At 40.1% G+C, this 144,179-nt stretch overlaps 2 protein-coding genes across 4 annotated transcripts; both read right to left on the reverse strand.

Annotated features, from left to right (window-relative positions):
- Positions 1-3,153: 3,153 nt before the first annotated feature.
- VSTM4 (V-set and transmembrane domain containing 4) lies at positions 3,154-110,981 on the reverse strand. Of its 3 annotated transcripts, XM_043985506.1 has the most exons (9): positions 110,836-110,981; positions 95,094-95,492; positions 70,231-70,299; positions 63,285-63,392; positions 47,570-47,603; positions 40,514-40,620; positions 38,205-38,266; positions 17,163-17,210; positions 3,154-4,974 (listed from the first exon to the last, which is right to left on the reverse strand). In XM_043985506.1, exons 1-9 carry the CDS (start codon positions 110,888-110,890, stop codon positions 4,849-4,851), a joined length of 1,008 nt encoding a protein of 335 aa, XP_043841441.1. In that variant the 5' UTR covers positions 110,891-110,981; the 3' UTR covers positions 3,154-4,848. The 3 variants fall into 3 exon arrangements, with proteins under 3 accessions (XP_043841441.1, XP_043841443.1, XP_043841444.1); XM_043985508.1 differs by lacking the exon at positions 47,570-47,603 and having other exon boundaries at positions 40,514-40,615; XM_043985509.1 differs by lacking the exon at positions 17,163-17,210.
- Positions 110,982-131,591: 20,610 nt separating this feature from the next.
- On the reverse strand, positions 131,592-135,941 carry FAM170B (family with sequence similarity 170 member B). The gene is made up of 4 exons (XM_043982088.1): positions 135,824-135,941; positions 133,273-133,969; positions 132,000-132,037; positions 131,592-131,686 (listed from the first exon to the last, which is right to left on the reverse strand). The coding sequence occupies exons 1-4, from the start codon at positions 135,939-135,941 to the stop codon at positions 131,592-131,594; spliced, it is 948 nt and encodes a 315-aa protein (XP_043838023.1).
- Between the last annotated feature and the right edge of the window lie 8,238 nt (positions 135,942-144,179).

A 144,179-nucleotide genomic window follows, 5' to 3' on the forward strand; every position in this document is an offset into this window, starting at 1 on the left:
GAATGCTTCCTTTCTCAGTTTTGAAGGATAATTTCAATGTCTTAATTGCTATTTGAACATTTGAAAGAAATAACAGGTGAATCTATCTGCATAAGGTTCTTCCCCATCACCCTTCAGTTGTACAGCTTTTGGTAGTTTTTCTATGGCTTGTTCAATTTCATTTTCTTTGATAAATTTGTATACGTCTTCCAAGTAAAATTATATTAATTTGAATATTAAATATTTCATATGCATGTTAACTCTGCATCTCTTTTAAATACCCAGTTTCACCAGAACATAACTCTATATTGTAGGTTTTAATAATTCTTTTTATTAGTTCTCTATTTTATTATTACCTTTACTTTTTTGGAGGGGAGGGTTGATTTTCTTCCCATAATCTTTTTGCTTTTCAATTTACCTATTTTTCTTTAATTTTCAAGATTTCCCTTTTTGTAGTTACTTTGGGTTTCTTGTTGGCTTTTGAGGTGTTTTTAAAATGTATACTCACTTTATTAATCTTTTCTTTTTCTATTTTATTATGTTTTCAGTGAGATCATTTTCCCTCTAAGTACTATTTTAGTTGAATCTCAGAAATGTTAGTATAATCGTCAGTATATCTATATGTAGATGCATATATAGTGCTTTAAGGTTTGCAAAGTGATTTATACATATCATGTGTGTATATGTATATATACATGATGATTATATATGATTATCTATATATAATCTCATTTGAATAACAGATGCTATCTCATCACTGTTCTTGTCTTTCAAATCATCACTTGTTTTCATGGGCTTCTTTTCTAGATATTTCCTGACCAGACCATCCCCCTCAATCTCCTCCAGATGGAATCACATGGAATCTGCCACTTGTCCCTCATATGAGGGCTTTCATTATATGTTACCCATATCAAGCCTCCACATCACTTCCCAGCCATTTTCAGACAATGCTGCCTCCCCTTGACTATTTTTCTCAACTTCCTCCCACCATTACCAGGTAGGTTCTGCAAGATCCTTGGCTCTACTACATAAGTTTTCACCTTATCTTGCTTGTAACTAAGCCTATGTGTCACTTTCAGGCCATTTAAAAATGACACAGCTATATGCATTTACCTTTTCCTGTCCACTTTATCCCCTTCCTTTTTCTAGCTCTTACTCTCCTCTACATGTTAATTTCTTTCCTTCCTTCCTTCCTTCTTTCTTTCTTTCTTTCTTTCTTTCTTTCTTTCTTTCTTTCTTTCTTTCTTTCTTTCTTTCTTTTTTTGGTGAGGCAATTAGGGTTAAGTGACTTGCCGGGGGTCACACAGCTAGTAAGTGCTAAGTGTCTGCGATCAGATTTGAACTCAGGCCCTCCTGACTCCAGGGCCGGTGCTCTATCCACTGTGTCACCTAGCTGCCCCTACATGTTTATTTCAATTAGAATGTAAGCTTTGTGAGGTCAGGGACTGTCTTGCTTTCTTGTATTCTTGTGTAAGCATTCCTGATACTTAGCGCACTTTCCCACACATGGTCAATGCTTAAAAATGCTTTTTCATGCATTCATTAAATTCAGAGTTTGTTTTTATTTTTATTTTTTGCTAACACCTGATACTGAAGTTGAATCTTGTAATTTAAAATGATGCTTTCTGGTGATCTGTAGTTTTTAATTTTCTTGAACAACCTCTTTTATTAAACACTTAAGAATTAACTTCTCTGAACGGTGTGATATAAGTTTCCTATTTATAAAATGAAATTTACTATGATCAAGGTTCATAAATATTGGAAAAATGCAAAGGGTTATATAAATATGAGACAAAATTTTTCGTGGGATTAGAAATGTCAGCATAGGGAGCAGCTAGGTGGTGCAGTGGATAAAGCATCGGTCCTGGATTCAGGAGGACTTGAGTTCAAATTCAGCCTCAGACACTTAACACTTACTAGCTGTGTGACCTTGGTCAAGTCACTTAACCCTCACTGCCCTGCCAAAAAAAAAATGTCAGCATAGCTTTCAGGTTTTTTATATAAAACTTTGCATGTGGCTGAAAGGCCTTCACTTGCTTTTTTGAAGGGTGGTGGCTTCTACCCAGAGACATCAAAATGAATCCAACCTCATAGTGCAGTCCCAATGCATTGCTTTCATTATTCAAAGACATTGGGGGAGTCCCAAAGTGTCTGAACGTTTATGTCAATGAAGTAACGCCAAGGAGAGGTTTTAGTATTGAGGCTTATAGTTCTTTTGTAATTGAAACATTTCCAAAAATAGTGTCTGCTGTGTTATATCAAAATCATCTCTTTACACCTGAGTCATTAAAATGCATATGAACTAATTTCAATTAACTTCAGGTGGCTTTTCTCCCAGTGGCTTAGCCTTCCTTTGATTCTTCTCTTCTGCAATTCTGAGCTGAAACCCTATGGTTTCTGACCGCTTCTGTCAAGCTCACAATCACCTCATTCACCTCTGCACCATCCCCACACTTGGCTGATAAGCATTTGCTTTTTTTTTTCTGATAGGGTAGACATGCCAGGCACTGGCTTCACTTGCCTCTTTGAGGAGGAAATGGTGATTCTGAAGATCAACACACAGTATGGGACCATTTTTATTAGACACCTTCCATTGCCTGAGTGTGGAGAAGGGAGGTGAACATCAGAGTATTTTCTGTTTGGCTAGAACTTGATTTGACTCTCAGAATGAATGCATCCAAAGAGAACTCAGAGTTATCTAGCCAAACCAGTGTATAATATAAAACCCCACTATAGCACAATTCACAAGTAGTCATCTAGCTTCTGATATAAGGAGGAGGAACCCACCAGTTCTTGAGGCAATCCATGTTTGGACAGCTTCAATGGTCAGAAAGTTGTTTCTCTTTTTTGTTTTGTTTCTGGTATAAAACCGAAATTGTCTGCATCTTCCACCCACAGCTCCTGGTTTTGCTCTACTTGGCCAAACAACACAAATCAAATGCTGCCTACATATGACAGCCCTTCAAATGATTGAAGATAGCTCTCATGCCACCCCTAAGTCATCTGTTTCCTAAGCCAACATTTTCGCTTCCTTCAAATTTCATGGTTTCCATTTTCATTTTATACTCAAAGGGGTTGGTGGGGTGGATAGGTCAAGGAATAGGGGCATATTCCTTTGCCAGGCTACTTGCCTAGTGAGGGAAAGAGTCAGAAACAGAGCCCAGAGGAGACCATTTAAAATATATTATTTACATTATATACATGTTCCATGACGTAGCCCCCACCCCCAAACTTGCACGATGTTCTTTGAACAATCCCTCACCACAAACAAAAGCTTCAGAAAAAGATCACATTAGGAATTCAGTTTATGCAAAGGGATCCTTTTCCTGTGTAAATCTTGCATCTGATTGGCAAGTCACAGGTCCATGTTCTTCGTTCTGTGCAAAGAGGGACCTCTGTGTCAGGTCCAGATATCCCTTTAGCACTCGATGAAATATTCTCTAAGACAGCTAGGCTGGGGGTGGGGGTCCAACATCTTGTCCTTTTGATTAGGGGAGATGGTCAGAGGAACTTTACATAATACAGTATTTCAGTTTATATCACCAATCAATGTTGACTGTGCTCCACAGCTACAAAGGGAAAAGTGCCCCAAAGTGTCAGAGAAAATGGCAGTGATGACTTATGTTGGGGGTTATAGCTAATAAATAATCACTGTATACTCACATGGACTTTCTCAGCCAACATTATCTCACTTGGCCTTACAATATCATGGATTGTGATTAGGGTAGGGAGTATCCAAAACTATGATTCCATCAGTGTAGGGATCTCCAGGTCTGAAAATTATCTCCACCAATGCATATCAGTGACTCCCCTGTAACTTACAGTCTTTGAGAGTTACCTGGGGGCATTCAGAAGTTAAAGTGATTCACCCAAGATCACAAAGCTAGCTAGTACACATCTGATGAAGACTTGAATTCAGATCTTCCTGACTCCAAAACCTGCTTTCTATCTGCTATAACATGCCACTTCATCTCCATTCTGTGTACAGAAAAATGGAAGCACCAAGAAAAGCCAAAGTTCACAGTCAGTTTGGGAATGAAACCTACCCCAGCCCAGGGGTTTATCCACTAGAGTCCTTGTGGTCTTGTAATTAATTAGTAAGCAGTCAAAACAAAAAGATGCTTACAAAACAGATTTTTAACTTCTAGGTGTTCTATCCATGTGATTCTGGTCCTTTGAAAACCAATTATGACATAGCTACCATCATACACTTTGCTCTATAATAGCATTTCCTCTAGCTATATGTTATAGGTTTGATAACATCAGTACAGGAAGAGTAAAAAATACATTCTCTAGGTTTAAAACAAAGTCCTGTGAAAGAGGAAGAATTCAGGGGGTCTGGCTCAGCAGAAGTATCTTCTCTGTTGCTCCCAGAGTTTGAGAAGTAAGTCACATAAGGTGTGGAAGCCCAGAAAAGGGAAAGAAAGGAAAAAAAAGGAAGGAAGGAAGGAAGGAAGGAAGGAAGGAAGGAAGGAAGGAAGGAAGGAAGGAAGGAAGGAAGGAAGGAAAAAAGAAAGAAGGAAGGAAGGAAAGAAGAAGGAAGGAAGGAAGGAAGGAAGGAAGGAAGGAAGGAAGGAAGGAAGGAAGGAAGGAAGGAAGGAAGGAAGAAGAAAATTGACAAATCTGCCATGCATTCCCAGAGGAGCCTGAGGACTGGGGCTCCTGTCGCTTTGTCAGGAACAAATTCTGTGCCTCCTTTAAGGAATGGAGAAGCTCCTGGGGAAAAGGCCCTACCACAACACAGAAGTGTAAAAGCAAAAAATAAAAAAAATAAGGACTTTGTTTCTGAGGTTTCATAAATAATGGGCCTGATGAGTATTAAATAGGACATTGAGAAAAGCCCTGGAAGGCCGATGCTGGGAGGCAGGTTTACAGTTTGTTCTCCTCAAAGAGGATCTGGGCATAGACGGTGCTGGTGGGGAGGCCCTTGGATGCCTGGTGGGGTTTAATCAGCTCCAGTTCAGCATATGTTAAGCTTTCCTCCGTGATTTTTGGCTGCAAGACAAAAACAACAACAGAGTTACAGATGACTGCTTTCTTTAGGAAAGTGCACCATCACCCGAAGAGATCTCCCTTACCTGGAAAAGTGGGGACATGGGGGCAAGGGCTGAGGGAGGGGGAGTTGTATGTTTAGAGGTCCTTAATATCTAATAGCATTGACAAACAAGCGAAGCTAGTTTATGAACCAAGACGTCAGAAGTCACAATTCCAGATGAATTGATGGGAGTAAATGATCTGGCATCTAACCAGCTGACTACCCAACATCTGGACACATAATGTGAAAGCATGCTGATCCTTGGAAGCACTTGGATTGGTCACAAGTCAAACTGATCAATTAAAGCTTCTTAACCCTTAAAATACTTGTCACAGACAAAGGTTTGTTTTGTTGTTGTTTCCCTCCCCCCCACTTCATTCCATATATGAGGTGGGGAGGATGTAAACATTTATGTAGTGCCTACTACATGCCAAGTACTGTACTAAGTGCTCTACAAATATCATTTTATTGGATCCTGAATGATGGGCCATTTTGGTTTTGTCTTAGGAATTATGGAATCTTAGAGTTGGAAAAGACCTTAGAGAGGTCATATAGTCCAACTTCTCCCCCAGTTCAGAATGATGGTGGTGGTGGTGGTGGTGATAATGAAAGCTAGCACTTAATAACACTTTAAAATAGGCAAAACACGTTACATTTCATTTACTTTTGTTGGATTCCCTTCCCAATAACATAATGAATCACATTTACATATTGTTTTATAGTTTACAAAGCATTTTCCTCAGAAAATCCCGAGAGGGAGATAGAGCAAGTGCTATCCCTGTTTTATACATAAGACGAATAAGGCTTAGAGGGTTTAGGAGACTTGGCTCAGAAACCACACAACTAGCAGGCAGGTAGCAGAGTTGGGGGATCTGATCCCAGGTTTGGGGGCTGGAGACCTAGTTCTTTTCACTTATCCACTCTGTATTTCCAGTGATATCCCTGATAAGTGGCTAACCAACCTGTGCTTGAATACTTCTACTAGCAGAGAGCTCATTGCCTCACAAAGTAACCCATTCCATTACAGGGCAGTTCTAGGAGCTAGAAGAGTTTGGGGGTTTTGGTGTTTGTTTGTTTGTTTTGGTACTGAGCCAAGAGCTGCCTCCCTGTAAATGCCACTCACTGATTCCATCTTCTTGATCCAGGCAAAGCAAGTCATGAGGACAGAATTCTCTGCTGGCTTTTCTGGGTGACCCCTTAGAAGTCACATGACCTTTAAAGTTTCCCATGAGTACCAAGAAGGCAACAACACTAAGGAAATACTAAACTTCCTCCTCTGGATCTCCTTGTTCAGGGCCACTTGGTGAGCCATTCACCCAAAATGGCCTCCGCACTTGATCCTTATGCCTCACTAGATTATGCAATAGAGCTGCCTCTGAATGACTTTTGGCTATTTCCATAGGAAAAATTCACCCTCGGGGGATAACAATTTGCCATCCTTGAGGATACCCAGAAGACTTGTCCCCAAGAGGGATTCCAAAGCTAAATCTTTAAAGCAAGGCAGGAAATATATGGTATCCCATTCCAGTCCATCTTCCACCCAGCTGTCAAAGTGATTTTCCTCAAGGGCACGTGTGGTCATGTCACCCCCTCTCATTAAACTCCAGTGGTTCCCTATTACCAGTAGGGGAAAAAAAAAAACCTCTGGTATTTAAAGGTCTTCCCAAGCTGACCCCTACTCTCCTCCACAATGCTAAGATCTAGCCACACTGACCTATTTACAGTTCCTCACATAGGGCATCTACCAATTACAGCCTTTTCACTTTCTCCTCCCATGCCAGGAATACTTTCCCTCCCTGTGAATACCTCCTGCCTCTCTTGAATTCCTTTAAGACTCAGTTTAAATCTCACTTTCTACAGGAGGCTTTTCATAGTCTTTCCCACTGCTACTGCCTTCCCTCTTACATTATACTCAACATATACTTCATTTGATGATGAATGATGAAGTTATTTGGCTTGGGTTTGGGAATTATAGAATCTTAGAGTTGGGAAAAGACCTTAGAGGTCATCTAGACCAATCTAGATAATTGTGTCTGGGCTGGCCAGGTGGCACAGTGCATAGAGCCCTGGGTTTGGACTCAGGAAGTCTCATCTTCATGAGTTCAAATTAGCCACAAACACTTTTTAGCTATGTGACCCTGGGCAAGTCACTTAACTCTGTTTGCCTCCATTTCCTCATCTGTAAAATGAGCTGGAGTTGGAAATGACAAACCACTCCAGTATCTCTGTTAAGAAAAACCCAAAATGGGGCTCACGGAGAGTCAGACATAACTGAAATGACAACAGCAACAGATGTATAGATACATGTGTATGTGAATATACACATACATATATACATGCACATATAATATTATGTATCTTGTATATACATAGATATGTGTATCCCATTGTAACAATTAGAATAACGCCACCTGCTGGAGACTTACTGTAGAAGAGTTCCGCCCATGAAGTGAAGGTCTTTGAGGGCAAGACCAGGAGTCTTTTCTTTGGCGTCAGGAAGTGACGCGGGCGAGTGGGAGGAGGAAGGAAGAGACTGGCGCTCAGTCTCGCTCTTTCCTGAGGACGCTGGCGGAGAAGGGAGCTAAAAATGTGCTCTCCCTTTAATAGATAGAAATCTAGGCCTTTCTCTTTCTCTTTACCAAATTCTTATTCTCCTTAATAAATGCTTAAAAGTCTAACTCTTGCTAAAGCTTATAATTTATTGGCGACCACTCATTAGATATTTTAGACAGTTTAGCTAGAATTTTAGCCCTTAACACCATTAAAATGTAGGCTTCTCAAGTGCTATGCTTTTACCTCTTTTTGTATCCCTACTGCTTATTACCATGCCTGGCATAGTAATTGTTTAACAAATGTTTGTTGGCTGATTATCTGAGTTACAGGTTTGAGCCTGTTTGTTTCACAAAACAAAAATAGTCTAATCACTTTATAGTCACATATGGAGGTATGCTCACTTCCTAAATTAGGTTTTAGGTACAGCACTACAGAGAAAGGACCTATGGTTCTTGGAGTCAGAGGATGTGGGATCAGATACTGGTGCTGCCACATGCCTGTGTAAGCTTGCACAAGTTTCTTGAGCCTCAATCTCTTCAACTGTAAAATGGGTGTGTGTGGGAGGGGGTTGGGGTGAGTCTGGATGAAATGAACTCAAAAGACCATCTCTTCCATCTCCAATGATCCCAAAGGCCAGTTTCAAGGTTCTCAAATCCATTCAACATTTACAAAACATCAAGAATGGGCCAGTCACTGCACTAGTGACTTGGAGTGTGAAGATACAAAATGCCACAGTCTCTGCTCTCATTGAGATTAAATTTTACAAAGGAGGGAGAGGCATATTCATTCATACAGATAAGCTTAGTGTACAGCAAAGTAAGATAGGGCAAAGGCTAGATCCAGACAAAGGGTTCCAGGTAAATTGGAGGATGGAAAGAATGTTGCAGTCAAGGAGTGAAGGGAAGATGAGAAAGGCTTCACAAAGTAAAGTAGCATCTGAAAGGAACCCCAGAGGAACAGAGGAGGATTTGGGAGAACTTCTTAGCAATTGTCATTGTTGTTCAGTCATGTCCAACTCTTCATGACCCCATTTGGGGTTTCCTTGGAAAAGATACTAGACTGGTTTCCCTTTTCCATCTCCGGCTCATTCTACAGATAAGGAAACCGAGAAGTCACACAGCTAGTGTCTGAGGCCAAATTTTAACTCAGATCTTCCGGATCCCAGGCCTAGCACTCTATCTACTGTACCACCTAGCTGCCTCTTAGCAATTAGGGTCATTAAAAAGTGGAATGAGCTGTTCCCTAAAAAGCCAGTGGGTTCCCCTCCTTTGGAAGTCTTCAAGTGGAATCTAGGATATGTTCTTATCAAGTATATTAAAATGGAAATTCCTTTGAGTGAGAATGGTTCTAGCTAGCTTCCAAGTTCCCTTCCAACTTTCAAATTCAGGGACTCTGTGAAAGGGAGATAAGAAGAAAGATTGCTTCCCAGGAATGAAGTGGGGGTGGGAATGGTCTACATGAATGCACTGGCTGATTTAGCTTCTTGTTTTCACTCGTTTCTAAGATGCTGTCATTTTCTGGCTTGTGTTCATCTAGCTTGGTGTTCTTGCTAAAACTTAGAATACCTCAAGGGGCCCTTATACCCTCAATAAGCTATATATGTTTTCATTGAATTATAGGACATCAGGAATCCATTCAGTGAAGTTTGGTGTTTTTTTTTTTAAAGCACTAAAATAAAAACCCCTCAAGGGCTAAAAGCTTTCATCTTTGTGCTTGCAGTAGGAATACAGAGCAAACTCTATATTTGAATGCCAGCTGGGTAACTGAGTGAAACCCTGCTACATAGCAATTGAGGGCTTAGGGACCAACACCAAGATTTCCCCCATCCAACCAGCCAGCCTACAGTTGTAAAGTTCCAAAACTTCACAGGATAGGACCATTATTCTTTCTTTCTTTTCCCTGTTCTGCTTGTCTTTTGTTACTAAAACCATTTTCCATTTCTCACTCACCAACTGAAACCTGTTTACTGCCTGCTTTTTGGGTTAATTACATCTGATATTATAATGATTCCATTTAGAAATACCATGTGTCCTAAAATAAGCACCTAACACCCAACTCATGTAAATTTTAGAGCCAAGATTTATGAAATCATATTGTCCAGGTGTTTTATTCTATTACATGGAAATTGCATTGTTTTGTAGTGGAGATTATCTGTTTATTCTTACGTTATTCCATTATGTTTGGATATGAAAAATAACACTAGATTTCTCAATACAGGTCACTGGGCTAGCTGGGCTGATGTGTTGTTTTCATACATTTTTATGATGTTCCTATAGTAAACATAATTTAATAAAGCCAAAGCACACTAAATAAATAATTGCATCTGGAAAAGCAATAAAAACAAATAAAATTAGTACTTTCATAAGTGGGAAAGGTACTTCAATTACCGCTACCAGCAACAACATACCATAAAGTGCGTAGAATAATTTCCCTTATGCATATTTCTAGTGTGTAATAATTTGATTGAAAATATGAGGAAGCTCACAGGAGGTTCACAGTTGTGAAGTGCATACAGTTTCCAGTGAAAGATGTGTAATAACAATCCCTGGAATCTTGGAAGCAACAATCATTTTTCTGATCAGCACCCGTGGCTATGGTTATCAACCATGTGTTTAATTACATTTTCCTAGCATGGTTAACTGAAAATAAATTCCTAATGGCCAATGAAAGACAATAGAGTTACTTCACTGCCTTTCACCCACTTTCCTCTTTTTCATTATTATTTTGTCAGTGAAAGGTTTGGACTAATTAGGGTGTCATTTATAGAGGACCTCTGTCAAACAAGTGAGTCTGAACTGTATACAGAACTGTCAATTAAAGCATGAGTTAGGAAAGTAATCAGTCAATTAGGAAGGTGATCTAAATGCAAAGGTCAATGTCCAACCTTCACCTACCACCATGCTAGGCATCACAGTCTAGTGTAGTAGTATCAAAAGGGTCTTTCAAGTCACATATTGACTTAGAAAAACACAAATTAACTTTATTTATGTCACAGACCTGAGTTAAAATGCAGCCTGAGACACTAGCTGTGTGACCCTGGGCATGTCACTTAGGCCTGTTTGCTTCAGTTTCCTCATCTGTAGATTGAGCTGGAGAAGGAAATGGTGAGACACTCCAGGACCTTTGTCAAGAAAACCCCAAATGGGGTCACCACAAGTCAGATCTTACTGAAATGACTTAACAACAATTTTAAAAAATTATTTTGTTAAACATTTCCCAATTACATTTTTTAAAATTTTAGTTACACAATTGGGGTTAAGTGACTTGCTCAGGGTCACACAGCTAGTAAGTGTTAAGTGTCTGAGGCCGGATTTGAACTCAGGTCCTCCTGACTCCAGGGCCGGTGCTCTATCCACTGCGCCACCTAGCTGCCACCCAATTAAATTTTAATCTGGTTCCAAAAGGACTGGAGAGTTTTGATGACCTTGAGCCAAGAGTTTGGTAGATCTGCTCTAATAGATACTACTGAAGGCCAGACTAGGCTGGATTTTATGATGACACAATATTTTCATCTATCTAGCAATGTAAGTAATAGATGGATAGATGGCAAATTGGAGCTTACGTGAGTTCTGACCTTACCCATCTATGACATTCAGAACAATAGGTTCACCTTTCAGTGGATGACTTAAGAGCTAGTTTCAGTCATGTCTGACTCTTCGTGACCCCATTTGGGGTTTTCTTGCTGAAGATACTGGAGCAGTTTGTCATTTTCTTCTCTAGCTCATTTGACAGATGAGGAAACTGAAGCAAACAGGGTTAAGACTTGCTCAGAGTCACACAGCTAGTAAGTCTCTAAGGTTGTATTTGATGGAAGTTGAGTCTGGTCTGGCACTCTATCAGCTGTACCACCTATCTGCTGAGCTAGTGAATAAGACATTTATAAACATAGACTACAAAATTACCCAACTCAAACTGACTACTAGTCACTGATCCTTTGACACTGATGGACAGAAAGTCAAAATGATGTACATGCCAAATAGCTCCTTATAGCAAAATGCTATGTGGTTTTCTTTGCACCACCTCACAGGGCAATTTAGAAATGGGAAAGATGTGTTCTCAAATTGAAAGCCATATTCTCCTATTGATGCCCCAGAAATGGCATATTGACATGAATGTCTTAAAAAGCCCTATCATCAAGGGTCACTTGTACTGACATAACCCTATTTTTTGCATAAATTCATGAATGTTAGTGTTTTCCTTTCCCTTTGCCTTTAGTGAAAAGAAAGTAGAATGTTTTTAATCAGTTTCATTCCCTATTCCTTATATAAAGTTACAGTCATCTCACGGCAATCCTGCTTAGCTTGCTTACATACAATCTAATTCTCATAACAAATCACATTTTGTCTTCATAAACTCATAGATTAAGACTTGAAAGGGATATCAGAGGTCACCCAGTCCAATTATTTCATTTGACAGATGAGGAAAGCTTGATGAAGTAGGAAATATCTCTTGGTCTGAGGGCTTAGAGTCAGGAAAATTTGAGTTTAAATTTTGCCTTAGATACTTATGAGCTGTGTGACCTAGGTTAAGGGCCTCAGTTTCCTTTTCTGTTAAACCTGATGGTCTCTAAGATCCTTTCTAGCTCTCAAATCTATGAACCCATAAAACTGATACCCAGAGATTGCCCAATGTCACACAAGTAGTGTCAGAGCTGGGATTCAAACCTAGGCCTTCTGATTACAAATCCAGTGTTCCTTCCATGGCTCCACATTTTCTTCCAATTGTTAATGCATGCTTGACAAGGAGGTATAATCAGGTCTTCAGATGGAGAAACAGAAAATGAAAAGTTAATGACTTGTCTATAGAGCAAGTAAGAATCTATGGTGGACTCAGAAACAGAGTTCTCCTAACTGCTGAGTTCAATCCAATTTTGATGGACATAGGGACAACCCTATAATCCACTAAAGAGGCACCTGGCTGGTGGTTGATTGGAAGGACACCAAAAGACCACACAATAGGCTGACAGGAAGGCTCCTATTCAAATGTAAATATGTCATTTCACTAATAAGCCCATCCCTACTCTAAGCCTAAAGACAAAGTTTCTACAATGAGAGATGTTAAATCCTCTCCTTCAGACACTTGTGAGAGACAGAAGACAGATAGACAGACAGACGGAAACAAAGAGACATGAAGACAAACAGCTAATCAGAGGGAGAAAGAATGAGAAAGAGACAAAAAAGAGACAGAAAGGCAGAAAGAGGCAAAGAAAGAGAGTGTCAGAGAGAGATAGAGAGGGAGATGACAAGAGAAAAGGAGGGAGGGAAGGAAGAAGAAAGAGAGAGTAAGGCAGGGAGACACAGACAGAGACAGAGAAGAGAGAAAGAATGAGTGATAAACAGAGAAGGAAGAGAGGAGGAGAGAGGGAAGGAGAAAGAGATACAGAAGAGAGAGACAGAATGACAGAAAGAAAACAAAGAGAAACAGAAAGATGGAAAGACAGAGGCATAGAGACAGGAGAGAGAGGGGGAGAGAAGAAGGGATGGGGATGAAGAGAGAGAAAGAGAGAGGGAGGGAGAAAGAGAGAGAGAGAGAGAGAGAGAGAGAGAGAGAGAGAGAGAGAGAGAGAGAGATAAGTTTTTCTTAAAGAATCATATAAATTGTGCACGTTGAATTAGGCTTCAAGAGTGAAAGCAAAACACAATTGCTAGCCCATGCAAGTCCTAAAATGTCAAGAGTTCAGTTGGGTAATACCATTATGACAGTGGCGATCAATGAATAGGACATAGGAATGTTGATGTAACATCACCCTCATATTTGAAAATGGGATTCCAATTCTACAGAGTTGCACTATCAGGGATCTATGTACCCAGGAGAGGATTGCATATTATCTGAAGTAGACTTCCCTTCCCCTCCCCTCCTCCCCCACCAGATAAGTGCTCATTTTTTATTCAACAGAAAAGCACCTGGTAAAAACTACCCCTCCTATAACAGCCACTACCCACAAAACCTGCTGCCAAATAACTCCAAGTTAGGCAGTCCCTTTCTTGATAGATGGACCTTGATAGACTTTCCTAAAAAACTCTCTCAGACACCACTGAGAAATCTCTCTCATGGTCATTTATCAGTCCAATAAGAATCAATAAGTCTGGTGTATTGATATACCTTGATTTAAAGTTCCAGGTGGCTCACCTTCCTTGCCAGTCTCTATTTGGCTGAAAGAAGGAACATTTGTCTTTTATACGAGGAGGTTTTAGCCTCAGGGAAAGGAAAGAGGATGGTGATAATGGTAATATTAACTAACATTTCAAGGTTTGCAAAGTGCTTTGTAATTACTCCCCCCACTCCTTAGGGGTAGGAGACATCCCTATTTATCTTAGGCAATCCTGGATGCAGACTTGGGGCTACAGGCCCATGGATGAAGGGAAAACTATTCCCTCGAAAAGGATGGGGAGACACTTTCCTAAGTGGCTTTAAGTCACAAAAGAAGTTTCTGGAATGTATAACCAGTGAACTAGCTGAAATACAATTTCCTGCCATTGATAAACAAGCATGGCACCTACAGTATTTAGTTTGTTGGTGTTTGCTGCTACTGAGCATTCAGGGGAGTATGGCATGCAGATATCTGAGTATATATGGCTGATTGTAAATAATTCTGCTCTGTGTGATTCATGAATCTTGTGCTATATAAATTATGTAAACAGGACACATGTACCATATGAACTTGGTGTCATCTGAAGGACTGAAAACTTTTTGACTCAGGGGAGAATATAATGAGGTATTATTTCTTTCCCCATCCTACTTGTGTGTCACAGGTGCTTGCTCCAGGAGCAACCTCTTTCTCTGTCCCTTCCCTCTTTTATTTTTTTCCAAGGTTTACTTAAAGCTGCTAGTTTCCATGCCATAGCCCAGTAGTTATGGAGGAAGATAGGGAATGAGGACAAAGGAAGAAAGGGAATAAAAAAAAATCTGAATTTTAAGACTCAGTAGGAAATGCAGAATGAGAAAGCACCCCATTTGGAAGTGGGGAGAAATTCACCTTAATTTGTTTGGGAGTGGAAACAGAAGGAGAAGTAGCAGGTATTTGCTAATTTGGTAAAATTCCTTTGTTTAAAGGATAGGTTTTGGTGCCATTCCCTAGGGAGAAGGAGTAATTGCTGAGAATGATGAAAGTAAATAGCCCAGGCCCATAGCCATCCTAATCATGGGGGTTAAAGAACACTAATTAACTAGACTAGCTGCTCAAAACTGACCCCACAGTTTGGGAAAATGAACATTTGCATTTGTGGCAAGAGAGAGAAACAGCCATGAGCAATGAAGATAGACCTATCAAAATTAGTAAACAGAGGAGAGAACCATGGCAATGAGCCCCTAACCTTGAAGTCTGCTATAATCTCACCAGGGGCGATACCATGAGTTATCAAGATTATAAAAGTCTTTTTGGGGAGAAGGGGAAAACTACCAGAAAAAGGAAGCAGATTCTTTTGCCTCTAGAGATAAGCTCAAGTGTGAGTCCTTTATGTGTTCACTGCTATGTAAATACTAGTTGTTCTAGTGTTGTTGTTTTTTTGTTGTTGTTGTTTTGTTTTGTTTTATTTGTCTGATTGTTTGTAAGGGAAGCTAATGAACATGGTCAGGGTTGGAGGGCCATATATTGATATACACAGGGGCCACCCTCTTTCCCAGCTAGAGTGCTTTGAGACCTCTCCCACTGATTCTTAATATTTGGAGGTGCTCCTCTACTTCCCCTCCCACCTCGATGGACTGTTTGGATGGGTCAGGCAAACTGGCTATTTTGAGAAAGCACTAGAAAACCATGAGCCCATGAAACCTGCTTTGCCTGGATTGGCCCCAGGCCCCAGGCCTCAGGATGCCTATATGCTAAGGTTGGACTGACCCAGATCTGTTTTCTCCCACATCAGCCGTGTTGACCCAGTGACATAGGTAGAGTTAAGTTCCTCAGTTCCCCGATGGTCATTCCTGATTCCTTATTAGGCAATTCAGAGAGGACCTACATTTCAGTGGTCCAGTATATCCCATGGCATTGATTCATTTAGTGACAAGGTAGGTTCCTATTAGTGCCAACTTGACTCTGACTAAAAACTCTATATAAGTTTCAGAACCAAGTGGCTTGCAGGCCTCCACCTGCCTGTGGAAATGGATACACCTCTGCTGTTTCTTGTTGGCATCTGTTTTCCTCCCATAATTGCCATCCCTATGTGGCAGTGTTGCCCTTTGGGAATGACTCCATCCCCTTTGCCTTTGCAAAGGTGTTGGCTCTGTCCCTAAAGCCCTCGTCACATGACACTATGAAATCAGAGCTAGAGGTAAGATAGTGGGGAAAGGAAGAGAAGAAAGGAGATGAGCATTTATTAAACATCTACTATGTGTGGGGTGCTTGCTCCGCTAAGCACTTTTTATAAACATCGCATCTTATCTTCATGGCAACCCTGGGAGGTAGGAATTATTATTATTACTCCCATTTTATAGTAGAGAAAACCGAGGCAGAGCATAATTAAGTGACTTGCCCAGGGTCACCCAGCTATTAAGTGTTTAACACCAGTTTTGAACTCAGGTCTTCCTGACTGCAGGTTGTGATGAAATAATGGGATTTAGCAGATACTCAAAGACCCAGCTGGAGATTAATCTAGACTGACTGAATCAAGTGAGAGTGATTGACTGCTGATTAGCCTCCTTCAAGTTAACTGGATTGTAATCACACCTGGCTATCCCTTAAGAAGGTATTGTTCTCAGAAGCTAGACTGTGAACTCAACTTGAGAACACCTTCAAAACCAATGGATTTGGATGAGCCAACCAATCAGCTTGAAGCAGTGTGTAAGGACCACCTATAAAAAGCTTCCACAATCAGCTTGCTGGGGAGTTACTGATTAAAGCAGGCTCCTGGAGAAGGACTTGAGGAAGAACCCAACCACTTGTATGCTTTAATAAATGTTTAATGCCCAAAGACTGGTGCTGAAGCTTGTAATTTAAGGCAATCACACACAATATAGATTTTAAATATCACAAGGTCCAGCACTGTATCCACGGCACCACCAGCTGATAGTGAAAATACGAGTCCATGAGCAGGTTAGTAAAGGCCATCCCTAGTTGAAATTAAACACAGTAGTAGAACATTTTATAGTTCTGCATAATTTAGCTTGAAAGGAACCTATGAAGTATGCCAAACTGTAACCTGTTAAAACTATACACAGTAACTCAATTCAACAAATGTTTGCTAAGCAGCTACTTATACACAAGAGAGAAAGACTTAAAGTATTAACTTTTGAGGGGGAACTTAGCCATTGAAAGCTTTACAAGTCATCAGCTAAATGGATGTTTTTGAATTTCATCAACATGTGTATAGGATACCCAAAATTCAATTATATATAATGTCATTAAGCAAAGTACTGATACTTGAAACCCATCATAGTCCCATTGTGATAAGTCCTATGATCTAATACCATAATTCATTTTCTGTATCCAGTGAATCCGTGACTGATATGCTAGATTTAATTCCCAGCTGCCCCACAGAAGCACTTTTACTGGAAGCATCATTCAAGGGGATGTTTATGTTTAGGAAAATAGAGATTGTTGCCCAATTACCTAATTCTACGTAAGATCTGTGCTAAGTAGTCTAATATGGACTGAAATACTTACCTGCATATGGTGTATCTCTAGGGAATCTTGTTTGTACAGGGAAGTTGCCTGTAAAGTTAAATCTAAGTCTAAATAAAGTTGAAATAGCTCTATTGGATATTGTGATCAAGTTATCTCAAATCTCTACCATCTTCCAGATTCCTGTTAATAAAACAAGTTAGTTCTGGGAGTTTGCTTCAGACCTAGATTCTTAAACTCTCTCTGTTTTCCAAGCCTGCAGAATAAGGAGGTATATAATATGTCTATATTCAATACTGGTCAGATCATGCTTAGAGTATTGTATTCATTTAAAGGTATTACAGCATAGGAAGGACATTGATAAACTGGAAAGCTTCCAAAAGAGGGCAAGCAAGATGGAGATGGTTTCATATTCATTCATATTAGATTAATGGAATGAATTGGAGGGTTTTTGATAAGGAGAAGAGAATATTCAAGGGGGATATGTAGCAGTGTTCAAGTATCAGGAAAGTTTTCGTGTGGAAGAGTGGTGAATTTCTCCTTGGCCCCGGAGGAGCAGAAAGAGTAATAAATAATCAATTAACATGTACTTTTTGGGGTGGGGTGGGGAAATGAAGGTTAAGTTACTTGCCCAGGGTCACACGGTTAGTAAATGTCAAGTGTCTGAGGCTGGATTTGAACTTAGGTCCTCCTGAATCCAGGGCCAGTGCTATATCCTCCGTACCACCTGGCTGCCCAACATATACTTATTAACTACCTACTATATGCCAAGCATGGCACTAGGTGCTGAGAATACAAAGACAAAGGTAAAAATAGTTTCTGACTTTAGCGATGAATGGAAGTCTCAAAGCAGCAAATTTAGGCTTGATGAAAGGCTGGGGGGAAAAACCATGTGTATAATTAAAGTATAATGGACCACCTCAGGAGGTAATGAGTTCCTCCTCACTGGAGTTCAAGCAAAGGCTAAATGATCACTTGAACATATTGTGGATGGGATTTTGTTTCAGGAAAATTTGGTACAAGATGGCCACAGATTGTCTTTCCAATTCTGAAATTCTATAGTTCTACCCTGCTAGTGAATCATTTCAAGCTAAGTAAACAAGCATTTACTAAGCACCTGCTATGTGCCAAATGTGGCAGTACAAGAAAAGGCAAAAAACAGTCCCTATCCTCAAAGAGGATCTTTCCCATTAGACCATGAACTCCTTGAGAGAAAGGACTGTCTTTTGTCACTTAGTTCAGTGCCTGGAACATAGTAGGCACTTAATAAATATTGATTGATCAAAAGAACTTAGAATCTAATGAAAAGAGACAATGTGAAATCACTATGTACAGACAAGCTATATATAGAATAAATTAGAGACAATCTCAGTGGGAAGAAGCTAGCATTAAAAGGACCTGGGAAAGTAGAGAGGGGCATGCCAACCATGGAGGACAGCCAGTGAAAATAACCAGAGTCAGGAGATGGAATATTCTCCTTGTGTGAGTGACAGCAAGTAGGACAGTGTTATTGCCCCAAAAAGTTCCCAAAGGGGAATATTGCATAAAGAGACTAGGAACAGTTGAAGGGGCCAGGCAGTGAAGTGCTTTGAATGCCAAAGAGAGGATTTTATCTTAGAGGAAATAGGAAGCCTCTAGAATTTGGTGAAAAGAGGTGGCATGGAGGGCAGCTAGGTGGCATGTATCGTGCTCCTGGACAAATCACTTAAGCTCTCCAGGACTCAGTTTCCTCATTTGTAAAATAAAGGAATTGTGCTAGATAGTCTTTTAAGTCTCTTCTAGCTTGAAAATATATAAGGTTCTGTGATCCTTTAAGGGAGTAATTGTTCACTTGTTTATGAGGTGTGGGCCTGCTTCTGGGGAAAACAGTTGTTTGGTTGTCTGCCTGGACAGTTCACTTAACTGAGGCATGTCTGCTAAGAGTTCTAAGAGAAGCAGTACCTCTGACCTAGAGTTATGAGACAGCAGTTGCTCATTTTGAACGTGACATACAGTTGGATGTTGGAGCAGATAGAGAACCATACTATGTATATATGTTATATATATTGTTTGTGTTGATGTATATATGAAGACTTAAAGAGATGGTGAGTTTTAAATTGTTGTTGTTTGTCTTTTGTCCTCGAAGATGACCATGACATCAGAGTGATGCCTGATGTCTTCTGGTGACTTGTAGTGAATTGGATTTATTTGAGGGAGGGCTGTGCAAGGTCACCAACTTCACTCTCTCCTCCAGAGCCATCCGGGTCCAGTGGAAAGATATACATCAGGGTGATTGAAGATGGCCCTGGATGTTTAAGGCAATTGGGGTTAGGTGACTTGCTCAGGAATACACAGCTAGTAAGTGTCTGAGGTCCTCCCAACTTCAGGCCCAGTGCTCTATCCACTGTACCACCTAGCTGCCCCAAAATTTAAATTAATAACTAGCAAAATACAAATGCAAGAACTTTCCTATGTTTGTAGGACACATGTAATTTATCTGATCCCAGACAGAAGATGAGCATTTTATTATAATTAACCATAAACTAAGGTGAGGTAATTATCAGAGAAGACACAGAGACTGAAGCCAGAAACATAAAAGAAAAGTGAAAAGACAGATTTCAGAACTATGTGATTCTCTCTGTATGTTCTGTCACCTGCTGTTGCTGTTTGCTTGGAGGGAGTCCAGGAAAATGGGAGAAGCAGCTGGGAGGCAGAGAATCAGAGCTTTATCTAAAACTCAGTGAGACTGTGAGTGAGAAGCAGAGTGGGAATCAAGAACTCATCAGGAGTAGGATCAATTTAACTTGGAAGCCATGTTCAAGGAACCTTTATGGATGGTTCCTGAGATGGGAAGCCAACCCTGGGGCTTACATTTCTAGAAGAGTGGGTTACCCCAAGAGCATCAGTTTTCCTCACTCATGTACCTTTTTGGCAGATCACTGCTAGTGGATGTCCACTCTTCCAAAGAGACACCGAATGCATAGATGGGAGAACATGACCTAAGTTGAAGTGTGAATCATGATGTATTTATTATTCCTGCATTTGCTTCATGTTAGAACCTTGGTGATGGGACAGCTTCTTTATTGCTTCACTGTCAAGTCAATGACAACATTGGAGATCTATGTGTTGAACCACTCTGTCTTCTAGGCTGACCCCATCACTGGAATGCTGGAAGCCAAGCTGCTTTTTTATGTTATCTGTGCCCCCTCCCTCAGTCTCACAGCCAATCTCAACTCCATTCTGTGGAGCATCATTTCATTTCATCCAGGGCCTTGGAGCTCTCTAGTTCCTTCCTCCCCAAAGGCACTGACTACATTCTGGAGGGCTACACTGAAGGAGAATACTGCAGCTAAATGCTAAGGACTCTGTGTCGTAAAGGTGTTTTTATACTCTGCATGACTATGTTGTTATACGACAGGAGCAGGAATTTTACATCTTTGTGGGGAAAAAACCTTTTTTCTTATAAAACATTTTGTTTTATTCATCCTAGAAGGTTCAGAAGCAAAAAAGAGTCCCTTTAAAAATCCATCATATTTCTAATGAGATGTTTCAGATTCTCTTCTGTTTTTTCTAGACATCTGAGGGAAGAAAAGACGGCGGGGTATAAAACTACAGAAAAGTGCAGAACTATGATACTTAATCTATTACACATAATCACATATACATATGTCTGCACATATGTGCACATGTACAGACATATGTATGTGAATCTACACATATACATTTGAGCACATACATGTGTACGAATATACACGTGTGTGAAGTTTTCACAGAGAACTCCCAAACCACTGAAATTGCTTATCAATCTGGGCCTATCCCTCTCTACATTATATCTACATCTATGCTATATTCACAAATAAACATACATGCAAGTCGAGTCAACAAGTGTGTATAACAGTCCAATCATAATATGTCAGGCACCCTGCTAAGCACTGGGGCACTATACTAAATGTCGTCTATCTACCTGTATTATATCTATATCTATCTATATCATATTTAAATCTATATTCAGGGATGTGCTGAAAAATGTTTAACAACCAGCTCTCACAAAATGGCTACATAACACACTTTGAAGTATAATTTGCATTTAAGTATAATGAACATTCTCCATTGCTTTCTTAAGTCTGGACAACCAACAAAACAATAAATCAAGCCCTAATTTTTAGCATTTTCTAATTTCCCAAGGTGTGGGTGTTCATCTTGAAAATTTAACAATCATTTCTCATGAGCCTGTAGGAACTGGCTCTATCACACCACTGTGACATATCTATATCTAGCCATACCTATGTGTATATATATATATATGTATGTATATATATATATATGTGTGTGTGTGTGTATGTATACACACACACACATATATGTATATACACACATACACAGAGAATAACATAGGGAATTCATTATGAGAAAACTCTTTCCAATAATTCAGGGGAGCATGTGCCATGCCACTTTTGGTCTTGATGAGTTTTTTGAGGCACTGAGTGATAACACAACTGCCCAGAGTCACACAGTCAGCCTATGTCAGAGTAGGGTTTAAACAGAGATGGCTTCCTGATTGGTGCTTTCTTCACCTCCCCTGGATACCTTGCAGGTTTTTTGTTTGTTTGTTTGTTTGTTTTGTTTTGTTTTTTAGTTTAGTTTAGTTTTGTTTTTGATGCCTCTCAGTTTTAATCTCACCTCTCAATGGTTCCAGCCTGGTAATTGCCAAATTGTGGAAACTGTCAATCCCTATCTGTCACCACTGGATTCAACTTACCAATCATTTATTAATCCTTTCTCAGGTACAAAGCACCTGGACAAAGGAAGAAGTAAGAAAGGATAAATGAAATGAAGTTTCCTAACCACAAGCAGCTGTTAGTCTCATAAGAAAGGGCATGTTCAGTAAGCTCTATGATATGATATGAGGCAGAACATTACTGTTGTCTGTCCTTCCTTCTTGAAGAGGACCAGTGAAATCAGGAGGGTGATGTCTTGACTGTTAGGTGAATTGGATTTGAGTGAGGCAGAGCTGTACAGAGTCATCAGCCTCACTCTCTCCTCCAGAGTCATTGGAATCCAGTGACAAGACATAGGTCAGGATGACTGGCGATGGCCCCCAGAACATTATTGCCTGGGTACCTGAGAGACACTCACAGATGTGTGTATTACAGAAGTCAAAGGAAGACTAGGACACTTCCAGCTATGTGGCTTTATAAGAAGAGATTAGGGGCAGCTAGGTGGTGCAGTGGATAAAGCACAGGCCTTGGATTCAGGAGGACCTGAGTTCGAATCTGGCCTCAGACACTTGACACTTACTAGCTGTGTGACCCTGGGCAAGTCACTTAACCCTCATTGCCCCACAAAAACAAAACAAAACAAAACAAAAAATAAGAAGAGATTAATTAACCTGCTCCCAAGCCATAAGCCTCAGATACCCAAGCCTATATCTCTGAAGAGAATTTGATGATCATATCATATGACTAAATAATCATTCTAGAATCTTTCAACATAAAAGTCAAAGATAACTGCAAACCAGCAGTTTCTATTTACTTGTCAAAAACCAGTAGGTGATGACTTCAAGACTAAGATAGATATTTCTTCAAATTTTGGATCTAGCAGAGAAAAGAACCGTTTGGTTTCCAGTATTTGCTTTAAAGTAACAAAATGTGTTCAGTGTTCTGTTTTTTTCCCCAAATTATGTTTTATTTCTAGTACATTCTATTTGAGATAGAAAATGTCTTTTAATAATAACTCTCATATACTCCATGCTCAAAAGTGAAGTTTTTTTAATTAAATAGGTTTTTAAAAAATCAAATGTGAGCACAAATGATATTGTTCCATGAGATTACAAAAATAAGATATAGAGAAAAGAATTTAAAAAAAATGATTTCCCAGCAGTGCATTGAACACAGCAGCTAAACTCTCAATAAGAGAAAATAAGTTAGCAAAATTCTACCCACTGGAAATGGGAAACTGGAAGAAGAGCTTTTACACCAAGCATCAATGGCAAATATATAGCAGAAAGGGACCCTTGGCAGAAAAACACCCTGACTCCTGGTGTTGGGAAAAGATCACCAGGGTTCATTCAAGCCCCATTTCTATGACTTACCAATTGTGTTACTTTGGACAAATTCATTTAAATTCTCTTATCCGCAGTTAGTGGAGCAGTGGATAGAATGTTGGGCCTGGAGTCAGGAAGACCTACCTTCCTGACTTCGAATTTGGCCTCCGACACTTACTGTGTGACCCTGGGCACCCTGCTTGCTTCAGTTTCCCTATCTGTAAAATGAGGAACCTGAGGCTCTGGGAGTTTAAGTGACCTGGCCACAGTCATATAGTGGAGGTGTCAGAGCTTGGTATCCTGACTTCAAGGTCAGTGAACTTTCCACAAAGAGCTATCCTGGAAACTAGATACAGAATTATCTTGCCTTGACCTTTCCTGGGGCAACTAGGTGTCACAGTGGATAGAGTGGCAGTCTGGAGTAAGGAAAACTCATCTTCCTGGGTTCAAATCTGGCCTCAGAGCAAATTTCTTTACCCTGTTTGCCTCTGTTCCTCATCTGTAAAATGAGCTGGAGAAAGAAATGGCAAACCACTCCAGGACCTTTGCCAAGAAAACCCCAGATAGGGTCAAAGAAATTTGGACACAACTAAACAGTGAATTCTGTTATCCTTTTCCCCTTTGATGGGGATAATTACATTGTGCTGACTATCTCAGGGAGTTGGTTTTATCAAAATGATACCAGGTAGCAAAGGAATTACCAAGCCTGGTTTAAAAGAACAGATGATGGGAAAATGTATTTTTTTATCCATAGAAAATCAAGTCAACAAATATTGATTTAGGACTAGGATCAGTGCCCTAGACTTCCTCCGACCTCCATAATCAACACATTTGTGAGCGCCTACTAGGTACCAGGCACTAGAGGTGGGGGAATACTGTGGCAGAAGGGCCCATGTAATCCCACACGTAATTGCTATGCCCCTCAGTTTTGCTAAGCTTTTTTCTTTGTTATAAAGGGTGGGTGTATGGACATAAGGATGGAAGTAGGAAAGAATATACTGTGGGAAAAACATGGTATATAAGAAAAGAACATCATTGCTTTGATACTTCAAAAAAAATCAAAAGCTAGCACTATAACTAGAAAATGATATTATAGAAGTAAATAAGTTACTTTGTGAATATGAGCTATTATCATCTCAACCTATGGCCACTGTTGGAAGCTAATGATTGTTTATCTAACTGTATGCTGTTATTTAGAATCATTTAATCATAAGCCAAGTTTCCCCCGCCCCCCACCAAAGTATGTGTGGAAAAGTATAGGAATGTCACAGGGTGGGGGGGGGGAGTTGCTAGGGGAGAGAAGATCAATTTCAGTATTCACCTACCCAATAAAATTCCCAAGTTAAGCTTCTTTTTCATAATTTAAATTTTTATTATTTGAATACTTCCATAAAGCTCTCTCTAAATCTTCCTGGAGGATACAGATTGAACTTGCCTCTGTTAAAGTTTATGTTTAATCAGTAATCAGTGAATAATATAATAAATCCTTTAAAATATAATATAAAATACAATAAATCCTTAAAAATATAATGTCTTTCACATTTCCACTTGGATGTCCCAAAGGCATCACAAACTCAACACAGCCATAATGTTATTTATTCTATTCCCTTTCTCCCTCCAAAACTCTCATCTCCTATCCAAATTGCCCTATTTCTGTTGAGAGCGATAATCCCCCAAAACTTGACCTTACTAAAAAATCTCTCCATTACAGCTCTGGACTCATAATCCTTCTCCAAGCATTTCTCCACACAGTGGCCAGATTGAAATCCCTAAAACAGATCTTATCATATCATTCCCCTAATAAGAAATCTTTTAATATTACCTCTAACAACAACAATAATAACAACTAGTATTTATATAGCACTTTAAGGCATGCAAAACACTTTATATATATACACACACACATACATACATACATACATACATACATACATACATACATACATATACTCTTGCCCCACTTTGTGAATTCCTTCCCTTCCATAGGAGTCCTATGTGTTCATACTTACTCCCTTTTAAAGTAACTTCCCATTATTTTGTGCAACATTATATGCGTAATTCCATTAGAATGTAAGCTTCATGAGGGTAGGATTATTTCTTACTTTTTACCCCCAGAACATAGCACAGTGTCCTGTATGTACGATGCACTCTATAATTGTTGTGTAGACATAGTCTTTAATGAGATAAAAATACTATTTTAACCTTCAGTGGCTTTTTTTTAAAGCAGGGCAATGAGGGTTAAGTGACTTAGTAAGTGTCAAGTATCTGAGGTCAGATTTGAACTCAGGTCCTCCTGAATCCAGGGTCAGTGCTTTATCCACTGTGCCATTCAGTGGCTTTTTGATGGAAGAAACTCCCTCTACTGATGAAGATTAGCACCATTCTGCATTTTATGGACTATAAGAGAAGTGCCTTGGGTGTTGTCATTTTTCAATCATGTCTGACTCTTCATGACCCCATTTTGGGTTTTCTTGGGAAAAATACTGGAGTGGCTTGCCATTTCCTTCTTTAGTTCATTTTATAGATGAGGAAACTGAGACAAGCAGGGTTAAGTGATTTGCCCAGGGTCACATAGTAAGTGTCTGAGGCCAACTTTGAACTCAGGAAAGTGAATCTTCCTGACTTCAGGGCCAGCACTTTATGCACTGTGCCACCTGACTGCTCATGTGCCTCAGGTACTGGGGAAATTAAATAACTTGACCCAAGATTGCATAGCCTGTATATGTCATTAAAGAGACTTGGGGTAGCACATGACTCTGAGGCCAGTGTTTTGTCCAAGATACAACACTGCTTTTCCTTTATCAGATTTTTTAAACTGCCTAGTGGTAATGACTTCATAAATTCTATCAGATCTTTAGTACCTGGCCTAAGATGCTTACTGTGCAGTAAAGTTCCATCTCTTCCTTTCCCTTATTTTGTGACTCTTGCATCCAGTGAACCTTCCTTGAATTCCTATCCCTTCCAAACACTTCAGCATCTATTCTTTCCCTCTCTGTCTCCCCCCTTCCCATGCCCCAATCTATAGACATACATAACTCCCAGTGACAATAATGCGAAATGCATGCGTGCCAAGGGGAACATAGAATTTTTATCTCTGCTAAAATGGTATCAATCCGATACAAGGAAGTTGTCGGGGTTTTGGGTTTTTTGTTTTGTTTTGTTTTATTTTTTTATTTTTTGCTTTTTTTTTCCTCCTAAGGCTTTTACTCAGGGCGATGGATTGTGTGTGTGCATAATGGTGGGGTGTTTTTTTTCTTTTTAATTTTAAATCGAGATTATGTACATATTTTATGCAGGTTAATATATCCTTTTCATGTAAAATTTAACTGAAGCCAATTCTAACACATTAAACGACAACAAGAGAAATTCTCCAGCTTATTATAAACATCCTTCAAAAAACCTGAAATGCATGTCCTCTGGAAATAATTTTGCCAGTATTTAGGTTATTATTAAAATCCTCTCAGAATACTAACACTGGTGTCTAATGTGCCTTAGAGCCTCCATTTCTCCCCCCACTTAGGATAGTGAAACTCTTTTCTGGCCCTGGTGGTATGTTCTCTATGGCTAGAACATAGTGATTGAGGAGAAAAGATTTTTTCCCATAACCCAAGCAAGCTCTAAACTTGATGAGACAGCTCCATGTTATTCTCACTTTCCTGAAATCTAAGGCCACACAGCTGAACACAGAATCACTGTGGGAAATGATGAATTGAGTTCATTCTCTGTGTCTTTAACTCTGACACACCAAATGATAGCTCAAATTTCCTGTTGATGTTTGTTTGAAATGTGAGGTGATACTGAGAAAGGATGTATCTGCCACAGCATCAAAGATTTACAGTGGCCCAGACCCAAAAAAAACCTCCAGGGTTCACCCAGTTGGGCTTCCTGCTATCAGGTGTGTTACACCATACATACAAAAGCCACACAAGATAGGGTGTTTTCTAGAGATGACAATCTATCATCTCCTTTAGAAGCCAATTTGTCCAGTTATGTGTTCTTTGTGTAAAAACAGTTTTCTTGATGTCTAAATGAACTCTTGTTGTAAATTAGAGCACAGTCCTTTGTCTTTGGTAAAAATGAAGGCAGAGGGCAGTAGTAACATAACATTTCCCTCGTTTAATAAGCATTGCTATTCTCAGAGATGATATTTAAGTGTTATAGAGGAGACCTTGTTAATACCCAAAATGTGACTGAGAGAACATCAAGAATAATCAATCTATTTACCTATTCTTCTAATCATACAAAAATTTTTATGAGAGACATCTAGATAAACATGAATTGAAGGCATTCTCACTGAGGGTATTGGTAGAAAACAAGCACACTTTCATAAATGATACTCAACAATAGGTCACATCTTTACTATTTCAAGATAAAAGATGTACAGAATATAAGATCATATTGTGTTTATTATTATTTTTTTGTTTGGTTGTTTTTTTGTTTTTTTTTTGCGGGGCAATGGGGGTTAAGTGACTTGCCCAGGGTCACACAGCTAGTAAGTGTCAAGTGTCTGAGACCGGATTTGAACTCAGGTACTCCTGAATCCAGGGCCGGTGCTTTATCCACTGCGCCACCTAGCCGCCCCCTGTGTTTATTATTATTGAATACCACCAAAAATGAATTCAGTAAAATGTCTCCGATCCATAAAGCAAAATTATTCAAGATTCCTTAACCTCATTTATCAACCATTTTGGTTGATAACAACAAATACCAACAAATATCAAGTGAGGAAAGAGTGAGTGAGAGGGAGAGAGAGAGACAGACAGACAGAGAGAGACAGAGACAGAGACAGAGAAAGAGAGACAGAGAGCCAGAGGGAGCCAGAGAGAGCCAGAGAGAGTAAGAAGGAAAGAAAGAGAAGGAGGGAAGGAAGGAGGGAAGGGAGGAGGGAAGGGAGGAAGAAAAGTAGGAAGGAAGGAAGGAGGGAAGGAAGGAAGGAAGGGAGGGAGGGAGGGAGGGAGGGAGGAACACAGGGAGATGTACACTTGGCAAAGGTGCTCACCACTGTAATGTTCTGGGGCTTATTGCAGTTAGCACAATATTATCCATCTACAAGATTACACTATCCATAGGGAATCACTCATCAACCTGGACTTTGCTAGATTTTTTTCCATTGGTATACAGAAAGTTGATTGTTAAACATTTGCCTGCACACTCTTAAATAGACCCCGGTGTCAGTCTGGTGAAATCTATAGACTCCTTCTGAGAATAATGTTTTTAAATGGACAAGATAAAATACACTGGATTACAGAGGAAATCAATTATTTTGAAATATAATTATCAAAATATTAAAAAAAGAACAAGCATACAAACCCCAAGTTACAAATCCATGATAGATAGGTAGAGAAACAAGTGTTGTCAGGGTTAAATCAGGGGACAAGTAGTAAGGACACTTTGGACTGGAACAGAGAATAAGAAGGGGTGCCATAGTACACAGAACACTGGGCCTGGAATCAGGAAGACCTGAGTAAAAATCCATCCTCAGACACTTGCTAGCTGTGTGACCCTGGGCAAGTCACTAGACCCCTGTCTCTGTTTCTTCAACTGCAAAACAGAGATAATAACAGTACCTCCCTTCCAGAGCTGTTTTGAGAATCAAATGAGATAATATCTATAAAGTGCTTAGCATAGTGTCTGGTATGCAGTAGGTGCTATATAAGTGCTTATTACCTTTTGCTTATTCTCCCTAGATGGCATGAATGGAAATATGTGAAATAAAGTTGGAAAGAAAAGTTAGATCCAGATTGTGGAGAGCCTAAATGACTAATTAAGGAGTTTTTATTTTTCTCTTATGAGCAATGGGAAACAATTGAAGATTTTCAAGTTGGGGACTTATGTGGCCATATAGGGGTACAGTAATATAATTTTGATGTGAAAGATGAACTGGAGAGGGGAGAAATTAGAGTGAAGATGGCCAGTCAGGAAACTATTTCTTACCACACTCTAGACAAAGGTAAGGCCCTGAATAGGGGTGAAAGTAGTTTGCCTTTTCGAATAGAATTGGGAGGACTTATGGACTGGATAAATGTGGTGTGAGTGGGAGAGGGGAGAGATTGGGGAGCAATAGCCAACGCTGCCTTCTGGGTCATGAGCCTGGATCTTAAGAGTATAATGAATTATGAATGAATTGTGTTAGGTTTCTTTTTTTTTTCCAACAAACATATATTTTATTTTCCATTTACATGTAAGGGTAATTTTCAACATTCATTTTCATAAGATTTAGAGTTCCAAATTTTTCTCTCTCCCTCCCTCCCTTTCCTCCCCCTCCACAAGATCGCAATCAGGTTATACATGTACAGTCCACAAGTGTTCTTTTTATCAGTTCTTTCTATAGGCGTGCATAGTAAGCTTCCTCATTAGTTCCTTGGGATTGTCTTGGATCATTGCACTACTGAGAATAGTTAAGTCATTCAAAATTACTCATTGAACAATACTGCTATCACTATGCACAATGTCCTCTTAGCTCTGCTCACTTCACTATACATTGATGTTCATTAGTCTTTCAAGGTTTTTCGGGGATCATCCTGTTTGTCATTTCCTGTACCACAAGTCCATTCCACTACAATCATATAACACAGCTTTTTCCATCATTCCTCAATTGATGGACATTCCCTTGATTCTCAATTCTTAGCCTCCACTAAGAGTTGCTATAAATATTTTTTGTACAATTTTCCCCCTTTTCTCTTTTTCATGATTACTATTGTTAACTGTTTCCCTGAGTTTTCAGGTAGACCAATAATTTTCAAATTATCTCTCCTGGACCTATTTTCCAGGTCAGCATGTTTTCCCAGAAGATATTTCACATTGCCCTCTATTTTTATATTCATTTGGATTTACTTTATTGTGTCTTGGTTTCTCATAAAGTCACTGGCTTCCATTTGTTCAATCCTCATTCTTAGGCAATTATTTTCATCAGAGAGCTTTTGTACCTCCTTTTCCATTTGACTTTTCAAGCTGTTGACTTTTTTCTCATGTATTTCCTGCATCACCCTCATTTCTCTTTCCATTTTTTCCTCTACCTCTCTAACTTTATCTTCAAAGTCCTTTTTGAGCACCTCTATGGCCTGAGACCAATTCGTATTTTTCATGGAAGCTTTAGATATAGGGGCCCTGATGTTGACATCTTCCTCTGAGGGTGCCCCTTGGTCTTCCTTGTTACTGAAGAAACTTTCTATGGTCCTCACCTTTCTCTGTCAGCTCATCTTGCCTTTCTTTTACTTGACTTTTAGCTCCTTAAAGTGGGGCACTGTTTCCAGGCTGCAGTATCAAAAGCTTAAGAAGTCCCAGGTGGTATGATTTAAGGAGAATCAGGTCCTTCCCTTGCCCGGTCTGTTTCCTGGTCCTAGATGACCCCAGACCAACTTACCAATCAACCAGCTTTGTGTGTTGCGGTTGTTAGCTCCAAGGAGCCTGTGCCCCTCCCCTACCTGGGCCACTTCTACTCGAGCCTACCACCTGGTTCTCAGTAGGGGTGTAAAATCCAAGTTCTGCCTTAGCATCAGCATAGACCCCTGTTGTCTCTCTCCTGCCCAGGGCTCAGCCCACTCACCAGACTGTGAGCTTAGTTCCAGATGACACTGGTGCTTCAGCTGATTCAGAAGCTCTGGGGGTCTCCTTCTCTGGTAAGGACTTCCTGAGAGTGGATTTGTGTCAGGGTGACTGTGGGGTTGGGCCCAACTCCTGTATAAGCACAGCAGCTCCCTCCTTCTGACCTTCCAAGCTGTTCTTGGTTAGAAGATGATTTCAGCATATTCTTCTGTGAGTTTTGCTGCTCTGGGCATTTTCCTATGACCTTATTTGGATGTTTTTTGAAGCAATCATGTCATGAGTTTGGGAGCTCACTGCCTTTCCTCTGCCATCTTTGTGTTAGGTTTCTTAATAGCAGCACTATACTGTTGACTTAACAATGCCTGATTTCCAATCTTTTATCTTTCCTAACTAGTTTTCTACCTCATACCCAAGATAGCTTTAAAAAATGGGCACTTATAAAACTTCACTTTGGTTTTTTTGATAGACCTCATAGGTTGATCCAGAAAATGGGCCCAGGTGTGGCCTCAAGAGAAGAGCCAGTGGCAATGCTTGCCCCAAGGTCCACCAGGACACTAGGTCCATGCTCCATATAACTCTACAATGGACCATCTAACTGATTATTTTGGATGGCTTGCTTCTCTTCCAAGGTCTTAGCAATTCAACTTAATTCAATTCAACAATTATCTATCAAACTACAATTATGTTCATTGGACCGTACCAGGTGCTGTGAGAGATACAAAATGCAGACCTTACCATGGCTGAATAAAACTAGCATTCCCAATTCTACTGTATTATTTTCAGGGCTATGCTGGTATATGATTAACAATTGGCTCTCTGGGGGTAAAGCCTATATACATGACACACTTGTAAGTTTATTCTACATTATGGACATTCTCCATCCCTTCCACATCAACAATACAATAAATGAAGGCCTAGTTTGTAGCATCTGCTAATTTCCAGGGTATAAATGCTCACTGAAGATTTAACAACCAGCTCTTGCTGAAAGTTTAACAATCAACTCTCATGAACCAGGTTGAACTGGCTCCAGTACACTCCTGAATTTGATTTCAAAAATATTTCCTTCTTGCTTACCCCCATTAAGATCCATGATTATAGATCTATAGCTGGAACATGCTTTAGTCTCCATAGAGTCTATCCCTTTAATTTTACAGATGAGATAACTGAAAGTATCTGAGGCAGCATTTGAACCCAGGCCTTCCTGACTCTGTTCCCTACATAGCTATACAATGCTTGTATCCCCAGCACTGTGGACAGAGCCTGGCACATAGCATGCGCTCAATAAATGTTTACTGACTATTGACTTTCCCCTATGACATTTTGCCTCTCGGTCAGCAAGTTGGGAATGGGACTAAATAAGACAATGTTCTTTAGTTCTTGTCAGATGGGCAAAAGCTTTAAATGGCTTATGCTATAGATTTTAATGTATTTTATTGTCATGCTCTTTCTGGAAAGGCTTCGGGGCTTAAAGGGTTGGACCAACTACTCTGTGAGGGGCCTCCATCCATACTAAGCGCCAGGAGGTTTTGAGGAAATTCAAGGTCATACCAAGCAGCCCTTCACTTTGCTGAAGATTGTGGGTCTCTCTCTTCCCTTGCTTCTATACTAATGCCTAGTCTTAAACCAGTGGGGATGAGTCAAACCCTTCTCTCCCTGAGATAAGCCTGCTTTTATTGTAGATAGAAATACTGAGATAACAAAGTGCATTTCCCGAATAATAGTTTGTTCAAAAAGAAAAAAAAAACTTTCCCGTAAGCTGAGACAACCCCATGGCCAGGATTCCCATCAGTATATGGAAATGCAGTGAGTTCTGTACTCTACATGTTGCATTTTCAATTTATTACAGGATACTGCGGACTCCCCATCCCCTCCACAAAATAAAATGAAATCTGGTTCCTATTTTTTACAGGATTGTACTGAGACTCAAACTGAGTGCCACATAAATGGGAGCTATAATGATTATTCATCCTTGTTTCATTCTTTTTTAAACACTAGTATCTTTGTTTTTGCCCACATGACTGGAGATAATGGAAATAATTGTTTTTTCTTCCCCTCTCCAGCAACTTACTGAATCTGTGACTGACCTTTCAAAAAAGTCACCTTTTGGTCTTCCATAATTTGCCTTAAACAAGGGAAATAATAACTGTTTCCTGGAAATCTAAGTGTTAATTCACCTGACAGAAGAAAGTTTGCAAGGAAGCAGGGGAAGGGGGAAGATGGACCAAAATATATTGATCTCTTAAAACAGACAAACAACCCCCCCCCCCCGAAAAACAAACAAACAAACCATTGCTGTCTGGGAGTACTGAGGCAGAAGCCTCCTGTTTGCATATGTGCCTGGGCTGCCTCTCATGGTAGTGAACCAGCAGGGTGAGTGGGTATCACCCTTCACCACTTGTCCAAATTTAAAGGCGCACACACGTACTGCTAGCTCACTGAGAACAGAGGCATACACACATAGCTACATAGGCAGCTATTTGGCACAGCGGACAGAGTGTGAGATTTGGACTTAGGAAGTTGCGGGTTCAAATCTTGTCTCAAATAATAAGTGATTGGGCAAGTTACTTAAATTTTCTCATCCTTAGTTTCCTCATATGTAAAATGGGGATAATAATAGTATCTACCTCTCAAGGTATTTTGAGGATCAAATGTGATAACCTATGTAATAGTGCTTTTCACCACATAAATGCAAGTCATTGCTATTCTTACTGAGCTCTTTGCCCAGACTGAGCCCTTTCTTTAACCTGCCATGCATTTGGGTTTTTGTGGTCCTTTTTTGACCTCTTGATTCAGGGTCCATGTGGGATCTAATGGAGCTGCTAAGTGACTCTGGGGATATAGCACTGATCTTGGGGTCAGGAAGACCCGAGTTCAAGTCTACCTCAGAAACTGCCTAGCTATATGGCCTTGGGCAAGTCACTTAACCTCTGCCACTAGAAAAGGAAATGGCAAGTCACTTTAGTATCTTGACCAAGAACACACCATGGACAGAGGTTCACAAGGCCATGAAGAATAAGACAACCTTTTCTGGAGTTTATTAAGAGGACTCTTGAGTCTATTTTTTCTTGGGCCCTGTGCTGAAGACCTGGCATTGCTCTCCTCCCCTCTACTGCTCAGACTTACCCTTTGTTTCTAGCCTTTTGTAGACTCTCTATCAATTTTCTGTGTATTCTTACACAGCTCCCACCCCAAACTGTTCTTAACCTGCAAGGCAGCCTCTTAGGGTCTCATGATATCCCATCACTCAAAATCTCCACTGGTTTCATGGAAGACTCATGTCCAGTCCACTCTGTGGATTCTAACACTGGGTAGGGCCAAGTTTGCTAGAACTGTAGCAATCTTTTCTAAGAGTCAACTGGGCAGTTTGCAAGGAGCCCCCCCCCCCTCAGTATGAATACTGATCTCCCTTTACAAAGTCTAGGAATGTATTGTTGGTGCCTTGTTTAGAGCACACAGACAAATCCTGATATCTTTAGTCAATGAGGTTACCTCCAAGATGACTGAGTATCAGGAACTTTTGTTAAAGGATAGGACCCTCACCGTGGTCTGTAGAAATGAAATAAAAGACCAGCTTAGTATTTTTTGGACTTTCTTTTTACATTCTCTGGTTCAGAAGACAGAGTAGCTCACAGCAGAGTGGACATGCTTGGGAGCAGTGAGGAAAAGATAAGTTTGAGGAAGCTTGAAAAAAAAAATATATATATATACACATCCTCTTAACCCAAGAAACTGGTAATGGCTGCCTTGGGACAAAAGCACATGGGAAGTTGTGTAGGCTTACCCAACACCTAAGAAGAGACTGTCTTGGCCCGAGAAACATGAGCCAATTAAGGCACTTATAGGCTCCTTCAGAAGCACATGGCTGAAACACTAAGGAACATATGGGCAATGTTCATGAATAGTGTCCCTTTGCTTGCTCACATAGTTAATAAATAATATCTTTTTAGAAGATAATCGGGGCAGCTAGATGGCGCAGTGGATGGAGCACCGGCCCTGGAGTCAGGAGTACCTGAGTTCAGATCCGGCCTCAGACACTTGACACTTACTAGCTGTGTGACCCTGGGCAAGTCACTTAACCCCAATTGCCTCACTAAAAAAAAAAAAAAAAGAAGAAGATAATCATTGGGGGTCAGCTAGGTGGCACAGTGGATAAAGCCCCGGCCCTGGATTCAGGAGGACCTGAGTTCAAATGTGGCCTCAGACACTTGACACTTGCTAGCTGTGTGACCATGGGCAAGTCACTTAACCCCCATTGCCCTACAAAAAACCCCAACAAAACAAAACAAAACAAAAAGAAGATAATCACTGGGGGGCAGCTAGGGGGCACAGTGGATAAAGCACTGGTACTGGATTCAGGAAGACCTAAATTCAAATCCTGCCTCAAGACACTTGATACTTACTAGCTGTGGGCAAGCCACTTAACCCTCAAAAAAAAAGGGGAAGGAAAGGAAAAAAATATATAGAAGATAGTCATCCATGCAGCCCCTAAAGCTAGAGGGACACTGAAAGGGACCTATGACTTAGGGAAGCAAGGAATTTGAATCTTGCTACATCATCCCTAGGGCAGCAAGGTGTCACAGTGGATAGATCAGCAGGCCTAGAGTGAGGAAGGCATCTTCCTGAGTTTGAATCCAGCCTCAGACACTTACTGTGTGACCTTGGGCAAGTCATTTCACCCTGTTTGCCCCAGTTTCCTCATCTTTAAGATGAGCTACATAAGGAAATGGCAAGCAACTCCAGTATCTCTGCCAAGAAAACCCCAACTGAGGTCACAAAGAGTCAAACACAATTTAAAAAATGAATAAATGAACCTTATCCCTACTTTAACAGTGAGTGATTTGCAGAGTGCAGGTATGATAGGAAAGCAGCTCCCAAACTAGTATTCCCTTCTAGGATAAAGCATATTTATCTTCTGCTTTCTCTCCCTGCTACAAGTCTCTCACCATTGCTGTCCATTCTCCACTCAGCCATCAAAGTGATTTTCCAAAAGTATCCCTCTGACCTTGTCACTCCCCTGCTCAGTAAACTTCAAGGGCTCCTATCCCCCCCGAATCAAACATAAAATCCTGTTTGGTGTTCAAAGTCATTCAAAATCTAACCCCTACACATATATGCCATTCCAGTCTTCTTACATCTTACACCCCAACACAGACACACACATACCCCAGGATCCAGTGACATCAACCTCCTTTCCATTCCTTAAACAAAACAGTCTGTCTCCCAACTCCAGGCATTTTCACTGGCTGTCTTCCATGTATGAGGTGTCCTTCTTCATCTCTGCCTAAATTTCCTAGATTCCTTCAGATCTCAGCTAAAGTCCCCCCCCCCCCAATTCCTCAGCTAAAATCAACTAAAGGGCTCTACAGGAAGTCAAGCCCTCTAAATTTGAGGCCCTTTCATCATTTCCTAATTATCCTTTATATAGTTTGTACATAATTGTTTATAGGTGTCTCCTTCATTAGATTGTTAGTTAGTTCCATGAGGGAAGATACTGTCTTTTCCTTTTTAAATTTCCAGAGCTTACCTAGCCCAGTACCAGGCACATAGTAGGTGATAAATAAATGTTTATTGATTCTAAGCCTCACACATAGTAGGTGACAAATAAATGTTTATGGGGTCTAAACCACATTGTGGCACTAGGAGTCTTGGTGGGGAGTCTGGGTGGGCTTGTATTGGAACAAGTAATTCAATAGAAAACAAAGGGTTGCTCCAATGGAAAACCTCAGATCAATTCCTTTCCAAGGAGAGTTTATAGGCTATTTCAATGCTTTGTGTGTTTTTGTATCTCTCTATGCAATCCTGTAGATATTTCACGTATATTCATTCCCTGAAGCTATGGGCTATCCTACCCATATTCATTGTAACCTTGAATCTGTTATCCACATCTGTAGACATGTAGGCAACAGCCAAACCCAACCCATTTTTGGAGATTATCCTGGTATATAGACTTCAAGGGTGTTCAACAAGCTAAAGTCTTCCCTTTTGGGGTCAGCCCCCAGGAATAGCCTTATCTGTTAGCAAAGACCTTTAGAGGTCATTGGACCATGGGTATTAGATTATCTGGACTTGACACCCCAAGAGAACAAGGCTACACAAACCCCTAACGGCTGTAACCACATAGATATCATTACATCATAACTCTGTCCCCATCTCTCAGAATCCTAAAAAGGAAAAGCCTTGGAATCATTTCTCCAAAGGTTCTTCTTACCAAGGTCTGTTAGGACCAACAAGTAGGTATTGATTGTTGTTCCAGCAGACATCAAGACTTATTGATCTAAGAGGTAAATATTGACTAAGGTGAAACGAAGGTCAATACTTGCCTCTTGGGACAATAAATCTTAATGTTCACTAAAATCTGCAGACACTACACATAACAATGTTGTGTACTGTGAGTTTGACCCGGGAGTCCTTATAGGCAGTGGAGGCGCACAGGTTTTGTCCAGGACCTGGCCCCTTCTTTCCAGTGTACTTTGCTGTGCATAATTGACAAATTTCTGGAAGGTTGCATGTAAACCAAATATTTCTAAATAAAATGACATTTAAAATTCATTGGGGAGTTTGGTGGTGAAAGAAACCTTTTTATAAATAATTTTGCTCAATGAAGAATTGTTAAAAAAAATTTAAGACTGTGTCTCCCTATTTCATCAATGCTAGAAAATGCAGGAGATACTCAGGAGCTTGATCCCACTACTCCTCAGCATGGAAACTTTGACCTGCTCCATTTTCAGTTTAGGCCAGCTCCTCCCTCCTTAGGAAACCAGGCAGCCTCCTGCTCCTGGAGGCTCATTCTATTAATATCAGGCTTAGTATGGATATTTGATTATCCTGGGTAAATGCATCTCAGAACGCTTAAGCTCAAGAGATCCTCTAGTTTTAGCCTCTTTGTTGTCTGGGATCACAAGCATGCATCACCACAACCAGCTAAGAATTTATTTTTCAAAGCAAATAATTATCTGCAATCCTTTGATCTACCTTCTGTGTAAATATTTTCATACATTGGGTTTATTTAAAGACAGGTAAATATACTAAAGTTTTAGTAAATATACCTGAAACTAGGACCATTATTTCTGAACATGTCTTTTTTTTTGGTATAGATCTTAAGTAGTATGGAATCTGGCAAAGTTATATTTTTAATATTTAATAATTCCAAAGAGGTCAAAGCTTTCTTCACTTTAGATGGAAGAGACAAAGATAAAGGGAGACACAAAGAGAGAAAAAGAGACAGAGACGCTACTATGTTTGGATAGAGGGCAAAATTCAGGGTACAAGTTCAAGCCCTGTGGCAGAAAGAATCCCACCAGGATGTGGGACGAGTGGTACAACCCACAGGCCCAAGGAAATGGGACAAGGATCATATCAGAAGCTGAGGGCAGGCACTCTCCTGGAAGTGCAACCATGGGAAATGACTGACTGCTGTTTTGATAATATTTCTGAGTTGAAAAAGACACCATTCACTTCTTAAAAAAAACTTTCAGAACTTGAGCTAGAAAATAAAAATAAGAAGCAAAGGTACTCACCAGGATAACTTTTCTTTGTGGTTTCAGCAACTTTGGTTTGTGGAATGCATTAGCTATCGGAGCTAAGGAAACACATAGACAAATTAGTCTGGCAGCCTCATTTAGGAGTTGGAGAAAGCACATACAGTTATCATTCTAGGCCATACCCAACCTTCCTCTGCCTGGTCAAATATTCATAGGAACAAACAGGCCTCTTCATCAAACCATCTCATGCCCCAATCCACCATCTGAGGTGGTTTTATTTTCTTAAAAGGTGCAGGACGCACCATCTACCCAACTTCCAAATTCAATATGGAACCTCCCTCCATACCGAGCGTATCCCATAAAGAGGGTAAGAACAGAGACACATACATTGTGGACAAAGGGCGTCAATGGCCATGTCCAAATCCTCCTTACAGTGTTCTGTTGTACCTCCTTCTGTGGTTTCCCTTTCTCACAATGGTGATATCTGGAAAGTGAGCATCTCCTGGCCTAACAACAGTCAGAACTGCAGTGAGCCAAAGCATTACCTCTGGAATTGGCCCAGAATACATTTGTCTATCTATTTCTTCACTTTTATTAAATTAGAATAGTGGTCTTTCCTCAGAGCATGCTGGAGGAAGTAATACAGATAACTTTACCTAATAACTAATAACTTTAATAAAACATAGAACTTTAAACTTTTCAAATACTTTTACATACATTATCACAATCAATCTTCATAGCAATCCTCTGGAGAATGTAGGGGACATTATCCCATTTTATTTTTTAGCCGGACTTGTGATCAATGTAGGGAGTTTCTAGGATGGAAACTCCCTTTCCTGATGCATATCAACAATCCATGTGTCTTTGAGAGTTGCCCGAGCCACAGAGATGTCAGAGAATCACAGAAGCACAAATTTAGAGACAAAAAGGCACTTAGAAGTCATCTAGTTGACTCCTCCTCATATTTAACATATGAGGAAATCAAAACACAGAGAAGTTAAGTGACTTGCCCACAGTCATGGAGCTAGTAGGTGTCTGATTTAGGATTTGAACCCAGGTCTTTCTAACTCCAAGGCCAGCCTTCTGGGTATTATTAGGCCATGTTGGTTCTAATTCCTGTTTTAAAGATAAGAAAACCAGGGTTCATAGAGATTGTCAGATTGCCCATTATCTCAAATGAGTTATGTTCAAAACCAAACCTAAAACTCCATGACCCCCAGAATCTCTCCACAGTGACCAAGTGTAGTATCTCTAGTTGGCATGTGAAAAGGTACAATGTAATAAAATAAAATAGGATGCTGGAGCCACCTCAGACTTTCAAATTATGAAGAAGTTTGCTCCAACATCTGGCAGAAAAAGGCAAAAGCAATGATCTAGTATTTAGGGGCAGCTAGGAATCAGACTCATCTTCTTGAGTTCAAATCTGGCCTCAGACACTTATGTCTGTATGACCCTGGGCAAGTCACTTAACCCTGTTTGCCTCAGTTTCCTCATCTGTAAAATGAATTGGAGAAGGAAATGGAAAAACACTCTAGTACCTTTGCCAAGAAAACCCCAAATGGGGTCAGACATAACTAAAACAGCTGAACAATGAGGACTAATTATTATAGAAAATATGATGTAGTGTAGTGCCTAGAGTTCTAGAAGGTCTGGGTTCATATTTTACTTTTGAAACTTAGTAGCTATGTGACCATGGGCAAGTCACCTAACCTTTCTGAGCCAAGGATAACTCTCCAAGGCTGTAAGTTAGTGATAAATTATGATATGCAGGGAAGGAGGGGGTTCCCACCATTGTGAAATTGTGGGTCCTTTATAAGAATTATGCAACCATAGGTATAATTACAAGTATTATGAAACCATGAGCCTCAATAATAAGTTTTCTTATTTATAAAATTAGTTCATTAATGTGTCTGGTACCTACTCCCAACACTATCCTAAGGCTCAAACAAGCTATATATATATATATATATATATATATATATATATATATATATATATATGTATATATGTATATATGTATATATGTATATATGTATATGTATATATGTATATATATATACACACACACATATATATACATATATATGTATACATATATATATAAAGTCCTTTTGCAAATTTTAAGGAGATTGGTATATTTCAGCTATTATTTTTATTATTATTTTTATTAATGTACTGGCATATTGGCATAGAACTTCAGTCTAAAGCTTCTGTATCCCTTCTTTCAATCAAATTCAAAAAACATCTATTACCCAGTGCTTTCTATGTGCTCACAGGAAACATTCTAGACATATTTTCTGGATTTTTTTGTGCTTTGGGTTTGTGGAGATTCACATTCTCAGTACCTTTGGCAGGAACTGCAGGAGGGACATCAGGCTTCTCTTTCCTCTTCTTGATCTTTTTTGGTTGGAGAGGTGACAAGCTTGTCACACTGGTGACTGTCTCTCCTGAGCTGTGAAAAGAGAGATTCCTTGTAAAGTGCCTGAACAGCCAGGCAAGAATGAGAAACATAGGAGACAAACTGATGGGAGGCAGAGGAGACTGAGAAAAAACAAAGAAACAGAGACAGATAGGGAGATATGGAAGAGAAAGGGAAATGAGGGATAGAAGAGGGAGAAAGTAGAAGAAGAGAGAGAGGAAGAAGCAAAAGGAAGAAGAGAAATTAGGGAGAGAGAAAGGAGGAAATGAAGAAAAGAGAGAAGGGAAAAAAGACAAAGAGAGATAAGAGAGAAAGAAAAGAGGGAGAGAAAGGAAGAGAAGAGAAAGAGGAGGGAAGAAAGAAAAATACAGACAAAGAAAAAGACAGAGAGGAGAAAGAAAGAAGGAGAGTAAAAGAAGAAAGGGGGAAAGAGAGGAGATAGAGTAGAAGAAAAGAGAAAGAAAGACAGAAAGGAGGGAGAGAGTTAAGAGGAGGTAAGAAAAAAAGAGAGGAAAGAAAAAGCCAAAGAAAAAGAGAAAAGAGAAAGAAGAAAGTAGAAAAATAGAGAAAGGGGAGAAAAAAGATAAAGAAATAGGGACTTATAGAGATAAGGAGGGAGAAAAAGGAAGAAGAAAAAAGAATTAAAGAGTAGAAGGAAAGAGAAAAAGAGAAAAGAGAGAGGGGAAAGGGAAAGAGTAAAAGAAGAGAGAGGAGGAAGAGAAAAAGTCAAAGAAATAGAGACAGCAGAAAGATGGAGGAGAGAGAAAGAGGGGGGAAGGGAGAGAAATAAAATGAAGAATTAAAAGATAAAGAGAAGGGAGAGGAAAAAGAAGAGAGGAGAGGAAAAAATTTAAAAATAAGAGGAGGGAGAAAAAGAAGAGAAAGGGAGAGGGAGAAGGAAGAAAGGAGGACATAAGAGGAAGGAAAGAGTAAAAGAGAGAGGAAGGAGCGAAAGGAGGGAAAGATGAGAGAGAGAGAGAGAGAGAGAGAGAGAGAGAGAGAGAGAGAGAGAGAGAGAGAGAGAAGGAGAGCAAGAGATAAAGAGACAGACAGGGAGACAGAAAAAAAAAACAGGAGGAGAGAAAAGGGAGATAGTATAAGGAGAGAGAGGAAGGCAAGAAAGGGGGAAAGAGAAAAAGGGGGAGAGGAGGGAAGGACAAAAAACAGAGACAGGGAGACAGGAAGAAGAGAGAGAAAAGACGGGAAAGAGAAGGGAAAGAAAGAGACAGATAAAGAGACAACAGGCAGGCAGACCCAATTTCTAGACCTATTTTCCCATCAGTTTAGCCTAACCTGCCCGATTTGTGCTAAAGAACTAAGGATCCCTGTTATTCCCCAATCTCCCTCCAAGGCAGATTAGTATCATTCTCAACTTGTTACTCTCAATGAAAGGCAATCATTGTTTTGCCTCCTGCCCCACCTCTCATGGTCCACCCTGCATTGGCTTCATGTCACTTATTAAGGTATAATAACTCTCTCGATTATGTCTTCTCAAGGAAACCATTTTTAAAAATACTTAGACTTGCATAGTGCTTCACAATGACAAAAGCATCCTATTTGTTCCTCACAATACCCCTGAACATCTATGATCATCTCCCCATTTTAGAGAAGATAAAAATGAGGCTGGTATATCGTGGGATGGCCAAATCTCTGATCTGGGTCCTTTGACTCCAAGTACGGGGCCCTGTGCTTAACTGAACATTGTGATCAGGCACAGACATTAAAGAATGAATGCCCAGAGAGATCAGGTGAATGAGAAAGTGACAAAAGAAGACAAAGTGATAAATTTAAGACCTTGGCCAAGTGAGCTTTTGAAATCACTCTATTCCTCAATAATCTAAAGACATTCACCATTCACTAAATCCAATGCTCTAGAGGTCTAATACAAAAACTGGCTCTGGAATAAGAAGACGGAGTCAAATTCTCCCTCTGATAATTATTACTTGTGTGACTTTCAGCAAGCCAATTCACCTCTCTGGGTCCTTGGTTTCCTCTAAAAAGAAGGGATTAATTAGTCTGGATGGCCTCTGAGGGTCCTTCCCCCTCTCTGATCCTATTTATGCCTCAGCTTAACCACTTACTAGCTTCATGGCTTTGGGCAAAGTGCCTCCGTTCTCTAAGTCTGTTTCCTCTTCCAAAAAAATGGGAATAACAATACTGGCACTCCCTTTCACAGGGTTGATGTGTCCAGTATGATAAAGTCAGTAAAGCACCTTTTAAGCTGGAGAGCCATACATTAATTATTTATTTGTTAGTCTTATCATTGCTATTACTGATTCTCAGATACGATCCCACTAAAGTCCTACTCTCATGCCTAATTCCAAACCTATAGGGCTTCAGTCAAAACCATTAGACTTAGAGATGCCCTTGAGTTCTCAAAAGCTCTGCCTGAGGAGTGCAAACACTGGCACAGCCCACCAAGCTAGAAAGGCTTTGAGAGTGGGCTCAGTGACAGACTACATATTTGTTAACCTAGGAATGGACCAGCCAAGTTTCAGAAAGGTTCTTCCCCAGTTTGGCTACAGAGTCGTGAATTATTTAGATGAAGCAACTCTCAAAGACCATTTGCTAAATCAGAGAGGGCTTGCAATCTGGTGGAAGGAGTGCCCACACATGCCAAATTACAGGTCATTATAGTACTAAGGACTGATTATTACTGTTCTGGATCAAATTAAATGAAGAAGGAAAACAGTACAGATGGCAAAAAATGTAGTCAGTTCCTAGACCTGATTAGTGTTAGGAAATTAGGCATGAGCAGCACTAACAAGTAAGAATTATAAGTAAGGCTTAAATACACAGACAAGCAAATGTTTTGTAACACTATTCATTTATTCAACAACCATTTACTGAACATAATTTTTATGTAAACAGTTTCCTATTAAGCATAGGGCTCTGAATGACTAAATGGCTACATTTGTCATTGATTATACCCTCCAAATTCTATTCAAACTGGCCTGCTTGCTTTTACATTCATAATATCTCAATTCCCATCTTTGCACCTTTGCACAGTTTGTGCCCCATGACTAGATTGATCTCCCTTCTCACTTCTGCCTCTTGGAATGCCTAGCTCCCTTCCATTCCAGTTAGCACATGTTTTGTATTTTCTTCTCTGTATATGGTCCATCCCTCCGGTAGATTGTAAGCTCCTTCAGCACTGGAACTGACTTGTTTCTGTCTTGGTATTCCTAGCATATAGAACAGTGCTTGTTGAATTGAACTGAAGCATTATTTCTGTATTTCTTGTAAAAAGAAGGGAAGGTAATAAGCATTGATATAACACCTGCTATGTACCAGGCACTATGCTGAGTGTTTTACAAATAAATATTATATCATTTGGTTACATTATACCATGAGGAGAGGAGAGGAGAGGAGAGGAGAGGAGAGGAGAGGAGAGGAGAGGAGAGGAGAGGAGAGGAGAGGAGAGGAGAGGAGAGGAGAGGAGAGGAGAGGAGAGGAGAGGAGAGGAGAGGAGAGGAGAGGAGAGGAGAGGAGAGGAGAGGAGGAAAGAGAAGGGAAGGGAAGGGAAGGGGAGGGATAGGGAGGGGAGGGGAAAGGAGGAAAAGGAGAGGAGAAGAAAAGAGGAAGAGGGAAGGAAAAGGAGGGGGAGGGCAGGGAAGTTTCCAGGACTCAGTTTCCTCCTATTCACTATGGATCTAAGTTGTCTCATCTGTAAAATAAAGGAGTTGAACTAGATGATCTCTAAGATCTTTTCTAGTTCCAAATCTATGTATGATCCCAAGAGATTCTCATGTGTAAAATGAGGGCACTGGACTGGAAGATGCCTAAGGTCCTTTTTGGCTCTGCCCAGATTGAACTATGATACTCCAACCACAGAATCCCTGTGAGTTTTGATTATTGGTCTCTCTTTCCATTCTAAGGCTGCCATGTGTTCAACTGAGCATCACATGGGCACACAATCCAAATCGTTATCCTCAGTGCATCTCAGTTTCTCCATTGAAACAACAATGCTTGTAAGCACTCTTGGCTTATAAACAGCATGTCTTTGTGCCTTGGGTTTCCAATAAAAGGGAAGTGATGCGATTATCTTGGGGCCAAACAGTGTGGTATTATGTCTCTGACAGGAAAGAACAAGCTTCTCTGGAGCCAGCAAAACTGAGGAAGCTGGGAAAACATGCATGGATGGAAACTCCCCGAAAACGAGGGTGCTTGGTTAACTGGAGAGAACTGCTATTTGTGGGCAGCTTATTTTTAAACATCATGGCCTGATGTTTCTCTTGCTCTGGGCTGGGGAAATGCCAACACAGTCCATATCCAGGGGGCTTGCATTTGTGTGGTGGACAAAAGACTTCAGGGATTCCTTCCAAATCCTGAGCGCTTTTCATCCCAGAAGGATGTCAATTTCTTTGTGCCCTGTTTCTTCACACTCTGAATTAACATCCTTGCCCTACGGACCCTAGCATAGAGTGGGAATGGGGAGGAATGAATCATCCTCCACCCCAGTAAAATCTGGTTCAACTCCAGGTTCTCAAATGATTTCTATGAAAATAGTCAACATAGTGACTCCCAATTCTATGGTGCTTTCAGATTTAAAAGATATTTTTCAAAAATAACAACGTGAACTTTGAGAGCTCCAGAGCTCCACACTGAGATTAACCAGTGCAATGGAAAACAGGCTGGGCCTGGAGTCAGGAGACTTGAATTCTGTAACTTCAGGTAAAACAGTTACCCTGAATCTCCGTTTCCTCATCCATAAAATGGGGATAACACTTGTACTTGTGACCTCACAGGGTTATTGTGAGGAAAGCACTTTGTAAGCCTTAGAGTGCTAGAGAAATATGAACTAATGTGAATTATTATCATTTCTTGAGATATCATGATATGAAAACTAGAGAGCTAGGTTCAGAATCAGGAAGATCTGGGTTCAAGTTCTTATCCTGAATTGCCTATGGGCTGTGTGACCTTGAGTAAGTCAGTCAATCAGTGTCCTACAAACCCTTTAAGCCTATAAATTACAGAATGGTTGCTGATCTCCTGTAGTAGAAGTGTCTCCAATGTGAGCTCCCAATGAAATTACAGATTTGGACCAGATTTTAGTATTTCTTTGATGACTTTGATAGCAATGATTTCATGCAACCAAATAGACAGAAATATCCTTTTTTGTATTTATATCTGGCTTTCTGCTTTTTAGATATTTTGGTTTTTCTTCCAGATCATTCCTTTTTTTTTCTTCCCTAGCCACAATTCATTTCAGTTACTACTGATGGTGGCCAATGATATTCCACTCACTTTTCTGTTTTCAGGAGGAAACAAACCAGACTAAAGCCCTAAGGAGAGATGAAAGATTTCTCAATTCTATATTGTGTTCTGTGATTAGAAGCAAACTACTCAGCGACCTCAAATCTTCATTGCTTTCATGCCCTTGGTGTGCTGGGATAATGTCAGCCATACTTGACATGATCATTTCAGAGGGAGAAAAGTTCTTTCAATATTTCCCACATCCTTAACATGCTCTTATCTCAATCATATTGGAAACAGTGGGCAGAAAATACAGACTTTTTCAATCTCATCTTTCTGGTGTACTTTTGAAGCGTTTATCCATAAACGTAATGCCTCTCCCATCCTCCACCCCCAGCTGCCTTTCAGTTGACCTTCAGAAAGGAAGACTCATATTACTGAGGATATCTTGAATCCATAGAAGTTGCAGAGTTGCTTGGGGAAAATAATAAAGTCAATTCAGAAATTGTTCCTATCCTCAGTCACCCAGTCTCTCAACACTTCTGTGATATAATTGTAGTGTTTTTTAAATCCTTTCCTTTGTTTCTCATTTTACCTCTCGTCATCACAAACTGCTCTTTCTGGGTGGGATTTAGCAAAGAAGGATGCTCATTGCTTCCCACTCCCTACTTGGTTATTAATATCATGCCTTAGAAATATCCAGAAGGCTTAGATAAAAAGGCTCTTATGCACTGTGTAGTGGGAGAGTTCGATTCAGTTCAATTTAGCAAGCCAGTCATTGTGTAAGGCAACAAAGAAAAGTGATGCCCTTGCCCTTGAGGAGGCTACATTTTATACAGGGGTATGTTGTACTAGGGCAAGTAGATCCAAAACACATACATGCATATTTCAAGAGGAAAAGGGTCCTTATATCTGGGGCATCAGGAAAGGTTTCATGAAGGGGAATGGTACCAGAGGTGTGATTCTTGGGAAGTTAGAGGTGAACCTCATTGTATGAATGAAGCACTTTACTATAGGGCAGAATGGTGCCATCACGGAGGAGAGCCATCCCATATGGTGGTAAACGAAAACCAGCAGATGTTATTCTCAGAGAACACACTAATTGCCACAGAAGTCCTCTTTGATGGAACTTTGGGTAGTGTGGTTATAGCATTCTGAGGAGTCCCTAGAGAACATGTTTACTACTTCCAGTCCCACCTCTGATCTGGCCTTTCACTCTGTTTGGTGGAATGAAATCCCTTCCTATTAAGGATTATTAGTGACCCTCTAAATGGAACACCTTCTTTTTCCTACTTGTATATTGCCTTTCCCTTGGAACATTTATTCTCTGAGTTTTCCCCTACTTCCATACAATAAGGAGTTACATTACTTGGAAGGACTAAAGGCCCTTGGATGTCTAGCATATTAGTACAGATTAAATTATTTGATTAATCCATTATGAGCTACTACCACGTTGCAGAAGGCATGGTACTGAGGGGATGGAACATAGGACAGGGAGGTTTTAATGAGGGTAAGGGGAGAAGGCAGGATGTAGGCCAGGCTATCTAGAGCCAATAAGACACAATAAACACTATACTGCATTGGAGAGCATAACCCAAAGAATTAGAAGCTGAAAGCAAATATGCTTGCAGGGTGTATATTTCTGGATAGATGCTTAGGACATCATGAGAATAATATGAAGGTCTCTTAGGCAAAGATATGAGTATAGCCAATTTTGTTTTAATAGCAAAAGAAAGTAAAATGATCCTAAGTTCCCTGGTTGAAAATAGGAAGAAAACAGTCCTACCTGTTCTGGGGGCATTTCACCAAATAATGTTTCACTGTAAAAGGAAAAACAAAACAAAACAGAAGACTGTAAATAAATGCTATTTCATAACTAAATATTTTAGGAGTTATCAGAGATTCTGGGGCTTGGGGAAGTTGCTTGTATTATTACTGCTAGACAGTCACTAGTTATGGAGTCCTATGGGGCCCATCTTCTGCTTACCTCTGGCATACTGGAAAGGGGAGGTGGGAACCTACCAAGAATTTCCTGAAACCAATGGAATTGTGATGTTGAAACTCAAGTCAGCAATTGAATAAGGGTCACAGAAATCCACCTGAACTCCAAGGACCAACTGTGTCAACAGGGATTCTTACATAATGAAAATTATGACCTAGATGGAACTCAGCCGTGAGGGGCTGCATTTAGTTTATCACCCCCTTCCAAGTCTAAGTGGAGCCTCAGTTATCAAAGAGTTCTATTACACAGAATACTGCTTTAAAGCATGCATTCTGTCCATGTTGACTGTTTTAGAATATGCTGATTCTCTGTAGAGACTCTGTAGTATTCTAAGTTATTTATTGGTACTAGACTTCGGTTCCTTCATTTGTAAAATGAAAGGGTTGAATTAGATTAAGGGTTCTTAACCTGGAGTCCATGAACTTTAAAATATAGTTAGATAGATAGGTAGATGCATAGATAGATGGATGGGTGGATAGATGGACAGATAAATAGCTAGCTATCTAGATAGAAAAACTATATTTAACTACAATTGGTTTCCTTTGGAATCCTGTGAATTTTATTTTATGCATTTGAAAACATTATCCTGAGTAATAAGGACTGTGGACCCCACAAAGGGGTCCATAAAACAGTTAAGGTTTTAACAGGTTAAGAACCCCTGTCTAAATGATCACTAAGTCTTTTTTTTCCATTTATAAGTCCTATGATACTATCCATTATCTCTACATAAATTCATCTTAGAAGATTTGGGCCATCATTTTAGCCTATCAAGGACTTTCTGAATACTAATCCTGTCATTCATTAATCATCTTTCTGTCTCAGCAACAGGACTTTCACAGAATTGATAAGGATGGTATCTAAGTGGAGAAACAAGAGGTGAGATAGCAGACACTTTCCTTCCAGTTGAAATCAGTCCATTACTCAGTTCTCTTCAGGTATGGTTGTTCAACAGGTTACAAATCTACCTAACTACACTATAATTTGTCTATATTTCTATATCTTTTCTACCAAGACATAAGAAGAAACATTGGCAAATTCCTTGTCAGAGTACAAATAGATTTTATCTATGGTATCCTGTAGCATGGAACAAAGGAAAGACTGAAGGATCTCAAGTGAGATGACCAGGGGCCAGATCTCAGCTCTGTTGCTTTTACTTCCTGTGAGACTTTAATTCATTTAATTAATTTAACTTCTCTGTCCCTCAATTTTTTTCATCTATAAAATGAAGGGGCTTGACAAGATTAGGTCTCTTCCAGTTCTCAAGCTTTTATCCCTGATCTGCCCATTTAATCACTCTGTCCAAAAGAAAATTAGCCTAAGTCTGGCATGACTTGTTCTTAGTGAACCGAGGTTGGCTTCTAATGATCACTATTTTTTTTCCTAGGCATTTCATTTCTATTTCCAGATAGTTTTTTCTTTTAAATCTATTCTAGAATTTAAGCAGAAAATTCTACAAAGGTAAACTTCAACATCTTGCTTCCTTTGTAATATCCCCACTGCCATATACAGTGTTCTACACACAGCTAATTGTTTCCCACAACTAGAAATGGTCTGGATCTTTGACAAAGGAAACTTTTGTTTTGTTTAAGACTATAATTTCATATATGAGGTCAGCAACTGAGGTCAAAAATAGGAAAGGGGGAAATAGACCCCAAAACATTCTACTTAAAGAAGGAAAATGAACAATCTGAAGATGGCTGTGATTCACCTCTATATTCTTCTGACCTATATCTGTGGATAGCATGTGACTTTAAGAATTTCAAATGTTTTATAAGCTTAAAATTTTTTTGCTATAGTATTGTGAATGCTGCTTCTTTTAAGTGCCTTTGGGAAATAATTTGATTCTGCTAACTGGATGATTCAATTAAAAAGAACCCTGTGAATAGGATCATTAATTTAGAGGAACTTCCATTCTAGGAGGTTTTTGAAGCTTGGGGAAAATAAGACAGTAGGAAGTTACCTGCACCACAGGGGATATAGGGGGAGGGACCAAAAGAGGAAGGGGAAGACATATCATCTGGGAATGGCCACAAGGTGGCAGAGTGAACACATAACCACTCTCACTAATCCAGAGACCAGGGAGATGGGAGGTTGGAGGAGATTCCCAGAGGTTCCTTATGAATTTAAGATGGTTGGCAAGTCTACCAAGGGAAAACCATCTTAGGCCCACTTCTTCCACATGAGATTCCTATGTTGAAGAGATGACCTCTGAGGTCTCTTCCAGAATTAGCATATAACTGAGTGTTACTGCTCTAGAGAAGTTAAAGGGATATTACATTGAAATGTGATGTTTTTATGAGGCAGGAGAGATTAGATCGAGCATGTAGGCAACACCTGTATGAAGGAGGACTAAGAAGGGTGCATTGTCCTACCCCCCTCCCCCAAATTCTCTCCTTCCTCTGTTAAATGATGTTAAGGATTCTTTTAATGGGAAATAGAGTCATAATTCCATAATCAGAAATTATGATTAAAATGGAAATACTCTTGGAAGAAAAAAACACATTGATTTAATTTTTATGGGTCCATGGATTTAGAGCTAGCCGGTGTTTTAGAAGGTCATCTAGTCCAAATACCCAACTTCTTCTTTTTTTTTTTAACAGAGGAAGAAAAGGAAGCTCTTTGAGGTCAAATCATTTGTCCAAGGTTACACAGCTCTACACAGCTAGTTAGTGGAAGAGCATGGATTCAAACCCATCCTTTAATTTCAAATCCAGTAATCTTTCCACTGTACATTAAGGATGCAAAGATAAAATGGAGATTAAGCACCGGCCCTGGAGTCAGGAGTATTTGAGTTCAAATCCGGCCTCAGACACTTAACACTCACAAGCTGTGTGACCCTGGGCACTTAACCCCAATTGCCTCACTAAAAAAAAAAAAAAAAAAAGATAAAATGGAACACTGCCTGCCCTCAAGGAGCTTATATTCTATTAGAAAGTCAACATGTACATAAACACAAATATATACATAGTAAATGCCAGGGAAGGAGAAGGCACTGGCCTCTGGGGGATCAAGAAATGCTTCATGATATAGGTGGTCCTTGAGTTGAACTTTGATGGAAACAAACAATTCTAAAAAGCAGAGGTGAAGTAAGAGTGTCTTGCAGGCACAGGTGACAGCATCTTCTCCTTTGCCAGACTTTGGCTTAATTACTAAAAACATAAAAACTGAACCAAAATAGTCCCTGCCTTCTAGAAGATTATCAAGGAGATGGCATGTCATATATAAGCATATACAGGATACATACAAAGGTGCTAGGAGAAATATTAACAATCTCAGGTATGTAGGCAATGACACTTTGGTGGCAGAAAGTGAGTAATAATTAAAAGGTCTCTTGATAAGGGTGAAAGAGGAGAGTTCCAAATCTGGCTTGAAGCTTCACATTAAAAAAAACCAAAAAACCCTAAGATAATGGCATCTGGTCCCATCACTTCCTGGCAAATAGAGAGAGGAGAATTGGAATCATTGTCAGATTTTATATTCTTGGGCTCAAAGATCATTGCATATGGTGACTGCTGCCATGAAATTAAAACTGTGTGCTTCTTGGAAGGAAGGCTATGGAAAATCTGGACAGCATGCTAAAAAGCAGAACCATCACCTTGCCAATAAAGGTCCATAGAGCTGAAGCTATGGTTTTTCTAGTAATCTTGTATGACTGAGAGCTAGACTAAAGGAAAGATGAGCATTGCTTAAGTTATGCTTTCAAATTGTGGTACTGGAGAAGATGTCTGAGAGTCTCTTGGATAGCAAGGGTATCAAATCAGTCAACACTTAAAGAAATTAACGCAGACTATCCATTGGAAGGGCAAAGACCAAAGCTGAAGCTTAAAGTCTTTGGCCACATAATGAGAAGACAGTGCTCATTGAAAAAGACTTTAATACTGCAAAAGATTAAAGGCAAAAAGAGAAGGGGATGGCAGAGGATGAGATGGAGAGATAACATCATGGAAACAAGGAATATGAGCTTGGACCAACTTCAGAAGATAATGGAGGACAGAAGGGCCTGGTGTGCTCTGGTCAATGGAAGTCATGAAGAGCTGGACATGACTGAGCAACAACAGCAGTGGGGACAGAAGCACTAGCTGCTAGAGGATCAGGAAAAACCTCATGTAGAAAGTCTCTTCAGCTGATTCTAAGAAGCAGAGGGAAGTAGCGTCTTCCAGGGATTGGGACAACCAGTGTTAGGGAGCCAGAAGATTGAGTCTCCTGTGTAAAGAAGAGTAAGACTGGATTGTGAACTATAGGAAAAGGAGTTATTTATAATAAGATTGGAGCCTTGGCTTTTGGTGCCGTTGATCTCAGAGGTAGCAGAGGCATAGTAAGAGTTTAGTAAATGCTTGCTGAAGGGCCCCTAGTTCACCATTCCCATTTTACAGATGAAGAAACTGAGGCTTACAAATGCAAAATGACTTGCTCAAGGTCATAGCAATAGTAAGCAGTCAAGAAAGGATTCAAACTCAGATCCTCTGACATAATATCTGTTGTTCTGTCCATTATGCCACATTGCCTCTCATTCAGCACTTCCTTGAAGAGAAAATTATGATTCCCTTCAACCTCCCCTTTCCACTATCCCATTCTCTGCTCCTTTAAGTTTTGGGTGTTTGTACCAAAGATTACATCTACTTGATCAAGTTTCACATAATTCTGCTTGAGTGATTTTTACACAAAGTACAAAGTACAAGAGTAGCGTTTTGCTCACATTGATCCAAAGAATGATGGATCCTGTTAACCAGTATGTGTATGTAAAAAAAGAAAAATAAAAGTGGAACCCACAGTACTAGCATCCTGTGGTTGCTCTGCTGACCACCAAGGCTTTACAATACAGCTGGATATGGAAAAAGGACTCCCCAAAGTCTCTTGGTAGGAGTTCCATCAGTAACTTTTCACATCTGTTTAGTTTCTGAATCAAAAACCAAATGACTGAAACCCATGCTGTGGCAAACTCAGCTTGGCATCCTCTCTATACCCAACCCAGTTCTTTCTGACTCAAACCATCATGAGTAACAGATAAACCACAGGGTTGGACTATAGCTAACACCACCAATGCCGTGTGAAGTAAGGCAAAAGGGAGTTTTATAGTCATGGACTGTTTGAGCTGGAATATCCTTGAAGAGAGTAACACATCACAGATTAAGAAAGTGAGCCCAGTAGATAAGATGACTTAATTTTGGACACACAGCTTATAAGTGTCAAGAACAGAAAGAAGACTTCAAATACAACAATCTTTCCACTACCATTTTGAGATTTTCTTCCAACTAAACTGGTTCTGCAAGAAATGTCTTTTTTTCTTACTATGATCAGTTTTAAAGACATTCATCCCTGGCTTATTCAATAGTTTCTAAAATTTCTTTACACTCTATATTCCTTCTAAAATGACTTACTGTTCTACAAGCTCCGTTTTGCTGTTCCCCGTACATGACAGTTCATCCTACATCTGTATGCCCTGCCACACATTGTACTTTGCCCAGAACACACTCCCTCTTCACCTCTGCTTCTTAGAATTGCTAATTTCCTTCTAAGATCAGCTCATGGGCTACCTCCTGCACAAAGCTATTCCTGATCCACCCTGTCCCCGACATGCTTATGCCTTCTTCCTCCCAAATTGCCTTATATAAAATATGTATATATCTTGCATAGACTTATATCTATGTATATATCTTGCATATGTATACATGTTATCTTCCTGATATAATGTAAACTCCTTGATGGCAGGAAATGCTCCATTTTCATCCTTGTATTCTTAGGACCTATCACAGTGCCTATAGATAATGGGTGTTTAACTGATTTTGGAAAACTCACCATTTCATCTCTGGTCTCTCAGACTGCTCCAGCGCCAACCCTTGCCCTCTCTGAAATACAGACTCTCCTTACTTTCATCTCTCAGAATCCTTCACTTTTTCCAAGGCACAGTTCAAGTGTCACCTCCTCCAAGAAGTGATTCCCAATCCCTTTAGTTGGTAGTGTTCCTCCTTCATGTGATTTATTGTGCTGCATTCTCCAGTAGAAGGTAAGTTACATGAGGGCAGGGGCTATTTGTTGTTGTCATTATTTCTGCCTTTGTCTTTGTATCCCCAGTGCCCAGGATAGTATCTCACCCATAGTACATGCTTGATGAAATTGTTCTCAGTTAAGCAGGACATGCATGAGAAAGCAGTGTGGTATACTGAAGAGAACTGGCCTTGGAGCCAGGAAGACATAAGCTCAAGTATCACCTTTGACACATATTGGCTGTGTGACCTTGGGCATGTTACTTAACTTCTAAGGGCCCCAGTCAGTTTTCTAAAATCAAAAGTTGAAGAGGAAATGTAGCCTTTTAATTGGTAGAGGAATTTTTCTTATCTTATTCAAAAGTGCCCTATATGGATGAAATCATAGGTCCCATCTCTTTCTCTATACTTATGTATAAGGAGAGAAGAGTGACTATAGGCATTGTCTAACATGAAGAAGAAGAAGAAGAAGAAGAAGAAGAAGAAGAAGAAGAAGAAGAAGAAGAAGAAGAAGAAGAAGAAGAAGAAACAGCTAGGCTCAAAGGGAAACAAACAGTTTAGATAACATGGAAACCATACCCTAATGGAGCTTTTCAAATAAAATTGGAAGTCCCCCCCCCCACCTTCTTCCTCCTATCCCACACATGTGTGCTATTATATGTAGGTTCTTATCTTGTGGATACTGAGGGCAGGTCGAACAATTCTGCATCTTCTAGAATTGGAAGACCTTGGTTTAAGTCCTGTGTCAGTTATTTACTAGCTATGTGTCTTAGAATATGATATTATTAAGATATTAAGAGTTAAGATAGTATTAGATATTAAGAATCATATCAGGAACACTCAGGCTCAGAATAGACTAACACCAGTGAAGAATGCTAATGACAGGGAAAATATGGTCTTAACTGTATTGCGGGAAAAAACAACTAGATGGCTCAGTGGATGGAGCACTAGCCTTGGAATCAGGAAGACTAATCTCCATGAGTTCAAATCCAGCCTTAGAGGGGCAGCTAGATGGCACAGTGGATAGAGCACTGGCCTTGGAGTCAGGAGTACCTGAGTTCAAATCCGGCCTCAGACACTTAACACGTACTAGCTGTGTGACCCTGGGCAAGTCACTTAACCCCAATTGCCTCACTAAAAAACAAAACAAAAAAAACAAAACAAATCCAGCCTTAGACACTTACTGACTTGTGACCCTAGGCAAGTCACCTAATCCTGTTTGTCTCAGTTTCCTCATTTGTAAAATAAGATGAAGAAGGAAATGGAAAAACACTCCAGTATCTCTGCTGAGAAAACCCCAAATGGGATCAGACATGACTGAAAACTACTTAACACATAAACTTGTGTTTAAAAATCAACTTCACGAATAAGAGATATGAGAAGAGTGGATGGACCATACCTGGAGGAAGGTGACAGTGGGGGTCATGGTTGAACTGCAAATCAATTCGATTCAACAAGACATAATAACCATAAGCTAATGTGATGTAGCCATCATTAAGAAAAGCATTGGGTATCAAATGAGAGAGTCTTTCTGGGCTCTGCTCTTCTCCGATTATATCTGGAATATTGTGTTCAATTCAATTTTAGGAAGAAGATTGATAAATGAAAGTGGAAAAGGGGGATGTCCAGGATGTCTAGGCCCTCAATGCCATACTATGAGAGGATTGATCAAAGGAATGGGGCATGTTTAATCTGGAGAAGAGAAGCCTTAGTGGAAAGATTGCAACTGTCTACAAATATTTTAATGGTTATTGTATGGAAGGTGAATTAGCCTTCTGTTTGACCCCAGTGAGAAGATAAGAGCAGTGGACAGAGGTTGTTGCGAAATAAAGTTAGATTTAAGGTAAGGATTTTTTTTAACAACTAGAGCCATTGAAAAGTATAATGAATTGCCTCAGGATGGAGTAGGTTTCCCATCACTGATGTCTTTAAACAGAGGCAGAATGATCACTTGCTGGGAATATTTGGAAAGATATTCTTGTACAAGTAGGAATTAGAGTATATGGCTCTGGGTTTCTTCCCATCTCTGACATTCTGTGATTCTTGTTTCTCTGATGAAGTGATTTCTGAAATCCCTTTCAATTCTAAATCCATGATTCTTTCTTCCAAAAATATAAACAATAAGAAGTTATTAATTTTATTAATGACTTGGATAAAGGCAAGGATGGTATAGTTATTAAAACTGTTGTTTGCCAACACGCGAAATTGACACAAAATTGAGAGGGATAGTTGGCACACAAGATGACCATTAGACTCCAAGAAAATCTTGACAAGTTAAAATGGACTGATCATAAAAACCAACCTGGGCAATGAAACAAGAAAGTAGAGAAGCCAGTAGAAACAATGGACTTTCTTTATCCCATTTGCTTAGATCAGAGACCCAATTCGACCTCCTCTATACAATAAAAACTTGAAAACTATATTTTTCTGTCTATAAATACCTTGGGAGAAGTTAAATTGTGCAGTGGATAGAGCACCCAGTCTGGAGGCAGGAAGACTCATCTTTCTGACTTCAAAATCTGGCCTCAAACACTTCCTAGCTATGTGACCCTGGGTCACTTAACGCTATTTAGCTCAGTTTCCTCAAATGCAAAATGAATTGGAGAAGGAAATGGCAAACCACTCCAGTATCTTTGCCAGGAAAACCCCAAATGGGGTCATGAAGAGTCAGACAGGACTGAAAAATAAATAACTGGATCTGATATTTTCTGATGGATATCTTAAATCAATTGGATTAACTTCTTGGATGACTGGTTACAAATCAACATTCAGTCATTAAGACCACTTAAAAGGAGGATTCAGTTGAATAGAAGTCAATTCAGAGACAAAGCCTGTACTAGGGAGATAATATACACATGGGTACTTACATATGCATATATGTATACACATATACATACACATACACATATATGTGTATGTATATACACTATTATTAAAACAGTCCTGGAGGGGCAGCTAGGTGGCTCAGGGGATAAGGCACTGACCCTGGATTTAGGAGGACCTGAATTCAAATCCAGCCTCAGAAACTTGACACTTACTAGCTGTGTGACCCTGAGCAAGTCATTTAACCCTCATTGCCCTGAAAACAAAACAAAACAAAACCAAAAAAACCCAGTCCTGACCATCTCAAAGAGGTATGGCATGCTTATGACTGTGTCTTGCAAATAATGATCATATAGTCCACTCATGTTAAATGAATTCCTTTTCTTGCCTCCCACATTTCTTGACTAATTGGTGTTTTAGCTACGGTAGATCTAAAGTGGATAGTTCTCCACAAAACCTCACCCCCAGCTCCTCTGGTCTAGCTAGGCAATAAAATATTTACAATTAAGTTGAAAGGAAGAAGAAGAGTACTTTTTTGCTGGTTATCTTACTTTTACTGAGCAGTAGCCTAAGAAATGGGAAGAAGGTTTGCCTTAAAGTCAAGAAGACCCAAGTTCAAATGCTGCCTCTGACAAAGACTAGCTAAGTGAATGTGCACAAGTCCTTTGACCCCTTAGTCCACCAGACGAGTCTCTAAAACTATAAAATTACAGAGGAGCTGCTAACTTAATAATAGAGTTTCCATAAGATTCCATGTCCATGAAATCACAGGTCTGAAACAAAGAAAAAAAGTAAATTTGTTCCTACCAAGGACAAAATTACCCAGCTGCATATAAATAACCTTCATGATGATTCATCTTACCAAATAAAATAAATGCTCCTTGAGGGAAGGGATTATCTCACTTTTTCTGTTTAAATCCCCAGAGCTTCATAGACAGTAGAGACCTATTAAATGCTTGTTGAATGATCAAGTTGTCTCCCCTTTGTCACTCAGTTTCTCCTAGCAGGAGAACTATCAGAATGATCTACATTTCAATATTCCCTCTACCCCAACCCCAGCTGAACACCGAACATGAAAGCAAAACACCAACCTCCTGTTTCTTAGAGTCTTTGAGTTTCTCATGACACTCTTAACAAGGGTTGACCATTGTAATCCAGCACTTCTTGCTGGAGTTGGAGTTGGAGTCCTTATCTAACATTGAGAGATGAGGTTTAGAAATTGTTAGCCCATCTATTCGTTGAAGTCCCACTCTACCAGAAAAGGGGTGAGAGGAAAGATGAAATGTTGAAATATTTTTGCATGGGATGGCTGGAACCACAATAAAAAGGCAAGTCTGTATTGTATTAGGATCCAAACTGAAGTCTTCTTTGGAAGACAACAAACTTGGGAAAACTGTAGGAATAAATCATGGAGGCCTGTTGGCCACAATATTTTGTATTTTCCAGGGTGACTCATAGTTACAAAACCCATTAACCCATAATGAGGAGATCCTGGTATTGTTGGCACTCATGGAAGAACACAACAAACTTTATTGTAGTGGAAAGGAATTAAATGGCATGTTTTTGCTTGGCAAACCAACAGGTGTGTTCAATTAAAAACAAACCTACCCTTTAAAAGAAGGTTTCTTAAAAAAACAAAGTTAACCAGCTTTTGAATAAAAACAACTAAGAGGAGAGTATACAGAAAGAAATGTTCTGACACCTTAGGATTAGTCTTAGACTACCCCTGTCCTCTTTTCACACTGGTTGGTTTGGGGAAGAGTGGGCATAACCACTGTAATAGCCTGTTCAGACAGAACTGCCAAGAGAGATTTAAGCAGATGGGGTTAAATGGTAAACACTGACTTCCACTGGTATTTGTCAATATCAACACAGCTTTGGTGAAACCAAAACTGCATTCTCTTCTATTTCACAAACTGTGAGCAATGTTTCAAGGTGCCAGGAAAATATCCCACTGCACAGACTCAAGCTCTTAGGAATGAATTAAATAGCAACAATCTCTGTCTACTAACTCATTTAATCTTTACAACAATCCTGTGAGGTAAGTGCTATTATCATCTCAATTTTATAGATAAGGAAACTGAGACACACAAAGGTTAAGTGAATTGCTCATGTTACACAGCTAATGAGAAACTCAGACAGGATTTGATCTCAGGTCTTCCTAATTCTGAGTCCCACATTCTTTCCACTGTTCCATCTAGCTGCTCCTGACCCACTGGTTGCAGATTCCTCCCTCTACCACCCAACTAACTGAGATGTTTTAAGTTGTGGGCAGGCTAGCCCACAACAAGATTGCCCAGGAACATGTAAGACATTTCATATAAATGGTAGGATGCTTCTATAGTCATAGCTCATCTCTCTGGGAGCAAGATGAACTATGGTTTCTAGTTTAAGCCCAGCTACTGCTGGCTTCTCTGGCTCCATCTATGGCCACTTCAGAATTCACCTTCCTGTCATTTCATGTCATGTGCTCAGTCTTAACTCCCCATCTGCAGCCTTCCTTGCTCATTCTACCTGTCCCAATCAATCAATAAGCCCTTAATAAGTATCTACAGTGCTAGGCATTATGCTATGTGCTGGGGTAAAACAGTCAACAATCCTAGCACTAAAGGAACTGACATTCTGTGGGCAGGATCTTAATCTGACTATCTCCTGTCCCTGTCTCTGCCCGGGCTTCCTGGTCTCAACTCTTGCCAGTCTAATCCTCTACCTGGAATATTCATTATTAATTCCTGCCAGTCTGACCTTACCTGGCCCCAGCTGTGCCCTTGGTCATACCTCAAGATAATCCCAGCTAAATCTAGCTAAGGTCCAGGGGATGGTAGGGGGAAAAAAGGACCTCCAAGAACAAGCACAGCTGGAGATGACTTCCAACCATATCTAACAAACACTTGCAGAAGTACCTTCTCTGTCCAAGGTTCTGAGGATGAAAAAACAAACTAGAGAATTGTCCCTGACCTTTAAGGTGTTCACATTTTACTGGGGGGGGCGGCGGAGAAGTACAGCATAGAAACAGATACTGATACACATGATCATTTGAAAAGAAGGGAGATGGGGGCAGCTAAGGTGGCGCAGTGGATAAAGTACTGGCTTTGGATTCAGGAGGACCTGAGTTCAAATCCAGCCTCAGACACTTGACACTTAACTAGCTGTGTGACCCTGGGCAAGTCACTTAACTCTCATTTCCCTGCCAAAAAAAAAAACGAAAGAAAGAAAGAAAGGAAGGAAGGGAGGAAGGAAGGAAGGAAGGAAGTGAGACAGCACTAAGAACTAATGAAAAAAGGAAATATTTCCTATTGGAGGAAGCATTTGAGCTGAGCCTCAAAGGAAGTGAGGAATCCTAAGAGGCAGAGACAGAGATAGGAGATGGGGAGGAATGTATTCTACACAGAGAAGACAACCAGATACAATGGCATGGAAGTAGGCTGTGGAGAGAGAAGTTTGGGTAAAAGCAAGTAAGGCAGGCTGCAACATAGAGGGAATAATGCATAATAATAAATCTGGAGAGGGAAGATGGAGCCCAGATTGTGAAAGGCTGTCACTGCCTAGCTGAGGGGTCTGTATTTTATCTTAACAATAATAAAGCCCCCTCAAATTCTTGAGCAAGACAATGAGCTGGTTGTACTTGTGCTTTTGGAAGATGATTTCAGCTTTTATGTGGAGGATAGATTGGAGAAGGGGATGCCTGGAATTTGGTGAGTCTAATTAGAAGATGAGTTGAACAATCTAGGTAAGAGGAGATGAGGGTCTGGGTAATGTGAGTCACTATGTGAATGGAGAGGAGATATGATGGAGCCAGGAGCATTTCTCCAAGTTTCCTTACACTGGAAAATCTCTTTTCCTCCCTCCATCTCTTTATTCTATTTGTAAACCTGAACACCATCTCCCCTTCTCCCAAATTGTAAATTGACTAATAAATATGAATAGTTTCAAGGCAAAGGAAGTAGAATATTTTGAAATGAGTGTCATCAACCATGAAGACCCTTGAAAGCACCTAAAGTCCCATCAGCATCTCCACAAGTCTTACCTACCTATTCATCTTCCATCTGTTAAACCTGATTATCGTTAAAGGTTGGAATTAAAGATCAATAAACAGAATACCCATTTCTTGTTCATAGGAACAAAGATTCAAGGCTGGAAGGAGTTTTAGAGTTCATCTGTTCTAAATTCCTAGATTTTAATGCTTTTCATTTATATCTAATTACTAATATTGCAACAGCCTGCACACATTAATGGATTGTATCCACATCACTGGAGGGAATGCTTTTCCATGTAGAATATCCCAGATCCATCTGATTACTTGAGTATTGCAACAAGACAATTGTTTCCTACTATTTATCATTGTAAATACATTATTTTCCAGCCACATTTGGCACATAGTAGATCTTTGTGGGCTAACCTGAGATAATACCCACTATTTAAAATACTGTTTTAAGAGAAAGTTGTTTTGAAGTCCAAGCTAACCAAATTTTGGAACATAAAGTACTTGCCAAATGCATTTGAGAGTATACTGAATCCAAATTAATCAAACATACAGCTGTGACCAGGTGTTAGCTGAGAGCATATGTTCTACTTTTTTTAAATCAAGAAATCAAGTGGTCCCAACTTAATTATTCCTAATTCTTTCACTTTATTTTATTTATTTATTTGATTTCATCAAAATGGTAGTCTACTCACCAGCACAGATTGAAAGCTCTCTGCCTAACTGGAAATGGCATTTGGAAGAAGATGTATTCCCTTAAACTGAATATGTTATTAATAGCACCTACAGGTCACGCTTTTCACCAGCAGCACATGGTAGGCTTTTTTTGATTGTTTGTTTGTTTGTTTGTTTGGGGGGAAATGAGGGTTAAGTGACTTACCCAGGGTCACACAGCTGGTAAGTGTCAAGTATCTGAGGCCAGATTTGAATTCAGGTCCTCCTGAATCCGGGACCAGTGCTTTATCCACAGTGCCACCTAGGTGCCCCCGGTAAACTTTTAATAAATGCTATTGCTTTGTATAGACAACTTAGCAATTCTTCTTAGGTACCATAATATACAATGGATGACAATGGATGCTGTTTGGAGTTTATATTTTCAAGCAGGTTCATACTGGGCAGATTTGGACAGAGACGATCATACCTCAAGGGCTGATGCTGTTAGATACAAAGTCAAGGACACCTAACATAATTTCTGGGTTTTGAGCCCCCAGGTAAGTTAAAGTTGACCTAGCTCTCAGCAGTTCCAAGCTCCCCCATCCATGACCTTCTCTGCTGTCTGATACTTGGGCACCCTGTTAACTTGAGAACCCCTTTAACTCTCCTAGCAACCCCTTTTAGCCTCAGTCTGAAAAAATTAATAAGACTCAGCAACTAATTAGATATTTGGGGTAAGAGAAAAATACAAAGTGGATTGTGAATTTCTGAATGTGTATTAGGATAAAAATGAATACAAATAGAGGAGTCAGGTAAAACATATTCTAGAAGGAAGGCAATGAGGCTTTGTTTTTTTCATTGTTTGTTGGTTGGTTGTTTGGTTTGGGGTTTTCTTTTTAGGCATTCAGTTTGAGAAGCCCACAAGATGTATAGGTAGAAGTGGGGTCAAGCAATTGGAATCAGTGGGCCTGGACCTTGAAAAAGAGCCACCAGCATAAAGAACATATTAGACACTGCAGAAGCAGATAAAATTGCCAAAGGAAATACCATAGAGAGAGGAGGAGGAGAAGGCCCGGCACAGAACCAAGGGCTGTAGCCACACTTAGGTTGGAAGGTAATGACAAGGAGGCAGCCAAAAAAGGAAAGAAAGACACCACCAGAGAAGCAGGAGAAGACGTGGGCCCGTAGAGTTGCCAAAGACACATGGGCCTGTTTGGTGCTCCTCCCGCTTCTCCCTCCGTGCCTTCTAACTGGCTGCACCCCCCCCCCCAAGCTTGGAATGTCCTTCCGCTTTGCCTTCACCCCTTGGCTTTCTTGGCCTCCTTCAAGCCTGAGATCAAATACCACCTCCTACGAGAGACCTTTCCTGACCAGCCTTTCCTCTTTCATGATCTTCCAATAACTTTCTTTTTTTTAATTTCCAATAACTTTCTATATATTTTGTATATAAATGGCTAATTTCATGTTCATATCCCCCATCAGAATGTGAGCTTCTTGAAGGCCAGGCCTTATTTTTTGCCTTTCTTAGTATTCCCACTGCTTAGCACTGTGACTAGTATACAGTAAGCTCTTAATACTTATTGACTAAGAAGCCAAGGAAGAAAGGAATTCTGAAAAATATGTTGCTGGTCATTGTTCAACTGTATTCACATCATCCCTTGGAAATCAAAGGGATGAGAAGCACCTCAGCCTCAAATGCTACTTCCTCTAGCAGTCTGTCTGTAGTGGGATAAAGTTACCCCTGAATCACTATGGTTTGTGTTTTTTTTTTTTTGTTTTTTTTTTTTGCAGGGCAATGGGGTTTAAGTGACTTGCCAAGGGTCACACAGCTAGTAAGTGTCTGAGGCTGGGTTTGAACTCAGGTCCTCCCGAATCCAAGGCTAGTGCCTTATCCATTGCGCCACCTAGCTGCCCCACTATGGGTTTTTTAAAGAGCTGTGTTTTACCAGGAGGCAAAGTGGCTTCACCTACCTTTCTGGACTTAACCTAAGGTTCAGTTACAAACCTAACACTTCCACCCCCAGCCAGAGAAAAGATCTTGTTTGATTGCCATTACCTCTGGATTTCCTCTTGTTAAGCAGAGACTGGCAGAGAATGATCAGCGTGAAGAGAAGGACGCTGAGGATCCCGATGCAGCATACAAGGACAGCATACATGTAGAGATCTGAAAAGAAATGATGAAGAATGAATGAACGGACCTGAGGAGGCTAAGAGACACCATCTCCCCACCATGAGGGGAAGCTCAATTTCAAAGTTTCTGAATGAAGCATCAAAAAGAGTGGGGATATGTGTATATGCATGTATATGTATGTTTGCGTGTACACACATGTGCATATACAGGAACATATATACACATATATTACAAAAGTTTTAAACTAAATCCATGTGTGTTTACATACATGAACATGTTGCGTGTATAAATTTGTTATATATGTATATGTGTGCATACATATAAACACACATATATGTTAAATATTTGAAGCTTAAAACTACCTACAGAATTTTAGGATACCTTATCCATGGGTGTATATTTATGATGCTTATGTCTATATGTGTATGTCTATGTGTATTCCTGAAATTCCTATGGCAGTTTTAAGCTTTAAATATGTAATATATCTATGTATGTGTATATGCAATATGTAAAATGTGTCTAAATTCCTGCTAATTATAGTTACAATATATAATTAGAATAAAGGCACAAAATGCAGAACTCAAACGTGTTTGTATTGACATCATTCTCTCTATTGCAGCCCTGAAGATAAACAATAAGTGGGTTTTCAGAATTGATCAGAGTTAGAACTGAGACATAATAGCACAGGTATGTTTTATGACCCCATTGCAATGAAAATCTCAGAAATAGTGGAGATGTGGGGGCAGCTAGGTGGTGCAGGGGATAAAGCCTTGGATTCAGGAGGATCTGAGTTCAAATCCAGCCTCAGACACTTGACACTTACTAGCTGTGTGACTCTGGGCAAGTCACTTAACCCTCATTGCCCTGCCAAAAAAAAAATTCAAAAAAAAAATAGTGGAGACTTGTAAGCTGCAACTGCAGGGCAACAAAATACTAACTTGAAACACCATAGGAATGGAGTAGTTATGGTAAGGAGACAAGTCAGCAGCCTGAGACAAAGAGAAGAGTTAGAGCCTCTAAGCATTGGCCTTTAAAGAGCAAAATCTAACCAGGAAAGTATTTCTGGAGGCATATGGAAGGCTCTTACCAGGCAAGATTATTCAAGGCAATTTGCAAAACATGGTCACAACATCTTTGATGAAACAAACGCCTAAGAAATGTCTATTGGTTACATGTCTGCCAGTACTTTGGGGATATACTATGGACACCAAAGGAACATGGGGGCTTTGAATTCTAGTCTAGCTTTACTTTTAGGAGGGAGAGAGAACCCAAAGTGGATTAAGCAGACAAGAAGGATAAAGGCTAGCTCTAAAGTTTAACCATTTTTAGCATTTTTATAGCCATTTAGGGGTCATCTGTTGGTACCTCAAGCTAGAGATTTGCCCAAAGTCACAAAAATAGGCAAAGGCAAGAACAAAATCCTAGCTTTCTTGTACTCTTTGCCTTCTATGACAGGATCTAAGATGGAAAGATCATTGGACCTAGAGATGGGAAGGATATCGGAGATCATGTAGTCCAAGACACTCATTTGCCCAATGAGGTTTATTAACATCCATTTCCATGATTCTGTTAGTGTGGGAATCCTCATGTTACTTGTGGAGGGTGTTTGCTCCCTTTTCAAGGGAAAAGGACCAAGGATCCATATACTGGCTTTGCTAGCCTAGGTGAGAAGTGACAGACCTTCTTTTGTCCTAAGTAATCTGACTTCATAGAGTTAAAAACAAAGCCTTACAAAGCTGGTTCAATTCAGCCAAAAAACTGGGCCTTCCTGGATATGAAATGCCAAATAGATAATTTGATGGAATTGTCCCCCTTTCCACTGGTTGTTTTGGAACCATAGAGACAAGGCCAGAGTGTGTAGGTAGTGAGGGGAAAGTCAGTACCCTAGGGCCAGGAAGGAGCTGATGAACACAAGAGAAGACTGTTTCGGTGGCAATGTCAAAAAGCAGTCTGGTGGGGGTGGGGGTGGGGTGGGAATCTTTACCCCTTTGCCCAGAACAACTCTTGATGGACAATAGATTTATTTTCCCCTCTTGCTGCCAACCAACTCTCCTAAATCAGTTCATCTCTGTTGGAGCACAATAGAGCTAGGCTACTGTCACTTTGTCTGGACTATAGAGTATGGGCCCATTAATCAGAGAACACTCACAGAGAGTGCTCTGGCCTTCAGCTATAAGTAAGTTCTTGCTCAGTTCCTAGCTGGAGCAACTTTTTTTTTTTCAGGGACAAAGTCAGAAACCAAACAAATGCTCCACCCATCACTACCCCCAGCACGGGAATTCAGCATAGGGTAGGGAATAGAGCATTGGAATTGAAGTCTGAAGACATGAATTCAGCACTTTCTGGAGCTAAGACTTTGCAAAAAAAATTAACTTTTCTGAGCCTCAATTCCCTAATCTGTAAGATGGGGATACAATATTTACTCCACTTTCTTCGTTATGTCATTGTGAACTAATTCATATAAAATGCCCTAAAAACCAGTGGGGGGTAGGGGACAGCTAGGTGGTACAGCGGATAAAGCACCCGCCCTAGATTCAGGAGGACCTGAGTTTAAATCCAGCCTCAAAAACTTGACACTTACTAGCTGTGTGGCCTTGGGCAAATCACTTAACCCTCATTGCCCCACAAAATAAATAAATAAATAAACTAATTAATTAATTTTTTTAAAAAACCACCATGAAGGGTTATACCGACATAAATTGCTATTATAAACAGCATTAGAACAGCAACATTTTAATATTATTATCCACCCTCTAGGCTTAACATATGTTTTCTTGAATGATACCTATAGGATTGAATAAGACACTTGAACTTCCAAACCAATAGGGCCGTGGGGTTTTCTGAGCTTGCCTTTTGCCGTCCAGGGCAATCAGTGTAAATGGAGTTTTGAAGTAACTCATTTTGGATTTAACTAAAGGATACAGTTATACCAGTAACTCATTCTCCTTTCCCCATCCTTACCTCCACACCCCCAATGCTCAGTACTTTGTTATTTATTCATTCACTGACTCCACTTCCTACCCTGTCCTTTGTCATTAATTTTCAAAGGGCACAAATGTAATTTTAAAACACAATTGCAAACAGCCATGCAGAAAATATCCACACATCACTTCCTCACTGGCCTCCCTGAAGCAGATGTTGGGCCTAGAAATTTTATACATGGATTCATGCATGAATAGCAGGAGGTTAAGGTGACAGTAACCCAGCCCCATTTCACCCCAACAGAACTGAAATGCTTTAGGGGAGTTAGTTTTTAGTAAGAAGGGGGAAAAATCTGTTGCTCAGCAACACTTGTTCTAGGCAAAGGGTTAAAGATTCCCCCCACCTCCACCCCCAGGACTGCTTTATAACATGGTGACCTAAGCATTCTTTAACCCAAAGGGCAGCAGCCTAGATTCTAACTACTTGCATAAGCCAACTTGGAAAGATCAGGAGACGGGGTTTTGCTGTCACCCAGGAATGGGAATTCCAACAATGTGACCTTCCTATAGAAAATGCCAATACCCTACATTTCAAATGTGGAAATAGAGGACATGGATGCTTGGATGAGTTCCATGTCTAGCAATGAATCCATCCCTGTCTCTTGCATTTCTTATCTAGATTGTAATATCACCTCTCTCAGGGTGAAATATTTGAGAAGTATCCCAAAGGACTCTAACATCTCAGCAAGAAAAAGTCGAACAAAGCTCTCTTTGTGCTAGAGGCTGACATCCGGCTGAGCTAAGGCCAGAAGAAGAGAGAGAGAGAGAGAGAGAGAGAGAGAGAGAGAGAGAGAGAGAGAGAGAGAGAGAGAGAGAGAGAGAGAGAGAGAGAGACAGACAGAGAGAGAGAGAGAGAGAGAGAGAGAGAGAGAGGGAGGGAGGGGAAGAGAGACAGAGAGAGAGAGACAGAGAGAGAGAGAGAGGGAGAGAGAGGGAGGGAGGGGAAGAGAGAGAGGGGGGAGGGAGGGGAAGAGAGAGAGAGAGAGAGAGAGAGAGAGAGAGAGAGAGAGAGAGAGAGAGAGAGACATATCCAGCAGCAGCAGCCTTTAGCCTTCCTATCCAAGTACAAAAGGGCAAAGGGGCCCTGCATCCATCCAGTTTGTTAAAATTAGAGTAATGATTTTGCTAGGAGTTTTACTTGGGTTAAAATAACAGAAATAAGTTGCTACTGTAAAAGTTTTAACGAGGCAGCATTTTGAAAATACCGACTTAAAAATATTAAGCAATAAATACATATTTGATTTTTTTTCTTCAAAGGCCCCTTAACTCCTGGTGGCACTAAGTTTCTTTGTAGGGAATAGAGCATAAAGTTGGTGGTTTTTGATAAGGCCTATGGTAAAATTATTTATAGGTAATACATAATATTATCAGCTATGTGGCACAGTGCTGGGCCTGGAGTCAGGAAGACTTGAGTTCAAATCTAGATTTGGACACTTACTAGCTGTGTGACCCTGAACAAGTCACTTAACCTGTGCCTGCCTCAGTTTCCTCAACAATAAAATGGGGATAATGAAAACACCTCCCAGAATTGTTATGAGAATCAAATGGCATGATAATTTTAAAGTTCTTGGTGCATAGCAGTTACTTAATAAATGTTTGTTTCCTTTCTTCTTTATAAGAGAGCATTCAGGGCCAGCTAAGTGGCACAGTGGATAGAGCACTGGCCCTGGGGTCAGAAGGACCTCAGTTCAAATCCGGTCTCAGACACTTGACACTTACCAGCAACGTGACCCTAGGCAAGTCACTTAACTCCAATTGCCTCACCAAAAGAAAATAAAAATAAGAGAGTGTTCAGTATAAACTCTACATTTTAAATGTAGACTTTTTTTTTTTAGTGAGGCAATTGGGGTTAAGTGACTTGCCCAGGGTCACACAGCTAGTAAGTGTTAAGTGTCTGAGGTCGGATTTGAACCCAGGTACTCCTGACTCCAGGGCTGGTGCTCTATCCACTGTGCCACCTAGCTGCCCCTAAATGTAGGCTTTTAAAGTGTATTCAACATCCTAATTATATTGCATTGTAGAGATAGGACTAGACCTGTGATTTCATTGATATGGTGACCTCCCGAGCGATGATACCAGTGGGAGGCAGCACTTTTTTTCTAGTCTTAGAGAACTGACTAATATTGAGTGACTTGTGCAGTGTCACCCAGCTGGTAGATGTCAGAGGAGAGACTTGAACCCAGGTTTTCCTGGCTTCAAGGCCAGTACAATCCATTCTTCGTCACTACATCTCTCTACTACACTAACTCCTGAACAAATACTTGTATTGTCTAAGTCAGTGAAGGCTTTGATGTAGAAATTAGAAGGGTTATACTGATGTATCTTCAACAGATTCAACCTATGATAAAACAAAAATTTAAGTGACACTGTGAAACTCAGCACTGTTGGGGATGTAGGGAGCAAGTATATTCATTCACTGCTGATGGAATTTCAAAGTCAGAAAACTGCTTTGGAGAAGAATCTAATGGTATTCAGTAAAAGTCTGCAAAAATAATCATAGTCTTTAACCCAATGATTCAGTTGATAGATAGATAGATAGATAGATAGATAGATAGATAGATAGATAGATAGATAGATGGATGGATGGATGGATAGATGGATGGATGATAGATACTTAGATGGATAGAAAGATAGGCAGATAGACAGATAGGTACATAGAGAGATAAATGGGAAAAAAGAATAATGCTTTGGTAGCAGTGTGGAGAATAGATTGAAATGGGGAGAAACTTGAGTCAGGGACACTTATTAGGAGATTATTGGAGTAGTCCAGATGAGATTGTATGAGGGTCTAAACTAGTATTTAGCAGTGTGAGTGGTAAAGGGGGCATGGACACAAGAAATGGTGGATCCAGTCAGTCTGGGTTGTTGGAGTAGATTTAAGTCAGATTTAGCAACTGTGCATAGGGAAGGAGTAAGGTAGATGAGGGAGACAGATATGAATTGAAGGTTGTGCACCTTGATGACTGAAAGGGTTGTAGCATCCTCAACAAAAATAGGGAAGTTAGGTTTTGGGAAAAAGATAAGTTGTCTTCTGGATGTGTTGGGTTTGAGATGCCAATGCAACATCCAACTGAGTATTTCTAATAGATAGATCTCAGAAGACTATGCATGTTAAGTCATTTTTCAGTCGTGTCTGACACTTTGTGACCCCATTTGGGGTTTTCTTGGCAGAGATACTGGAGTGGTTTGCCATATCCTCCTCCAGCTCATTTTACAAATGAGGAACTGAGGCAAACAGGGTCAAGTGACTTGCCCAGGGTCACACAGCTAGTAAATCTCTGAAGTCATTTGTAGGTCACTTGTGACCACAAAAGGGAAATGTTTCATCATAATAATTCATTGTGCCTTTTCTTCAGCCTCAGTGATTTCCAAATTGAAAGTCCCTTTGAACTTCAAATTACTTTAGAACTCTATGAGAGTCTCTTGAAAGAAAGTATGATCATGGCAAACATATTGAAGTTCTGTGGCAAAGAATTGTAGAGCTAGAGCTAGAAGGAATATTGGACACCACTGAGTACAGCCTCCAAACACATGAGTAAGCTGAGGTTAAAAAGGTTAAGCAACTTATTTGCCCAGGGTCACCCAGCTAAGAAGTGTCTGAGGCAAGATTTGAACTCAGGTCTTCCTGGCTCTAAATCCCAGCCTCTTTCCACCTAGCAATCAAGCACAATATAAATGTTATCTCATCATCACATCATTATTATCATCATCTCTAAGTCTGAAACACAGCGTTTCACACCATCTGGGAACTGCCATTTAACTGATATGTGAGTATAGGCAACAAGGAAGATAAATACAGTTGCCACAGTAAAAACGAAAACTTAGGTTCCTGACTCCTTCTCTTATCCATGGTTAGTAAAATTTGATTGTAAGGGTAATTGATACTTTACCTTCAAAAAATGCCCAGGTCTCTTTCTTTTTCTCAAAAGTGGAATCATCTGATGCTTTGAGAGAAATCACTAAAAAGAAAAAAAAGGGGGGGGAGGGGTATTAACAAAAAGCACATGAAACCTAAAGGAATATCCTTGATGCCTTCTACCAGAGTAACAGGATGGAGAGTCAATAACTAAAATAAATCTAAGCCCTTTTCCAAAATATTTGGAACACCAATAACAACAATAGCAACTTAATGTTTGTGGAAACATTCTCTTTTTTGATATGTAGTGATATCTTTGTTGTTCAGTCATCTCAGTTGTGTTCAACTCTTTGTGGCCCCATTTGGAATCTTCTTGGCAAAGATACTAGAGTGGTTTGCCATTTCCTTCTCTACCTCATTTTACAGATGGGGAAACTGAGGCAAGCAGGGTTCAGTGACTTGACCAGAGTCACACAGCTAGTAAGTGTCTGAGGCATTATATTAAGTACTGGTGATACAGAGATAGTTCCCTGACTTCAGAGATCTTACATTTATTACTCCCAATCAATTATAAGCTAAAATACCTGATTGTTGAGCCTGTTAAAAATTATCTGTCAAATAAGAGTCAGTAAGAGTCCATATAGCAGTCCAAAGATATGGGTTTAGTGACAGCTATTTTCTCAATTATCTGTAGAGGACTATGATCCAGGGCACTGAGGTTACCCAAAGTCTGACCTCTGCAGAAGTGGAGGTGTTTCTATTTTTCTATTATAATCTTTTAATTAATTATCCATCTACTTTTCTTTGAGTACCTCATTGTGAAATATGAATATTTTAATAAATTATAAACTAAAGTAGAGAATAACTACTTCTCATTTATTTCCACATTAAGTTCTGGGAATGAATGTTGGATTATATGAATTAGAAATCCTTGGCTATTCCCCTCTTCAAAACCAGTATTGGAACTCATATTTATTTAGTCCAAATAATCCACCTGAAATCAGACAAGTCAAGTCATTCCTATGCAAGTTGTCAAAGTGGTGCTAGTTCTCCAAAGTATGGATCTGGCCTGAGTTACCCTGGTTTTGCCTAATGATCAGTTTTTCCTTGCCAGAGAAAACCCAGGTGTAGTGTTCCATCTTCCTACAAGTTCAAGGTGCTGCTCCTTAGTAGACAGGCTTTAACTGGGTCTAAAAGGCAACATTTTTATTCATTTCTTTTAAGAATAACTGGGGAAATGAGCCAAGAATAGAATTCCCTCCCATACCTCTAGAAAGCAAAGCCAACTCCTTTTGACCTCTAAAATTCATTACCTCGGTAACATCTTCATGGTGGTCCATCATGAGGGATGTTAAAAGACACACTAAGAGACTCCTAAGTTTCACAAAAACCAAGTGGGCTGCCTGTCACCAAACTCCCCAACACTCAAGGCATCGTCAATCATCAAATAAGACAGTGTCAGAGGTCAAGAACGATTCAGATTTTTTTTTTCTTCAGTCTTCTGGGAACAATGCTAAAACATCACTACATAAAACAGACAATTCATGTCAGCTCCAATGTGGAAAGAGCTGAATCTGTTTTTCATAAAATGCCCAATTTGTATTAATTGTATTAATACTAATATCAAGTCTGAGGGTGAAAGTAAATATTAGGATGTATGTTATTTTTATACTACATTATACTATATAATGTTATATCATATTATTTACTTATTTATTTAGATTATATAATGAGCCAAAGCTTCCAAAAAGACTCAAACTTCTTGACAATATTGTCTCATTATCTTCTTGCACCCAAAGTATAATGGTGATAGAAATATGTTTCAAGTCCTTTTGCACTTGGACAAAAGTACAGCTACCCCACAAGGTTGTTATGAGGGCTAAAGAAAGATCATGTATGTAAAGCGTTTTGTTGTTGTCAGTCATTTCAATCGTGTCTGACTCTCTGTGATCCCATTTGGGGTTTTCTTGGCAACGATACTAAAGTGGCTTTCCATTTCCTTCTCCAGCTCATTTTTGCAAACAAGATAACTGAAGCAAACAAAATTAAATGACTTGCTCAGGGTCACACAGCTAGTGCATGTCTGAGCACAGATTTGGAGTCTTCATGAGTCCAGGACTAGCGCTCTATCTACTGCACCACCTAGGTGCTCCATAAAGTATTTTACAAAATTTAAATGGCAATATTTGGAAGTTTCAGAGTTGGAAGGAATTCCTCAGAAGCCACTAAGTTCAACACATGCTGAGGGAAAAAACCTTCATTTCAAAATGCTCCACAAGTGGTCATCCAACCTTTGCTTTTAAGTCTTCCAGAGAGTGGGAACTCACTACCTCCCAAGGGAACTCATTCTCCTTTTAAATAGTTCCACTCATTAGGAAACTTTTCTTTGTATCATGTAAGTTTCACACACCATTCCTAGCTCTGCCATCTTGAGCCAAGCAGAGGAAGTTGAATCCCTGAGACAGTCTTTTAAAGTCCTTGAAGAGCTAATCCCCATGGTCTATATCAGCCTTCTCTTCTCCAGAGTAAGTAACCATGCACATTTCCATTAGGTCATTCATAAAGGGCATGGACTTGGAAGCCCTTCATCAATCTAAATTCTTACTCCAGAAAGTGTCCAGTTTATCAATAGCCTGCCTAAACAATGATGTTCAGAACTGGAAACAGCCCCTCAGATACGTTTTTCTCTGATGTCCAAGATCCTATTAACTTTAGCTGTCATATCACCCTGCTGACACTTAGGAAACTTATGGTCCACTAACCTCCCCAGATTTTTTTCACATCCATAAATGTAAACTATTTCTGTAGTTCTTTACTTGCCAAGAGATGCCCGTATGTCTGAGTCATATTTAAACTATTGAATCTGATAAAAGAAGAGGATCCACCCATAGCATAAGGACAGGAGTCCACCTTGAAGTGGTTCTACTGCTGGGAAGGTCCACTGGAGAGGGAATTATTTCAGAATGCATTGACACCGTGTATATTTGCCAATCTCCTCTTCCCTTCAGTCAGATGTGTTGGACAGAGGAGACAATATTGGGAAAACAAGAGGCAGAGAAGATGTCTGTAGTGTTCTTGGGCACCAAAGGAGGGAAACTAAGTCAGTGGCTCCTATCTCATCTTTCATATTGCAATCTGTTAAGGCCAAACCTCATTTTCTTCCTTTTTTTCTTTTTTCTTTCTTTTCTTTCTTTCTCTTTTCTTTTTCTGTTTTTGGTGAGGCAATTGGGATTAAGTGACTTGCCCAGGGTCACACAGCTAGTAAGTGTCAAGTGTCTGAATCCGGATTTGAACTCAGGTCCTCCTGACTCCAGGGCCGGTGCTCTATCCACTGCACCACCTAGCTGCCCCCCAAACCTCATTTTCAATGCTGGCAGCATCGCTCATTACCTCCCTTCATTCAGCCTCAAGTCTTATCTCTCTCCTGCTCACTTCATAAATTCGGGGCCAGGTCAAAAGAGTATATGTGGTTTTAGAAAGAAGAGTAGATTTTAAAATAATATTTTAGTTCTTAACAGATAATGTGAAAATTCCACTGTTTTCCAGTCCCTCAAACCAAAACTACATTGTAAAATACTACACCCAAAACCAAAATCTAGCTATGTATTTGTTGAGAATAGTTGAGAGAAATCATATATATATGATATATAATATGATATGAAATGATAATAATAAATAGTAGTTATATAGCACCCTTTATGCACCAAAGACTGTGCTAAACACTTCTTTACAGATATTATTTCATTTGATCCTCACAATAACCCTAGGAAGGTAGGTGCTGTTATCATTCCAATTTTACAGATGAGGAAACTAAGGCAGACAGCGATTAAATGACTTGTCTAGGATCACACAGTTTAGTACGAAACTGAAGCTGGATCGAATTCAGTTCTTCCTGAAGAATTATCGAGTAGAAGAAGGAGGAAGCTTATTCTTTCTGGTCCCAAAGGTATGGACGAAAGTTACAAAGAGGAAAATGTTATCCTAAGAAAGAAGGAAGAACATCGTAACAATGAGAACTATCCCAAAATGAAATAGGTTGTCTCAGAGATTGATGATTTCTTGGCCATTGGGGTTTTCAAGCAGACAGGGATAACCACCACTGGTCACTTGAGGAAGGCAGTGAGGAATATGTACCTTCTATAGGCAGTGGTCCAACACCTTAAATCCTGGCTCCATTTATTATCTGTGTGACCTTGGACAGGTCACTTTGACAGGTCACTTTGACTCTGAGACTCAGTTTCTGATCTGTAATAAGGGGAATTGAATTCTATGACCTCTGAGATCATGAAGTTTATAATCCTAATTTTTACAATTGTTCCAAATAGATTAAATTAGATAACCAATCTCATTGGTCTCTACTAATACTTCCTCTGAAAGTTAAGCACCCTAGGGGAACTAGGTGGTGCAGTGGATAAAGCACTGGCCCTGGATTCAGGAGGACCTGAGTTCAAATCCGGACTTGACACTTGACACTTACTAGCTGTGTGACCCTGGGCAAATCACTTAATCCTCATTGCCCCACCAAAAAACCAAAAAAACCCAAAAAAACAAAAGAAATTTAAGCACCCCCCCCAACACACACACACACACACACACACACACACACACACACACACACACACACAGGCTCACCCAAGTTGTTTAGGCCACATTGTGCACCCTCAGTCAGATTATTCTTATGGCAAAGTGAATCAGCATTATTTTCTGCTCACCCAATTTAAATGATTTCTAGCTAGGGGCACATAGGAAGGGACTATCTCAAAGGTTCTATTAATCCTTCCCTTTCATTCTGAACACCAGGGAACAGTCATTTTTCTCCCCTCTGCTGTCTGACTTGTGTCGAGGTGTTATTAGGCACAGAGAAGAGGTGGAGAGGCTGAAGATAATTACAGGAGGTCATGTTACGGGGTCACCTGGCTTATGAATTTTAAGCCTTCAGGGAATTACTTGTGATGCTCTCACTTTCCTGCTACCTTACAGAACAGAAGATGCAGTCCATTGTGAATGAGCTCTCAGGCGGCATTTGCTCTCGGCCTGATAGCAAGGACAGTCCTTGTGTGAGACCCTTGTGCAGGGGACTTGGACGTAGCATCCTCTCTGGAAGGCAGTGAACACTTGAGGGGCCCAACCAGTGGAGCTGATGTTTATATAGGGACTTTCAGTCCACAAAGCATTTTAGATGTATTACCTCGGTTTATCCTTACAGCTCAAGTCTGAGTGTAGAAAGTAAGGTGGGAAAGGTCCTGCATTTGGTATTATAGGACCTGGGTTCAAATCCTAGATTTCCCATTTATTACCCGTGTGACCTTGGGAAATTAACATAACCTCTCTGGGCCTCCATTTCCTCATCTGTTTTGCTTTTGGTTTTGGTTTTTTGTTTTTTGGTGGGGCAATAAGGGTTAAGGGACTTGCCCAGGGTCACACAGCTAGTAAATGTCAAGTTTCTGAGGCTGGATTTGATCTCAGGTCCTCCTGAATCCAGGGCCTGTGCTTTATCCACAGTGCCACCTAGCCGCCCCCTTCCTCATCTGTTAAATGAGAGAAATGGACGAAATGATCTCTCAGCTCCCTTCCAGCTCTAACGCTGTGATCTCTAAGGCCACAGAGCTAGTAATGACAATTGTAGCCAGAATTCATAGACTACACTAAGGTTTGCAAAGTATTTTCCAGATGTTACCAGAGGCAGCTAGCTGACAAGTCACATAGAGCACTGGGCTTAGAGTCAGGAAGACCTGGATTCAAACCCAGTGTTACAATGATACTAGCTCTGTGACCCTAAGCAAGTCATTTAACCTCTGCCTGCCTCAGTTTCCTCAATTGTAAAATGGGGATCATAAATAGTAACTACTTACCAGGGTGATTATGAAGATCAAATAAGATGTTATTTGTAAAGCACTTAGCACAGTTCCAGGGGGCAGCCAAGTGGCACCATGGATAGAGTGCCAGACCTGGCTGTAGTCAAAAGACTCATCTTCCTGAGTACAAATCCAGCCGCAGTCACTAACTGTGTGACCCTGGGCGAGTCACTTAACCCTGTTTGCTTCAGTTTCCTCATCTGTAAAAATGATCTGGAGAAGGCAGCCACAAACCACTCCAGTATCTTTGCTTAAAACAAACAAACAGCAGGCTCATGAGGAATTGGACACAACTGAAAAACAATTAAGCAACAATATAGCACAGTGCCTGGTACAGGGTAGATGCTTAATAAATGCTTGTTTTCTTCCTTCCTATCATATTTGATTCACAACTCTGGGAAGTAGGTACTATTATTATTTCCATTTTATAGATGGGGAAAATGAGGCAGTCGTGCCCCTTCGGAGACACAGAGTTAGTGTCTAAGGTTAGATTTGAATCCCTGTCTTCCCAAATCCAGCACCTATCCCACCCTGCTTCTAAAACACAATCCCAGCTGTTTTTCAGCATTTTAATTACCTGAATGTTAGACACTCCTGCCTACAAGGGGGGTTTGCGGTCTGACTTCAGGCAGGTTCTCATTAAGCAAAAAATACACATAGGACAGAAACATTAGCTGCATTACCCAACGCTGGGTTTCCTTCACATCAATTGTCCCCCAGACATGCGGCGCACGAGTGAGCCCCGTCTGGAATTGGGCACGTTTCAACCCCCCACGGCAGTGGACCTTGGCCAAAGAGGCAAAGTGACCATTTGAGGTGCACAGGGAAGGGGTAAACTCCATTGGATAAGCAAAGCTCCCCGACATCTCTGTAAAAGTACCTTGTGCAGACAACACCGTCATCTGTGGGACGATGGAAATAGAACATTAAAAGCCCAGGGAGGTTGGAAGGGACCAAAGGAAAGGGAAGTGCATGAAATGCTTTGATGGAACGTTTTATCATAGCAGAAGAAAAGTTGCTGAACTTTCAAACCGCAGGATGAGCTGCGCTAAGACTTTCTTAGTTACAGTAAAATGCATGGTCCCCGGGCTAAGAGAAGCTGCAGCCCTAATGGACTCAAATGAGTCCGGAATTAGGAGGCTGTGTAGCCTTGGGAACAAGAGCTAAGCCCCGAGGCAGGCTTCAATTTGCTCTGCTCTAACTTGTGGTATAGGAGCACTCTCTGGGAGCCTGAATCACAGAGAGGGAAGGAGATGGAAAATCTTTCAACTCCAGCTTACTAGTGCCATACGACCCATGGGTTTCTGTTTAATTTCTCCTAATTTAATATTCCACCTGAAAAAAAAAGCACCAGTATTTGAGCCAGGAAGGGCTGGCTTCAAATCCTGCCTCTGACACATACCGTCTGTGTGACCCTGGGCAAGTCACTAGACCTCTTAGTTCTTTAATTTATTAGATAGATAGATAGATAGATAGATAGATAGATAGAGATTTACATATACATTTACACATACACACATATACATATAGATTTAGATATACACATATATAGATATAGATACAGATACAAATATAGATATATACACATAGACATACACACACACATGTATGTGCATGTGTGTATGTATGCATGCACATATGCATGCATGTAAGTACATGTGTAGGCAGGTATATGTGTATGTGTACATACATATATGTGTGTCTATATATGTATATGTATATACATGTGTATATATTTATATAAATCATTATAAATTGGAAGGAAGATACAGACTTGCACAGGTAATTTTTTCACCTGGGAATTTCCTATATCAATGAAATCACATCTGTAGTATCTATCCTCATATGAAAAAAAAATAGTTTTGTGATGCCAACAGCTGAATTCATGGTTTATTTACTAGTTGTATGAATTTAGGCAAGTCACTTGACTCATCTAAGCCTCAGTCTATTCACCCATAAAATAGGTATATTAACACTTGTACTACCCAGCTCACAGGCTTGTTGTAAGAATAAGATGAAATAATGCCTTGAAGGAGAAAAAATGTGTTATGGTGGATAGATGGCCACCCCTAGTCAGGAAAACGAAGTCTCCAAATCTTGCCTTTAATACGTATGACTCTGTGACTATAGACTATAGTCACTCCATCCTGGAATGCTTCCAGACAATTCCAGGACACCACAAATTACAGAGAAGTTGCTGAGATCTTCAGTGATGGAAGGAGTTTCCACATGGGGAAACTAGCTGACACAGTGACTAGAGTGCTGGGCCTGGAGTTACCATCCAGCCTCAGACACTTGCTGGATGTATCACCCCAGCAATGCACTTTACCCTTGTTTGCCTTAGTTTACTCATCTCTTGTTGTTGTTATTCAGTTGTTTCAGTTGTGTCCAACTCTCCCTGACCTGATTTGGGGTTTTCTTGGCAAAGCTACTGGAGTAGAAAAGCACTGGCCCTGGATTCAGGAGGACCTGAGTTCAAATCCAGCCTCAAACACTTGACACTTACTAACTGTGTGACTCTGGGCCAGTCACTTAACCCTCGTTGCTCTGCCAAAAAAAAAAAAAAAAAAGATACTGGAGTGGTTTGCCATTCCCCTCTTCTGCTCATTTTATAGATGAGGAAACTGAGACAAACAAGGTTAAGTGACTGGCCCGGGGTCACACTGCTGGTAATTGTGTGAAGCCAGATTTGAACTCAGGAAGATGATCCTTTCTGACTTCAAGACCAGTGCACTATCAACTTCTCCACCCAGCTGTCCTAGATATAGTATGACCCAGCTGGGACCTCATCTGTAAAGTTGGAATAATAATAGCACCCACCTCCCAGGGTTGTTGTGAAGAACAAATGAGATAATAATTGTAAAATGGTTATCACAATGTCTGGCACAAAGTAAGTACTTTATAAATGTTTGCTGTCATTATTAGATAAAATCATTAGGTTCGAGTAATAATGACAACAAAAAGTCAGTTGCATGAACTTTAAAGCACTCTATAACTATCCTTCACTGTTATTATCTATCTCTTAGGGCTGCTGACCTCCCCCCCTTTTTTTGAGAAGAGGAAGAGTTTTCTGTCCTTTTCTAGAGTGATGCTGGCCAGGGTAAAATATCATGGTATGACCATGTGGCATTGTGAGGGAACAATGGGGCACATGATATCCACCGCTATGTCACCAACCGGAATTTGAGGGGCTGTAAAAACAAAAAAAGGACAAGACCGTGGGGCCCCGCTACTGCCACTCTGGGAAAACTTGGTTGGAACTACTCTGAGTAATGAAACATTTCTAAAGAATACAGACAGGGATACAAACTAGTGATTTTTATCAGCCTTCTTTCCATAGGAAAAAAAAAGTGAACAACGCCAAGTTAATGGACACTTTTTTGGCAGCTTCTGTGGCGAGATCAAATATTCAAAAAGGTGTGAAAAATGCAAGCCTTGTTTCCTGCCTCAGAAAATTCCCACAGAGTTCCATGGGAAGGGAATCGACTTCCCCCTTTTACAGGATCATCACAGACAATACACTGCAATATCATTCCAAGAAAAACAACTCCCAAGCTTAATTAGACATTAGTGGGCTTCAGTCTCTTGTTTAAATAGAACAGTTACAACAAAGGAGAAGATGACAATATAGGGAAAAGCAAGGCCCAGTCATAGAGGATGGGAAAGTGAGCAGTCACGTAAAAGATGCAATTTCAAGGATACAGGGAAGTCCCCTTATTTTTCAAAATCAGTTTCTCGCCTGCTCACCAATACCAAAAAAGGCCTTTCACAAAGGACAAAGGCTTTCATGCCCCAGTTAGAAATAAGGCTTAAAATGCAAATGCCCTTGGAAGAGGGGACAGGGTGACAAACACATGAAGTTGTCATCAAGTCGGCCAGATTCTCACCCAAGAACAAGTTTTATAAAAGGGATGAGAAAGATTGTGAGGGAACAGGGTGTCTGAAGGAATAGAAAGAGGACACTGGGAGCTTTGCAGGAAAACTTCTACTTCAGAAAGTGCATCCCTGGGCATTTTTTTGGAACCTTCTCTTGGGGTCATGAAGTAGCAATAATTAATTGTCGTTTAATCCTACTTTCCTTTGGTTATCTCATAAAGAGTATAATCAGAAGCATTGACCCAGGAGGGCAATATCATACTAACATGCTTTGCCTACTAGTTAAAGGTGGCTTGACCTGGCATATCTCTTTGTGATGTTGTGGGACAATGAGTCACAGATCTTGCTGAAATGTTACCTTGCATTACCTCTGTGGTTTTTGTTCAGTTGTTTTTCAGTCATGTCCTACTCTACATGACTCCCATTTGCAGTTTTCTTGGCAGAAATAATGGAATGGTTTCCCATTTCCTTCTATATCTCATTTTACAGATGAGGAAACTGAGGCAAACAGGATTAAGTGACTTTCCCAGAGTCATGCAGCTAGTAAGTGCATGACGGATTTGAACTCACGAAGATGAGTTTCCCTGACTCCAGCCCTGGTCCTCTATCCATTGAACCACCTAACTGCCCCTACCTCCGTGGTTCAGATGTGAAAAATAGTGTGAATTTCCAAGTCAAAACTATCATTCTTTTTCTTCAAGGCAGTGAGGGTTAAGTGACTTGCCCAGGGTCACACAGATAGTAAATATCACTGGTCTGAGGCCAGACTCAGGACTTGGACTCAGGTCCTCCTGAATCCAAGGCTGGTACTTTATCCACTTCACCACCTAGCTACCCCAAAACTATCATTCTTGACTCCCTTGGGGCCAGAATTATGAAGGAAAGTCTACATACACATGAGGCAGTTAGGCATAGTGGGTACAGAGAGGATTTCAAACTCATCCTGCCTTTAACATCTACCAGCTGTGTGACCTCGAGCAAATTACTTAACATTTCAGTGCCCTGAGCTCCTCTCTAAGACCATAAATGACAGGGAAGGTACTGCTCTGTGCTGGCAGAAGGATTTTCCTCACTGGAAGTTCCCTATGAAAGTACAGGTCCAACGCCCACCCTTCTTCCTTTCCTATGGGTAACCTGAACTTGGAGAGCTTCAGCTTTTGCAGAAGTTAATCTCTGCATGTTGAAACACCCAGGTGATGGGCTTGGACCCAAAGGGCTTAAGTTCAAAGCCTAGCTCTGACAAAGCCCCCCGTGGGACTGTGGGCAAGACAATTAACCTCTTTTGGACTGTTTCCTCATCTGAGGATGAGGAGCAGATGGCTTCTAAAGTCCTTTCCAGTTCCAAATCAATGATCTTATCATCTTACTCTGTACTCACATACCCTCTGCTCCTTTATGATGTACTTTGCACAGATTCAAGGGTACAATGATGATGGCTCTGTCGCTAAGACAAGATGAAGTTTGCTATAAATCTTTATTCTTAGTTCAAATATATTCAATTAATTTCCCCCTTCCACGGCTGCCATTGGAGTTCATTTTCCAAGGAAACAGTAATACCAAGATATGCATGTAAAAGATGTTTCTGTGATATTTATAGCTGGACAAGGAATCTCAGGGGAGGGATGACAGAAATCACACAGCTGCCCTAGATCCCTGGAGAATCCTCTCATCATTTGGACTTCCAAGTACTCATTGGAGCTCCATCTCTATATTATCAGTGACCCATCACTCTCCCCTCTTGTCAGCTCACCAAGAAGTAGTTAAAGAGAATTTTCTCTAGAGATTTCAGAGAAGCCACACGTCAACAGAACCTCTGGGTGACCTGGACCATCTGGTGAAAGAAGTCCATTCTTACCCACTCCTTCCTTCCACAGTCAGCTGATGGCGTATTTGTAAAGCACAAACTAAATGACATTTCCCCTGAGGACAAAGTTGTCAGGAAAAGAAACAGGACTCTAAGAATGACCCAGTTACTGAATAAAAGGACCAGTTTTCATTCTCTGAAACAGGAGTTTAGAAACAATAAATCTTTCAGGTTTTGTAACTGATACTACCCACACGCATCTTCGTGATGGTAACCTGCTCCATATTTGTAGATGAATAGATGAGAGAGAGAGAGAGAGAGAGAGAGAGAGAGAGAGAGAGAGAGAGAGAGAGAGAGAGATGATGGATGGATAGATAGGGAGGAAGAAAGAAAGAAGGAAAGAAAGGGAGGAAGGAAGGAAGGAAGAAAGGAAGGAAAGATCAAACAGATTGATAAGACTGGCAAGACAGATAGACAAATGGATGATAAAGCATGTGTTAAGCATTACAATGTGCTAGTCATTGTGCTAAGCACTAGAGACACAGATACAAGGAAGCAAGATGGTCCCACACGGGTGCCCCTTGGAAGCCAGGTTGAAGGGGGACACTGAATACCTGTTGAGGGACATGGTAGAAAAATTGCAAATGGAAGTCTGGGCCTTAGAGAGATAAGACAAAACTTGACCTATGAAAGGCAGGGACCCAGGGGTCACATTCAGGATGCAAGGGAGGAGCCCAAGGTTCTGCTGGGATAGGGATAAGATTATGTCCCTTGTTGCTTCCCCCATTCTCTGTTCCCTGTTAAACCAGGTATTTGAATTTTCAAGAGTTTTGTACATTCTCATTCTTAGGTCAATGGTTGACAAAAGTTTATTAGGCATCAGAATGGTCAGCAGACACTGAAAAAGCTGGAAAGCTGGAGCTTTAATATGGCCACTTGGTCACTGGCCAACAAGATGCAGCTTTCAAGTGATCAGGCTGTTTCTGGAGAGAAGGCATAGCCAGAGGCCTGCACCATAAGGCTCTGTAATGTTCTGTGGGGGAAGGGTAGCATCGAATGATACCTTTGCAGAGAGGTGTACTTTGAAAACATGCAAACAAAGGACAACGAGATCTGAGAAACAAGAGCATGAACCGAAGAGAGGCAGGCAGTGTGCTGTAGTGAGGAAAGTGAGAAGAACTGCGTTCAAGCCCCACCTCTGACCCTTATGAGCTGTATGAACATGGACATATTGCTAACCCTCTCTGAGCCTCTGTTTGCTCATATGTAAAAAGGGGACAATAATAATCCCTGTGATTCCTACCCATTCTGATGTGTCATTGCAATGGGGATCGCCAGATCATCCATTTATAGCAAAAAGGGACCTTAGAGGCCGGTCACATAATCCAACCCCTTCATTTTACAAATAAGGAAACTGAGGCCTCAAGAGCTAAAGTGACTTAAAGGTCATAAGCTATATATAGGAGGCAGCTGGGAGGCTCAGTGGATAGAGAGCTAGACCTAGAGTCAGGAAGACCTGAGTTTAAATCTGGCCTCAGCTGTATGACCCTGTGCAAGTCATGTAAGCCTGTTGGCCTCAGTTTCCTCATTTGTAAAAATAAGCTAGACAAGAAAATGGCAAACCAATTCAGTTTCTTTGCCAAGAAAATCCCGAATGGGATCACAAAGAGTCAGACAAGACTGAACAACAGGATAAATATGTGTGTGTACGGTTACATATAGTTAGATGTTAGATTTTTGTGGAATTGTGTTTCTATAGAAAGACGTTCACACAGGGTCTAAGTTTTATATGTGTGTTCAAATACATCAAATATAACTCTGTAAGTCACTCATTAACACATGGATATATAAAACTTACAACCCTGTCTACATATACACACATATGCATATATACATATACATATATGCATGTGTATATTTTTGTTGTTGTTGTTCAGTTGTTTCGGTTATGTCCAACTCTTTGTGATCCCATTTGGAGTTTTCTTTGCAAATACACTGAAGGGGTTTGCCATTTGCTTATCCAGCTCATTTTACAGATGAAGAAACTAAGGCGAACAGAGTTAAGTGGCTTGCCAAGGGTCGCAGAGGTGTCTGAGGCTGAATTTGAACTCAGGTCTTCCTGACTACACACCTGGCATTCTATCCATTGCACCACCTAGCTGTTTCATGGTATGTATGCATGCATTCACATGTGTTGTGTGTATATGCATGCGTGTATGCATGTGTGTATGTGTATATGTGTATGTATGTGCATATGTGTGAGTAGGTATAGGTGTATGTGTATATGCATATGTATATCACTTTGAAAATCCTAAAGTTATGCATATGCCATATAATATAAATGTTCAATTTTAAATGGCATATACATACATGCTTATATATGTATGTTAGTTAAAACCAAAAAGGATCTCAAAGCCACACCTTCCTGAAATCTTAGCCTGTTATCGCATACTTTGTGCATTCCAAGGAAACAACCTCAGAATGTCAGAATGCGGCCTCAGAGGAGTCAAGCTCACCTCCCAGCTTTATCACTTAACAATGAATAAATCATTAAGCATCTTAAATGCCTGTGGAGGATACAAAGACAAAAACCAATCAGTGGCTTCCCTCCAGGAGCTTACAGTCTTTCAGAAGAGCCAGTATTTACACATACAAGTCTAGAGAAGATCCATCCACGTTAGTCTGAGGGAATACCGAGGCTGGCAGCTGCGGGCACCCAAGGAAGGCTTTCAGTTGCATGTGGGCTGGGTTTTGAAGGAAACCAGGAATTCTAAGGAGGAGCGAGGAAGAGGAAGCAGTGCATTCCGGCCCTGACTAGCCTGTACAAAGGTTCCAGGATCAGGGCAGCTAGTTGGCGCAGTGGGTAAAGCACTGGCCGTGGATTCAGGAGGACCTGAGTTCAAATCTGGCCTCAGACACTTGATACTTACTAGCTGTGTGACTCTGGGCAAGTCACTTAACCCCCAATGCCCCGCAAAAAAATTTAAATTTAAATTTAAATTAAAAAAAAAAACAAAGGTGCCAGGATCAGAGAAGGAATGAATGTCATGGGTGAGAAGTAGCCATGGACAGGAGAATTTGATGAAAGCACGGTGAGGTAAGTCTGTAGATTACCTGGGAAGGGATTTAAGTGTCCAAAACAGGAGCTTTCATTAGCTTTCGTTTCCTTAGAGGCAATGGGAAGCCACCATAGCTTTTAGAGGAGGAGATAAGATCTGTTCATTTGTGTTTGAGAAATATTACTTAGAAACCAGTACGGAGAATGGATGGGAAAAAGAAGAAACTTGAGGCAGGGAGACCTGTTGGAAAGCTGTCTCAATAATCCAGACTTTAGTTTTCTGCACCTCAGTATCTTCATCTGTAAAATGAGAGGTTTGTCCTATATCTTGTGTTCTATGGTACTTTTAAGTCACCCTAAGATCCTCTATATCTAAGTGACTTAAACAAAAAGATTCCTCTCAACTCTTTTTCAGTCCAGATCTATAACTTAGAAGTAACTTTCTACTCTAAACAGAGATTAATCTTCATGCTTTAGGAAATGCCCCCATGTCCCCCAAAGTGGTAGCAATAAAAGCAATTTGTGGTGTCTCTCTCTATGAACTAGTATTTCATTCCTACAACATGCAAACTATATTAACCAATTAAGTTTTTATTTTGGCTTGAAAACATGCAAGTGGTCTGCTTCATTCTCTCCTTTAGGAGAGAATCGTTTTAGCTAAAATATGAAACAACAAAATATTTACAATCAAGCATCCAAAGGGCCACATGAAAATGACCTCTACCTTAGGTCTGCTCTATATTTACCACCTAAACATCATAAGAACTTTACAACTGAGCTATGCAAAGTTAACTCTCTGGGGATGGTCACTTAAAGTACCACTGGAAGAAATTAACTAAATTCCATTGTCTCTGGAGACACAGAACAGATAATTAGCAATGAGATTTACTAAGCATTTACTGACTGCTTAATTAAGCATACATCATGATGTTTAAAGTGTCAACGGGTCCAGACACAAAAAATAAAAATAAATTGATGACCAGAATGTAACTTAAGCACTGCTTAAAATAATTCTTCCTTGTGTGCTTCCTCACTTCTACCAATGCAACCACTATCACAGACAGGGCCATCTGTGTGTTCTAATGGCCAAGTCAGGAAGGAATGAAATAAGCATTTACTAAATACCTACTAAATGCCAGGCACTGTGCTAAGTGCTTTGCAAATATTATCTCATTTCCTTATCACAACCACCAAAGAGGTAGTTGGTATTATTAGTCCTATCTTACAGTTGAAGAAACTGAGGCAGGCAGAGATTTTAAGTGACTTGCCTAAAGTCTCACAGGTAGCAATTATCTGAGGTCAGATTTGAACTCAGGTCTTCCTGACTTACTGGCCTGCTGTTCTACCCACTCCACTTCCCAGTTGCCTCTGCAAGAGTGTGATCTTTCAAGCAACTCAAGCAAAGCTTAAGTGAGAGGCAACCTGGCAGGGTAGAGGAGGAGAGACTTTGGAGTCAGAAAGACCTGAGCATAAGTCTTTCCTCCAACACATACTGACCCTGGGACCATGGACAAGTCACTTCCCTTCTGTGAGTTTTGGAGAAATCTAGGATGACAAATTACAAAAGAGTGGTTGATCTCATTGGCAGAGGGTGTTTCCATACTAGTACTTCACCATACCAATAACATCAAAAGTCTGGCTACCCTCATAGGCTCCCCCAAGGGTTGATGATTCAAGATACAAAATCCAGGTTCACTTCAACTAGTTTAATATTCTAGCCAATGATATATTTTGGTCTAAATAAACTTTCATTTCTCCAGTTCCTTTGTATTCTAAGATGTAGCCAATATTGAAAGTAGTTCTAACACACACACACACACACACACACACACACACACACACACACACAAACTCTGCCACATGCCTTGCTTTTTCAGGTTTTCAGTCATTACTGTTTTTATCACCTGGATGTAGCAACAGAATTGTGTTGTCCCTTCTGAGGAAATATACTGTAGCTTCCCCAGTCTAGAATAAACAAGAAGAACTGTGAATAGGATAAAGGAGCTAGGAAAAATAAATGGTATAAGCCCATACCTTCAGAAGTAAACCTGCCTCCTTCCAGTGCCCCAGCAGGGTTAAATGCCCTTCCCAAAGCTTCCTTGGCAAAGTGCCCATATGCCAAGTCATTAGATAGAGTTCCAACTCATGTTTGCTTCTGCCACTTGCAGAAAAATTCCCAAATTTCAGATTATACCATAGGCTTCCTGAAGACTATGTTTTATGGTCTCTTGGGGGAGTTCTGCATCCTGGTACCTTCTATGAAGTTAGAACCAGACAAGCCCAAGTCATAACCAGCATTAATGCTCCCATTTAACAGATGAGTAAACTAAAACAAGGGAGGTGAGGTTTGAGGCCATATAGTGAGCCAATAACAGAGTCTGGACTAAAACCCAGGGTTTCATAGACTTTTGTACTACATTACAAATGTGCATTCAGTACATTATTGTACTACGTTTTCTAGGGTTTGGCTCAGGCTAGGAAACATGGTGCATTATGATACAATTCGAGGACCTGCTTTGAAGGACTGTGAACTGAACTAGTTACTTCATTTCTATGAACCTCCATTTCCTCATCTGTAAAATGGGTTTAACGGTCTTTATTTCATCTACCCAATAAAATTGTCACGAGCAATAGTTCAATAGGTTTGAGATCCCACCGACATCCTTCCCGTGGGGCAGACTGATGCCCATCTCAATTTATCATCCTCCAATTTCTTGTGCTCTTATATTTGGATATACAAATATAGGTACAGGCCCTCTCCCCTGGCCCATCTGTAAGCTTCTATAGGGCCAGGTCTATTTTCACTCTTTTTTCTTTGTGACTGACACATAGGAGGCATTTAATAAGTGGTTATTGATGTACGTATTTTCATGTCTGCTCCCATAATCCCCCACACACAGAGAATCTACTCAAAATATACAAGGTCACTTAACATAGCAGGCTATGATCTTGCTATCTTCCATTGACTGACTATACTGCCTAAAATAGTCACCCTGTAAAAAAAAAAGACTGACCTCAAGTCAAATTATTCTATCACAGTGTTCCCAGATCCTTTCATTAAAATGCCCTTTATTTTCACCCTTGTTTACTGGTTCTCTTATCTTCTTTTGCCACAGTATTTTATGCCTTTCAAAGATTGAGAGGCAATATGGAGTAATGGATAGAGAGCTGAGCTCAGAGTCCAGAAAACCTGGGTTCTAGTCCTGCCAGCAACAAATACTAATTGGATGATCCTGTGGAAGTCATTTAACTTCTCATTATTTTCCAGCAACTAAGACTGTAAGTTGTAGAAGAGATGCTACTCTTTTTGGATGGGTGCCCAGGGTTACACATCTAGTAAGTGTCAAGTGTATGAGCCTGGATTTGAACTCAGGTCCTCCTGAATCCAAGGCTGCTACTTTATTCACTGAGCCACCATAAGTGCCCCTCATTTGATTTCCCTAACTTATTGAAATAACATACCACAAAGAAACAGAAATTGAGAAACAAGTCGCATTCTCCTCTAGGAGAGAAAAATTCTATTTCCAGCTCTGTAATTTAAATCTTTACCCTACGATTCAGTTTCCTTATTTCAAAAATGCTCCTGGCCACTGCTTTCAACCCACCTATTAGGAAGGTATAAGAATTCCTCTGTTAGAATGAGGTGAATAAAATACCTTCATTTATAGAAGGAAAAAAAAAACCAGGTTCACCTAAATGAAATAAAAGGTCACTTCAAGGCAGAAGACTAATGGCTCTTCTAAAAGCATCCATGAACCTGTAGCGTCATCCCAGCCAGCCACCCAATTGGAGATATATGAGCTTTTCCATGAAGTTAAATGGCCTGGCTGAAAGCAACAATATCACTCAGAGGAAAACAAGGTACATCCCCCAAGGACTGTATTTAACTCATTTCATTTTGCTGGAATGTTAGAGCCAATATCGTTCAACATAATTTTGTTATTTAGCTCAGTGCTACGTCTTCAACTGTGCTAAGCCCGTCTCTTAAGACGCCTTTCATTTCCCTCCCATTTTGGCTGCTTTTCTCCAGCTCGAACATATCTTATTGGAACTGAGGTACCTAGAACTGAATACATTAGAGCAGTTATGGTCTCACCAGGGTTGTAGAGGAGGAATGATCTCTTTCTTATTCAGGGACATGAGGCCAATTTATACTCAGACCAAAATGGAATAGATTTTTGTGGGGGAAGTAGGGGAGTTGACTGCCGGAGCACAATAATTTACCATCCATGATCACTCCTAGGTCTTTTTCACTGTGACAGTTTTTAAAGTTTCTGTTGCCTGCTGAATGTCTACTTGAGACTATTTTTTTCCCAAATGCTTCCCACTGCCATTCTACAAACTGAATTTCATTTTGTTACTTCCTGCCTTATATTTCTTACCTCTATGGATCCACTCTCATTATGTATTTCAGTCCTCACTTGCGTTAACATTTCCCCATATAGCATTCTCTGAGAAAATGCTCAGATCATGTTTACTCCTTTTTCCACATCGTTGTTAAAATTCTCTAGTGAAATCAGACCTAACAATGACCACCATAGTTTCTATTAGAGATGTTCCCCTTGATATTTTACTGTCATTCATGATCTCTCAGACAATTTTATACCTATCTACTCAATGATTTCCTTATGCAAAAATACAGAATAATGATCAAAGTCACAATTTAGGGGAGAGTGATTAGGTCATTATCAAGACCATGGAAATCACTTAATATGTTCATTTCTTCAACAGCAGAGACTCCTCATTTGTAGGGGTTCTTAGTCTTGCTTGTTTCATAGACCTTTTTGGCAATCTGTTCAAGTCTATAGACCCCTTCTTAGAATAATATTTTAGATGAATAAAATAAAATAGTTAGCATTACAAAAGAAACCAAGTATACCAATGGAATATCAAAACATTTAATTTTTTTTTGTTTACAGAGCCCAATTTAAGAGCCATTCCTCTATAGTAACTACTGAATTCATTTTAATTGCTTTTTGTATTATCTTTTACATTTATAGTTGCAAAATCAATGTGAAAGCATCTTGTCATGCTGCTTGCCATGGATACATTTCATGATTTTTGTGCAAAGTTCCAAAATTTCTGGTTACAGCTCTGAAAGTTATATAGTATATGTTGCATCCCCTATATCCTTATTCTTATTATCAGTATCAAAGTTAGAGATATAAAATGTGGTGATTCAAGCAGTAAATAATTACAAAGAATATTATGAGTCATATATAACCCTGTGGATTCACAAAATATTTTTTTAGTTTTTGGGAGTTTTTGCTGTTGTTGTTTGGTTGGGGTTTTTTTTTGCAGGCAATGAGGGTTAAGTGACTTGCCCAGGGTCACACAGCTAGTAAGTGTTAAGTGTCCAAGGTCAGGTTTTGAACTCAGATCCTCCTGAATTCAGGGGCTGTGCTTTATCCACTGTACCACCTAGCTGCCCCTTAGTTATTGTTGAAAACATTTCTTGAAACAAAAAAAAATATTGGGAAGCATTTACCTACAAAATGTAGAGGGAAAGTGATTTATCTGAGGCCCCACAGCCAGTATGTATCAGAAATAGAATTTGAACTGAGATCTTTCTGGCTCCAAGGCCTGCTCTTACTGGACCTTGCTATTTCTCTGAAGAGTAAACCTAAAATTTCATCTCATCAGATAGAAAAAGGCGGGGGGAGGAGAAGAGGAAAATAATGAAGAAATGGTGAAATAGTTCTTAGAAGAACAATTAGATTTATTTATTCATTCATTTCGTTATTTTTTGTTTTGGACCCAACCTATCATTTCATTGATATACAAGTTTCCTGACAAGGAAATTCCCTCTACTAACAGAGATCAGCACCTGATCTGTAACCTAAAGAGCTGCCTGGGGTACAAAGAGGTTAAATGACTTGTATGGGGTCATATAATCAGCATGTGTTAGAGTTGGGACTGCATCCCAGGTCTTTTTGATTCAAAGCCAAGTCCCCTAGTTACTATGCCACACCATCTTTCACAATGGGAAACAGACACCATTTTAATGTAGCCACAAATATATTCACAAAACCTGTAAACAGGAATCTGTTTGCAAACCACTCTACTGAGTTATCTCCTCTATATTTCATGACATAGATTTCCCATATCTCACTAAACTGGCTTCTGCCTTTTTACTTTGGTTGATCATTCTTTTATTCCCTTTACAAGACCCTTATTGAACCAACCCCTAATAAATGGGGGGGCTGGGGAAAACCTGCTTATCTTCAATTCCTTGTTTTTTAAATCACCAACTCTAACTTAGCTCACTTCACGTTTAAAGGGCTCATAAAATACAAACCTGTACAGTAAACCCAGCTTTTAGCATGAAAAGAAGGTAATGACCCAAGCAAAAAATTGGCAAATTAATGGGTAAAACCAACCAAGGGCTGGAAAGAATCATTTAATCCAACCCCCTTGTTGGAAACATCATGTAGACTTATTCTGTTTGATCCACAGGGCAGAACCAGGAACAATGGGTGGAAGTCCCAAAGAGGCAAATTTTGGCTTGAGGTCAGGAGAAACTTCCTCACAATTAGAATTGTACAAGAATGAAATGGGCTGCCTCAAGAAGTGGCAACCTCCCTCTTAATGAAGGTCTTCCAACAAAGGCTAGTCAACCTCTTTTTGGGGGGGTGGGGGAGAGAGGCAATTGGGGTTAAGTGACTTGCCCAGGGTCACACAGCTAGTGTCAAGTGTCTGAGGCTAGATTTGAACTCATGTCCTCCTGAATCCAAGGCCAGTGCTCTATCCATAGTCAACCTCTTTTAATGAGTGTTAGTAGTGGGGATTTTTTTAGGTAGTTGGACTTGGATGATTTTTGAAGTCCCCTTCAACTTGGAAATTCTCTAATTCTGTCATTATATAAATCTTAAAGAAACAAAGGCCCAGAATAAGGAAATTGCTTACCCAAAATCATAGGTAATAATCTAGGACAACTGTGCTACCCAAGTCTCTTGACTCCCCATCCAGTTCTCTGCAAAAGTCATCTTTTGCATGGCTGGTAGTCTACCCCCAGAAGTGCCTGATGAAAACCATCACTACTGGGGAGCCATTGGGAGATCTATGAAAACCCACCACCACCTCTCCCTTCCAATCTATGTAAATTCCTATTGAATATAATTTAAGGACATTAATCACATTCTTCAAGTCCCAGAACAATCAATTCACAAACTTTTATGACTGGACATATGCATATGGCTGGACAACCAGGAATAGAAGACAAAAATAAAAAGACAAAAATAGTCCCTGACCTCGAGGAGCTTACATACTAATGAGACATGGGGGAAACCAAATGTATTAACATAAGGTTAATACAAAGCTACTTATAAAGGAGAAGGAAGGAGCTTTAGAACTGAAGATTCAAGCAGTTGGAGAAGTAGAAACCTCTGCAGAAGAGGGCATTGAGCAGAGTCTAGAAAAAAGTCAAAGATGTCAAGAGGAAGAGATAAGGAAAGGATAAAGAAAGCAAAAGGAAATATGGGTAAAAAAAGGAGTGAAAAAAATGGAGGGAAGGGTTATAGGAATAGGTGGGGCAGAGATGGGGGCAGGGGAAGAAGTAGGGGAGAGAATGAGAAAGTAATGAGAAAGAAATACTAAAAAAAAAGGTGGAGGGAAGATGTCCATTATCTTTAGAATTCCAAAAACTGCCTAAGACTATATTCACATTGGAGCATTTATCCTGACTGGGGTGAACCTAAACTCAAATCATGGAAAGTAAGTTCTCATGGAGCAATGGACTGGATGATTGCTTTGAGTGAATGCAGAACACACTAATTTGTTCAGAGAACTCATTGCCAATCTATTCAACATATGGCTCTAGTACATACTTTAATATAAATAAAGTAGATAAACAGGAAACTATTTTACAAATGACTCTGGGAAATAGTCCTCCCTTCCATAACAATCAGCTATATGATTTACTATCTTTGATAGTGGAAAGATATGTGCTTGTATTGAAACTCAGTTGTTTAATGAATTTACGTTTAGGGAGAAAAATTATACAACTGTACATTGGATACAAGCCCTTGCTCAAGGACAATACAGCTAGTAATTTCAAAAGGAAAATTGTTTAACTGCTTTAACTTGAGTCTTCATTGACAAAAACTCTCTATCTCAAAAAAAGATTTCTCATCATAAGATGTATATTTATTCAATTTTATATCAAAATGAATTTTTTCCTCTGTGTTTATATAGAGAGAATCAAAGTAAGTGGATTGTCAGTTTCTCCTCGGGCATCAAGGTAACTTTCAGCATCATTAATTTCCCAATAACTTGAGACACAATTTTAATCAATAAAGAAAAATATATCTCATATTTATATTAGTATATTATTAAGAAATTATTCCTCATTAACGAGGCATTTTCCCCTAAGATGTCTAAGATACTTTATATATATATATATATATATATTATTATTTCCGTTTTACATATAACTTGGTTGAGGCAAAGGAACTGCATGTGATCCTCTGCTATTCCCATATTAACAAAATTCAGGGACTGAGCTTAGATGATCTAAGGTATCTCTCTATGAGTTATTCTCCTTTAGTTCTTGACTAAAGGATAAAACTGTTTCCCAGCTGTTCTCAATGGTCAAAGCCACCAGCTGAGATACCCACATTTCATAAAAATGACATTAGTCAAAATGCAAATCCAAAGATGATTACTTACAACTTCATTTCTGGAGCCCTTGTTGTACTGCTAAGTCAGTGGTCCTTTCCTAGTGGGATGTCATCCCAACCAAAGCCATGCCAAACTCCACAATTATTTTTTTACAGCTTTTGGGGGGGTTTTTGTTTTGCTCTGGTTTTGTTTTTTTTGTTTTTTGTTTTTTGTGGGGCAATGAGGGTTAAGTGACTTGCCCAGGTCACACAGCTAGTAAGTGTTAAGTGTCTGAGGCCGGATTTGAAGTCAGGTCCTCCTGAATCCAAGGCTGGTGCTTGATCTACTATGTCACCTAGCTGCCCCCAAACTCCACAATTATCGATTTGAATTTACAAACCAACTCAATCATTAAGACAAAGGGCTATTCACCCACACCCTCTCTCCTCCAAAAAAAAAAAAAACAAGCAAGCAAACAAAAAATGTATATAATCTGTATGGTAGAGCTCAAACTTACCAAATAATTGTTGACTCAGAATATAGATTGTTAGCTCCTTGAGGGCAGAGACTACATATTGCCTTTTTTCCCATTTGTAGTACAGTGCCTGGCATACAGTAAAGTTATCCCTTCCACATCATGACTCTTCCCCCTTGCAGCTAGCATAAGAAATTAAATGGGATTTTGAGGGGAAGTTTTACTGAAGGCACAGATGACATGATAATGCCAACAGATGACACAGAAAAAGTTTAGGAACTCAGAAATGTGTAGAATATTTGTATAGCATTGTATACCAACCTATTTTATCTTTTAATACCATAATAATTCAGACTTCTTCTCTGACACAAAACTAGGCCCAAAAAGTTCATGGGACTTTTCCAGATTGCAGGGAAACTGTGCCTGCACTCATAACCTCTGCAATGTGGAAGGGATAATTGGTGGTGCTTAATAAATGCACATTGACTTACTGAATTTTATTCTGTTTGGAGAAACATGGCGTAGTAGACAGAAGGCCTGCTTTGATATTAGAAAGACTTGAGATCAAGTCCTATTTCTCTCATATACTATCTGTGTGACCTTGGACAATTCACTCAACTTCTCAATGCCCCGGTCAGTTACCTACTCAAGACTACCAAGTATAGGTGAGTTGTTCAGCAGAGGTATTTTCCACACTGAAAAAAAAAAAAACATACATCCTGACAACAATAACAAAGATCCAGGATCTTTGTGAACTTTACTCAATTGCCCCCATTATCCTTTTAACTCAATAAGTGGTTCATGGACCTAAAATCAAGCAATCAATAAATCAGCAAGTATTTATTAAGCATGTACCATGTGCCCAGGAATTATATTACATGCTGGGGATACAAAGACAAAACAAAACAATTCCTGCCCTCAAGGAGTTTGTATTCCATTGGGGAAGGCAACAAGCATACATGTAGGCATATATAAAACATACAATAGTAGAATTTTTATGCTTAGTTCCTCTCCCCACCCACCCCTACCCACCCTTTCCTTTTCTAGACACAGCTAAGGTGGAGCATTGTTCTAGGAAATGCAGAAACAAACACCAAAACCATATAGCTCCTGCCTTCAAGAAACTTATGTTCTATTGGGTAGATAAAGCACAGACACAGTTCGTCCTTTACCATGATGCGGCTCTGCCCCCACCATGTATTTATCTCCACAAGGTCCGAGTCTTCCTTACCTCTGATTTCTGTAGCTGCCGTACCATTTGACCAAGTGGTCCACTTACTCCTGTGCTTTCCAACTTCGTGGACTTTGCATATGTACCTCCCTTGATCTGCTGGTTGAAGGTTTAAAACAGAGAGGCTGTATAGTCTCCCATACTTTTCTTCTAGGAGGCGGAGTCTTTGACGGTTGAAACTGCGACTATAATTTCCATAGTACTGAACCATCCTCAGTCTCGTCATTTTAATCATTAGCTTCTCCTGTGATGGAGATAGTGCAAAGAGCCAACGAATGGCCAGTAAATTGTCCTTCCTTCTTTTCTGAGAAACATGACAAAAAAGGGTTGCATTTTCTCCCTCTGCATATTGGACAATTGGTCCTGGTGAGACTGTTACATTGAGGGCTTCACAAACATCTGCAGAGACAAAGACAGAGTAAATGATAGAATTCAGCCCTGCCCTTGTTTGGAGTTAGTGCATTTTCATTCAAAGCTCTTGGTATACAATGTCATCTTCTTACAAGGGTGCCTGAGATACAAGTATAACAAGGAAACAGTTACTGCTCACAAAGAGATTATATTCCACTGGAGGAAGTATATAGATCGAAATATACTATACATGTGTGTAGCTAGATAGAAGGAAGAAAGGGAGGGAAGGAGGGAGGAAGGAAGGAAGGAAGGAAGGAAGGAAGGAAGGAAGGAAGGAAGGAAGGAAGGAAGGAAGGAAGGAAGGAAGGAAGGAAGGAAGGAAGGAAGGAAGGAAGGAAGGGAGAGAGAGAGAGAGAGAGAGAGAGAAAGAAAGAAAGAAAGAAAGAAAGAAAGAAAGAAAGAAAGAAAGAAAGAAAGAAAGAAAGAAAGAAAGAAAGAAAGAAAGAAGTTAATGAAGGATTGAAGGAAGAAAAAGAAGGGAAAAAGAAAGGAAGGAGGGAAGGAAGGAAAGAAAACACATAGAGTAGATAGAATAAAATAGAATTTTTAAAATATACATCCAATATCAGCTGTTACCTAATGGTGAAAAGGAAATTACTCTCAGTATCTTGTGTCTCCTTAGACCTCAGTTTTCTTCTCTGTAAAATGAGGGAGTTGTACTAGGTGACCACTAAGGTTCCCTTTTACCTCTGACATTAAAGTATACTTGTAAATGACTTTAAGAATGACATGTGCGAGGGGCAGCTAGGTGGCGCAGTGGATAAAGCACTGGCCCTGGATTCAGGAGTACCTGAGTTCAAATCCAGCCTCAGACACTTGACACTTACTAGCTGTGTGACCCTGGGCAAGTCACTTAACCCCCACTGCCTTGCAAAGAAAAAAAAAAAAGAATGACATGTGCAGCTTCCAAAATACCATTTGGCATAATAGGAAGAGAAGATATTCTTTCCTATCCAATCATTCAACCTCCACCAAGGCCCCTTAGCAATGATCAACATGTGGGTACAAGAAATGGATCAAGTGAAACCAGATGCATTAGACAAAGGAAATAACAACCACCATGAAAACCCTAAATGGGCCTTCCAATTTTCTCTTCTAGTTCATAGAATCATAGTCTTAGGACTGGTAGAGATCTGAGAGGTCGTCAAGTCCAATCACTTCATTTTTCATTTGAGGAACTGAAACCCAGAGATGTTAAGTCACTTGCCCAGGGTCACACAGCTGCCAGTAAGTACCTTATCTATGATTTAAACCCAGGTCTTTCTAAAATTTTCTAAGTAGTGAACAGATGAAGGGATCAAGTGTTCATTAGTGTGTCCTTGCCACCTCATAAAATCATACTTTCAAGATGGAAGAATCGTTAGGAATCATCTAGTCCAGGGGCTCATGGGTCCAGCTGTATGCCAGACCCAGCTCCTACTAGTTTGGGGAGAACCCATTGTTAAATGTTCAGTATGGATACTTAGAAATCTGCGAATACTACAAATGAGGTTTGATTTATCATTTCGTGGATTGTCTAGATTTAAGAAAATGATGGGGAAAATGTTAGTAATGAAAATCAAACTTTAAAATGGGTCCTGCATACATATTTTGGAGAGCCAGGTGTTAAACATTTACCTGCAAACCCCTGAATGGATACACTTGGACCATGCCTTCGCAGACTAAAATTTTTAAATATTTGAAGGGAATGCTAGGTTTCAGTTACAGGAAGAGCAAAGAAGTAATGCAATATTGTCCCCATTCAAGTCTGCAGAGACAATCAAAATGAGGAAATTGACACCTTGAGATTTGAATCGAGGTCCTCTGACTTGCCTTACCTCCATGCCTTCTCTCTTTTTTGATATACGTCTAATTTTTTGATCTCATCAATTCTTCTGGGGGGCAGGGCAATGAGGGTTAAGTGACTTGCCCAGGGTCACACACCTAGAAAGTATCAAGTGTCTGAGTCCAGATTTGAACTCAGGTCCTCCTGAATCCAGGGCCAGCATTCTATGCACTGCACCACCTAGCTGCTCCTCATCAATTCTTATAGATAGAATAAAAGGAGAGAAAAGGGGGAAATGCCAAGCAATGCTAAAACTCAGGGAACAGCATAATGTAACTGTAACCTGACATTTGCTAAGAGCTACATCCCAGTAAAGGAGGACTATCTTCATTTCACAGGCAGATACAACCTGTGAGTGGGAAGAAACTCTCAGAGCATTCTTTGGATGGTTGCATCTAAAACCCTTCATAACCAGGCCCCCTCTTACCTTTCCAGGCTCCTTACAACTCACTCACCACCTTGTACTCTGTGACCCAATCACATTGGCCTCCTTGCTATTCCTTGTCACACCATCTGCCTCTGAGCACATCCGCTTCTCCCCCATGCCTGGAATCCTCTCCCTCCTCATCCCTGCAAGGCTTCCTCAGGAAGCCTTTCCTGATCTCCCTTAGCACTAGCATCTTCTTTCTGTTGATTATATATAATTTATTTTGTACATCATATCTTGTTTGTATATAGTTGTTTTCATGTTGTCTTCTCCATTAGACTGTCAGCTCCCTGAGAGCAGAAAATGGTTTATTTGTTGGTTTGTTTAGTTCAGTTTCTTTGTTTGTATTTGCCTTCCTTTAAATTTTCAGCACTTAGAATAATTGCTAATACCTAGTAGATGCACCTGGGCAATTAAGTGGCTCAGTAGATAGAGGGAAAGGTCTGAAATCAGGAGAACCTGAGTTCAAATCCAGCCTCAGATACTTACTAGCTGTGTGACCCTGGGCAAGTCACTTAAACCTGTCTGCCTCAGTTTCCTCATTTGTAAAGTGAGCTGGAGAACGAAATGTAAAAACCACTTTACTATCTTTGTCAAGAAAACCCCAAATGGGGTCACAGAAAGTTGGAACCAATTGAAAAAATAAAAAGGAGATGCTTAATAAATACTTGTTTACTAATTTGTCTTAAGGCACACAGGGGCAGAACAAGGATTGGAACTCAGGTCCTCTAACTCCAAAGCCAGCACTCTTTCTATTCTACCAATCTGCCTTTAGCAAAGGGTATGGAGAACTAAGATAGAATGGGAATTGAAAGGAAGGAAAAAAAAGAGAAAATGATGAGGAGAGATTTTTGTGTGTATGTCCTTGGGGGGAAGGAGTGGAAAGTAGGGAGGATTCTAGAAGTTTTCCTCCTGCTCATTGTGATTTCAGATCTTTATGTTCAATTACCAGAGGACTCCATAGCCACTGAGGGTGGTCTTCTCTAAAGCAGCTGCTATAACTAAATAAAATCAGTAACATCTGGAAAGTTACGATTTATAGTCAAGTTGTCTTTATTATATCTGGCTATTGCATATTTTAAAAAACAATGCCGCAGCATTCTAAGCAAACAATCATCCATTCCAATTTCTGACCTTGTTGGCCAGTTTGGAGGGGAGAAGGGAGACATTCATTGCAGTCAGCTATTTTACTAACATTATAAAAAAAGATGGAATACAAATGCAGAAGAAAAAAATTAATGATCAATTAGATTGCAGGCTGTGTGAGGGCAGGGTCCATGTCTTATGGTTCTCACAGTGCCTAGCCCAGGGCTATATATGATTAATTAACACTTACAGACTAACTACCCGGCAGGAACCAAAGTAATGATATTGAATCACAATGCTGCTATCCAGACAAATTGACTGGGTCAGTCTTTTTATCAAGATAATTTTCATGCACTAATGTTCATGCCTCTACTCCTTCATCACTTATTCAGTCCTCATTTCTTTCTAAGACTTTTGCCCACTACCATCATCCTAAAACAAACGTCTCCAGGTCACCAGTAACCTCAACCTAGCTTCAGTCCTCACCTTTCTTGACCTCTCTGTAGGACTAGAGTCTAGCCTTTCCTTCCTGAAAGTCACTTTTCCCTTGACCAATATAATACTGTGTTCCATCATGCCCTTCTCTTTAATTCTGCTCTTACTCTCTCTCTCTCTCTCTCTCTCTCTCTCTCTCTCTCTCTCTCTCTCTCTCTCTCTCTCTCTCTCTCTCTCTCTCTCTTTTAGTGAGGCAATTGGGGTTAAGTGACTTGCCCAGGGTCACACAGCTAGTAAGTGTTAAGTGTCTGAGGCCAGATTTGAACTCAGGTACTCCTGACTCCAAGGCCGGTGCTCTATCCACTGCACCACCTAGCTGCCCCTCTATCTCTCTTATAGTACCTGTCCCACCCTACATTGCATTACAGATTAAAATAAACACTTAGTTTAAGTCCCCTACAAGAGAGCTCTGAATATAGGCTGCCTTATAAAATGAGACTTATTTTTAAAATCTATCCATCCTGGGGGTGGCTAGGTGGCTCAGTTGAGAAAGCACCGGCCCTGGATTCAGGAGTACCTGAGTTCAAATCCGGCCTCAGACACTTGACACTTACTAGCTGTGTGACCCTGGGCAAGTCACTTAACCCCCATTGCCCCGCAAAAAAAAAAAAAATCTATCCATCCATCCATCCATGCATGCATGTATCTATTTATCAAATATATATGTATATATGTGTATATGCATGTGTGTATATAGACCTATACACATACATATACATTTGCATATACATATACATATAATCTATCATCTATCAGTATATCAAGCTCTCGGAGGGCAGGAAAAGTCATTATTTTTTTCTAATCCCAAAGCCTGGGGTTATTGCTCTGCATATATTACTCAGAAAAAAAATCCTTGATGAAAGAACGAATGTGCCCAATATTGTGTTAAACACACATTGTTTCAAATATAGGCTGCATTTTATTCCCAAATCTGGTTTGAATAGATCTTGGGTTTGGCCTATAATTACATTATTGCTCAGTATATGCCAACAGATAGATAGGTGATAGATGAATACAGATAGAGAGATATGGAGCGATAAATAGTAGAGAGGAAAAGGAAGTAGTTGAACCAGGGAAATTAACTGTCTGAGACCACAGATATACAGCTGGAAGGAAGCTCAGAGACCATTGAGTCCAAATGTCGCTTTTTATATGTGAGGTAACTCCTTAGGGATTATATATGCATATATTATACACATGGACATATAAAAATATATTGTGTGTGCATATATTATACACGCATTCATGTATTATGTTATATGTGCTCCTAAATATAGACTATTGTCCAAGAGAAAATGTGTGTGTGTATACACACATATGTATATATATGCATATATGCATGCATGCATGTGTATGTGTATGTGTGTGTGTGTATATATATGTGTATATATATGTGTGTATATATATATATATAGTCTTTTAGGGGATAGTCTACATTTAGGGGCAAACTACCACTAGACCAATATGAGTATATTTCATGGGTTGAAATATATGATTGAAAAAGAGTCTGATCACTAGGGAAAGTAAGGAGTAATCTGTGGGCAGATCATGTGGCTTATCAATATCCTTGTGTTATTAAGAGAAGACAAGGAAGTCCCCTAATACATTGCTTGGACCCCCAGGGCAAACTTAGGAAGCACATGGACAAGTGTTGTCCAAGCCAAGGCAGGCGTGAATGGTTCACAGTATGCAACCCTAGGCCAAATACCAAAATCAGTTAGATCACCCTAGACCCCCTGAGGTACTGTAGTTTGTCCTATTGGCAGAATATTGGGACACGGTGATGTCTGTTTGGTTTTGTGCACCTTAAAAGTCAGAGCTCTGCACATGTTCCAGGAGTTACCTGGTGAGTGACTCTCAGACCTTGCCCTGTGGTCTCGTTTCCTATTTCTACAACCTCCCCAGGACTTTAGCCATTGGAAAATCTCACAGAGAAGCAGCAGCTGGTTTCCAGGATTTTAAGTCACCCCATAAAGGGCTCCCTGCTGGAGATAGGGAGAGCGGGAAAAGACAGGAAATTAAAACAATATGGCTGGGATGATAGGACAGCCCAAATGCTGCTCACCAGCCTCTTCCCATTAACACTGCATGAAAAGCAAGATTATTTATAGTGACTGAAGTATGAGGGAAAAGAGCCAAAGATTCTCTGTCCCTCCAAGGAAACCAGATTCAATTCTCAGAGGCCAGCAAAATTCCTGCATTGATAGGGTCTCTAAGAGCATCACAGCTCAGGTGAACAGGTGCAGAAAGAACTGATGAGGAATAATCCTGTAAGAAATAGCTTTATCACTCTATTGCAGCAATACAAAAAAAGAAAAGTCCATTGCAGTAGAAAGAGTGATTGATTGTTGTAAAAAAGCTTGGGTTTACTTCCTTCCTCTTGGGAGAGAGGTGGTGGACTACAGGGACAGAATGCTACATGTTCTGTCAGACATGATGAGTATGCTCATTTGTTTGGTTTAATTGCTTTTCTTCCTTATTCGAGAGGCTTCTGAGGATAGAGGGAAAAAAATGACAATAACATGGGTAAGGGAGGAAAAGGAAAAAACCAATAAAACCATTTTTTAAAAAGCTTGTATTTGACTTCTAAAGATGCCATTTACTAGCCACATGCATGTGAGCAAATCGCTTTAAACTGTCTGAGCCTCAGTTTACCATCTGTAAAGTGGAAATAATAATAGTGGTGTCACCTACCAGATGAAATTATGAAAAAAGTGCTTTGCAAATGATAAAGCCCTAAATAAACGGGAGCGATTAGAACTATGACTAGTGTTTCCATAATTAAGTCTCTATTTCTCCAACTGATCATCCCAGTTTCCAGTTCCCTCATTAAAGGAATACATATAATTATCAGAAAAAAATCTTTAACCTACTTAAGTATTCATGTCTACTCTCAAAATGTTTGTAACTGTCCCGTTCCATTCATTTGTTAATCATTTACGGTGTCTAATATGGCAAATGTTGATGGAGAAAAAACTTGGGTAAGATTCTTGACATCTTATTTCATGGACTTTGCAGTCTAATAGAAGGAATCAAACAAACCCATAGATAATTATTTTATACAATAATACATAGGTGCATCACGGAAGTGCACATTTTAAAAATTATATGAGGCCTGAAGGGCAAAATCTCATTGGATGATAGATTTAGAGTGAGGGGGGACCTTAGAGGTTATTTCATGCAACCATTCCTTTTAAAGTTGAGGGAATGGAGGTCCTGGGGGGGTAAATGATTTATGCAAGGTCATATAAGTATTATGTGGAAGAGTTGGGATTTGAACCCAGGCCCCCCTTCCCCTAAATTGAAAAACACTTTTCACTGTACCAGGTAGTCTCTCATAGGTTGTTAGCTCCTACAGAAATCAGGCAGGGCTTCCTAGAAGAGGTACCAGAAGGAGTTAAAAACTCTTTTTCTGTCAGTAGGGTAAGTAATGTAGCTATTATTATGTTAACTGTTAATGTTTTAAATTATATATAATAAAAATATATAAGCTTATAAAAGAATGCAAAAATATTGAAATACAATTATCAAAAAACCTTTTTTAAGTTCATGCACCCCAGGTTAAGAATGGGACAGGAATTTAACCGGTGAAGAGAGGAAGGAAAGATTTTTTTTTTCTTCCAAAGGGAAGAGTCTCCAGAAGGGATTACAGTCAAGAAAACCCAGAATGAATTCAAGAGATCCAGAGTACTCATTGTTGACTGGTGTGAGGAGGACATTGAAAGGCAAATGTCAGATCAAAATGGAAAATCTGAGTGGTCCTAGATTGTGGAAGCCCTTGAATGCTTGGATAAGAAGTGTGAACTTGACTCACTTGGCAATAGGGAGGCAGTAAACACTTTTGAGCAAAGAAGTAACCTGACCAAATCAATGGATAAAGAAGATTATTCTTGCCACTTTACAAAGAATGGAGAGAGAAGCCAAGTAGAACAATCTGGTAGGAGCATCTCATAATAATCAGAACAGATAAGTGTTAAAAAATATAAGCTAAAATCTTGAGTACAAGGATTCTGGTTCCTGAATAACCATACTAGATGTGTGAATAGGGAGTATCAGATCAGTAAGATAACTCTATTGTTTGGTGTTATAAAGGCCAAACTGGAACATACTGTGTGGACAAGGATTGATGGTGTAGTGAAGATAGCCTTGGCTCTTGAGTCAGAGATCCTGAATTCAAATCCTACCTATGGCACTATGTGAGTGACCTTCAAAGTGATACAACCTCCTTAGCCTCAGTTTCCTCATTTGTAAAATAAGGAACCAGATGGCCTCTGAGACCCTTGGCAGTTTTATTTCTATGATCCATACTCACAGGGCACCTAGATACCCTGTGGTACAATGCTCATATCATCTGGCCCCTTAAATTCTCATTGTGAGCATTTATACCTCAAAAATCAGCAAACACTATTTCTGGTTCCTGAAAGGGATATTCAGTTCTGCTTTTCTCCTTTGCCTCTAATATTCCTATTAACTGTAACAGAAGAAGAAACTCCTTTCATTTCTCTAACACAACTTGACCAATGCCCAGTTGCTCCTGAGAATGGCTTGACTTCTCTTATAGTCATATTCCTGGCTTCATGTCAACCTTGAAATAACTTTGAAAAAATACTCAAGCATCAGTCTTACCACACAGCCTTCTACAATGAGAGGCAGAGGAAGGTGGCTAGCAGCGGGTAGGTAAGAAACTGAGTTATCACCAATGTAACTGAACTCCCTTTGATTCTGTGCTTTCCTCTTCCAGACTCATTAAGGGTAGCAGTGAATATTTTTGAACCATTCTCTTCCTCCTCCTTCTTTTCTTCCTCCTCCTTCTTTTCCTCCTCCTCCTCCTGCTCCCCCTCTTCCTATCCCTTCTCCTCCTCTTTCTAGCACTGATATACACTTTAAGGTTTGCAAAGTGATTTTCATATGCAAGTTATCCCCAGAGTATCAGTAGCTTAAAATAACACTAAGTCTTTTGGGACACCCTGTATTATCCTATGTGATACTCAAGCAATCCTGTTAAATAAGTGCTATTATTATCCCCACTTTCACAGATGAGGAAATTGAGGTTGAGGGAGGTTGAGATACTTGCCCAGGGTCACATAGCTCTTAAGTGTCTGAAGTAGGATTTGAACTCATCTTCTTGTCTCCCTCCAAGTCCAGGAATTCAACCACTGATTACCTGCCTCTACTGTGTGCAGTGCCCTGTGGTAGATCTAAAGAGGTTTAAGAAATGGTCCTTGGCCTTGAGGGATATTATAATCTGGTTAGGAACACAGAATACCAGCTCTAGTCCTGTACTGCCTAGCTTCTTGAACTGTGGGTCTTGACCCCATATGGGGTCATGTAACTGAATGTGGGAGTCATGAAAAACTTGGCAACAGTAAAAGATTATGTGATTATGTGTACCTATTTTATAAACCTATGTACCTGGGGTCACAAAAATTTGTCAGGCAAAAAAGGGTTGAAAGTGGAAAAAAATCTAAGAAGCACTGATCTACTGGACCTGTGACCTTGTTAGTGTTACAGCCTGTTCATATTTGTCCATCCTGTTTGACCCATGTCTATATCTTCCCATAATTCAGTCAGTCAGTTCATAAACATTTCTTAAATACCTACTATTTGTCAGGCACACAGGAGATCTAACCAATGTGCTAGAGGCTTCTCTCACTTTCTCTTCATAACTTAAGGACACCAGTGGCACACAGGGATTATCCATCAGTTATCTCTCAATTTCATCTATCTATCTATCTATCTATCTATCTATCTATCTATCTATCTATCTATCTATCTATCTATCTATCTATCTATCTATCTATCATCTTTCTCTATCATCTATCTCAATTTATCCCTTTATCTATCGCTATCTCTCCCTATATATTTATCCATCTTTCTATTTGTCTTTCTCTCCCTATCTTTCCATCTCTCCCTATGTCTATATATCTCTCCCTATCTAGCTCTCTCTACTTATCTCTCTCTCTTCCTCCCCCCCCCTCTCTCTGTATGGCAGAGTAGAAAGCTTGTTTTGAAGCCAAGAAGAGCTCGTACTGCCTCTGACACTGTGTATGTGTGCATATACACACATATACATATATGTCTTGTGTATGCATGTGTATACTTATGTATGTGTATGCATGAGAAACCTTGACCAAGTCACTAACTTCTCAGTGCTCTAGGTAACTCTAAAATTGTTAACTGCAAATCAAGTAGTGACCTGCCTTAGTAGCAGGTGTCTCATGGCATGCCAGTGTAATAATCCTAGATCTCATTCCTACCCTTATGCAGAGAGCTCTTAGACAGACACCTCAAGTGGACAATGAGTCTTGTTCAGAATTAAACAGGAGGAGGACAGCGAGTCAGATTGTCTTTGGGAAATTGACAAATTCTTTTAATAACCTCAAACTTTGAAAGAAACAAAGGCTCATGTTTTGAATATGAATATTCATCTGGTATTGTATGGCTGGAGGACAAGGAATACTTCAGTCTCTGAAGATGTGGACACATGAGGATAGTGAACAATTCAAGGAATCCCATTCTGGAAGAGTCCAAGGAAGGGGATGTCTGAGAAGACTTTTGGAAGGAGGGACAGGGTTTATATGAAGGGTAGTGGACAGTTCTACCCAAAGGGAACAGCATGAGCTCAAAAAGACAAAGAAAAGCATGTTCAGGGAGCCGGTTATATCAGTTTGGCCAGAGTTTGTGCAGAAGAGTAGTAGTTTTGTGCGCTCGAAGATCAGATTGGAAAGGTAAGTATGGGTCAGATCAAGGACAGTTTTGAATAATAGACTAAGGAGTCTGGACTTCATCCTGTGTTTGGACTTTATCCACGGCCAAAAGAACATGGAAGTGAAGCAACTAGGTAGTGAACCACTTTATTTACTGACACAGGGTGGATTGGAAAGTATTTTCTCTCCTCCCCCTCCTCCCTTCCCTCCACCCCCCGGGGAAGCTAACAAAGGGCTTTGCTTCATTAATGGGTGACAATCCACTTTATTCACAGGTGCATAAATGAACAATAAATTGAGTTCATTCTCACTTTGCATCTTCATAACATTTTGCCTTGTATATAATAGGTGCTTAATAAATGTTTTCCTGGATGAATTCAACTTTACTTTTGGATAGACTTCTTTCCCCAACACCTGTTTGAATTCAGCCACTCTGGAGTATGAAGTTATTGGAGAAATGTTGTAAACTGCATTCCATTAAGTTCGGTAAGGGCCAACTCTCTGGCTTCTCCTCCACAAATCTCACGCCGTCCTCTCTCCCTCCCCAGATGCACAATCTCTCTGGGTTTCCATTTGTAACGAAATATGTTATCACCCAGTGTGCTTTTACCCAAGGTAATGAATTCCTTCAAGTATTTCAGTCCATATCTCCTCTTCTCAGGCTGTGTTCTAGTTGGCTCTTTACCTAAACCCCAGAGGTAGCTACATTTCAGCAGTGGCATCCGTGCCAGGGTATTTTGGAACAAAGTGATATAGCTGATGGAAAGCCAGACAATAGCAAGACTGCTACCTTTTAGAGTTTCATAACCAAAATAAAAGACATTGCATAGAGAAGTTATTGAGTTTATTCAGGATTATTTTCACCTTATAAATAAACACTTTGTTCACATCTTTTGAACATTTCAATATACCTAGAGATCTCAAAGAACTAAAGAATAAATCTAAATTCATAACAAATAAGTTCAGATATTCATACCTTCTGCCACCAGCTATTGATTTATCACTTCCCCAGCCAAATGTAATTATCCCGCCACCCACTTCCCACCAGAGACAGGACGCCCCTTGCCAGTTGGTTGCTGATACCCAGGTCTCTACCTTTACTTGAGATATCCCATATCCCAGAGGGGTCTTGGTCTGCTCTAAATCTTGGACCCACTTGATAGGGGACCATCTACCTTGTCATTACTCCCCAACATCCTCTGGGCCTTGCCATCTGCCCTGCTACTTTTCCTGCTTCGGTATGACATGGCCTTCTCATCTGCCATAAATTGAACATAAATATGAGCCCTCCCTTATATGCTGTCACCTGAAACTAGAATGGGAGCTTCTTGAAAACAGGGACTGTCTCCATTTCCTATGTGTACATGCAGCGCTTAGAACAATGCTTGGTACACAGTGCTTAATTCATTCCCTTCCTTGTGTTCCCTCCCATCACTAAAAGAACTAGGCCACCTTGGGCACAGCTTCCTGAGACAGCTCTCCAAAGTGGGCAGCTGACCAGATGAATTTTTAGACCTTGGAATTGTTAAATAGGAATAGTTTCACCACTTTCTATTGTTTTAATAAGATATTTTAAAAACTTTTTTTCTCTCTTTTCTCTATCTCCTCCTTCCTTCCTTTCCTTCCTTCCCTTTCTCATTTCCTTCTTCACCCCTTTGTTCCTTTCTTCTTTCCTTCCTTCACTCATTCCTCTCTTCCTTCCTCCCTCTCTTCTTTCTTTCCTTCACTCATTCCTTTCTTTCCTTCCTTCCTTCATTCCTTCCCTCTTTACCTCCCTCCTTCCTTCCTTCCTGACTCCACACTTACATTCACTTACATAGTCAATCTGTTGCCAGGTTTTGCCATTTCTACCTTCACAACATCCCTCACATATGTCCCTTTCTTTCCACTCACACAGCCACCACTATGGTACAAGTTATCATCACCTTCTGCCTGGGCTATTTCAATAAGCTAATGGATGGATTCCCTGCCTCAAATCCCTTCCCATTCTAGTTCATCTTCTACTCAACATCCAGAGTGATTTTCCCAAAGCACAAGTCTAATCATGGCACCACTCTACACAATAATCTCCCATTGCTCCCTATTACCTCCAAGTATCAAATATAAAATTCCCTGCTTGGCTATCAAAGTCCTTAACAAGCTGACCCCTTCCTACCTTTCCAGTCCTCTTACTCTTTTCTCCCCTCCACATACTCAAGGATCTGATGACACTGGGTCTCCTTGCTGTTTCTTTAATGAGACACTCAGTCTCCTGACTTCCCCTATTTTCACTGGCAGTCCCCCATGCCTGGAATACCCTGCCCCATAACCTCTACCTCCTGCCTTCTCTGGCCTCCAGCACTCAGCTCCAATCCTACCTTCTGCAGGAGGCCTTATCTGCCCCTTCCCACCTACTGACTTTTCTCTGAGATGATCAAAACATCATATATATATATATGTGTGTGTGTGTGTGTGTGTGTGTGTGTGTGCTCGCGTGTGTGTGTATATATATATATATATATGTGAGCTCCTTGAGACCCAGAATTCATATACATATATATATATATATATATATATATATATATAACAATCGCAAAGAGAAGACACTAGTGAAGGAGGGAAGATAATCTCATATATTATCATATGTATCATATATCACATGTAGTATATATGATAATCTCAGAGAAATTTTACATTTGATCCTAGAGCTAATAGGGAGCTATTGGAGATCAATGTGTATAGCGGTGAAAGAATCAGACCTGTGCTTTAGGAAAGCAATGTGACTTTTCTTCACTACTGCCTTGGCTCTGAAATTATCGTATATGTATGTATCATATAGCATATATGAAATTATCATATATGTCTCTATTATAACTCAGAGAAAAGACACTAGTAGAAGAGATATACACACATATGCATGTATATGTATATATACATATTCACAAATACACCCATGAATGTACATGCACATACAAGTATGAGTATGTATGTACCAATATATGCCTGCCTGAAATATGTATGTATGTGCAAAGGCATTTACATGTTCTCTCATCCATTAGAATGTGAGCTCCTTGGGGCATCTAGGTGGCACAGTGGTTAAAGCACTGGTCCTGGATTCAGGAGGAGCTGAGTTCAAACCCGACCTCAGACACGTGACACTTACTAGCTGTGTGACCCTGGGCAAGTCACTTAACCCCCATTGCCTCCCCCCCCCCCAAAAAAAGAATGTGAGCTCCTTGAGACCCATAATGCTCTTTTTGCCTTTCTTTGTACCCAGCGCTTAGCACAGTGCTTGATACATAGAAAACACTTAATGTTGACTAATTCTCTCTTCTTTTGCACTTCCCTTTCTCCTTTCCTTTCGTTTCCTTTCCTCTCCTCTCCTTTCCTTTCTTTTCTTCCCTTTTCCTCTCCCCTTCTTCCCTCTATATTGCAAACAAAAGCAAAGATCTAGAGACTAGGAAAAGCAGTAAATATACGGACACACTAGCAAACCGGAGCAAAATAGCACCTTCGCTTTCTGTCCGAAAGACAAAAAGTTCCAAGGAAAGAAGCACAGGAGTCCAGAGGGAGAGGATGACAGACGAGGGCAGAGATAAGTGAGGATACTACAAGGTCTGGACCAAACCCACTTTCAGTGTTCCCTTCAGGCAACCGAGCGTGGGTCTGCAGAAAGTTACAAAATAATCTTTCAAAACAAATCCTCTGTAGCTCATGAGGATATCTGCGGCTGGCCCTTGTGTGTCCCTTTAAACAGTCACCAGACTCTCTCAGTCTCTTGTCTTAAATGCCTCCAATAAACAAACTTTTCCTTTCTGTTGTTTCACCAGGAGAGCCAGCCAGCTTGGAAGCCAGCTTCATGACAGCTTCTCCAAATAGAAAGTGCATTCACTCACTCACAGCCGCCTCAAAACAAGAAGAGAATGAGGCAGCAAGGGAGCCAAGGGAAAGAAATGAGGGAAGAAAAAAAAAATTAATAGTCCAAAGCTCAGATTACAAGGGGCTCCTGGGCCGAGGCATGGGTCTGTGTTTGGGGCATCAAAGGAAAAGTGCTGAGAAAACATCACATGGGGAGCACGGGCAGGCGCCCTGGGCCCACTCGGGAGGGTGGGGGGTGGATGGGTGCAGTGCTCTCCCACCGGGCAGGCGCCTGCCGTCCTCTGGATGATGGGTTTGGGATCTCAGCAGGAGGCTGGCTGGGGCTCCTCTTGTTAAGTCTTGTAATGCACAGAGGAGTGGTCCGCTATCCTGATTGCCCTGGAGCCCAGGGAAGTGCGGCCAACCTGCCTTATGATTTGAGGGAGACAGAGAGAGTTGGGCATCACCTTGTCCCCCAACTCATCTCCCCGATCGACTTGGAAGCGGGGGGCATTCTCTCGGTTCAGCAGTCAGGGAGTGGAAGGCGGAAGGACTGAAGGCTGGGAGAGATGGGGTAGGGGGTCTATTCCTCTCCCTTAATAGGGTCATTTTGGGGAGCAAAGGAAAGAAGGGAGGAAAGACTTGAAATCCAAAGCAGTGCCTGACAACACAACTTCCCACCGGCCCCGGGACAAAGTCCTGGGACTTGCAGAGACGCCCTCCCGTCCTCTGACCAGGAAAAGAAGCTCCCAGCTGCTATCCCCCCCCCCCCCCACTCCCTAACAACTGCAAGCCCTCCAGCTCCCGGCAAAGAGGCGCCCGGGAGCCGCTTGGGGCAGAGCCTGGAGCCCCCGCTGCCAAAGTTACTCCAGCAAGTTGCGTCCGCTCTGGGTCGGCTGCCCCGCCGCCGCCGCGCCGCCCCCAGTCCGCTGCCCCTGTCCCTGCCCTGCTTACCCGGGACCGGAGCCCGAGCCGCCAGGAACGCCAGGGCCAAGGCTAGGAGCCGCATCTCCCCATCCACTGCCCAGCGGGACTGGAGGAGAAGCGCCGCAGCTTCCTCCCTCGGACGGACCGACGGAGGGAAGCGAACCCTCCTCCTGTCGCCGCCTCTGGCCTCCCTCCCCACCCCCTTTCCCCCCCACGCACGCCTCCTCTCCTTTCTCTCTCCCCGGCCTCCCTTTCCCCTCCTCCTTTTCTTTCCCTTCTGTCCCTGACCTCCCTTTCTCCTCCTCTTTTTCCTTCCCTTCCTTTCCCTACCTTTCTCCCCTCCTCCTATTTTCTCCCCTCCTTTTCTCTTCCCCACTCTCCCCTCCTCCTTCCCCTGCTGTACAATTTCCTGCACTCCCAGCAATTTGGAAAGTTTCCTTTTCCCTCCCCACCACCCAACCGTTTGCTAAGGAAAGCGGGGGGAGCGTGTGTGTGTTGGGAGGGGGGGTCACTGCCTAGAACTTTTGTGGGAGGTGAGGCCGGGATAGAGCATTTAATCCTCCACGGTAGCTGCTGGGTCTGGCGGAGTAAGAGTGAGATCCACACAGATGACCTGCCCATCGCTTCGGATCTGCAGTTCCTGGGCACAGAAGCTCTCTCGTGACGGTCACTGAACAACGGGAGAAGGGAGGGAGGAGGACCCTCTGTCATCCACTTCTCATTCGCCCCCTTCCAGACATGGCTGATGTTAAGACGTGCTCTGGAATAGATCTTCCCTCTTTCCAGGAGATTTAAGCCTGGGAATTGTGAAAGCAACAGGTTCTCTCCCCGCCCAGGTCATTGGAGGTTAGGGAGAGGTGCCTGCATCTCTGCCCAGGAGAAACTCACGAAGAAGTGTGCATTGTGAGAGCTGATGAGGGGCGCCAGGACACGAGGAGAAGTTTATGGGACTTTCAGGAACTTCCCATCCTCGCTATTATCTCCTTCTAACTTTAAACCAAGTCACTGAGCCAAGGATCACAAAGACACAAAGTTGTGTGTAGTGAGTGGAGATGGGACTGATAAGAGTCTAAATTATCTACTTTGGATATTGAAGACTAACTACTACACCGGAAAGTAGTAAGTAGCACAGGAGACTGAGCCTGGCCTTAACCCAAAGCTCTTAAGTCAGGAGCTGAAAAGATAAACTAAAGAAGACAGTATAATAAAAATTAGAGACCAAAAAGGGGGCTACGTGGTTCAATCGATACAGCCCATGCTGGGCCTAGAGTAAGGAAGACCTGGGTTCAAATGTGGCCTCAGATACTTACTAGCTGTGTGACCACGGGTAAGTCACTTAACCCCCTTTGCCTCAGTTTCCCCATTTGTAAAATGAGCTGGAGAAGGAAATGGCAAATCACTCCAGTATCTGGGGGGGGGGGAAGGGGAATGAAGTCACAAAGAGCATGAGCAACAACAAAATAGTATATAGAGGGAAAAAGAACTAGGTTCAAATCCTGCCTCTGGCCACATACTCTATGACCATGGGCAAGTCACAATTTCATTACCCCCAATCCACTAAGACTATAGATTGCAGCCAATTGTATTGATAATCTGCATTAAAGATTGCAGTGGTGGAGGTTTCCCAAGCTGATAGAGTCAGTATCCAAGTCCCATCTTCCTCCCAAAAAACCCTAAAAATTGTTGGCCATATGAGGTAGGGGTGCTGTATTATCTCAATTTTGTATCTACCTTAGTACCTACCACCGTGCAAAGAGGAAGATCTGGTTAAAGCATGCCTCATACACTTCCTATATATATATATATAGGAAGTGTATGAGGCATGCTTTAACCAGATCTTCCTCTATATATATATGACCTTGGGCTAGTCACTTAACTTCCAGTAGTGTCAGTTTCCTTGTTTATAAAATGGGGACAATATTATATTATCAGGTTTTTGGCTCAGTCATGTGCACCACATGCAAGACGGGTGCATTCCTAAAGACCTACTCTATGGCAAGTTAGCCTCAGGCCAAAGACCTGCTGGATGCCCCCAGCCTTGCTACAGAGATGTATGCAAGTGAGACTTGAGGGCTCTGGGAATAGACACCTGCAGCTGGGAGGAGATGGCCAAGGACCTCGCTGGATGGAGTTCAGTACTCAGGAGCAGCTTGTGCGCAGCTGAGATGGACTTCCAAGCTCTAGAGGAAGAAAAACGAATGAGACACATGAACCAATGGACAACAGAGAGTGCAGTTTTCCAATGTCCTCGTTGCGGCAGGAGCTGTGGCCCCTGTATTGGACTGCACAGCCACACTGTGGCCTGTAGCTTTTCAAGGCGTTGATCCATAGTCGTCCGAGACTGGCTGAAGCCTACTATGGTTAGGACCAAATAAGATAACATATGTAAAGTGCTTTATAAACCTTAAAGTACTATATAAATGTTATAATTATTACAGTATGTACTGAATGAATGTTTACAAAGCTATACTGTAACATGTGCCCTATAAGCCATTTTCAGAGAAAAATATCAGGGGAATAACCCTGCCCCTGATGGTTATATAAGCTTCTTCAGGACAGACACTTTTAAGTCTTTGTTATTCTGATGGCTGACACAAACATAGCATATTATATTCTATTAATTCTTTTTTTTCCTTGTGGGGCAATGAGTGTTAAGTGACTTGCCCAGGGTCACACAGGTAGTAAGTGTCAAGTGTCTGAAGCCGAATTTGAAGTCAGGTCCTTCTGAATCCAGGGCCGGTGCTTTATCTACTGTGCCACCTACCTGCCTCTCTGGTCGGTATTATTATTACTACTTCCTTTATCAATTCAGACTAGCACCTGCTCAGCAAGTGATAGTCTTAAAAAGTTGATTTTGGGGAGCAGCTAGCTTGCACAGTGGATAAAGCACCTGTCTTGGATTCAGGACCTGAGTTCAAATCTGGCCTCAAACACTTGACACTTACTAGCTGTGTGACGCTGAGCAAGTCACTTAACCTTCATTTCCCCGCAAAAACAAAACAAAAATAAAAAAAAAAGAAGTTGACTGTGGCACTGAGAAGTTAAGAGAATTACCCACAGTTATACAACCACTATATGTCAGGAGGCAAGACATGAATCCAGATCTTCCTCACCCTGAAACCACTTCTCTGTCCACTGTACCAGAGTACCTTTCTCCAGGTTTCATTAGCTTCCACAAGTGGTGTGCAAGCCAGCTTTTGTAAGCTCTTTGCAGTTATGATGTGCTTGTTCTTTGAAGGGCACACAGTGTGTATCCCAGCTAGAGGCAACGTACATATAGTGTACACTCTACAATCAGACAGCTTAACTAAATTGTCTATTCTTTTGCCCACTATTCCCTGATGGCTTGTATTATTTTCAGAACCAGGCTTGAGTCTGACTTTTGGAAAGATTTGATAAAGCTTAGAGAATTTTTTTCCTTTGATACTTGGGTAAGTTTGGGTCCCTCTCCATAAGAAGAAAAAACAAATTCAGCTAGGAATATAAAGGTGTTTATGGTATGGAAAAGGCTTTCAAGGAACTTATAAGCTCATGAGAGTGAGATATGTACAAATAACTATCTATCAAAATCACCTTCAGGAGTGAGTAATTTTAAAGGAAGACTTAGAAATCTTAGAAAGGCTGGTAATGAGGAGGTAGAGCTGGGATGGCAGAAGGTTGGAAGCAATGCAGCTGAGCTCCTGTCCACAAAAGTCCTCCAAACAAACCTAGAAAATGCACCAGAGTGAATTCTGATGGGAAAATCCAGAAAAGGCCACAGTGAGTTCTTTGTTCAGCCCAGGTCTGCCTAGCAAATCAGACAGAGAGGTCTGTGGACACTGGGGGTAGGAGCCTATGTTGTACAGACTACTCCAGTAGCCAGAAAGAGTCTGTGCATCAGGACAAGAGGAAGTTCCACACTCATCTGAGGCATCCCTGGGCTCATACAGAGGACCAGCGACAAGTCCAACTGGCAGCTTTGTTGTCCACTGCACACTTCTGTGTCACAGACCCAGGGCAGATGAGAAGGGGCTGTGTGCACAGAAGTGGCATTCCCAGGTAGGGAAGCACTGAGCACTAGACTGCCAGAAAGAAGCAGCAATGGTTTGGCTCAGTCTCTAGAAGCAGAGCTGGATCTAGTGTACAGAAGAATAACCTGAGTAGGTGTCCTAGACCAAAGAGAGCCTACAGTTTTGCCACTTTGAAATAGCAGAATTTCCTGGCTGGCTGGTAAGGACTAAATCCAGCAATCTTTTACTGTAGCTTTAACCAAAACGCAGGCCAGGAACTTTCAGAGGTCAGACCAGGGGAGTAGCAATCATACTTTGCCTTGGATTATACCACTTGGGGAGCACAAAAGCTTGTTGCCCAGTCTGTCCTGGAGACACACCACTCCATACTCCAAGAAAGCAGCAACAGGACCAGCCCAGACCTTCCTTCCAGTACTGCAGCTTCCAGTCTATCTCTAACATCAAGCCCTAAGTCATAAAGTAGGCTTAAATAATGAGCAAACAAACAAAAAAGAATAGCAATATAAAGAGCTATTATGGTGGGAAGGAAGCTCAAGACACAAACCTAGAGGTAGAAAATGCCTTCAAAACACCTTTAAGCAAAGCCTAAAAGAAAAACACAGCATGGGTACAAATACGACCAGAATTCCTGGAAGAAATGAAGCAAAATTTTTTAAAACTTAAAAATGTTTTTCTAAATTAAATTATTAAAGTGTTTGAGGAAAATGGAAAATAAATCAGAGCTATAAAAAAGGAATTAATTGGAAGTTGAGGGGGTGCCCATCAATTGGGGAATGGCTGGATAAATTGTGGTATATGAATACAATGGAATACTATTGTGCTGTAAGAAATGATGAGCAGGAAGAGTTCAGAGAAACCTGGAGGGTCTTACATGAGCTGATGATGAGTGAGATGAGCAGAACCAGAAGAACATTGTACACAGTATCATCAACATTGAGCGTTGACCTACTGTGATGGACTATATTCTTCTCACCAATGCAATGGTACAGAAGAGTTCCAGGGAACTCATAATAGAAGAGGATCTCCAAATCCAAGAAAAAAAAAAGAAAGAACTGTGGAGTATAGATGCTGATTGAACCATATTATTTCTTTTGTTTTGGGTGCTGTTGTTTTTTTTTTCTATTTTGAGCTTTTGCATCACTGCTCTGATTTTTTCTCTTGTAACAGGATTAATGCAGAAATGGGATTAATGTTATTATGTGTATATATATATGTGTGTATATATCTATATCTATATCTATATGTATAGAGATATATAGACATAACCTATATCAGATTACCTGCTGTCTAGGGGAGGGGGGAGGGAGGGAGAAAAATCTGAAATTGTAAAGCTTGTATAAACAAAAGTTGAGAACTATCTTTACATGTAACGGAAAAAATAAAATACCTTATACATTAAAAAAAAAAGGAATTGGAAAGAGAATTAACAGCTTGACACAAGAGGTACAAAACCTTACCCAAACATCAAACTCCCTGATAATTAAAATGGACCAAATTGAAACTAATGTCTCTGTGAGACAAGAAGAAATATTAAAATAAAGTCAAAGTACTGAAAAGAGAAGAAACTTTGAGATATTCCATAGCAAAAACAACAGCTTGGAAAGCAGGTCAAGGAGGTAAAAAATTAAGACTCATTAGACCATCTGAAAGCTATGACCAAAAGAAAAATAAAGATCCTAGATGTCATATTTCAAGAAACTTTAAAGGAAAAGTACCAAGATCTCTTAGAGCCATAGGGATATAAAGTGAACCTATCAGTGGCCTCTTGAAAGAAGCCCTGAAAGGAAAACTTCCAGAAACTTCATAGCCAAAATCCAGAGCTTCTAGGTCAAAGAAAAAAAAAATTACTACAAGAACCAGAAAAAAAGAATTCAAGTACCAAGGAGTCACCTATGATTTAGTAGCCACTATCATAAAGCAATGGAGAACTTGGAGTACAAAATTCCAGAAATCATAGAGATATAGGTTTAGAGCCAAGAATACTGAACCGAGAAATAATGGGATTTCGCACCTGGAGATTAATCTAGACTGACTGAATCAAGTGAGAGTGATTGACTGCTAATTAGCCTACTGCAAGTTAACTGGATTGTAATCACACCAGGCTATCCCTTAAGAAGGTATTATTCTCAGAAGCTAGACTGGGAACTCAACTTGAGAACACTTTCAAAACCAATGGATTTTGATGATGCCAACCAATCAGCTTGAAGCAGTGTGTAAGGACCGCCTCTGTTTCAGACCTATAAAATGCTTCCTCAATCAGCTTGTGAGAGAGTTCCTGATTGAAGCAGGCTTGTGTCTGAAGACTTGAGGAAGAACCAGACCAGGCTGGACTCTGGGCTAGATAGGCTTTTTTCTTACCTTTCTGAACTCCTTGTGAATACCTGTATGCTTTAATAAAAGTTTAATGAATGTTTAATGCCCAAAGACTGGTGCTGAAGCTTCTAATTTAAGGCGATCACAATTTAGATTTTAAACATCACATCACTATGAGGAAGGAGAACACAAACTAGGTCAGTCAGGAAAGGTTTCCCATAGGAATTGAACCTTAATCTGTACCTGGAAGAAAGCTCTAGAGCTTAAAACATAGAAATGAGAGGTATAGATTATAACTCAGTTTGGCTAGAACATAAAATGAGTAAAAGTGAGTTAGATGAAATGAGGTCAGCAAGGTGTGTTGGGACCAAATGGGGTTATTTCATTCTAGGTCCAACAGGGAGCTCTTCAGGATTTAGAGCAGGAATGTGGCAAGGCCATACAGGTGCTCTAGGGAGATTATTTTGGAAGCTTCATGGAAGAGTGAGTAAGAGACAGATTTGAAAAAAAATGGAAAATAAGTATGAGGCTGTTATAATATTCTGGACAAGAGAGGATGAGGGTCTGAACTAGGGCTGCATTCAGGTAATTGGAGAGGAAGGGATGTATGTGAGACATATTGTGGATATAAAAGTAATGGTGCTTGGCCAATAAATAGGTAAGGGGGAGGGAGGATTGAGATAAAGAGAAGAGTTGAAGCTTTTGGTGCCTGGAAAATAGCAGTGCCTACACAGAAAAGGGGAAGTTTGGAGGAAGGGGGAAATTTAGAAGGGAATATCAGTTCAGTTCTAGGCAAGTTGAGTTTAAGATGTCTATAAGAAATCCAGCTGAAAATGTTTAGCTAGTAATTGGTGATATGGGACTGAGAGTTCAGAAGAAAGAGGAGGTCTAACATGTAGAATTTGGGAGTTTTCTGTGTTTAGACCTTGTGTGAGAGGCTCCCTCCTCACATAAAAGGCCCATATGTATTTTGTGGACCTCCCAAATCTCTTTATTATAGCCTTACCCAGATGGCCTGGAAACTTCAGTATCTGACACCAATCTGAGAGCAATCACTGGCTCATTTTATAAGAGCTCAGGCTCATAAGACTCAAAACTTGACCTTATTTACTAGTTAGTGGAAGCAAATTGGTAGGACTCCAATATGAGCCTGTAGAAATCAATAATATGTCCCAGGAAACAAGCATTCCCAAGAGACCGGTGCAATGTGGTACATGACATGGCATGACTTCCCCTCCCATACTCTACAACCCAGCCAAAAACAGCCTTCTCTCTCTTCCTCACGCACAGCACTCCATCTCCCATCTCTGTGCCCTTCGTTTGGCTTTCCTCCAAGACTGGAACTCCCCTCTTCTCACTGCCATTTCACAGAATCTGTCTTCCTTCAGAAGGCATTGCCTTCTACAGGAAGCCTTTCCTGATCTCTTCCATTGAACTTCTTCCACTTTCTTTCTTGCACTTTGTACTTACATATATTTATTTTCTTTATATTCATTTGTATGTGTTTGTTGATTTCCCTAATTAAAATGTAGGCTACTTGTGAGTAAGGATTGTGTCACTCGTAGTATTTTTATCCCCAATTCCTGGCGTATAGTAGATATTTAAACACTTGTTGATTTATTGATGGATAGAGCTACAGCTAGATGGTAAGTTCAATAGAGTACCAGGCCTGGAGTCAGGAAGACTCATCTTCCTGATTTTAAATCTTGCCTCAGACACTTATTAGCTGTGTGACCCTAGGCAAGTCACTTAACCTTATTTGCCTCAGTTTCCTCATTTGTAAAATAAGCTGGAGAAGGAAATGGCAAACCACTCCAATATCTCTACCAAGAAAACCCCAAATGTGGTCACGAGGAGTATGACACAACTGAAAAATTACTGAAAAGGAATACAAATGGGGGCAGAAAAGTTGTTCCCCACTGGGGCTCCCCTCCATAGTTTTTCCTTCTGTACTCTTTTGTATGCTTCTAGAAATTTGTGCCCCTTATACTCTCAAACATAGAAATGATTGCTCCTTACTAGTGTTTCCAATCACTGTCTTCCTCCATTACTCCAGTGCACCTATTCCTAGGAGGAGGCTGGCTTTTTGTTGTCTTTTGTAGACACTGTTTGCCACTCTTCAGCTCTCATTCTGATTTACTCTCCTTCATTCCTGACTCTAGTCACTGGTCTCCAGAATTTGGAAGTTCATCTTTCCTCCAGTAGATGACTCTTATCATCCTCTTTGCTCTTACTTCTCTCTAGTTGGAAACTTTCTTCTACTTCAACAAATAGTAATCACCTCCTTTCCTAGAGGACCAGTTCTTTAAGCTGACCCATACGGACCTGTCTGAGTGGTTCTTCAAAACTCAATTCCAGACAGTGAGTATGAACAGTTTTGTGATTTTTGAGGCACAATTCCAAATTTATTTCTAGGATGGCTGAATTAAGCCATAGATCCACCAGCAGCACATTAAGAGTTCACTCCATATTCCTGATAAGCTCAGTTAGGTTTTCACCAATCTATAGCAAAAATAGCTGTTCCAAACTTTTTTCTTCTCTCTTCAAGCCCCCAGCTTCACTTTCACCCCCATCTCAGTAGATGACTTGTGCTTCTACTTCAATGAGATGTCAGTGATTTGTCCTAAGCCCCCTCATCCTCTAGTCTCCCTACTTCAGAAATTTTCCAGACCTTACCCCATCTTCCCCTCCTTTTCTAGACTCTCAGAGAATTGGGTGGCCCTCTTTGCTAATGAAAACCTCTCCACTTAACTACTTAAAACCTTGATCCTACAACCTTGTTTCTGCTATGAGAGCTTACCCTATTGATCAATATCAGCCCCAGTCTCTTAAGTTCAAACTTTCTCTATTTACTAGCTCCTTCTTCACTCTCTAGAAACATTCTTAGGTGTTCTCTATCCAAAAAGAAACTTTTCTTAATCCCACCATATTGTCAAGACTTTTTTTCTCCCCTACTTCACTACTAAGCTCATAGGAAGAGTATTCTATCTCTGCTCACTGCTTCATTTCCTCACCCTTGTAATTCTGGCCTTGAAACCTACTACTCTACTAACCAACTCTTCAATGACAGTTTAATCTAAATATAATGATCTTTTCTCTCATTCTTATTTACCTTTCTTCTTCATTCAACACTATTAACCATCCTCTATGTAGGTTTTAAAAATAATAGAAATACAAGATAGAGGAGGTTTGGCATGGCAACAGCTCATGTGGGAAAAAAAAAATCTGGTTTTAATTGACTGCAAGCTTAACATGAGCCAATAGTCTGATGCAGCCCCTAAAAAATTTAGCACAGTATTGAGCTGGCTTAATAGAAATGCAGCACCTTATCCTAAGAAAATTATTTTCCCGAAGTACAGGTCTGACAGTGCTTCTCCCCTATTCAACAAACTCCAATGGCTCCCTATTGCCTCTAGGATCCAGTAGAAACTCTCCTGCTTGCATAGCATATAGATAGAAAGCTGGATATAGATATTAGTCAGGACCATTGGATTTAAGTCCTGTCTCTGACACATCCTGGCTATATATATGACCCTGGCCAAGTCACTTGTTTCTCAGTTCTGTGGGTAACTAAGACTAGAAATTGCAGAGAAGTTGCTGATCTGTATTGGAAGAGGGAGTTCCCTTGCCTGAAAATTCCTTAGACCAAGGAAAGCACAGGTCCAGTTCTTATCTTTGTCCCTATCAAAACCTGGGTCCAACCTACCTTTCCAGCCTTATGATAAACCGCAGTGCCATTTCTCACACACAGCACTTCATCTTGCTGTCTCCATTCCCAAAATGTATTCTCTCTTTAGCTCCACCCCTTGGAACCTCCTTCACTATCATGCTTAAAAGTGAAGACTTTCCTAATTCTCCAGTTGCTTCTCTCCTTCCAACTACTTTGTTATTGTTATTATTTTCCAGTTACATATAAGGATAGTTTTTCAACATCTGTTTTCATAGGATTTTTCATTCCAAATTTTTCTCCCACCCTCCCTTCCCTCCCTCCTCCCCAAGACAGAAAGCAATCTACTATGTTATTTATGGGCAATCATATTAAACATATTTCTGTATACTTTGTATATATTTTGAATCCACTCATCTGTATACATCATGTTTCCAAAGTAGTTCCTTGAGGACAAAACCTATTTTTGACTTTGTATCCCCAGAGTCTAGCACAGGGTCTGGTATACAGAAAGTATTTAATAAGTGCTTGTTGATTGATTGCTTTTAGGTCAGTTCTTTTAGACATGTTTGTAAAAGTTTCGTGTGGTCTAGAGCTATAGTGTAAAGTTATAGTTAACTCTTTAGGTGACAGAATCAGGATTAGAAAAGTATAGACTGGAACAATGGCTTTAAAAACTTAACCTCATTTGTGAAAAGATCCAACCATTCTGGAGAGTAATTTGGAACTATGTCCAAAAGGCTATAGAACTGTGCATACCCTTTGATCCAGTAATACTACTGATAGGCTTATATTAGAAAGACATTCCACAAAAGAGAAAAAGATGTATTTGTACAAAAATATTTATAGCAGCTCTTTTTGTGGTGGCTAAGAATTGGAAATGAAAGGAATATCCATCAGTTGGGGAATGGCCAAACAATCTATGGTATATGATGGTGATGGTTATTGTGCTATAAAATTGTGCTATAAGAAATTACAAGCAGGATGATTTCAGAAAGGCCTAGAAAGATTTCTATGAACTGATATATAGTGAAGAGAGCAGAACTAAGAAAAACATTGTACACAGAGACAGCAATATTGTTTGATTAAGAACTTTGAATGACTTAGCTATCCCCAACAATATAATGATCCAAGACAATCAATCCCAAAGGACTATAGATGAAGCATACTATCCATCTCCAAAGAAAGAACCCATATTGATTGAACACTGATTAAAGCTTGTTATTTTTCACTTTCTCTCATTTTTTTCTTTTATTCAAGTTTTCTTGTACAAAATTACTAACTTGGTAGTGTTTTGCATAATTGCACATGAATATCACACATGTGATTGCTTACTGCCTGGGGTGGGGGGGAGAGGAGGGAGGGAAGGAGTGATAAAATTTGGAACTCAAAACCATAAATAAAAATGTTTATTATTAGAAAATATAAAAATAAAAAACTTCAGCCTCACAAGTTTATGGATGATGGGCATGATCAGACAACAGGAAAAGATCTAGGGTTTTTATAAACTGCAGGGCACAAAAATGAAAACTGGGTTAACAATAGTAGTAGTAGCTTCTGCCAGTCACGGCCGACCATGGATCAGTGCCTTGAAGAGCCACAGGCCACAGTGTGGCTGTGCAGTCCAATACGGGAGCTGAAGCTCCTGCCGCAATGAGGACATCGGAAAACTCCGCTCTCTGTTGCCGTCGGTTCCTGTGTCTCATTCGTTTTTCTTCCTCCAGAGCTTGGAGGCCCATCTCAGCTGCGCGCAAGCTACTCCTGAGTACTGAATTCCATCAGGAGCGGTCCTTGGCTATATCCTCCCAGCTGCAGGTGTCTATTCCCAGAGCCCTCAAGTCTCGCTTGCATCTCTGTAGCAAAGCTGGGGGCGTCCAGCAGGTCTTTGGCCTGGGGCTAACTCACCATAGAGTAGGTCTTTAGGAATGTGCCCGTCTTGCATGCGGTGCACATGACCGAGCCAATGCAACTGTCTTTGTTTCGGTAGCGTGTAGATGCTCAGAAGTTTCACGAGTTGGAGCACTTCTGTGTTGGTGATTCTATCTGACCAAGATATGCCAAGGATGCGCTGAAGGCACACATGTGGAAGCTTTTAAGCTTCTTCTCTTGTCTAGTGTATGTAGTCCATGTTTCGCTGCCATACAGTAAGGTACTCAGGATGCATGCTCTATAGACGGCAAAACAAGCTAATGTGAAATAAAGCTGAATTGAAAGGCATAAAGTTGTTGTTGTTGACCAATCTTCATTTTTAAAGAGAACCAATAACATAAAGTAAAGAATTCAGGAGGTATACAACAGTGCTGTTATTGAACTCTGCCCTGAAACAGATTGAATTTGGAATAGTGTGTTGAGTTCTGGACATCACAATTTACAAAGACTATTAAATAGAATGATGAGAGGATGAGAGCCCCTGCTGAGTAAGGATTGATGGATGGAGTCAAGGCTATTTAATTTTGAAAAACTTAGGGAAGATGTGATAACAATCTTCAAATATCTTCAAAGCCATTTAGTAGAACAAAAACTGTTCACCTTATGTAGCACTTTAAAGTTTGTAAATCACTTATATATTTAATCTCATTTGATTCTTTACAACCTAAGAAGTAGGTGCTACCATTATCTCCATTTTACCAGTGAGGAAACTGAGAAAAAGCATAGGTTATGTGTCTTGTCCAATCACACAGACAGTTAAGTGTCTAAGATGGAATTTGAATTTGAGCCTTCCAACATCAAGTCTAGCATTATCCACTGTGACACATTGACTCTCCCAAGACTTATTCTGTTTGACTAAAGAAAGCAGAGCTACAGATGAAACTTCCAGAAAGTCAGATTTTCGCTGAGTACAGAACAGTTAACAATTTAGAGCTACACAACGGCTCTTAATGAGCCAGAAGGTAGGAGGGTCCCCTTCACTGAAGTTTGTTGAATGGAGGCTGGATGATGATTTTTTAGAAAGAAGCCTTGCTTAAACATAGGTGGGACTAGACCAAAGGTTCTTAATCTTTTGTATGTCATGGAGCTCTTCAGCAAGAGTTTGATGAAGCCTAGAGACCCATTCTTAGAATAATGCTCTTAAATGCATCAAATAAAATATGTAGTAAAACAAGTATAAAAAACAAGCAACCAAAACATTAATAAATTAATTTATTATATGACAATACATGTTTCTTATATTAAAATATTATTTAATAAAGCAATAAATGTTAAAGGCAGTTTAAAGTTAAATTTGTTTTTGAAAGACAATGAGAAGCTATTGTTTAATATGAATAAGAATAACAAACAAAGCATATCTGAATAATAATAGCAACTGGCATGACATGTTGTACATCCAAATAATTTTCAGCAGTAAAAGTACATTGAAGGGGCAGCTAGGTGGCGCAGTGGATAGAGCACCGGCCCTGGAGTCAGGAGTACCTGAGTTCAAATCCAGCCTCAGACACTTAACACTTATTAGCTGTGTGACCCTGGGCAAGTCACTTAACCCCAATTGCCTCACTAAAACAAAACAAAAAAAAAAAGTACATTGAAAATATATTTGATTTCTATTGTTGGCAAAAGTCACAAGTATTGCTAATGTTACTGTGGTTTATTGCCCACATTTATACTTGAAAGTAAGCTTAAATTTCAGTTGGAATTTAGGAAAAAGAAAAATGTGTTTTTCCCACCCAAGTTTATGGACTCAGGGCAGCTAGGTGGCACAGTAGATAAAGCACTGGCCTTGGATTCAGGAGGACCTGAGTTCAAATCCAGCCTCGGACACTTGACACTTACTAGCTGTGTGGCCCTGGGCAAGTGACTTAACCCTCATTGCCCCGCAAAAACAAAAACAAAAACAAAAACCAAGTTTATGGACTCCCTGAAGTCTATGAATATCAAATTAAAACCCCTGGACCAGATAATCTCTCAGTCCCTTCACATGAAATTCTGGAATTCTAACTCTGTGAAAACAAATGAGTGGATGGGAGTAATAGTAGGAAGTATGACTTATGCTAAACAATAAATAAATGAAAGGACAAATTTTGAGGGGGTAGTTATAGAATAGAATTGTTCTTTATCACCTTGATAAATAATCTCATGTTATTCTCTCAAAGGAAAACCAATGTATATTGTACTTTGTTTTTTATACCACAATCACTCCTTAATATCTTCACCCATAGATGCTTCCCTTTTACAAAAAATAATTAAGCAAAACCAACCAAATCAGTGACCATATCAGACGTTGTACACAATATTACTCACCCACAGTCCCCCACATTTTTATATTAACAATGAAAGTATGCTTCATCTGTCCTCTTATAGCCAAGATTAAGCACCAAATCATGGGGAGGAACATGCTGGAAATTGCTCTTCTAATACATGTTTAATAAATATGTGTAGGTTGAGCAGTGGACTAAGATGTTTGTCTCTGACACTGAATGGCAAAAGTTGTAGTCTTTCTTTCTCAGATCTCCCAAAAGGGTTCCACTCTGAGACTAGTGTGGTAATGTGAGAGAGGCCACTGTTTTGCAAGCCTCCAGTGTCCCACAGTCACCCTGATACCCAAGACAGGAGGCACTGATGAGTCATCAGATGAGTGATTCTGATGAGCCATCAGCAACTTAGTGGAAATTAGTTTAATGTTCTATCATGCCTCCCAGGATGTATATTTTATATACTTTTATGTATATTTTAAATATTTATATTGAGACATTTTATTTCTGTATTTTTCACATAGTATAGTATTTGTATTTTAAAACAGGACCCTCTAAGCACCAAGAAGAGGACTTATCATTCAGGGTCATGCATAACAAATAGGTGTGAATCTGAATGAAGTAACAGGCTCTGAGCCTGTAGGGTTCTGTATGGGACTGGAGGTTCAGAGGGATGTCTCTGACATTGGCTCATGGGTCTAGATGTGAGAGATGGAGAGAATGAGTCATGAGTTTAAACCAGCCATTTATGTTCTTAACATCAGATTCAGGCCAGTACTTTCTTTTGTATGTGGTCCTGTAATCTGGAACAGGTCACATGTATTTTGTCCTGCTCCATAACCCTTTTTAGCCAGAAAGCTCCTGTTGAATGGTTGCACAGACTGTATCTCCAGTACCCTCTTTTACTCTGCTCTCTGTTCCATTTCTGCAGAGATAGAAGGATGTTTCCTGCCTAAAGACTCTGCTGGGATCATCTTTGTGTTCCTCGATTCTCTTCACCATCCTCCTAGATCTGGTGATAATCAGAAAGATAGAAAGATTAATAATTATAATTCATTCACATACAGGGACATTTTCCTTTGGCAACAAAAAGGCTGTATGTAAGACCAAGAGCTATTCCCCAATAGATAAGTCATCAAAGTAGATGAGCAAGCAGTTCTCAAAAGAATTGCAAACTATAGTCATGTGAAAAAATGCCCCAAATCGATAATAATTTCATAATGGAAATTAAAACAAGTTTGAGGATCATGGAATCATATATTAAGAGTTATAAAGGGCATTAGGATAATGATGTTGTAGAAAGAATCATGGAATCCTATATTACGACTATAGTTTGCAATTTAGTCCAACTCCATTATTTTAGAGGAAGAAATTGAAGCATAGAGAGGTTAAAAGATTTATCTAGTGTCCATTTTTAAGTTGAGGTCTTCCTCATTTCAAATCTAGTGTCCTCTTTTATCTCACATGCAGCAAAATAGCAAAGGTGATGAAAAAAGGAAATATGGTTGGAGGGACTTGGGGAAGACAGAGACACTAAAATACTCTTATGCAATAAGCTTCTTCAGAGCAAGGATCATTTTATTTTCATCTTTGTAATCACAGCACCTAGAATAATGCACAGTACATAGCAGGTACTTAATAAATGCTTATTGATTAGTCCCCTTCCTGTACTCTATGGTTAGGCCAAACTGTTCTCCTTGCTGTTGTTCACACACAACAATCCACCTCCTCTCTCTAGGCCTTGTGGATTAGGTCAGCCATTCTGGAAAACAATTTGGAAACATGACCAAAATGTTATTAATCCTTTAATCCTGAGATCCCTCTGTTAAGCATATACCTTAAGAAGATCAAAGGCAGAAAGGCCCCATATGTATCAAAATGCTCATAATATCACTTTTTTTGTGTGTGGTAGCAAAGATCTGGAAACAAAATGGATGCCAAATAAGCAAAATCTATCACAAATTGTAATAGAGTAATATATAAAATTATTACACTAGATGACAATTACATAAGACACATAGGAAGTTATATTAATTAATGCATAGGTTCTAAGACACATAGGAGGTTATATGAAGTAACACATAGGTTCTAAGATACATAGGAAGTTATATGAAGTAACACATAGTGAGTTATATGAAGTAACATCTAAATGCTGTGCAGTTATAATGACGAAGCTACAATAATCTCATGGAGGGTGAGAACTATTTCAGTTTTGTCCTTGTAAGCATAGCACCTAGCACAATGCCTGATACACAGGAGGTGCTTAATTAATGCTTGTTGATTACTCCTTTTCCTGTACTCTATACTTAAGCCAAACTGACCACCTTGTTGTTGCTCACACACCACAATCTACCTCCCATTCTCCCTGCCTTTTCAATAGCTCTCTCCCATGTCTCCCATGTCTCCCATGTCTCTCCCACTTCACTTCTGTATCAGAATCCCTCATTTCCTCCAAATCTCTGCTTACAAAGCACTTTCTATAGAAGTTATTTCCTGAGGGCAAGCTACCTGGTGCAGTAGATAAAGCACCAGCCCTGGATTCAGGAAGACCTGAGTTCAAATCTGACCTCAGAGACTTGACACTTACTAGCTATGTGACCCTGACAAAGTCACTTAACCTTCATTGCCCTGCCAAAAGAAAAAACCACTGTTATTTCCTGATACCATCCCTCCTGCCACCACCAGCTACTCATGTTTTCCCAAATGACCTGGCATTCATTCTGAAAATGTTTTGTGTAAACCTATTTGTGTACATGTTGTCTCTCTTGATGGAATGGAAGATCCCTGAGGGCAGGGACTGTTCTGGTTTTGTCTTTTCTTCCCCAGCCCCTAACACAGTGACTGCTACATAGTGGGGACTTAATAAATTCTTGTTGGTTGATTCAACAGCACTGGAGAAGACATAAGAAAATTCACCTCCATCCTTTTTTTGAAAAGGTAGGGAACTCTAGGTATGGAATATTATCTATACAGTCATTCCAAGCGTTTTAGCTGAGCTTTTTTTTTTTTTGCAGGGCAATGGGGGTTAAGTGACTTGCCCAGGGTCACACAGCTAGTAAGTGTCAAGTGTCTGAGGTCAGATTTGAACTCAGGTCCTCCTGAATCCAGGGCCGGTGCTTTATCCATTGCACCACCTAGCTGCCCCTAGCTGAGCTTTTTTAAAGAAAAAAAAATCTTTGTTGTAAGAGAAGATTCACTGAGTAAGGGAGAGGAAGGACATATTTGAGAATAAATGTGATGTAAAAATTAAGTAACTTAATAAAACATCAAGACAAAACAAAACAAAAGCCAGGCATAATGGGGACATAATCACAAGCTATGCTAGTTGGAATGAAAAACAGTCTAGGTTTTGAAGGTACTTGTCTACACTTTTCCTTCTATAACAGAGTAGCACGGGGTTATCTTTTCCTAATCCTTGGATTGGAGCAGGATGTAGGTAACACAGTAAGTCGTGTATAAGCAACAGTCCCATGTAATGAAGCTTCTGAATAGCAAGATTTAAGAGATATTACAGAAAGGTTCTGCTCCCCAAAATTATCACCCCCAAAATAATGCTAGAGTTTTGGAAATTCCACTGTTTAAGAGTCATTCCTGTGGGTTCTTCTCCTTGTAAATGTAAATATTGATGGGATGAGAGCAAAAGGGTATAACAATATTTTAAACTAAAATCCTCACTTTCCTTTTTGTCAAGGTAACCAGGGCAGCTATATAGCATTGGGTATTTAATTTTGGTGCTGGTGGCTGAGGGAGAGAGAGTAAGGGTGTTAGAAGGAAATAAACAGGAAAAAAGGAAGAGGACAGACTGCCAACTTGGCCGTTTTGTCCAAGGTCGATCCTGCCTAAGCAATTTGGGGCAGGAAAACATCTGGCTCCTTCTTCCTCCACATGACTCCTAACAAACATTTAAACACGTTTAATCAATCCCATAGTCCAGGCAAATGACAGTAATTCACATTCCATGGTTCTTAAACATTGCAACACATTTTCCTATAGTGACTCTGTGAGAAGATGGCACGTCTCCATTTTACAGATCATAGGACCGACCATAGGTACACTTCTGCCCAGACAACCAATGCACAATCCATCACTGGGCCCATACTTGAAACCTTTCTAGATTGGCCAAACCTGCCAGAGCTTGTGTTCCACTGGTATATCCTTGAAGAGCCCAAAGTCTCCTTAATCAATGGACTAACACCTAGTAAGTGCCTTCTGTGTACCAGGCACCAGAAACAAGTTCAAAGAATGAGACCTTCCCTATTCTCAGTGAGCTTTCGTTCTAATGGGAGAGAAAACAAGCACATGAATACATATATACATGCAGTATAAATATAAAGTTAATAAATACTAATTGATAGAAAATATTTAACACAAACTCATTTGGGTGGGATGACACTGAAAGTTTGGAGGATGGATCAAGAGATCTTTTTTCAAGAGATGGCAAATGGTAAAGAAGAGAACTGTTTGAGACAGAGGTAAAGAGGTTGTGCATTATAGGAATGGGGAATGACCAAGTGCAAAGATATGGAGATGGGAAATGGAGAGTCATATGTAAGGCACAGAGACTGTATGTGACAGATCTAATCTTATTTCTAACAAACAAACATCTTTGGTTGACCCTATTCTCACCTTTTTTTCTGGAGTTCTTTTTTTATGACATAAGAAGAAGGGACAGATTTGCTAGTCACACAAGAGAGTGAATTTTCTTAGCCTCCAGACCTATTTTTATAAGTTTTTGCCTTCTAACTGGGGGCATAATCACAAGTTATTCATATATTACATAACTATACTTCCAATGATACAATTACTATAAACTTAGGGCCTTTTAAAATCTGTCTGCCTCATTAGTCACTAACATAGTGACAGCTAGGGTTTGTATATATATACATACTTACATACACACATGTATTTATATTTATGCTTTATGAGTTATCTACACTGAAGTGATCAAAACCACTACTAAGTCCTTTTCCAAAGATGACTAGAGGAAAAAGGAGAAGAACCTATATGTTCTAAAATATTTATAGCAGTTCTCTTTGTGGTGGCAAAGAACTGGACAATTTGTGGAGATGCCATTGGGGAATAGCTGAACAAGTTGTGGTGTATGATTGTAATAGGCTACTACTGTGCTGTAAGAAATGATGAGCTCGATGATTTTAGAAAAACATGGATAGACTTGCACAAAATAATGGAGAGAAATGAGCAGAACCAAGAGAATGTTGTATACAATAACAGCATTATTGTTTTAAGAACAACTTTGATTGACTAAGTCATTTTGACTACTATAAATACCCAAATTAACTTCAAATGACCTATGAAGGGAAGATGCTATCTGAATCCAGAGAAAGAAATTATACATAGATGTATAGGATGATTTTACATATATGTATACATGTACCTGTTTGTGTCTAGTGGTAGCAATCTCTAGGGTGGGGGAGGGGAGGAAAAAAGGAAAAAGAAGAAAGAAAAAATATGTTTACTTGATAACTTTATTATTTATTTAAAAGGAATAGCAGGTTGTACAAAATAGATCTGCAGTTTTATGTCCCATCATCTTTTTTTTTTGTTTTGGTTATACTATGTTATGGAAATGCTTGTTTCATTCTACAAATTCAAAATAAATAAATGAATGGAAAATTTAAAAGGGAACAAAAAGAATTATCTTCAACCAATGGATGCTGATGAGGCCATCAAGAGAGACTATAGAAAGAGAATAGAAGGATAGAACCTTGAAGAAGACCTCTATGCTAAGATGAGAATTTGTCTTATTCAGCTGGTAGCAAACCAAAGTAACCACTTCCCTCCAAGGGACAACCCAACCCTATCCCAGTGCCATAGGGTCACATTCAGGGGTATCCCCCACCCCCAGGACCACTATTATCTTTTACCCTAGGTGGAGCATCAATTCTGTAGACATGCTGACCTGAACTGTCCTCATTCTGTTGAGTGTTGGAGCACCCGACGGAGTAATGCATTGTCTTAGCCATCATTGTCTTAGCCACTGACTGAATCTCCCTACATATGATATTCCAGGTCTCCTCCACATGGCCCTCTTTAGTTCCTTTCTCACTATTTGAAGACCTCACCTGACATGAAAGAACCATTACAAGAAACAAATATTATGCTCGTGTATTCCTGGAGTGATTGTCTATTAATACCAAAAACACTGAGACTCCCAGAATTCCAAAAAGCCATGCACTATGGCGACCACAAATGACCCTTGTGTAATTTCCTCTCCAAGGAAACCCAATAGAAAGTGGAAAGTAGAATGCACCCTGAAAATCTCATTTTTTCCCCTTCAGTCCTAGACAGACTATTACTTTCTTACTTTGTCTCTCTTCATAAAAATTTACGTGACCATTCATTCTTCTACTCAATAAACTCCTATGATTTTCATTGCCTCTAAGGTACGACAGAACAACATTTCACCCAGCTAACACTCATGTTCCATATTGATGTATTATAGATTCGGTTGTGTTCTTGTCCTCACCTTTTTTTTTTACTCTTTGCACCCTCTTTCCTTTCTTCTTTCAGCTTTCTCATCCTCATTTCTCTTTTTGCCCCCCCTCCTCTCACCTTCTCTTGACTTCTCTCCTCATTCTGCTTTTCTTAGCTCTGTTCTGGATCTCTGTGATGATCCATTTCCTTGGAGATGGCACAGGACTTCCTGGGATGCTTCTCATTGGCTGTTGTTGCTGAGATGCTACAAGGACAACAATGAGACACATGAAACAGTTTTAGTGTTTCAAAATCTTGGAAATCAGATAGATTCTGTAGGCAGCTCTGCCATTTCATGTGCATACTCTTTGGGGGTGCTCCCTATTTTGGCCTGAGCCCTGAAATGAGATAGGCAGATTCCAGTGAGAAAGATATATGACATTTTAAAATTGCAAATGCAGTCTACAGATCACTCTTAGCAGTATAGAAATCCACAAGTGGGATTTCCGGTCCATGTTAATTATTGATGACATCTGGTCATTAAAAAAATGAGACATCAGTTCATTGCCATCTCTTAACATTTAAATTCTGATAAGATTTTTTTTTCTAGAGGCATTCTTTGGGTAGTATGAAGGGAAGATCAGGAGGTAGAAAGGAAGATATGATGGTCAGCTGGATCTTTTGCTCAAGCAAAATTATCTCTGCCCTTAAAAGGTTGATAACCACTATTACTCACATCTAGTCTAATTGGATTGAATCCAGTTTTTTGCTACTGTTGAGATCCTAGTTCAAGACACATGAAACAATGAACCAAAGGAATGAGGGAACTGACAGTCAAATGGAACAAAGAGTTTGTTGCCTCGAAAAGGTCTTACTGTGTCTTACAGATATTGATGTTTTGCTTATTTATGGTGATTAACACAAAGAGGTTTTCTTCCCCTACCACTCTGCACTCAGACCCTTTTTGTCTGATCTCTCATTAATGATGATTTAAGAAAAGAAAAGGTCCTTCTCATATAATTTTTTAGCCTACAATATCAATTCAAGGATTAAGTCCTGGGAGAGTCCAATGGACAGAGACCCTGTCTTGTTTTCCATAGCACAAAATCATGGCTCTGAAGGCTGCAGTTAACTTTTTTTGGTTGTTTCTCTGTTAGACTCATTAGCTTGTTTATTTGTGTTCTTCCTGGCATGGTTCTTTTTTTCACTCCCTTTCCTCCTTTTTCCTCTCCCTTTTCCTTTCCTCTCCTCTATCACTTTAGTTCAGGAAAGGAGTGAAAAGTAAGGAGAAAGGGAAGGGGAGGGGAGAAAGGAAAGGAAAGGAGAGGAGAGGAAAGGAGAGGAGAGGACAGGAGAGGAGAGGGAAAGGGAAAGGGAAAGGGAAAGGGAAAGGGAAGGAAAGGGGGAAAAATATTACCTTTGTATTCACACTAGAAATATACCCAAAAAGCCTTGAGCTTCCTCACACTGAAATTCAGAATATTTCCTTCTGAGCTAGCTGCCATTTTGAACTGGATTCCCCTGTACTCCATGTTTAGTCCTCAGCGAGCTAACACTTAAAGAGTGCCTCTTTCTCCACAACTCCCATGATTTTGAGTTTTCTTCCCTCCGCTCCCCTTTTGCCTTGTCTCCTTATCCCCCTTTATTGTTTTCTGTCTTTCCACTTTCCTCATTGCTCTTCTTACTTATCCCTATGCTGTCAATTCAAGAGGTGATTATGATAAATCCAAAGAATCATTGGAAAACTGGGGTGGCCCAGGGACTGTTGTGATGAGAAAATCCCAGCTCCCCAGACACATGACCTCCAGCTTACTGCTTGTCTCTTTAAGACCAAAACAGCATTATATGGCACCTGCTAGGTTCACTACTATGGGACTGGCTCTCATCCTGGTCCTCTGACAGTTGATCCTGCAGCTGACTCTGAGATTGTCTTCTCTGAAGCATTTCCCTGTAGAAAATACGACAGCTGAAACCCTCCTTGAGCCCGTGCTGGGCATGGTGTATGAGGCCTTCCAGGTTGGGAAAGATTCTGCAACAGGCCAAGCAGCGGAGGCCATAGTTGGTAGTGATCAGCCAATCAGGTGTTTCCCTTGTCTCTTGGGCACTGTCTGATGGGACTGGTGTCTCAGGCTCTTCAAATTCCTGAATGGCATCTCCCTCCCAAGAATCAGTCTCACTGACTAGGTCGCTAGTAGAAATACTTTCAAGGGGAGACCTGTCCCTCCTCTGCCTCTCAGTGAATTCAGCCTCCCTTACTCGAGGCCTGATACCAATTGGCTCAAACCCAGACTCTGTCTCCCAGGCCACAGCCACTCCCTGGACCGTTTGCACCCGGGTGTAAAAGGCACATGTGTTTTGAAGAGACTTGTTCTCCTCTGAGTTGGTTATCGAAGAGAAGCAAGAGTAATATTGTGAACAAGACTGGTAAGCTGAGGGAGTCCTCCTACTTCTCCCCTGCTGACTAGGAGTCTTGGACTCTAAGCCAGTATCTTGGGCTCTGCTTATTGAAGGTCCAGGGACAGGCGCAGATTCTTCTTCTTTCACATCTCCTAGAGAATGAAATTAAACTCTCATCAGTTTCCTTCTGTGCAGTCAATCAACTCACATTTACTAAGTGCTTACTAGGTATCAGGCATGTGCTGAGCTCTAAGAATATAACAAAGAAAAAAAAATGCTGCCCTACTCTCAAAGAGTTTCCATTCTTACAGGAAGACACCTTATTTGTGAGTCATTACATCCAAGATGGATACACAGTGGAAGAAAGTAGACTTATAGGGAAAGGCAACAGCTGCTGTAGGATGTGATGCTTGAGCTGCATCTTAAAGGAAGCCAGAGATTCTAAGACTCGGAGGTTAGATGAGAGAGCCCTCAAGAAATGGGGAACAAACAGCCAGTGCAAAGACAAGGAGGTGGGAGATGAACGTTTGCACATGAGAAATAGCAATTTGATCAGTCATAGAGTGCATTCATGACGGTTGTATATTAAAAGACTGGAAAGATGGAAAGGAGACAGGTGATAAAGAGTTTTAGATACCCAACATGAGACTTTATATTTTGCCCTGGAGGTAAGAGTGAAGCAGCTAGGTGGCACAATAGTGCACAGAGGCCCAGGCCTAGGGTCAGAAAGTCCTGAGTTCAAATCTAGCCTCATACACTTAAAAGCTGTATAACCCTGAGCAAATCACTTAACTGCTTTCTGCCTTGGTTTCTTCAACTAGAAAATGGGGATAATAGCATGTACCTCCCAGGGTCACGAGGATTCAATGAGATACTTGTAAAGCTTTTTGCAAACATTAAAGTGCTGAATAAATGTGTGCTGTTATTCTTGCTGTTACTGTTGTTCTTATTGGCAGCTAAGTGGAATAGTTCATAGGAATGCTGGGCCAGATCTTCCCTCAGATACTTAACAAGTGGAATAACTCTAAGTAAGTCACTTAGCTTCTCTGAGACTCAGTTTCCTAATCTGTAAGATGAGGATTTGAGAGTGTTTGCTTCGTAGGATTGTTGTGAGGGACAATATAAAAAGCTTAGAAAAGTTTAACATTTTCTCTCTCTGCCTCTCTTTCTTATTCTCTCCTCTATTTCTCCTTTGCTCTCTCTCCACATGTATGTCCATATAGGTAGTGATGGTGGTGGTAGTAGTAGTGGTAGTGGTGGTGGTGGTGGTGGTAGTAGTAATTGTAGGAGGAAGAGGAGAAAGAAGAGTAGTAGTAGTAGTAGTAGTAGTAGTAGGGATTCAAGTTCAGGCCTCCCTGATTCTAATACCAGACTTAATGGGGAGGCAGGTGCTGATCCCAATGTGTCATCACTGAGTTATCTCACTAGATTTAGAATTAAGGTATACCTAGGTTCAAATCCTTGGTCTTACATTTGCTCACCTGGTAATTTTATAAATTAACTTTACCTTTCTAAGCCTCTGTTTTATCCTCTGGAAAAAGAGGGAAATAATGACACCTACCTCACAAGATTGTGGTAAAGATCAAATGATATAATGTATGTAAAGCTCTTTGCAAACCTTAAAGTACTATTTGAATATGGGCTGTTTATCAATGATCATTATTGATGCTGTTGGTATGGATCTCGGTTCACATTATTATTGCTGTTGTCATTGTTGTTGTCCTCCAAATCTTCATGTGAGTTTCAAACTCCCCTCCCACACCTTTGATTTGAATTACTAGCATGGATCACAACTGAGAGAAATTTCAGCTAGTGAGTAAACTCTTATTTATGCATGCAGAAAGAATGGACCTACTCAGACAACATTAGGAGACCTGCTCTCCTAAAAGAACAATCATTTTCATTGTCATAGAACCCTCCAATGTGGGTAGAATTCTGTGTCTTTCTGCCCCTGACATCCTAGGAAAGCAACCTTCACTCTGGTCTAAACTCTGTTTTCTTCTTACCTGCCTGCTCCCAAAAAGGTACCCAGTTCACATCATCCAATTCCTCAGCAGGTTGGCATGGAGCCTTGCTATAGGGCAGATCCTTCTCATTCCCAGTGTCAACATAATGGCGTTTCATGATTAGTAAACTAAACAACCTTGGACAGAGTCCTTAAAACCTCCCAATTCCCTTCTTCCCTGCTCTAAGTGGGTTCTCAGTGTTCTTGTAGTTGGTGGTGGGTTTGCCTCTGCGCCAAATATGTTGACTCACAAGGATGGACCCAGGCAGAAGCTCTCAGATCTTCCTTCAGTCTGAGCAGCTGTTAGGGTCCAAATGGTCACCAAGGCCTCTGAAGAGTTCTGTGACCTCGACAATGACACGGGATGGTTCTGGGACCTCAAATGAAAATCAGACATGGCAACAGCAGAAGCAATCCACCTCAGCAACAAGGAGAATAAGCATTTACCAAGATGGCCTCAGGCTTCCGTTTATAAGGACTATACACAAATACACACATGCCACTAAAATATATCATATAGTCCCACAATTACAATATCAAAGTGGCTCGTGACTTGAAAGACAAATGAATAAGAGAATGAATCGATAGATAGAAAAATAAATAAATTAATGAATGAACAAGTAAATGGTTAATGAATGCACAAATGAATGAGTGAATAAATAAATCTGGTAGATGGATGAATAAATGAATAAATGAGCAAATGAATGAATGAATATATATAAATAAAGAAATAAGTGTATGATACTAACCTTCAATGGTCTGGGAAATAAGGTGATATATATTATTATAACTTTGCTTAAAGTTATTATTTTAAGTTGATAAATTCTGGGTAAGAGCCTTGGAAACTACTGATAAGGAAAAATGCATGGGATATTTCGATGGGCGTTAGGAGGGGAGACAGTTCATGTATTTTAGAAGTTTAGAGGCATGTTTTTACTTTCAGATTGAAGAATATGTTCTGAATAACCAAGGTTGTTAGAGATCTATCTATAAATAAATGGTGGATTATAATAATTTTGGCACTAGCCTTGTAGAATTAAATACCTAGATAGCTGATAGACTACATAGTTTACATTTACGTGTACATCCTTAAAATTTCTGTAAGTTTTCATGTTGTTAATCAATCTCTGGAGAGATGGATGGTTGACTGTATCACTTCACAAGGAGTGAAACAGAAGATTTCATCCAGTAAATATCTGAGCCAAAAGGGAGATGGGCTGGTCACGTTGTTTTCCTTAATGCTAAAAGAGGACCAATGATACCATGATGTTGGGGTCAAGGTTCAATGTGTCCAACTGTGGCTAATCAGTCCAATGCAATCTCAGAAAGCTCTACCACAGGTCAGGCGGAAATAGTCCATTTGAATATCTGGGATGGAGATGTCTCTAGATTGCAGCATCCCACGTTTCCTTTTTTGCTATTGCGATTCTGCTTTGCTCATAGAGCACAGCACTTTCTTTGATGCAGGCATCCCACGCTGTGTGATCCTATACCAGCATCCTCCATGTCTCACAATCAATTCTAGAGTTCTTTAGAGTTATCCTCTTATCGCTTCTTCTTACCTCCATGTAAGCACTTGCCTAGTCTCCATAAAATAACCTTTTAAGTAAACATACATTTGTTATTTAGGCTACATGGCCAGCCCATTATAGCTGTGCTCTCTGCAGTAGAGTTTGAATGCTTGCCAGTTCAGCTCAAGAGATGATCTCAGTGTCCTGCACCTTATCTTGCCAGGTGATCTTCAGAATCTTCCTAAGACAATTCAAATAGAAGCAGCTCCATTTTCTGGCATGGCTGGAAGACTGTCCACATGTCACAAGCATATAATACTGAAGTCAGCATAATGGCTCTGCAGACATTCAGTCTGGTAGGCAGCCTAATACCTCTTTTCTCCCACACTTTCTTTTGGAGCCTCCCGAACACTGAGCAAGCTCTGGCAATGCATGTGTCAACCTCGTCATCTATGTGGACATTCCTGGAAAGCACACATCCAAGGGAAGTACACTGGTCATATAATGAGGGCATAGAAGGAAAACAGATGGACAGCTTGAAAAGGGGAGTTGATCCCCAGAGGATTTGTGGGAGGATATGAATAAGACTTATATGACATCTCAAACCTGGCTGGGCTGAAGTATGTACTAGTAGTTGGAGTATCCTAAGCAATGGGAACACAGATGCACTGAAATATTTTTAAAAGAAAAAAAAACAATACTGAAGCACTTTCAAAATCCTTTTAAATCCCTTTGCCTACAAACAATGTGATTTTTGCAATGTTTCCTACTCCTTAATGTCAGCCACAAACTAAGATTTTCAGTGACACTTTGTTAACCTCGCTTTTATATTATTGTGCACTTGAAGGTAATTAAAGTATATTTCTTCAAAAAAAATTTATTATTCAGATTTTTCATTAGCTAAGCCTAACTTTTTTAAGGACCATCCTCTTTCTCTCCCCAAACTCATATACATTATTCCAAATTTGGGATATTTAATTAAGAATATTGAAAATTTGAGGGTTGTTATGAGGAAAATATTTTATAAATCTTAAAGTGCTATATAATGGGAATTCTTAATAAAGAATAATAAGACTAAAAACTACAACTCAAGTTGTAAAATGGCAGATGATTTCAGAATCAGGAATCTTAGAACTGGAAGACACCTCAAAACAATATTGCACTGTTGGGGGGCGGGGCAGTGAAGAGGGAGTCTTACTTTGAAAGAAAATGTTAAAATCTTCCAAAAGGTTAAAATTTATTCTGGAAGGAAAAATAGATTCAGGATTACAAAAGGCATCAATAAAATTAATATAAAATCATAATGTAATATCTGAAAAAAATAACTCATCTCCTGGAATTTGTAAGTCAAAAGACAAGCACTCCCTTTCAATCTTGGGAGTGATTTGGGATTATTGAAATCTTTGAGCAAGAAGAAGGACTTTAGTCATTCCTAGGAATTCTTAAAGAGACAAAAACAGTCTGCAAGAGATAGACTGAGAGGAAGGAGTGGGAGAACTGTTTCCCCAGGCTCACCTGGGACCTAAAATCTGAATGGAAAAGCATTTAGGGCACTGGAGCAATGACTGACTGAAGAAGTCAAAAAGAAACTGAAGCAAGTGCTCCTCTGCAGTAGAAAAGGGAGATATGGGCCGACTGGCCCTACTATTTGTTGTTTTTGATTCCTTAAGGACCTTGTTTTTTTCAAAAGAACTCCTCTTTCCCTTCCCCATGCCCGGTCAAGAACAGACACTATAAGACTCTTCTTGATTCTTTTACCTAAAGGTTTCCTGGTTCTTCATCTTGCCTTGAATGTAGAAAAGCCAGGGGTTACTGGAGATCGGTACAAAAGTTAAATTAGAGGGGCAGCTAGGTGGCGCAGTGGATAGAGCACCAGCCCTAGAGTCAGGAGGACCTGAGTTCAAATGTGGCCTCAGACACTTAAGACTAGCTGTGTGACCCTAGAAAAGTCACTCAACCCCAATTGCCTCACCAAGAAAGAAAGAAAGAAAGAAAGAAAGAAAGAAAGAAAGAAAGAAAGAAAGAAAGAAGGAAGGAAGGAAGGAAGGAAGGAAGGAAGGAAGGAAGGAAGGAAGGAAGGAAGGAAGGAAGGAAGGAAGGAAGGAAAGAAAGAAAGAAAGAAAGAAAGAAAGAAAAAAAGAAAGAAAGAAAGAAAGAAAGAAAAAAAAAGTTAAATTAGGTCAAAGAGTCAAATTCTTATCTAAATGTTAGGAAGTTTCCAAAATGGGATCTCTGAGATATTGTGATTGAACCCCTGGCTTTTCATGTAATATAAACTTCATAAAAAAACAACAAGAAAGTGGCCATGAAGACCTAAGGGTCAACATTTTGTTTGTAGAATAAAAAAGAAAGAGCTAGTAGCCACAACAGGCTACAGCAATTAAATCTATAGAGAGAAAAAGAGGAGTAAGGATACCACAGTAGCCCAGTTTTCCATAGCAATATTCAACTGCGGTCTTTGGATGATAGATTTTTGAACCATACCACCTCCCTAAAACCTCCATTGAAATCAAGGTCCCTGAAGCATAGAGGAATTAAAAGTGTTAGAATTTTATTAGGATATTAGATTCATTTGAAACTCAGGGCTATTAAAGCTAAATTCTCATGTAAAGGAATTAGAAAAACTTTGAAGAAGAAGAAGTAGTTTGGGTTCATAATTGCTATTTAATATACTATACTGAGGCAATATATAATAATGAGTAAAGATTTTCCTCCAAGTAGTCAGGAAGTCCTGAATTTCAGTCTTCCTTTGACAAATACTAGCAACGAGACACTGGCTAAGAAAATAAATCAACCTCTCAGTTCTCTAAGCAACTTCTATGAATTAAGTTCAGAGAAGGTACTTAATTGCATTGGGACAAGGAGTTTTATAACTGGGAGTTCCTTATATTGGTGAAATTTCAGGTTCCATCCAAAAAGGGAGGAGGATGAAGATTTGTTTTCTTCCTCCCTGGTTAAGAGCAAAACCTAAAATCTACACTCAACTTACCTCAAACGAGTATTTTTTTAAGGATGTAAAATCTTACAGTGATTTAATAAAGGGATACATGTCTCTGATTAGAGATGTGTAGATTGAGACTTTTGCGTTTAAATTATTGGAAAATCTTCTATCTTAATTTCTGGAAATATAATGTTTCAAAATACACCATAATGCATCCTTAAATATAGTATTTAAATATTCTGGAAATGCCAACAAACAATCATGGACGAGATGACAATACTTTCCAAACAAAAATTTGGGACATGAGGAATCATAAAGGATGTTTCTCATTAAAAGATCTCTCTGATTGAAATCAAGATATAAGCTTACCATACCCATGGAAGACTCAGAGTAAAGAATGTTGATTTTAGAAAGTTTATTGTTTTTGTAATGCAGGTTTGATTGACTGTGGCATTTTTTTTTGCATATTCTCCTAGAATCAAATGTAAACTTCTCTGTTTGACTCTTAAAACCCTATACGACCTTGCCTCTGTCTTTTCCTCTATCGTTCGCTATTCCTCCCCTTACCAGACTCTGCAATTCAAATACAATGGCCTTCTTTCTGCTTTACCTCCTATATCCCTGCTTTTTCACTTGCCATCCCGCATGCCTGGAATAAATGGCTTCCTCATCTCTGCCTCATGGAATCTTGCCCTTCCTTCAAGACATAGTTCAGGCACCACTTTGTGCATTAAATCTGTGCAGATTCCCTTAATTTCAAGTATTCTCCTCAACTGTTTTGTATCTAACTGCTTTTTTGTATTCTCTTAATTCACCTATATAGACTTCTATATGCCCACATTGTCTCCCCTACTACTCCTTGAGAGTAGGCAATGTTTTAGTTTTCTTTGTATTCTCAGTGCCTAGGAAAATGTCTGGCATATAGTGACTGCAATGATTGTTTATTGATACATACATACACATATAAACATAAACATATACAAATGTATACACATTCACATAGAGATACATATACACATACACATACATATACAGAGTACAACCCTTTCCTACTTTCTCTTCTTGTGCAGTTTTCACCCATGCCTTTCCATAAATTGTCCAGAAAGACTCTATCCAACAAAGAGGCCTTTCTCTAGGTCTTTTTTTTAATATTTCATGGGTAGCAGTGAAGGATCCTAGTTGTCTCTTAGTCATATCTCATCCTATGATTGCCCCACCCTCTTTTCCATTCAAACATTGCCTGATTGATTCTTTTCATGCCACTTCTTGCATGAAAGTTGCTGATAATATGCTGAAGTATAGTTATACCCATATTATATCTCCCCATTGCCCCTTGAGTTACCCATAATTTTTATTGATACATGCTTAATTCAGTAATTAATGATGCTGTGTACCTAAATTAAACATGTATATTTATCATATCAATATATTTTATTATATATTTGTAATATATAAAATTTAAGAAAAAATAAAGGAGATGTTAATATTTCAAATGACTGCAGTATTTAAGAAAGTAGCCACGTCATCCTTGATTTCTAATTGTAAGCATACATTCCAAAGCAATCTACAACGATCTGTCCTCCCTCATTCTTCCCTGTCCATGTGCAGATGAGCAGGGGAAAATTATGACCACTGCATTATTGCTATTCTTGTTGAGTTGTTTCAGTTATATCCAACTCTTCATGAGCCAATTTGGGGTTTTCCTGGCAAAGATAATGGAATGGTTTGCCATTTCCTTCTCCAGCTCATTTTACAGATGAGGAAACTGAAGCAAACAAGGTTAAGTGACTCACCCAAGATCATACAGCTAGTAAATGTCTGAAGCTGTATTTAAATTCATGAAGATGAGTCTTCCTGACATCAGGCACAATGCTCTATCCACTGTGCTATGTAACTTTCCCCAAAAAACCTTCTCTTCTGAGCATCTTTATTTTATTTTTGTCTCATACTCCACCATTTTTTGAATGTTCCAACATTGTCATTATTCTCAACTTTTCAGTCTCTCTCATCCCACATATTTAATCACTTGACAAACCTTGCTCTTTCTACCTACACAACACCTCTTGAATCTGAGCCTTTCCCTTTACTCATATAGTCATCACTTGAGTTCAAGCTTATATCACCTCTCACTTAGATTATTTCAATAGCTTCTTAATTAGTCAGCTTGCCTCAAGTCTCTCCCCTACTCTAGTCCATCCTATATATTGTTTGTCCACTCCTTTAACTCCAATGAGTCCCTATTGCCTCTAGGATAAAATATTAATTCCTTTATTTAGCCCCGTCTGTCTTTCTAGCCCCATAGTACATCACTTCCCTTCGCCTATCTTGTGTTCCAGACAAATTGGTCTTCTCTCTGTTCGTCACACGTAGCCTTCCATCATTCCTCCCCATTCCTTTGCATTGGTCAACCCCCATGCCTGGAATTAACTCCTTCTTCACCTCCTCCTCATAGGATCCCTCTCTCCCTTCAAGTTATTATCCAAGCACAGCCTTCTACAAGAAGCCTTTCCTGATCCTCCCCACATACCCAACTGATAGTCATCTCCATCAGTGGAGAGAGTAGCCACGCTGAAGACAATAGATCTATGGGGCAGAGTTGAGGACTGTCATGGTAATGGTAGCCTGGGTAAGAGACAGCAGGGATCTCTTCAGCTGGGTCAGATCAATTAGGAGAAGCCTGTGGCACAGTACCTTCTTTGCTGTATCTTAACCTAGAGAAGCTCAGGAATACCTCCTCGCCTTTGCCTGGGCTTATTAGATCTTCTGGATTTAAAGGACCTTCACTTGCCTCTTACCTGACTTCTGAAGGTGCCAAGAACACCTTTTGGGGGAAGCCTGTTGGGAAAAAGAACACTGACCCCTGACTTCTTTTTTATCACAATTCTCATCCAACCCGTGAAGGCTGAATAGGGCTTCTGGTCTCAGGGTCTCTGACAATTTAATATCATTCTTATTTTTTACCTCAAACCTCTGAGCTCAGATTCCCTTGTTATAAGTTAAAGTGATGGTTCTTCCCAGCAGTGCAATAATCCAAGATAATTCCAAAGAATTCATGATAGAAAATGTTCTCCACATCCAGAAAAAAGAACTGTGGATTCTGAATGCAGATTGAACCACACTGTTTCTACTTTTTGGCTGTTTTTTTTTTTCCTTTTTTGAGGTTTTTCCCTTGTATTCTGATTCTTCTTTCACAATATGACTAATACATAAATAAGTTTAATGTGATTGTACACACGTAACCTATATCAGATTGCTTTGTTTCTTGGGGATGGGGGAGAGAAGGGAGGGAGGGAGAAAAATTTGGAACTAAAAATATTATGAAATCAATTGTTGAAACTATCTTTACATGTAACTTGAAAAGAATAAAATACTTTTATCATTTGAAAAAATAAGTCAAAGTGATGATATTAACCCAAAATGTAACGAGAAAATGCCTTAATAATCAGTACAAAGTAATATCTATTCTATAAACTAGACGTACAAAATGCTACTATTTTTACAAAGCATTCTTTAACCCATTTGTGGCCAATGAGGTCTTTCTTAGGGGAAAGGGAAGAAGGGAATACACATTTATTAAACATCTACTATGTGTCAGGCACAGTGCTAAGCACTTTACAAATATCTCATTCCATCCTCACAATAACCTAGTGAGGTAAGTACTATTATTATTCCCATCTGACCATTGAGGACACTGAAACAGGCAGAGGTTAAGTGACTTGCCCACGGTCACACAGATAATTATGTGTCTGAGCCTGAATTTTAACTCAGGTCTTCCTGACAGATAGGCCCAGCACTCTATCCACTATACCACCTAGCTGCCTCAGACACTTCATATGTAGGGGAAATTTTTTTTCCTAAGGAATGTAGCTCATGGACCACTGGTTATTTCTACCCCTATGTTTGAT

Source organism: Dromiciops gliroides, chromosome 2, assembly GCF_019393635.1.
Source record: "Dromiciops gliroides isolate mDroGli1 chromosome 2, mDroGli1.pri, whole genome shotgun sequence".
NCBI lineage: Eukaryota > Metazoa > Chordata > Mammalia > Microbiotheria > Microbiotheriidae > Dromiciops > Dromiciops gliroides.

Excerpts from the sequence above, each read along its gene's own strand:
- VSTM4 (XM_043985506.1), bottom strand. The coding sequence starts at position 110,890 with ATGCGGCTCCTAGCCTTGGCCCTGGCGTTCCTGGCGGCTCGGGCTCCG. Across the intron at positions 47,604-63,284 it reads TAACAAGAGGAAATCCAGAG|TGAAACATTATTTGGTGAAA; the intron begins GTAATGGCAATC and ends TTCCTTTTACAG. Across the intron at positions 38,267-40,513 it reads TCCTGCAGTTCCTGCCAAAG|CTCCGATAGCTAATGCATTC; the intron begins GTACTGAGAATG and ends GTGTTTCCTTAG.
- FAM170B (XM_043982088.1), bottom strand. The coding sequence starts at position 135,941 with ATGAAACGCCATTATGTTGACACTGGGAATGAGAAGGATCTGCCCTAT. Across the intron at positions 132,038-133,272 it reads CATAGTAGTGAACCTAGCAG|AATGCCTCTAGAAAAAAAAA; the intron begins GTGCCATATAAT and ends TACTACCCAAAG. Across the intron at positions 131,687-131,999 it reads AATCTTATCAGAATTTAAAT|GCATCTCAGCAACAACAGCC; the intron begins GTTAAGAGATGG and ends GTTGTCCTTGTA.